This window comes from Strix aluco, chromosome 2, assembly GCF_031877795.1.
Source record: "Strix aluco isolate bStrAlu1 chromosome 2, bStrAlu1.hap1, whole genome shotgun sequence".
Taxonomy (NCBI): domain Eukaryota; kingdom Metazoa; phylum Chordata; class Aves; order Strigiformes; family Strigidae; genus Strix; species Strix aluco.
Genome location: NC_133932.1, coordinates 118,466,244 through 118,591,793, shown reverse-complemented (window position 1 = coordinate 118,591,793; position 125,550 = coordinate 118,466,244). Strand labels below are relative to the sequence as shown.

Below are 125,550 nucleotides of genomic sequence, written 5' to 3'. Positions count from 1 at the left end.
GTGAAACACTGGAACATGTTGTCCGGAGGCATGGTACATGCCCCATCCCTGGAAACATTCAAGGTCAGGCTGGATGGGGTGTTGAGCAACCTGATCTAGTTCAAGATGTCCCTGCTCATTGCAGGGGTATTGGGCTCGATGACCTTTAAAGGTCCCTTCCAAACCAAGCTGTTCTATGATTATAAGCAGTTTCTCTTACTGGGATCATGTTCATTAGCAATCTCTGAGCATGTATAACACACCTGAGTCAAATAACTTTTTTCTCTTAACAGAAAATGTTCTTTTAGCACTAAGCATTTTGCATAATAATTATATTTCACCCCCGCCAGTATCAAACAGTATTTCTTTAACCTTTGTAAGAAGCTCATCTCATAGCAGCTGTATCACCTCCTGCTGGGACATCCTGATCCAGTGGTGGCTGCAGGAAAATAAAGCAGTGATGTGGATTTCCATGAACTTTGACATAGCTCAATGGACATGTCATGGTGGTTATGCTTCTCAGTTACAGTAAGACTTACTTAGATCTTTTTTTCTGTAAATGGGAACATTGACTCAGTTTACTATATATTGCCATAGTCTCTGCCAGATTTGACTTCTGTGTCTTGAGTCAGAAGTTGTTCAACAGTCATCTTCACAGAAGAAACAACATGTGTCAGCAGGCAGGTACCTTATATATAATGCTACTCCATAATTTTACTCATTTTCAACATAATTTTTAGCTGTTCGGTCTTCCAAGTGTTGTAAAAGATATTCTGGCTATACAGGAATCTCCCTGGCAGTGCCAGGCAAAATAGCTGGTGATATATGAGGGAAGACAGACCACAGTACAGCCATTATGCATTTCTCAGTGAGGTAAAAAATCATGATCAAGAACAGATGGGGAAAATTTCAGAATTACACAATTCATGGCAATTGGTGATAAATTTGTTTTAAAGTAAGTATTTAGGTAATCAAAATCAGTTCCTTAAATAGTATGTGATGCTGTCAGCACCTAAATTAATATTGTATTAATTGCATTAAAAGATAAATGATACAACAGAGCTATCTACTAAAACATATGCTCTTGCAACAGAAGACAATTGTTTCAAATCTTTTTATTTCTTTTTTTGACAAATTTGGCGTTGCTGACAAGACAGGAGCCTTTTTATGCTATTGTGTGAGGTGTCTGAGACAGTCACGTGGGTGCACACGCAGCCAGTGCCTAACAAAGCCTGCAGCGCATAATTGACACCACATACAATGAAAGCTTGATGTAACCACATTTTTGTTAAGTCTGTGAAAACTCAGGAACATGAACAATGCAGGTCTCAGAGAGTTTCATATTAAAGTGAAATGAGATACGCTAGTTACATAGTACTATTAACAAGCAAAAGATTTCAAAAAATTCAATTTTATTTAAGAATGAGGGGGAGAACAGTAATCTAATTTCAACTCTCTTCTTTTCCTGAACTTTTGTTTCGGTGGTGCTGGCTTCCAGGCATACAGATGTGCTACAATAAAGCAGGACAAGACAGAGTCAATGTTAACCAGACAAATTCAAACAAAAATATACAATTAAAAAGCATTGGGGGTGTGTGTGGGGATTTTACACTGCACATTTTTCTTTCCTATTTGACCAGTGAGAAATTAAGCAAGGCAGCAGAGCGTCGCAGGAGACCCGCAGCCGCCCCCAGCCATGGAGCATGTGGGTACTTGGCCTGGAGAAGGACCGACCCAGGTGGTGATGATTTAACAGCTGACTCCCTCAGCATGGAGGGAGAGGTGTTGGGAGACAGCACCAAGTCCTGTTGGCCTGGAAGAGGCAGCTGGGTCTGAGACAGGAATGGTTGTGGCCTACAGGGAATGCTCTGCCACCTCGTGTGAAAATTACTGCAGTTTTCCTGACACCTACTTCATGAGCGGCCACACAGGGTCAGAGCTCTTCACATGCAGAGACACAGGAACACAGTGCTGAGGACCATGTGCCATGCATTACAGGAGCACCACAGTGAGGACCACATTGCAGGAGCACCATGATGAGGACAATGGACCGATCACACAAGAGCACCATGCTGAGGACCGTGCACCACATACATTGGTAGCAACATGCACACAGGAGCGTATATGGGAGCACCACACTGTGGACAGGCTTGGATGGTGATCGCAGTTTTTGTTTGTGGCAGTTTTGGGAAATGTTCAGAGGTGAGTTGGGATGACCCATACACAGCATCACCTCACACGCAAAGCGATTGTCCTCTTGCCAAGAGAAATTGCTAACCTAAACTGGCCATGGCCATGGCACTGGAGCCCAGAGCAGGTAAAGTCTGCAGGCCAGAGGAAGCATTAGCCACATTTCCTTCTATGTTTTATGGAGAGCATGTCTTGGCTGGCAATGCTTTTTATCAGGAAAGAGGAGCTTTATCGCAATAAAAAGAAGGTGCATGCTGCTGGGATCACTCTTGGAGCTGTGTGGTGTTTGTGGCCTTCAATTGTCTCTGCTCAAACCCCACAGACACCCAGCACAACTGAAGAATAGGGTCTTTCAGGCAAAAGGGTACAGGAAGAGGTTATGATGGAGTCTCTAACTTCAGATGAGATGCCCTGGGCAACCCATGGCAGTGGCAGTGAGGAATGGTGTGGTCTGGGGCCACCCAAACTGCTGACTGGGGAAAAAAGATGTGGGGGAGGCTGGGGAGGGAGTGAGGTCTCTGGCTGAAGGCAGGACTGGAGGTGTCTACCCACAACTGTATCATCAAAAGCTGAAGAAACAAATCTAGAGAAAATCATTCCAAAGGAATGAAAGGAAGAAATTAAAAGTTGGTGAGCTGCTGCCTGCTAGCAGTTACCCCATGGGTTCAGCCTCACCTGCTCCAGGCTTCCTGCAGGCTCAGATGGGGGATGCTTGGATAACGTATACCTTTTGTGACTTGAAGATACACAGAAAAAACATTGCGGCTTTTCAGACCAGAACACAGCACTGTGGTGGCTCTTGAGTGAGAGAGGTTGAGCATCGCTCAGTGTTTTAAATCACCAGCATGTCAGTAGCTTCTCTGTTAACAGAGCAGCAATTAAGGGCTGTGAGGAGGGAAGTCCCCTCCTGCAATGCTGGGGTCTCCATCACAGCTCACCCCCTTGGCTCCCTCCAAATTCCATAAGAGAACAGGCAGTTTTGGTGCACAGCTCTCTGCTGTGCAAATCTCAGTGTGGATATCTGAAGCAAATCAGACAAATCACACCGCAGAAGTGCCTGTCTCTCACCATGGATTCTAAAGGAACCAGATTTACTCCCATCTAAACTTAGATGGGTTGAATCCAATCCCAAACGTGTTTAAATGACTCAAATAACTCTCAGTCTCTTTATTTCTTTTATCTCATCTACTTGTTTTTTCTAGATGTAATAGATGTAAATAGCCTGTAATAGCCTGACCTGTCAAAATCAAGAAGCTATCATGGAAGGGTGTTAGAGGAATATTTCCATGTTAAGAGCCATATCACATCTGGAGGTTTTCATAGCCCATGTGAACTTGGGTGTCCTGAGCTGGTTGCGCTATGGCTTTTCTGTATGGCTGTGGGCAAACTAAAAAAAAACCCTGGAACACTGAAGTAACAAAATTTCCCTTTCTTGCTTGGGTGCTACAGAGTATGAGGAGGTTGGATGCTACAATAACTACCACCACATAAGTACTTAGATACTGCTTGAAATAATAATTTAACTATTACTTTTGCAGAATAAATGCTGATTCAATGGTAAAATAACACCAGCGGGGGATGGATTCTGGAAGAAATGGAAGATCTCTCTGGTAGCTGGTAAAAGGACCTGGTTTTGGTGGCAGGGTATGAGGAGCTCCCTTCCCATGGGGAGGGAACCTCTGACAGCTGTGGGAATGGTCACACCGATTCCCACACTGGAGCCTATTCACATGTTTGAGCTCTGTGGCATAAGTGCAAGCAAAAAGGAACAGCAGCTGACTGATGCCCATGGGGCTGGACCCAGGTAGGAGGAGAGCCAGGGCATAACAGGACTGTGAAAGCTGTGGAAAGGCAGGATATCGTCAGCCACACTGGAAGAATAAGAGATTCACTGTGAGGCAGCCATGAAACCTGGACTTTGGAAGATATAATGAAAAATATGTTAAGCAATGTGAAAGAAGTCCCAACCAGGATAACCAGCCTCTGCAAAATGAGCAGGGAAGATTTTGTTTAATTTTGAAAGCCTGAGCAAAGTTCCCTGGGGGGATGTAAAATACTTTGGACTGTGGGATGTCTCATGTGGTTCTTCTGTGCATGGGAGTTTGTACACATAATTTTCTGAGGGCTGTGAGAGATTTGGGCAAAGCCTTAGTCTAACCTGATTTGTCTCTTTGTCCCAGAAGAAAATGTGAGCAATTGAGAGAGGAGCAATAAGCACTGTGGAGTAAGGTTTTAAAATGAAGAAACTGAGGTGTTGTGATTCAGATCGATTGTAATTTTTTTCCTCAGGAAGGGGAACTGCTGTTGGGTGGACACAGCCATCATTGAGTGCCTGGATTTCAGCAAAACTTGAGAAGATTTGGTTCAGAAGATGAGTTACATTGGCTCAGCCAGAGGTGTCGATGGGAAATGTGCAGGTGGCCACACTTGGGGCCCAGGAGAAGGGTTATGAGGACAGAGGTACATTTACTGCCTCACCCCAATCACACCATGCACCTGCCCAACAGCTTTCATTTGGACCTGCTATCTCTAAGGCTATTTTAAAACTGCTAAATAAAACCAAGTCCAGACAAAATCCCCAGGCTGAGGCACCAGGAAGACAGTGACCACAGTGTTCCAAGCCAGCCCTGTCTTGAGCAGGTTTGCACGGAGAGATGGGTGGCAGAGCCCGTAACAAGGCAGTGTGGACATCAGGTGCCCAGTGCTCACACTCAGTCTGCCCCTTCAATTTTGTCAGCCGGTGACCCTGTCAGACAAGCCACAAGGGGAAAAAAAGGCAAAAACTATGGCAATGTGAAAAGGGCAATGCAGGCTTCTAGATAAGGTGTTTTAGTGAGTAAAAGAGTACAACAGTAAAGAAAACTGATGGGTGCAAACATTAAGATTGATTAGGAGCTAAACTGATAATGATGAATAATGATAACTAAGCGTAAGTAGCAGGTCCAGGAAAAACCTTAGACTGGACTCTCTTTTGAGCTTGGGCTTTCTCACCATATTTCCACCTGGAAGTTCTTGGGGCAAAACACAAGACACACAGGCCATGGCACCAGCATGTGGAGTGCCAGAGCCCTTGTGGGCTGGAGGCAAAGCCCTCCTTCATCATCCACAGCAGGGCTGTCTGCCTTCCTCCCATCCCCGAAGACCCTGTCACTGGTGGCAGCCTTCCTGCCCCTTCACCGGCCAAGAGCCCAAGGCACAAACTTGCCAGCCGTTCAGCTCTATCAAAACTTCAGACAGCACCTCGCTACCTTTTATTTTCACATTGTTTTGATATGCAGATCTCTTAAAAGAGTTAAAAAAATAATTAAAACAAGAAAGGTCTGGTTTGGTTGTTTGTGTCACTCAATAGAGACATGAAAACTATTTTCATGATGTTATCAGCGTACCATGTGTAAAAAGTTGATCCATGAAGGTGCGCTTTTGCTTTATTATAGCTTGATTTCTTTCCTAAGCAATATGTCAATGCTGCATAACCTAGACAGAAAGATATAATTAGTAGCCTTCAACCTTTTCATATTTATCCTCATCATATATTACCAGCATGCCAAGAAAGAAAATAAACACCACTAAGCAGTGACAGTGCATAAAATATGAAGCTGATACCGTATTAAATCAGGTTGTCTTGAGTGGTGTCCTATATTTCTGTGAAAGAAGGTTCTTGCTCACTGGTTTAGTTGTTCAGTTTATTTTAAACACATCAGGACATTTTTTTTGGAAGATGGAGATTTCTATCGAGCGGTATTGGCCAGACTCCAGATTTCTTCTATTCATCTAGAGCTATAACAGTACTGAACACATAGCTGTGAGTGTGAAAGCAATGTTCACCCCTGCATTTTTGTTTCTGTTCAGTCCTCTTGTCCTTTTAGACAGCATAATAGAAGTGCTGCAGTAAGCAGGGTCAAGTAGGATATGCCAGTGAGAAATGTTAAAATGAGACTATAGGCTGCGATTATGGGCTCTAATGTGTGATGAATCCTTTTTAATCACATGATATGAACTAATGTCACCATTTATTATAAAACAACAAAGTGTTCAACTACAGAAGGAATAGAATGGATGACAACTGCATTTTTAAATGTTTTGTTTAAGCAAGTACAGTGTGATCTTTTTAGATAACTAGGAAAAACTGAAGTTAAAATAAAATTAGTGCAAGTATTTCCAGCTGGTTTCATTTAGAACAAGTCTTTTTTCAGGGCATGAGGATTCATCCCCTGAAAAGGGGATGTGCAGTCAGTATCCACCTCCATCTCTGAGCTCAAGCATAACAAGCATAAACTTGGTTAGCATGCAAAAAACATTTGCAATATTTTAAGTAGTAAATTCAAGATGTGTTATTAAAAATGTAAATATAAAAAGTTCAACTCCAATTCTGTTCTAAAAATATTTCTAGTGGTTATTTATCATTTTCTTAAGCTATAGACTTCGTTTTATGCCAAAATGTAGGAGGAAAGGTCTGAAAATACTACTGTCAATTTTGACACATCTTCAACTTTCCATCCAATCTTCTAGTTTCATATATCACAAAATATTTCTAGTGTCCAAGACAGTCAAAAAGTATTGTAACATTGTAACAGAAGGAAAGGTATATGATGAGACATTCATCACACAGAAAACATGGTTACAACACTGTCACCAATGCGGGGGCCAGTCTGCCCAGCCACCCCTGTTGCTCCAGATCCTAGAGCTACCTTGTTGAATATATTCTGTCTTACATGACTAATTTAGTTTGTTTCTTACCTAGTTTAATTCACAGGACTAGGAAAGGGCAGTAACTCCAGGCAGGGGATAGTGAGAATATCAGTGGGAAGCACTCACTTAACTCAAGTTGCTAGCAGAAAGGTAAACTTGTTTGATAATAAAACTGGGGACACAGTCTCTCTGGCCTTTTAAACCACTTTGAAGTCCTGGTTGGAAGCACAAAGGAATTGCCGTGATTTCCACTGCCTTCTGCCACCCCAAACCAAACTGTCATGTCTCCTCTTCACACTGCACAACAGCCCTGATTCCTCAGCTTTCTGGAGCAGGAAGCCGCAAATCATCATGCTGCTCCCTAATCATCAAATTTTAACTGAACATTACTATAAAGCCATATGTCACTGCTGTCCTGGAGACTGGCTGTAAACCACTCCCCATGGCCCTGTGTATTATTGGAACCTCAGCAAACGGACATTATTGGTCTCACAGGTTTGAAATGCATTGATTTAGACAAAAAATGGCAAAAAAAAATCTTCATTATTTGGGTTGTAAAGTAGCTTTCTAAGAAATGTTTTAGAAAGTATGTGAACTGGGAAATGTAAATTTGAAGTTGTATACCATGGCAGAATGTCTTATGGGGAACAACACTGCAGTGACAGAGTGTAAGTTTCTTCCATTTCCAGAACTACAGGATCATGACTAAGAGCATGTCGTCATTCCTGCACAGGCCCTTTCTTAGCATGTGACCACATCTTTAGTTTTTGACGGAAAGCTCTGCATACAGATGTCTGGCTTTGTTGTTATAGGATCTTTGCTGATAGATGGCATAAACGTTGTCAGTTTGTTCCGTCTCTTAGTCTTTCACGGAGTCACAGAAGGGTTGAAGTTGGAAGGGACATGCAGAGGAGATCTTGTCTGACCCCCCTGCTCAAGCAGGGCCACCTAGAGCCAGTTGTCCAAAATCTTGTCCAGATGACTTTTGAATATCTCCAGTGATGGAGACCTCACAACCTCTCTGGGCAACCTGTGTCAGTGCTCAGTCACCCTCACAGTAAAAAAGTGTTTCCTGATGTTCAGAGGGAACCTCCTGTGTTTCAGTTTGTGCCTGTTGCCTCTTATCCTGTCCCTGGTCACCACTAGGAAGACTGGCTCCATCACCTTTGCACCTTCCCTTCAGGTATTTATGTATGTTGATAAAATTCCCCTGAGCCTTTTTTCTCCAGGATGAACAGTCCCAGCTCTCTCAGCCTTTCCTCATAGAAGAGATGCTCTAGTCCCTTCATCATCTTCGTGGCCCTTTGTTGGACTCTCTCCAGCAACTTCATGTCTCTCTTGTACTGAGGAGGCCAGCACTGAGCACAGCACTCTCCAGGTGTGGCCTCACCAGTGCAGGTAGAGGGGAAGGATCACCTCCCTTGACCTGCTGGCAATACTGTGCCTAATGCAGCCCAGGATGCCATTCACCTTCTTTGCTGCAAGCGCCCACTTCTGGCTCATGTTCAACCCGGTGTCCACCAGGACTCCCCAGGTTCTTTTCTGCCAAGCTACTTTCCAGCTGGCTGGCCCCCAGCATGTCCTGGTGCCTGGGGTTGTTCCTCCCCAGGTGCAGGGCTTTGCGCTGCTCCTTGATGAACTTTGTGAAGTTCCTGCTGGCCCATTTCTCTAGCCTGTTGAAGTCCCTCTGGATGGCAACACAATCATCTGGTGTATCAGCCACTCCTCCTCATTTGGTGTCATCTGCAAACTTGCTGGGGGGTACCCTCAGCCCCATCATCCAGATCATTAAGGAAGATATTAAGCAGGATAGGCCCTGCTATTGACCTCTGGATCACACCACTAGTTACTGGGCTCCAACTAGATTTTGTCCCACTGATCACCACCCTCTGGGCCCAGCCATTCAGCCAGTTTTCAATCCACCTCACTGTCTGCTCATCCAGCCCATACTTACAGGAGACAGTGTCAAAAACCTCACTGAAGTCAAGGTGGGCAGTATCCACGGCTCCACATCCCCTTCTAGCAAGCCACTTATTTCATCGTAGAAGTTTGTCAAGTTGGTCAAGCATGACTTCCCCTTGAAGCTGAGATCTTTTTCATCAATCACACAAGATGGGCCAACATCCTCAGGAAAAGATCTCTTTTTTTCTTACTTACATACTACTGCTGACTCCTGCTATTCCAGGCCTGTTGAACAGCTATAAAAAACCCAAATTAAACTAGTGTATGTGGGTGTTCTGCAGCACTGACTTCCTTGTTAAGGGAAGCATAAGAGTGACAAAGTAATTAGGAGTAATATAGCTGCACCTCAGTGTCCAGCTATATTCAAGCTTTACAAATACACAATAAGAGAATTATGAAGTTGAGGTTTTTCTAATCTGAGAAATCAGGACAAAACAGGAGAGTGAGAAAGAAAAGAAAAGAAAAGAAAAGAAAAGAAAAGAAAAGAAAAGAAAAGAAAAGAAAAGAAAAGAAAAGAAAAGAAAAGAAAAGAAAAGAAAAGAAAAGAAAAGAAAAGAAAAGAAAAGAAAAGAAAAGAAAAGAAAAGAAAAGAAAAGAAAAGAGAAAAGAAAAAGAAAGAAAAGAAAAGAAAAGAAAAGAAAAGAAAAGAAAAGAAAAGAAAAGAAAAGAAAAGAAAAGAAAAGAAAAGAAAAGAAAAGAAAAGAAAAGAAAAGAAAAGAAAAGAAAAGAAAAGAAAAGAAAAGAAAAGAAAAGAAAAGAAGGTGTTAATTCTGCACATTTCCAAACAACAAGCAGTAAAAGAGAGTGAATGACTCAGCCCAGGTTGGACATGAAGTCTGCCCCAAAGCTGGAGCCTAAACCTGTGTCTTAGTCTCTAGTTCCTCAACCATAAAGTCATTCTTATGCTCTTTATATGTGGAAAATCTCCCCTAAACTCTTGATGCAGAATGTCTCTTATGCTGATTACAATCAGATTCTTTTAAGTGTACATTTACAAAGTTTGCATCTCATTAACATTCACATCTGTGCCAGAATTCTCAGAGGAAATCATTGTATCAGGTTAGCACATGAAATCTCTGAAATTCAAGGCAAATACTGTCTTCCCTGGAGACAGGGAAGTGCTGCATCCATAGTGAAACAGGAGTTACTGGAGAAGATGGACATGGACCTGGCTGCACATCAGAAAATAATTTTCTGTAGCCCTGAGAGTCAGGTGACTGCAGCCAGGAAATATGATTCACCTGTCAGCTATGCATCGCTTGCCTTTTTCAGGTAGGCTTTTTCTTGGTTTGAACCCCTTTCTACTATTATTTCAGTCTCTGAGTACCTGGCAAGAGCATGACACTATCTTCTGCACTTGAGGGACAAGTCTGCAAAAAGCATAGGTGAAATGAAGAATGCGGCTCCTTATTGCTGTGCCCACAGTACTTTCTCTGACTTACAGTGACAACAGCAGCTGGAGTTCAAAATATGGCCTTTGGATCAGAAACTTTTTCACACAGCTCTGCCAGAAGGAAAGGGAAATTAAGGTCAACAAGAAAGGAATACTACTGTGTGTTATCAGAAATCATGTCCATGGTTTCCCGTATCCTGGAGCTGCATGATTTACTGCTGAACTAAAGACAATACTGCTAGAACATTGCAATACAATGTCCCATCTAAATGATCAACATGGAAATTTTTTATGTTTAAAAGTGCAAAGTCAAGGAAAAGCATGCTGGAAAGACTTTAGGCTGGGATTGCAGCACAGCATTAGGAGGACCAATTGTCAGCAAGAGAAAAAACTCCCTAAGAAACTCAAAGTTCATGCAGAGTACAACAGTTTGTTCTTCACTGGGTAATCAGCGTATGACACTGTCTTCCTTTAAAGCTCCCAGGAGAGTTAATGTTCAAGGCAAGGTGTTGCCCTCTGAAGCTGGAGGAGGAGAAATGTCAGAGGACACCTGACTATTTATCCTTGTTACCTCCTCAAAAGCAAGAATTACGTTTTTCATGTGAGTAGAAGTTTACAAACCCAGATACTCCCTGGGAAACCAGAAAGACCTGGCTTGGTTATTCACCATTGGCATCTTCTTGCATCAGCATGTTCTTCTCAGAGAAAAACCTCTTACTGCTATGTAGGTTACTTCACAAGTACGTCCACACAGAGACCATGGCATCCACATCCAGCTGGTTTGCTCTTGGCAGCTCTATTCTGCTGACACTGGGTGTGGACATTATGTGATATCAATGTCTTTTAAGCTTCTGACCTTCATAAAATAACAATTAACAAAAGCATTATGAACAGCTTAAATGGCAGGAAGGACTCCTGTAAAGCCTCATAACTAAAGAAAAGCACTAAAACTGCAGTTGCTGTATGACAATAAGCAAACAAGCACGTCAGAAAAGTGAATTATCTATTAGACAAACATGCCCTTAGAAAAGGATTGCTCAGAAAAGTGTTTTATTTCTCCTAATGGATGCTGAGGACCCATACCCTTGTACTGGGAGCTGGGTGGGTTTTCTGCCCATGGCTCACCAGCCCTGGGGCATCCCTGGTTTAGGAAAGCACTTGCCAGAGGAAAACGTGGGAGAAATAAAGAGTTTGTCATGCACTGGGGAGTCAGAGGATTGAGGGGTAAACTGCTGTCTGGAAATACCACTGTCTCCCCATTGCCTACTGGATGAGCCTGCTTGAATGTGATGGACCAGCTGTGTAGCACTTGGGCAACTGGCGCTGGATGAGATGTGTTCTGCCCTTCACATGGGGAAAATGGGGTGTGGGAGTAAGAGATGTGACTTGAAGACTAACCTTTTATATGTTTGTACTCTAAGATAGGTTTCTCATTGTAGCTGGGTCTTTAGAAAGCTAATTGTCATTCCCTGGTCCAGGCATCCTCTGCATTTGATGAACTGTTCTGGGCTTTACCATCAACTATCCTTGGACTTCCGAGTCAGCCCTTCAGAAGACATAGCAGGGGTTATCAGCTCTGTAGGGAGGGAAGAGTAGAGCACACACTTCCAGGAAAGGTGCTATTGTTGCTCCTTACCGTTTTCAGAGAAAATTAGGAGTCTAGGCAGCCTGTGTGGCACTATGGGCATACAGAAACTTACATATCAGGTAGATTCATGACTATATTTCTGAGGTGTGAAAAGATGAACAACACAGACTTCTGTGCCCATAGAAGATCCAGGTAGGAGCAAACCTAGACAGAATTAACTACTTTTCCCAGAAGAGGAAAGCTTGTCTGGGTCTCCAGCTCTTCTGAAATTCAGAATAATTCTTTATTTTATTGGCAATATGAATAAATATAAAGCATCAGAATAGAAATAGTAGAAATAGAAATCAGAGTGTGGAAATATATCACTTGACTGTATTTTAAAAGAAGTTTTATTCTTTTAGGGTATAACTTTTCATTTTGATCCCAAGCTTGTAGAAATGTTAGGAAGCCTTCAAGACTTCTGGACCAAACCCATAAACTGGAAAGTTATTTTCCATTTTAAAGTTAATTCACCAATGTCTGCCAATCCAGTTGTTCAACATGCACTACTGGGACAGTGTTCACCATATGTGTCTTCCTCATGGTTATATCCCATTTTGAAACTTCCCATAAGGGAACACCCTATATGAGGATATCATTTCAGAAAGACCTTGCAGACCCCTGGATTTTCAAACACACGGTTCTTACGCAGACAATTTATGAAAGGAGAATCAAGAGCAGGAACTTTGCATCACACAGATTTTTGTCATGTTCAATCATTTCACACTAAATGAATGCTTCCTGAAATTATCTGGCTCTGTTGGTTCTGTAAAATATTGGGGAGTTTATACAAATTAAAATTCTAGCAAATTTAATACAAACCCAAATACTAGCAAATTACCTTTTTTCTCTAGTTTTTCTATTCCTAACAAAGCAGATTCAGTAGTATCAACAATATAATCTCTGAGAGGATGGATCAGTAAGACTGTAAAAGCAATGGAGATGATTAAATTGAAAAAATGTTGAGCATGGCAGGTCTGGAGGTGTAGTTGCCTCCTTTCTGACCACAGGCGTCATCATTTTCTGAATGGGGGCTGCTGAAGTGACTCTAAGATGCCTCCACCCAGGCTGGTGCGGGATGGAGACACAGTCACCCTACAATAGCTGTGTATGGCCTCACATACTTTTTCAAGCAAAAAGAAATTTAGGAGTTTGTTTCGGGACTGTCATTGTAGAGTGTATTAAAGAAAAAAAAAAAAAAAAGGCAACTGAGAAACTGAAAAATACCAACAGTTAGAAAAAGGAGACCAGGATTATTTTCCAAAAAAACATAAGGGATTGTGGTTTTCTTTTGTTTGTCATCTATTGCATCTAAGACAGCAATGACTTGTTCCATCTTAGAGTATTTTCCTGGATGCAAATATCTTGTGTAAGGTCTATGAACAAAAAGATGATGGTGTTGATGTTTAAGTAAATCAGTTCAAAGTGCCAGGGCAGCCTGAGCTAATTGCCCTAAAGATGTCTGCTTTGCCTCTACCAGTTTTAGACATTTGCTTTACAACCTGCATGAGGCCAATGTCAGTAAACACAATGAAATTCAGGTACCTAAATGATAAAATTCTACAGCATCCTACTTTTTATCTTACTCAAATAATTTTCATTTTCTCCCAAAATAAAGCTGAAAGCAACAACTTCTTTTCTGGGCAGTAGCCACCACATAGCCTCCAAACATCATGTGTTGACATCCAACTTGTCAGTGGTTCTGCCTTTACATCTCTCATCATTGCATCTCTCAGTCTTTGCATCTCTCAGTCTTTGCATCATCCATCCTTGCATCTCTCAGCATCTCTTTGTATTCTAGTATTTTACCTTTAACATTGTCCTGTAGCTGCAGCACACCAATGTCATACCTGTGCAGCATCTACTGCTAGTTTGTTCTGGGAGAAATAATCTCCAATCCCCTCTGTGGGTAACAGCATCAAAGGAAACATGTTTTACCATCTGAATCCAATGTCAAATTAATTTCCTAACCAGACGCTGAAAGCATTTCAGCTTTCTCTTTGTGTTAACCATTTTCCCTCAAGTTTTCTGTCAAAACTGAAAGTTACTGTCTATGAGGAACAGCAATTTGATGATGCTGAAGTCCTCTTCTTCACAGATCAGAAGCACTCTCTTCCACCCACGCTAGTCCAGAGTGCTTCCAGCTGGGATCTCAAGTGCCAGCATAACAGAGGAGAAAGAGTGAAGGACGGAGTGCTGGCGCACTTTCGGTGCTTGACCTCATCACTAGCACTGTCAGCAAGTTGTCTCTTGTGACAGTGGCTTTCAGTATGTCAACATCTGCACAGGAGCAGGGAGATGAACAACTGGGCACCGTTTCTTTGCCACAACCTGGATGGAGTCACGTCCACAGCCCAGAGGCTCCTTGCAGTCCTGCCAGTCCCAGTGCCATCGTGTCCAAGGTCTAGTTCATGTCCAACCCTACTCCAAACACTTGCTCTCCACTTCCTGGGATCCTTCAAAAAACAGTCTGCCATCTATAATTGCCTTCTGAAACCAATCATAGGTAGATATTTTCCACTGAAAGATTCTGGGGCAGAGTTAGTAGGATATAACAGACAACCTCAGAATTCAGAATCGATAAAATGGCATTATAAAAATTGTTGTCTTGATCCCACAATACACTTTCAGCAGTAGTCTCCTGAGACACGACGATAAGTTCCTTTTGCTTCTGTTAGTTGTCCCAGTTTCATGAAGACATTGCACTTGGTTTTAACCACAGACATGGGGCTTCCTAAAATTAAAATCTCACTGCTTGGTGGATCCCACAAGATGTAAGTTTCAAAATGTAGGAAGTTTCTTGTTGTTTTCCAGTGGATGAAAATCCAATTAACACAGATAACCAGTAACACACTGCAGTTGCTTTCTCATGATGGACAAAACGAGCCTGGAGCTGTACAGAGTTTGCCTCTCTCAGCTCATTTCCCCACATGACACTGTTTACATCCCCGTCAATCATGCTTCAGTGCTTTCCATGTTACACTGAACATCCATTGCTCATGGCAGATATTCAAATTCTTCCTGTTTGGGGCTTCCCTCTACAATTACTCTGGCTTGTATCTTAGGGACTTTTTGGCACATAATTCAGATGAAAGACAACTATGTTAATCGTCATGGAACTATATGGGACAGTTTGAAATGTCCTTAGCTAGTTAGTAAAGCTATAGAAACATGGCAGGGATTTTTAGACCTGTAGTAAGGGATGAAGTGATATACAGAATCAGTGGTGTTATGATTAGAAATAATTTTTTCATAGGTTGTTTTACTCAAGACCTGTATTTTGCCCATCGTATACAATTTGCTAAATCACGCTTGCTGGATCTTAAATATTATTGTATATTTGCATATAAGCAAAATCTTACACAAATTACCATAGTATGTTCTTAAAAATTTGCCTCCTTTAAAGTGGCTGAAAGTATCTCTGTACAACATAAAGCTTCTCATCTGCAGATGTGAAAGCACTTCTTAAAGCAGATGAAAGTTATGGTCCCCTTTTGCAGATGGGAAAAGGGAGGTATTGGGCAGTGACAGGGCTTTCTCAAGGTTAATGCAAAGGCATTGCTAAGAGAAGTGAGGTTTCTTAGCTGTTAGATTAGCATAAAGAAAATGCACTAAAATACTGGGGGATCATTTTGGAGAAGAGTCAGTATAAAAGTGAGCTACTACACTTAGTTCATTAGAAAGGCAGTGAGTGCCAGAGCTAGACTGCTGTGTGAATCCAGTCTTGGCAGGAGATCATTTTTAGAAAAGGTTACTCTGGCCAGCTACCCCTTCTCAGAAATGCCAGGCTGACATACGCAGACAGTTCGCAGTTCCTCACCTTTCTGACATGAACTCAGGTACAGAAAAATGTTCGGTAGAGTCAACAGATCAGTTGGATTTTTGATAATCGGAATGTGCTTTTCTGGCTTGATGTCCTGTCCTTTGCAATTATTCTTCTAAACAGACCAGCCAACATTGCAGGAGTAAGGGACATGAAACTGATTACGCTTCCAGGGCCCACTTCACTGTGTCATTCACGCCTATCTCTGAGCAGCACAATGATAACACAGGGTTGTATACAGATGGAAAAATAGTTGCTTGGTGACTACTCTACATTTTAGATTTAACCCTTTAGCTCTCCTCTTCAGGTTATCCATGTTTGGTGCATATGTAAGGACAGCCAACAAATTGCAGGTTTGACAGATAGACAGAATTTTATCTTAGTTTCTTACATGTAAAAATTAGGCATCTTAGCCTCAAAAGCAGAGCTCAAAAAATTCAGTTGACCACTGCTGGCCAAAATACCATCCAGCTAGCCAAGTGCTCGTGATGATGCACAACAAAGGGCTCTGTCTGCAATGTTGAAGAGGAATGTTCCTGGTGAGAGGCCCAGCTGGGACTCCCTGCAGCAAAAAGTTATCATTCTTGGCCAGTAGCTGGAAACAGTTAAACATAAGCAAGTTCACTTTGCATATCACAGATACTAATTTGTTATTTTTCTAGTACAAAATATTTATAAGTCAAGCATAGATGTATTCTGCAAGCCTGCCCTTTTTGGTGGCAGTAAGACACCCACTGACCTGCTCTACAATCGGCTGCTCTGGGGGGAAAATGCAGAAAGACCCACCATACAGTTAGCAGAAAATCTGTCCAGAGACACTGTTACACAGGGTCTCAGTGTGACTGGGCTCCTGCCACAGGCAGATAAGCATCCTGAAACAAACAGATTCCAGTGGGGGGGGTGTGTGTGCCAACATCGTTGACTGCAGCAGAGTGCAGAGATGCCTGAGAGCATTAAATGAAATAAGCTGGGGACCAGAACCACAAGTCAACTGAAGGACTCGGTGCTTGATGGAACATTTCATTGAAGCGACAAAATATTTCTGAGCCACAAAGAAGTCAAAATACACTTTCAGCCTGACATGTCCAGGTGATACTAGCCAACCTATCAGGAAAAAATATGTTATTTTTACAGGCAGACCTCTGTGTTTGTCCTTGGAAGCTGTCCCAGAATCAAGCAGGTTTCTACATCTGGATCTCTTCATGATGTGTGTTTATCTGTGAGATATTTAGTATACATGGGCCTGCTTCATTTTTCATGACTGACCTTATAGAGTGCAACCCAAGCATCTTTCATGTTTGCATCCTCTGTTATCTTTTAAGTTATATTTTAAGTGTGTCTCAAGAAATCACCTATGAAACTCTGCTTAAAATTAGGCTGAGGAAGGTTCACAGTAGCATTAAGCTAAATCAATATGTAGGCACGTTTACTTGAGGGCTAGTTTTAGAAAAAAACTGAGTAACACCTGGTCCTAAGTGAAACTGGTCTCTCAATTTTGTAAGTAACTCATATTTAGGTGTTGATGAGCAGATTTAAAAGCAAGGATTTCAAGAAGCTAGAGATGATTCAGAAGCAGAAGTCAACACTGACTTTTACCAGAACCTGAAAACCTTCATTATCCTGAAAATTCCTTGCTGGACCTTCACAAGGTCTAATTTTTGGCAACTCAGTCAGAAGAAGTTACTTAACCTTTGTTACAGGACTGATGCTGCCAACACACCCTGGTGAGCGAGACCCAGGAACCTGGCACAGTACTCCTGCATGTCAGGTAGCTACAATGATTATAATGTATAGGCACCACCATCTGGCATAGGTGGGTACCTCCAGAGTCCTTTCTGAAGCATAGGTATGTCCCACTGATGGCCCCCAAGGTCTTGAGAAGACCTGCTCTGGGGAGGTACTCCTGTGATTTGGTTCACTCTTCCCCAGGTGGTTAATCTGCTCCCCACGCTGTCTGACAGGGCCTGGGAAGGTGCCCAGGACTGCAGAGGATGTGGACTGGCTCAACAATGTCAGCTGCAGGAAGCCAAGCTCAAGCAGACTCTGAGCATAGGGGTAGCACCAGTAACAATATCCTACAAGCTGGTACGGAAAGCTTAGAGGATCAGCACTAACACAATACCACTCCACACAGGTCATATATTAGAAATAATATCCAGCAAAACCCTTGCCAGTCCTTGTATTACTCACAGTGTAGGCAGGGCCCATGGTGTAGGCAGGGCCCAGATGTAAGAATGTATAGAGAAATTTCCATAGAAAATGACACCCAGATAATGCCCATAAGTGACCAAGTGGATGGTAGCGTATTTTAAAATGTTTGGAAGTAAAGGTCATAGACTGTCTTTTGTCTATGCTAGCTGGAACTGATGACCATCTTCAAAATTATGTATCTGACAGGCTGAGGTTTTAGCTTGGAATTTCCTCTGGGAATGTGTGATAGCCTCAAGGAGGTGATAGTTAAGTTTGTAAGAAGTTCTCACAAAACCCATGGTCTGTAAAAAGAAGAGCGGGGCACTAAGAAAAGGGACCCATGAAACTCCTACAAAGAGTTGCAAGAGAAATTAGACGACTCCTTGAAAGGACACGTGGAAGACTGATTAGCGAGGTAGGCAGGAGGATAAGGAGAAGACAAAAGAACTTCAGAAAGAAAGGAGGACTAAATTTCAAGAGCATGTCTCCTTAGAGGCTCAAGAGTGTAAGTGTGAAGCACCAACTCTGGGCTTTGGCCAGGCAGAAGGCATTAAAGGAAGTTTGGTGTGTGTGGTGAGTTAGCAGTAGGGAAGAAAGACAGAGTAGAGGAAGGCAAGAGTGCAATAGAAAAAAGGAACTATGGGCACAAATCCTGAACTATGGTGATTGAACTTCAAGATACAGGAAAGTGGGTGCCAGACATCCAAGTGGAGACCCAAAGGTTTTCCTTTTTTTATAGGCTGGAATGCACTAAAACCTGTTGTGTGCCGGTAAAGAGCTTGAGACTAGGCAAAAGGAGTAAGAAAGAAGAATGGACTGAGATGGAGTGTGTGTGAGGAAGAATAAGAAACTGGGCAAGAGAGGATAGGGGACCATTTGGGCAAATGGTGCTACTAGAAGGAGAGCAGAAGATAAACTACATCTCTGACAGCTGTTGAGTAGGGGAAGAACAGATGTGAGCTAGAGAATGGGGGAAGTTAGGCTGTATTCTGCAGGGACTGGTAAGACCCTTTGTGAAAAAAAAGAAGTCTGATGAAAGAATAGTTTGAAAAGTGAGCCAAAAGGCTCATGGAAAGTTGAGGTGTTTATCTGGAAGAATGAAGAGTTACAAAGAGCAGCACAAGGGAATGTTGCAGCTGGCAGTAACACTTTTAAAGATGAAATGGGTGTCCTGGAATCAGCAGAAGGGAGGGAAGAGATAGACACATCACAATATGGTGAGGATGAGTGTCAGGCAGAAAGGACAGAAACAGGGGAATGGCTGTGGTGGTTGCCACCATAAATAGAGAAGGATGGGCAGGTAGGACTATCTCTGTGCTGTTAAGGTGAAGGTAGAAAAGCAGGAGGTGAGGGAGGAATTGTGAACGGATGAGACTGCAGAGCATATGTGGACAGGAAAGGGAGGAGAAAGAAGCACAGAGTTACAGCAAGAGTCAAAGAGAATAGCCTAGATAAGGTTTCTAAAGAAATCTGTTAGTGTGACATTTTCAGCTGTTCTCAGGCAGCCAGGAGGCAGTGACCTCTGCCTCTGGAGGGACTGAGTGGGCTGGGAACATCCTCAGATATGATCCTCTAAGGGCTCCCCAGCAGCCTCACCCAGAATCTCAGTCCAGCCCCAGTACTGGTTGCTTCTTTTAAAAGAGCCTTTTTTTTAACCTCTTAACACATGACACAATGTCAAGTTTTAGGAAAAACAAACCAGTAAGAGCCCCTCTGCACTGCTGCAAGCAATACTGCCATCAAAATGTTCTTGTGCAAATATAAAAATGAGGATCAACTGTATGGCACATGGTCTGGTTAAACTTAGAATTGATGAGTTGAGAGGCCAAGAGTGAGAAATAAGCTCCCTTTTTCTGAACATTACATTTAATAATGAATTCTTAAGCACTTATGTAGATCCCACATCTATATCAACATAGCTCCCACTGTTAGTGCTCCAGGCACTGCCTACAGACTCCCTAATTGGGGATGAGGTACTTTGTACCAACATGCTGGACTCCAGTCCTTCTGGAAGTTGGTTCCAGCCAACCTTCGATATCCTCCCTCTCTTCCTTAGGAAGGTTTTCCTCCCTAATACTCAGCATGGTGGTTCAAATATCACCTCTTTGCACTTCACCTCAGGCTTTTGACAAAGGACTATTGAGCAGAAAGTCACTGCAGACACCAGTGTCAACAAAATAACAACCTCCAGTATCTGGTTTCCAGGGCACCTCCAGCAGCACAATATCAATAGAAGCCAACACAGCACAAAGTACAGGATCGGGAGGAGGCCATCACTCTTTGGCCATGCTGTTCAAAACATGTGCCCTGATCACTGCCACCAGAGTACACACTCTCTGCAATAGAGCCTCCCTACTTCTGCTGGCATTTACCTGAGACCTGTCATGGAGATAGTCCCTCCAGGGCACTGACCTGCCCCCAGCATGAGAGGTAATATGTCCCTCAGCCACGGTGCTGACAGTAGCTGGTTGTGATGTGGACAGGGTTCTACATCTCACTCCAGGATGTCAAGGGTTAAAGACACTAAGGGAAAAAGGGTTAGCAATGCAAAGGCAATGTTCTGCCATGCCAGTCACAGTGCATGTCACCCCAGGATCTCTTGCTCTCCCTACACATTGAGGACACTGTTCTTGTCCAGCAGTCTCAATGCCTAGACTGTCAGTGCCAGCACCCAGAGCCAACACCAAGGCTAAAGAGTCCATAAACCCAGTATCCAGAAGGCTCTGACATTTCCTTAGGTGAACAACCAACTAACCCTGACACCCACAGCCATCATACCAGAGCTTTCCAGGAGCTCTGGACAGCAAGAGATCTCCTGGCTGGATTCCTTAATGGATTTCTACCTGACTAGAAACTGCAGTCACGAAGAGAAGTCCCCCAAGCTCTATTGCACGTTGTCTCTGTCCCTGCCAGTGGAGTCCTTTCCATTGAAGAGTGTATTCCCAAAGTACCAACCCTCTTTCGTGAACCCTGGCCACTGCCCAGCCAAGCTCCAAATGTGTGGGACAATGTTGCTAAGAGCTCCCAAAAATCATCAGCACTTTAATTCCTGCCTAAACTGCAGGCTGTCACAGCAGACGTACAGGAGAAAGTCTGCCAAGCCACAGACGTGCCAGAGGCTGGATGCAGCTCAGTTCAAACATGTCAGTTCAGTGACGCCCTTAACCTCGCTGCAAATAGGGTTGAAAATTGCAAGACAATATTGCCTGACATAGCAAAGATGAGACTACCCCTTGGGCAATATTGTCTCAGGGTGCTGAAAAGGACCTGAAAGTTAATTGTATTTAAAAAAAGAAGGGTGTGTGAGCAAGTTGACTGGACAGCTGTGCTGAACCACAGACACTATGGCTGGAGCTCTAATCGTAGGAAAAACATCACAAGCAGCAGCTTTTTAAACTCTGAGAAAGGCTAAACTTCCTTTCTCTCTGCTATTGAAAGCTACACTGAGATCCCTAGTTATTTATAAACCATGTTGCTGAGGAAACCCTATAAATATCCAGAGTGATAAGCATGCCCTTACTCTTCCTAGAGTGGCCAACTAAGAAAAAATGGAAATCACCCTTAGTCTGCTGAAACCTCTTCAGCTACCTCCTCTGTCCCCACCCCATCAAGCCAAAAGCATAAAACTATACAGGATAGTGCTTGTGGGATCACCATCCTTGGAGGTATTCAAGATTTGGCTAGACAGAGATCTGGCTGACTAGATCTAGTTTTTGGGATAGTCCCACTTTGAGTGGGAGATTGAATCAGAGATCTTCAGAGGTCCCCTTCAACCAGCATTTCTATGATTCCATGATACTTTTTATCTCCTCTCTTTACACAAAAACATGAAGAAGCAACAGTATTTCTGCAACTCTGACAGACAGTGGTTGCCTAAGACACGCAGCTCATGTGTTCCTCTGGTGGAGTCTGAACAGACAATGCTCTCCAGAAGAATCACATTCAGTGTAGGCTGAGGGACTCAGCGGATGTAGCAATGGCTGGTATCACTTCTAACATTTATTACTGAAAACTATACGGAAATCAAGCCTGAAACCAGAGAAAGTTGTTATGTTAATTTATCTAAAGCTGAGTTAATTCTTTCTGGGCCTCATTTGGATTAGTCTCTACACTCTTTGATTCCTTCTATCACTTATGAGGTGTCTTCTGTAAGAGCATTTCAAACCCTTTTGAAACCCTTTTTGATTCAAAGAGTCAAGCTCAAACATTTCAGAATTAGTGAAACAAATTGGTGAAACTATTACTCTATATTTGGTTATAATTTTATTTCAAAGTGCACAGAAGAGTTAAGGCATACACATCCTAGAATAAAAATTGTGTCTGCCAGCTATAATGTCACTTTGTATCTAGAGGGAATATTTCTGCTGTCACTAAAATACCGTGGATGTAGCCAATTGAACAAAAATGGTACTGTCTAAACAAACTCAACACACAATGGCTAGTTCCTAGCTTCGGAGGTTTAGCAGACCAACTGTGCTCCAGACAATGCTGAGTTTGTTTAAAGTGTAATACATTTAGTTGTGCATGCTTATATATGAGTTATTGTAAAGTTGCTTCTGGCTAAATTCATTCCTGCTGCAACACCACTGAAATGAGTGTACTTACAGAGGAGATTAATTTGGCCCATTATGTACTAAACTTGCAGATCTTTCTTTGAAAAAGAACTATTCTTTCTGCAATTGATCTTGTTCACTGCAGTCATTTAAACACAAAGAAAGTCTTATCTGCGTTACACTAGTGTGGTGGAGTTATACTGGATTTACGTTGTTGCAACTGAGAGAATTCTTTCAGCTGAAAATAAAGACAGCTGTCCAAATTACATGCAGATCATTGCACTTCTCCTATACACCAAAAAACTTGTAATGCACATTTCAGTGTCATGCATGACTTGCTATAGCAGCTGTAGGGAAAACGAATTCAGAGCAATACACAAAACTTTGTTAGAAAGTTAGGTCACAGCTTTAGCTGTAACAGATTTCAACATCTAAGCAAATATATTTGAGCTTTTCCATTACGCACGGATGGCAAACAGTCCTTACTCTTTCCGTTTTATGGGGCAGTAATGGGATTATTTTCCCATCTGAATCATCTACAGGGATGGCACTTCAGCATTCTGGGTATAAAATATTTAAACTCAAGGTTGAAGGAATAAGATTCAAAATAACACCTAGGTGTCTAAAACACAACTATACATGGAATTTAGGTGCCTAAAGGGAGGAGCTCAGAAACCACCTCATTATCACCACCTCCGCTTTGTTTGGCTTGATGCTGCATGAAGCACAGCTACCCTTCATGTGCTGCAAGATAGTTTTAAAATAATATAAAACAGAAAAAATAACTAAACTCCAGAATGACACATTGCTTCCAAAATGATCATCTGGATGTTTCTCCAATGCAAAATATTTTAGAGGAAATATCTCAGGCTTGGTTTCATGAAGAATATGTGAATATATATTGCATTCTGATTTGAAATCTGAGGATCCCTTGGTAAATAGAATTCTGAATGTCAGCTGACCTTAGTTGCAACTATCATTTTGCAATGATGAGCTCTTATTTCACAGACCAGGCCAACAGAAGCAGGGACAGTCCTCTTCCTGAAAACATTTTTCTAAGGCCTATAAACTTTCTGTAACAGTGAGAAGCTTTTTAAAGGTAATGGGTGGCAGAACAAAGCCAGGTGAAGGAAACTGATTGTCAGCAACAAGCCTACAGGTCATTCCATTCCTCACTAACAATTTGCTCCCTGTTGAGGACAGTGGTGAAAATTCAACTATTAGTGATCTTTTTACAGCCAAGGCTTTTCTTTTAAAGGCAAAAAAGAATAAAGAAAAATTTAAAAAATGGCCATTTACTGGGTTCAGGTCTAGCCTATAGCTCTGTAGCCCTAAAATATGAATGGAGTTTGCCTCCAGTTGCTTTCTCACAACTGGTTTTGTCTTGAGCTTGTCTCCTTTCACTTCATCCAGAAACTTCAGCTCCAATTGAAAGAAAACTCACTGACTTGTGTGCAGTGTGCAAAGGCTTTTCCCAGTTCAAAATGCACTTGTTCAAGCAAACTGCTATTTCTGTACATGATTTTTTTACAGGCTTGGAAAGATTTGTGTGCTCTTTTAGTTGCTTTATAAACACATGAAGGACAAACAGGGACTCTTTTTGATCCTACTTGATAAAAACAGCGTGATGAGTGGGCAGCAATCCTGCTTGTTATTTTTCAACCCTAGAGGATCAAAACTCTATGAAATTTCTAGTGTTGTTGGGACCAATCAGACATTTTTCCTTTGAAGAAATACTGGGTATGCTGTGGCCAGAAGCTACAGCAGCAGCACACTGCAAAGGACTGTGCTGACTGGGACCTTCAGACATTTGGGTTTCCAGAGGGGGGAAGTGACACAAAATGATGGACAATGCAAGAATCACTGAAGCACATTTTATGGTTTTATCTTACACAGGAAGACAAGAATGTCTTCCTATTCTTAAGTAAGTTCTGAACCTTAATTAAGCCACACAGCTTGAATGGATCAGGAGCAGCCTGTGCCACCGAGCTGCTCTGAAGAACTGACTTTGCTTGCTGCAAGGAGAATGGCATGGAGGTGGCCAACGGGGAAGCATTGCAACTCTACCTACAGCCACAGATATGCTGAAAAAAGGGTCCACTCGTGTAAACAAGGAAGACCAGAGCTTTAAAAAATATATCCCAAAAGTTAGACTTGTAATTCTTATGCAGAAGAGGCTGGTGCAGACTGCATCCTTCTCCGTGCTGCAAAATCCCAAACCACTGCAGTCATACAGCTGCCTTCACAGGCAAATGTAAATGCCGGCATTATTTTGTAGACTCTTGGCCAAGAATATCACTCTCAAAGCATTGGGCTTTACTGCTTTAATTGAGTAGAGAGTTTAAAAGACTCTGGGATGCTGAAAAGCCAGATTCAGCCATGTGTGTTTCTGGTACCCCAGCCAGGCTGGCTTTGCTGCAGGTTTTTCTCAGTTCTGTCTGGGTCATGCCAACGGTGACTGTCTTCTCAAGAAAATAGTTGGTGTGGTTTACGAAAAATCAATGTTTTGTTTGAACAAACCATATGTGAGCACTTCTGTTACATGTGACAGAGATGAGTAGAGCTTCATGGTCATAAATAAATTAGGACAAACCTCATTCAGCACTGTGACAGCTATTCATGACAAAACTTCAGCCACACTTAAATGTGGTTAATATAAATAAGTTTAACTGATGCCGTCAGTCCTGACTGCTCATTCTGTTGTCTGATTTTGTTGCTTCTACTGTATTCAAATTTCAGACACAGGACTATTTAGAGACCCGTAGTGGACCCTAAAGGATGTACTGGCAGTCTGAAAGACAGAAACAACTTTATGACTTAAAGAAAAATTTAAATCCCTCTTACACAGCAGAAACAGAAAGGAGGGATGGTGCATGGGGGTATGAAAGCTACCTTTAGTTTAGACACCTGGCACAATTCAGCATTAAACACCTCAACAGAGAAATGGAAAGAAATGTACCTACTCTTAAATCAATGACTCTGCCTTTCCTTGTCTTCCACTGTTCATAATGAAGAAGGTAATTTCCCCTCAGAGTATCCATAATCCAAACATGAATGAATTTGCTTAGGTAAACCATCCTCAGCTGCTTACTTCTGCATTTTGTGCAGAATTTACATAGCAAACTTCACTACATAAGCCATGCAAAGCAAACAGTAGGTTCCTCCGTGGGGCCAGATAGTTCAACAATAATTATCCCTTAGTCTCTGCTCAGAAAACCACAGCATTCCTTAAAGCCAAAATCTTTAGAAAGTTTAATCTTCTCGAACTGGGAAGTGAGATACACAATAGCTGATAACTGTTTGCTCTTCCTTTTTAGTTTTCATTTAATTGAGGAGTATAGAAATACAACCCATATTCTCACGTGGAAGGTAAGGTTTTATTTCACTTTACTCCATCTTTTCACCGATTGGTGATCTTGTGCAAACAGAAAAAATGTATCCCACAGAAAAATGTATTATCTTTTTCAGAGTTTGACCTTGTTAAGCCCTTTGTATTTTCAAAAATATTCTCTAGATAGCACAGGAACTCTTTAAAAAGCCATGTTTCACACTACTTAGAAATGCAAAGGTCTGGACATTTTAATATATTTTACCATGCTTTCATGGGACAAATAAATAATGAGAATGAAGAACTGCAGGTATTCATTTGCTTGGGGTTTTTTTCCTCAGGAGACAATCTCTAAAATGCCAGAGATCTGGCTGACAAAAGGCACCCAGCACACATAGGTTAGAGTTGTCTATGTTAGTGATGCAGATAAACACAGTGAGCCCAGGCAGCTCTTCATGACCTTGGTGTTAGTCTGCTAATCCTCACTCTCTGCAGCACCAGGCACCTTAACCACATCTGTAGCCACTGTCGTAAGTGCTGAGGATCACCCTTAAAACCAAGGTATGGCAAAAGCCCACATATTGAAGATCCTCCTCTAGATATTAAAAATAGTTCTGACAGACCCTGTGTTACTGCTAGTGACACAAAGATACACAGATCACCTGCCATGAGAAAAAGAAAAGGAGGTACCTGCCCATGAAGGGACAATATTTTGTTGTTATGTACCACTAATTTCTTTCTAAAAATGACAAAAACTTAGACAACAAAGAAGAGCCAGTGCAATCCACTGTTCTACTAATGCAGTAACAGTACTTAGTTACCTGTAATTCTGGCATAGTATCAATACTTCTACGTGCTAAAATGTGTATTTCCTCAAACACCCTGTTTTCCTGGACTACAACACTCCAAGAATAATACATTCTTCTTTGGCCATCTTTATGAGAAGGCGCTCTCTCCAGTTTTGTGATTTTGGATAAGCATCTGCTTACTCTATTGTCAGCTGAAAATAGATACAAAAATGGTTAGACCTGATGCACATCCATTTGCCAAAAATGATCAAAACGGCAGCCATACTAAGACCTGACTATCTGACATCTGTTTCCCTGGGAGACAGTATGTATTGCCTTCCATGCCTATTCTCACTACAGAGTGGGAAAGCACCAATGAAGTTAGTTAAATCACATTCTTAGTGCAGTCACAGTGAAAATGCTTGCTAAAGCCCAGCTGATTGTTCCTGTGCCAATACCCTGGGGACAACAGCGGCAGTACAGGCGTGTGTGGGATGCTCCTCATTTGGCTTTCAGCACAGCTGTACAGAGGAGATTTACTGGAGGAGGTTAGAGAGCTCCCCCCAGTACACCGCTTCCCATTACCATCAGGATCTTCACTGTACCCTGACACAGCTGCAGATGAGTGGGGCACACCTTTCACCTTTCCTCCATAAGCTCACAGCAAGCTGCCTTGCTCAATGTGGCAGCAAAAAGTACCCACACCAACACACAGGCCCTCAGAGATCAAGAGTAGCAACATTTGTATTTCATACTCCAGCCAGAAATTCTTTAGGAGGCAGTGGATGCAAGGTGACAGCAGCGTGGCTGTGTCCCAAGCGAGGGAAAGCCCGGCACACAGCTGCATCTGCACCAGCTGATGCTCTTGGCTCTCTTGGGAGTACTCTGTGTCTGTTCTTCAAGTGACAAAATTGTGGAACTTTGCAATGAAACATGCATCTAAATAGAAAGTATGCAACATATTCTGGCCGCATACATTTGTAGTAAAAAATGCTCTTGGCAAGAGGCAAGTGAGTTATCTTTAGCAATACAGCTGATATTACCCCATCGCTTTATTCACTTTCTTCCTTAGCTTATTACTGCTAAGCATCATCTTAGTACTATCCATATTACACTCCTGTCAGCTTGCTTTACCCTTGCCCAGTCTTCAAAGAGAGTGAATAATCTAGTTTACCATACGTTTATATCATGTGAAGCAGAAACAGCATTGCCTGAGCACCAGAGACACCAAAAAAGATACACTCGACTGTACTGAAACAAGAGAGACAAACACTCGGTACTACAGGACGGAAACCATCCTGCCCTGCCAGGTGCATATAAGTGCTGCATATGAAATAAAGTCTTACAAAACCTTCATACTGAACACTCTGCAAGAGTCACTGAGTCTTGCCCACGTTGCTGCTTTTCACAAGTTAAACTTCTTGGAAACCTGGTCCTGGCCTCTGCACTGGACTATACAATCCTTAGACTACCCTGCCTTTAGTACATTGTACATTTTCAGTACAAAATTGGGTTACACTTCTGTGTGCTAAACTGTGAACTTTGCCTATAAGGGGCAAATCAGCAAATTTCAAATGCAGTGGGTACTCTGTATTATCCCCAGTAAGGACACATTTTCCCTGCACTAAAATCCTTCGCACATTTACAGGTAACAGTCTAGACACAACAGCTGGATGGATAAATCAAAGTTAGCAAGTCAGCACTGGGGGAAAACATGAGACTCACTGTTAACACCACACGACACAGCATGAGATGAACAGTGGCTGGTGTGTCAAAATAAAAGCCACAGGTGAAAACTGTGTTCGGCAGAAGGCAGAGGCAGACCTCCCGCTGACTTCAAGAGGGTCAGCATTTCACCCCTTGCACCTGCTAGAGTGGGTCTTGATCACAGGTGTCTTCTGGATTGTGAACTTCCTTTGAAGCCACTGGGAGTTCTGCAGGGAGATGGGTTTCAACATCCAGTTTTCCAACAGATGCAATTCAGTGAGCACCTTCATATATGAAGAAGGGAAGCAGCAGCGTAAGTGAATAAAGGGAGAGAGCTAACTGACTTTGGTTAACTGTTCCGTCGCATTAGTATTTTAAAAGACCATCTACACAATCATGAAAATTTAAAAGAGACAATGCTGTGGTACAAAAAGTTTATTTAGTCACAATTTTGTAAACATATGAGGTAAATTAACATTTACATCAACTTGTTTCTTACAGAATTTAATACACAAGGCACTTCTTTGAAGACAGCACTTTTAACTGTTTGCTGTTTTTATTGTTACTACAAGTTCCCGAGGGCCCAGAAAACTTGTGTTTGTTTTCAGATTCTGTCATGTAAAAGACAAACATCCGGTAAGCAACAAGAAAACTGAGTAAGCTTTCTCATGCTTTACAACCCTTTAACTGTGAGAAACAGTGTCAATGGGAATAGGAATATATTCTTCACCTTAAAATATGTTCACATATCTTGCATAACTCTTCAAGGACTGAAACTTCTGGAATTTGATTGGCATCTTACAACAAACTTAAAATGCAGATCTACAATTTCTTCTTCACATCAGTGTTTTTTGCTTATGCAAATAGTCCCATTACCTTTAATGGTCTTATTTGCAAGAGTAAAAATAACTTGGATGATAGTGTATTTGCAGGCTCAGAACCATATTCTTGGCTAGAAAGCAAAACATTTATTTTTTTGTAAAATCTTCTACAGTGTAACAGTGCAGTGTTTCTCCACAAGTATTTTGTTTGGAATTTTAAACCAGGCTGAAATTTAGCTCTTAAAGGACATATGTCACAGCTAGTTTTTGTCATTGAACCTCTAAACACACAAGAAGGCATATCAATAATAATGATCCTTAGTTTATTTGGTAATAATTGAGTTAATGATGAAAACTATCTTTTTCCACAGTGTGCTCCTTATATATCCAGCTCCTGTATTTTACTTATACAGAGAAAACTGATACTACAGATCAGTGATGAGGTTTAATTGTCTTTAATGGTATTGCCTTATGTCTGAAGAGTTCCCATGTTATAGTAAGACATTTCTCTCTTAGGTTTAACATATTGGCAGAGTCATTCTTTTACTTCTTATACAAATGTAAACTTAGAAAACAGTTTATTTCATCCAAATGTGCAATCTGAAATCAAAAACTGAATGTAAACTTCAGAAAATCAAAATTACAAGAGCACACTTTTCACAAGAAAAATCAAAGTAAATGAAACAAAAACATCTGGAATTAAAAAAAAAAAACCCCAGCCTGTTCAAATCCACAGTGTTAGTGTCTGTATTAAACAAAAAGACCTGGGGGCTCAACGCTCTGCTTCTGCAGACTATTGTCACCCACGTAAATTCAGTGGAATACAACAGTTTGTAGCAGCTGAGGAGGTGGTCCCATGACTAACCAAAAAGGACCTAAGTACTGATCTGATTTTTAAAGCTTGCCTTAATTAATTTAGTGATCCTACAGTTATGTATTCATACCAGAAAATAATCTCAAGAGCTGCAAAATGTCAGACATTTAATTAGTTCTAAGTGCCTTGATGAACGACAAATATACTGCGCCAAATCAATCCCTGGTACTACTTTGCACACAACTGGCTCCCAAATTACACCAGAAAAGAACACAGTTTATCTGCTTTTTCAGTGCATACTACCTATTTTCAAGAAGCTATGATTTTTTATGTCAGCACGGACCAACAAATTCAAGGAGCACTTTTTTATCTATGAAAAAACAAGAAATTGATTTTCATAGATAAAATATTCCACTTTAATAAAGGGAAGGTTCTAGCAGGCTGTCTTCATTTAATCAAAATACAAAGGGAAGAAATGTGGGGTTTTAATTGTCTATACTTCATTTTCTTTTGCATTAACTGACAGCTGCACAAATTAAAAAAGCCCAGTGATAGAAAACAGATCAACTGTGTCCATGGCCAAGAAACTATGTATTTATGTGCAATGCAGATACATTTTTACTATATCTTTATGAAAAATGTACTAATGAAATCGGTGATTTGGAAAATATGTTTCATATAATCATCGCGGTTGGGAGGGACCTCTGGAAGTCATCTAGCCCAACCCCCTATGCTCCAAGCAGGGTCAACTAATACCAGTGAGTTGACTTACTGCAAAAAGAGTAGCACATCATACACCTGGTAACTTGTTCAAAGAGTATCTTTTTTTCAGTTTTCTTCTTTTCTTTTCCATAGCTTACCTTAGCATTTTTTAAACCTCAAGTAAGAGAGAGAAGAATTTTTCCACAATCATTCTACTCAAAGAGCAAAAATGAGTGGGTTTTTTTTCAGTTTGCTTAATATCAGGCACGATTCTGTTCTGACTTCCGTTTTTGCAGTAACTTTCCTACTGGTTTCACGTTAGGTGTGTGTATAAGATCTTACAGGATTGTGGCTTGAACAGCCATATGACCAGGCTAAGTCAAAGTATCATTTGCTAGCAGTTCCCTCTTTGGAATTAATTGATGTGAAAGAGTAAACAACTTGGAAATTAGCAGATTATTTTTGCCAACAGACTCTGTTCTGCAAGTTAGTTGGTGTTTGTACGTATTTTCTCGAACTATGGAAGTCTGCATAGTTATGCTTTACTCACAGCATGTTGAATTCAGTGATCATTCATGAGTAAAGATTAAAGTACTCAAAATCAGCCACACCAATAAGATTTTTTTCCAACAAATCTGATTCCAGATGTGATGCAGCAACTAAAAGCAGTTGTAAGCACTATGGGGCAGTTCTGCCAAAACAGTTACATGGGCTTAAATGTAGAAACAATTACTGGACTCGAAACGAAATTGTAGGTAACCAAGAAGCTTGACGCTGTATAGTTACATGATGGAACTTAAGCTGATCTTAAAAGCACAACCTGCAAGTTGTAGCTTTGCTTTCTCAGACCAGTACTGCTTGGATGTGGAGGCTGTTCCGTCAGATTTCTCTTAGGGGTTGCAATAGAGTTACATTTCTCCCCCCGAGCTTCACCTAACAGGAAAAATGATCTTTTACAGCTTTCCAGTAGTTACTCTGCCTGAAAATACCACATATTCCACAAAAGTACTTGAACACTCAGCAGGTCTAACCACACACGTTAACTTGAAAAGGGCAGACTAGGTATCAGTTGATTCTAAGTTAAACCTATCTCTGTTTTAATTTTTATATATAATATGGATGCAATCCTGCAGGACACACTCTGTGAGGGTTGTACCAAAGACTGCAAGATTCAGAGCTCCATCAAACAAGTCAATTTTGCTCTCAGGCATTGATATAAAAAAAGCACATATTCCAGGTGGTCTGGTTTATATAAATATACTCCAGAGAGACTTTGACTTCATTCTTCAGAAGCATAAAAGAAAGGAAAGTATAGCCCATGAATTTTGATGTATTAAAATACAGAGATGCATATTGCATTATTTCAGCAATATAATTACTTGGCAGTTAGCAAAACTTACAAAATAGATGCTAGTAAATTTAAAATTTTGAGTGTTAAACTCTGCCTTTGTTTACATCTTGGCAACTTTAACAGCTTTAGTCTAAGTTCAGCATAGTTGCATGGATACAACAGAAAGCAGAATTTACCTTTTAGCTTTCTTGCAGAAAGGGTTTTTATGGCTTATAACATAGAATATTCACGAGACCATGCCTGAAGCTGAACACCTAATAGTAAATACCTTTATTGTACTCCTGAACATTGACTTTTAATGCAGTGTCTGTCCTCAAGATCAGTAGCAGCAGAAAGACTTCTCACCTGGTTCACCACAAGCAGGTCAAGGAAGTCATGAAACAACATGCCTAAGGGTTGCAGAACAGTGCTTCTGATCATGAGAAACTCTTTGTGTCTACTCAGAAAGCAGTAGTAAAAATAAATGTTTAATCTTGAGCGGTCGGAATATATTTTAACTGTTGAATAAAATAAACACATTCAGGAAAACATTTAACAGCAGAGATAACTGGCAATTGTAACTACTTGCTACAGGGTGACCCTGCTTTGCCTGAGAAAGGACTGCACTGCCAGGCCAAATACTTTGAAGATGTAAAGGGCTATCCCAGTGTGTTTGACTGCTCTTCTCCAGTTACAGTACTTTCAGTTTATAGCAGCAATAGGACTGACTCCGAGCTTCAGTTGTTTTGGCTTCTGCTTAGAACAGAAGTTGGGCCTAATTCTGCATTCCTTTTGTACCCAAAATCTCCCGAGCATTATCAGGCATTCCAAATTCTGACTAATGTCTGTGAGAGTACTTGTTAGGAAGGAATAAAGGACAGAGCCAGTTGTAAGGAAAGCTGCACCTTAGAAAAAAATACCCAGTAGTTTCCTCCACCCATTTTTAAGGGAAACACAATTTTCAAAAGCAGGATTTTTATGTCTTTATTTAAGGCCCCAAATCTATATTCCTTCTGGCTCCCAAAACTAAACACGCAAATGTTAGTTTTGCTTGAATAAGGCCTGCAAGATCCATCCCCAAATCTTGCTCCTTGTTAAATTGAATGGAAATTCTGCAAGTGACTTCAGTGGGATCAGAATAGACCCTTCATCCACTAGCATGTTGCCCAGATATTTTAGCCACCTTTTCTGCAATACAATATTGTCTAAATCTGTTTTCACTGACCTGTAAGACACTACAGATTGTTGTTAAAGGAAAGGGTAGAACACAACAGGAAATAATGTTGCTTTGGGAATTTTACCATTAGTAAGTTTCTTTCCCCTTACATTTTCTTGTAAGATCAAAGATCAAACTAAAATGATTAATTACACAGTCAAGTAACTTTAAACCTACAGATCAAAATTATTCTCAAAATGTTCAAATACTTAAAAATATGCACTCAAGTTTACTTCTAAAAAGCATTTTTCCAACAAACTTAAGCTGATATCTAATAGTCTAAAATGCAGAGCTGTACTTTATCCTATTGTTTGTCCACGGGCAACGTATGGGGCCACAATGTATTGAAATCATAATCCTTGCTTTCTGAAGATAAATTGTTCTGTGTAATAATTTCTGAGGTGTGGTTTAAATTCCTGTCCTCCTCTAAGCAATTTCAGAAGTCATCTAAAATTATAATCAAACATGCTCAAACATATTTGTGGGCTTAAAAACATGGTGTGATCATGTTCGGCAAACACTGGATAGAAGGTCAAACCGAACACTTCCTAACAGGTCAAGAGTAAAAAAAATCATAGAAATATGAACCTCAAAAATCTATTACAGGGGTTACCTAAACTTTGCCCGGCCGAGGACCACATTGGTGATTTGCCATGAGCACAAAGGCTTCATTAAGGCATGTTATATGGAAGAGACTGAGTCACTTTTAATATAACAAGTTGGTCCGTAGAGGTGACAGCTGCCAACAGGCAATATGCCACCCTGATGTTTGCCATAGGGCTATGTAAGATTTAAGAGGAAGAAAAAAAATCATTGCACCTACTCATGTAGAGCTTATATGAAAAAGGGTGGAAGTGAAGGCAAGGGCAAGAGGGAGATGACAGCCAGGCATATGGGCACTAGGGTTATTAACATTTTTCTCAGATTAAAGTCAGCCTCGGGACACATGGCCAGCTCCCATCCCCACCTGTTATCTGTGCAGGCCTTCCCTATGGCTGCCCTTGGGAGATCTGCCACGGACATGAAGGAAAGTGGGACTGGTCCCCTGGCCCACAGGCTGTGCTTTGGCCACCCCTGACCTATTAGAAAATGTTGATATTTTTCCCCACTACAACTCACAGAGTGCAAAAACAGCAAGCGTCAAAGTTTGAAGCCCAGGCCTTCCCACCCACGCCAGGCCTAGCCTCCCCGGGCAGCTCCCCTGCCCACTCTGCCTTCCATCACCTGCTCCTCTGAGCAGAGGCGACCGCACTACACGGCCAGGTCGTCTGACCTGGCTCTGCAGCTGCTCGACTTACTGGCCCTGCTCAAGCGCCGTGTGTCTACGAGCAGCGGTGGCTCATGCATCTCCACAGTGGTGCAGGCAGCTGAGACGGGCCGTGCCTCTGACAGCTCCTCCTCACCCTCCACATCCCACTTGCTGCCGCTTGCCCCACTCAGGCTGGTGCTGCTGCCGCTGTTGGCTGCAGCGACGGGTGGCCCAGCTGGGGGTGGGAGTAGCTGCTCCAGTGGCTCTTCCTGCTCGGGAAGGTGATGCCGGACACTGCTGGGGGTAGAGGAGCCAGCCGAGCTGGAGGGCACCTTCTCCGGCTGCTCAGCTGCCATGTTGACCCAGTTCTGCTCAGCTGCCAGGGCACGGCTGTTGCTGTTGAAGTAGTTGACGACGGCTGGCGTGGGTGTGGGGATGGGGGTCGGGATGGTGACAGGAGTGGAGATGGGCGTGGGAGTCACAGCACGGTGCCTCTCCTCAGGAACTGGTGAAGCAACAGGGTAGCTGGCCATGGGGGCCATGTTGGAGGGGGGCCGTGGTCTTGGAGTAGCTGCAGCATAGTACGGTGCCATGGTCACCGGGGCCAGCAGCGGCGTGACAGTGCGGGTGTCAGGCAGAACAGGGGGGGGCGCGGCAGTCGTTACCACCACGGGTGGTGCCGGTGGTGGCAGGGTAACAGGTTTGGACTCCCCTGTTACCATGACTGGTGTCATTGTTGCAACAGGCATCTCAAGGCTGTACCGGCTTGTCATGCCCTGCTTAAGCTTCTTCCATCCCAAGTGATATATCTCAAGCATGTTCAGCAGCAGGGAGACAGAGGCCACCACCAACATGAAGATGATGAAGATGGTCTTCTCAGTGGGCCTTGAGATGAAGCAGTCCACAGTGTGTGGGCAAGGTGAGCGGCTGCACTGGTACACTGGCTTTAGCTCGAAGCCATACAGGAAGTACTGGCCCACAATGAAGCCCACCTCAAACAGTGTCTTGAAAATTATGTTGAAGACGTAGGTACGGAGCAGGGCCCCCCCCATGCGGATTCTACCGCGTTCATCACGGATCGGGAGCTTCTCCTTCCCCCTTTTGACAAGAGGATCCTTGATGTTATTGCTGCCTCCTCCACCACCACTGCCAGACACTGCTGCTCCTGGGTAATTGCCATCTTTGATGCTTCCCTTCTTTTTCAGCTCTTCTTTCTCTTTCCTCTTCTCCTCCATGCGTACAATGTGCAGTACATGGCCCAGGTAGATGAGGGTTGGAGTGGAGACAAAAATGATCTGCAGCACCCAGAAGCGGATGTGAGAAATGGGGAAGGCTTTGTCATAGCAAACATTTTCGCAACCAGGTTGCTGAGTGTTGCATGTAAAGTCTGACTGCTCATCTCCCCAGACCTCCTCAGCAGCGGCCCCCAGCACCAGTATCCTGAAGATAAACAGTACCGTCAGCCAAACCTTGCCAATAACCGTGGAGTGCTCCTGTGCATTCTCTAACAGTCTCCCCAGAAAGCTCCAGTCACCCATTGTTTCAGATTTCTAACCTACAATAAGAACATCAGAGCAATTAGAGCAATGTTAAAAATCTTACAATTACACAATGCTGGGACAGAACAGACTGATCCTCAACAAATGACATTTCTTAAGTGTACTTCCTTTTGCAGAATATTGCACACTTATGTTAAGAACTACATAACCTTGTGACGATGCAGTCATGGGTTTTAGTGAGCGCAGAAGCGGGATGTTTAGTGCTTTCACCTAGCCCATACAGGTTTAAGTGTCTATATACAACATGCAAGATTCATAACTAGAATTTAAACATTTAAATATTTAAAAAACATGTTTTCTGTTTTCTCCACCTGAGATGCCTCTAATTGTTCTTGCCTATTTTTAGAAAAGAACAGATGGAAATCAGTTCAACTAAACAGAATATTCCTACTATTGATGTGACTGCACTTGCACCTGAGTGTGATATAAAGTTTGCCTAACTCTAATCATCTTATTGTATCAGGACTTATTTACTCCAGCATTCAGGAGGTTAATAATGTCCCAGGTCTCTGCTATTTTCATACTGTACAAACACAGAAAAATAATTATTAAAAACCTACAGAATTTACAGTTTAATTTTGGAATGTGTTCTCAAAGCCTAGTCACGTTTGAGTTTATTTCTAAAAAGAGAATTATTTAAGTTACTTGAAATATCGGGAAAAATGAGAAATTCTGAGAGGAATGGTGGGAAGTTTTCCATGCCATTTCCCCTCCTGTCCTGACAGTTGGTGTTACTGAACTACACGTACTGCAACGTTATTTAAAACAAACAAACAAACAAACCTTAAGGGCACTTCGGCAACTGTGCACAGAGATTTTCTTGGAAAAATAAAATTATATGCTGTGACCTTACTTCTGTGACAAACAGCTGGTAAATATTCTCAGTAGTTTCCACCAATTCATGTATGCTGGGCTTCCCATGTCCAATTCTAGGCAGTGACACAACTTCTGATTTGGAAAGGCTTAAAGTACAAGATTTTTTTAAAGATCAGATTCCTCACAAGCTGCCTTCAATTGAGAAACAAGCTATTATCTGCTGGTATCACTTTGGTTATCCTTGGCCTGCTCCTAATTGGAATATATGTAAGAATATTGGAATATATGTAAGAAGTACATTTCATTATCTTAATGAACACACGTCTATATTTATATGTCTATCTTCAACTGAAAACAAAATACACCTTTACTTTCAGCTAACTTCAATACCTTCAAAAATACTTATAATTCAGATATAACAATTTGCATGCAAAAAAACACCATCAGAAAAGACCGATTGCTTAAAAATCTCAGAATATTTTATAAATACAACTGAATTACACTTTACTATTTTTGTTTTTATACTTATACTTCTTGTTCAAATACCCATGTGTCTTACAACTCCCAAGAAGAAAAAGCATTCATCATTACAGGTAGGAATTTACCACTAAGAAAATGGACTATTCTCGATATTATGTTACTGTGATTTCCAGCAATGATGTCACTGTTTTTCCAGAGGAAGCATTTCCAAAGTCTGTACTGAACTTCTTTCAGGCTTTTAGTTAAGGTAATTAAAGAAATTAAAGTTATTTAAGTTCTTTTTTTTATAACTCAATTTTACAATGAAGCAATGAAATACTGTAACTGCAGAATAGTACACTTTCACACAAAAAGCAAAAACACATCTGTTAGTATTTTGCATTTTTGTAAATCCTGGAATATTAATTCACTTTTTATCCCCACAAAGTTAATTCAACAAAAACTCCTAAAAAAAATAGATCTTGGATATTCTACAAAACCACACTACCTTTAATATAACTGAATTATTTTTCCAGCATAGCACGGTAAACTGCAAATGATGATATTAACAATGAAATACCGATTTTGTGTAGTAATGTTCCCGGTCCTAAAACAATTTTTAGTAATATTTTTAAGTATATTCAGATTTTTTTTTTGACGAGTGTGTTTTTTTCCCCACTTAAAATAGTAGCCCAAAACAGAATAAATTGTTAGAATACTTTATTTTTATAATCTTAATTTAATGTTTATATAATTTTAAAATTTAATTCTCAATCTTATGAGGTTTACAGTATTTTGGACAGTGAAGTCATTTTAATCTTGAGAAGTATTAATTTTTCAGGGAATAATGAATTAATTTTTTATCCTTTTTACTCAAAACCATTTGAAGATATACTCACTTTAGTTCCATCTTTGGACAGAACTAAACTGTTGTTTGGGAATAGCCTCATTTTGAGTAGGAAAATGTAGGAACAGCAAAATTAATAATGTGATATTTGATGGATTAAAGAAGTTTAGCATAACCCTAAATTCAGTATCTAATTTCTCTGCTATCCTTTGCATTATTCTGTGCTTCTCTGTTCAGTTCTGCCTCACTCTTTATTTTCTATCCAGATCAAGCAAAACAGGCAGCTCAGATAAGTAGACAAAGTTACAGTTTGTTCTTTTGTTACTAATACTTGTAATAGAAAGTTTATTAATCAGCAGAAGTTAGCACATTAAGTCTTCTTTAATTCATTAATTATGGTCCATTTTCAGCACAGCTGCCATTACCCTTAAGTCCAATGGCACAGAGGCCACACACTGTTCTTTAAAAAGATATTACCTTCTATTTTTAAAAAAAATGAATTTGATTTGCCCTCATGAAAAATTATAACCCCTGCACTGTAAGGTGAACAGAGGTAGCAATCTTTTATTTTCCCCTCTAGGCACACTGGAGTGTATCTCTTACTAAGATCAACAGGCAATGTTGAGTACAATGAAAGTAGGATTTTTTGTGCCTTTCTGAAGAATTATCTAGTGATTAGTGGAAGAAGAAAAATAACAATTTGTAAAAAAGGAAAGATTACAAATAATATCTAATTTATTCTCAATCATTCTCCATACACTAATATGCCTGAGGATGTTTTTTCCTTTTACTGCAGGTCAACAATGCCCAGGCAGAGATAATTCAGGATACCAAAGACATGACACATTTCTCAAAGGATACGCTTTAAAAAGCTATTCTAATGCTTACATTAATTAAAAGATTTATTTCTGTGTATCAGAGTGTGCAAATTCATCCTGTACACAAAGTGTTTAAGCAGCGAGCATACACTTCACAGCATCTTAACCATAGAGGTGAAAACCACAGTGTTCACCTGAGTATGAATCACAGCGATCACTGCCTTCACTACACATGTATTACCCATAGTACATAAATACGGGAAGGGCAATGCAAAGATACGTATCTCCATTGGTTGAAGCGTTCTCAGAAATCCAGGTCCCGTATCTTTCTTCGATGTCAATACATTCTCCAGTGAGTAATTCTCAAAGCCAACATAACTCATCCAAAAATCAGATCTACAATCTTAAAGGGGTGCCTTGATATAAATAATGATTAAATGACATCAAACAAAACCGGAGGGCTCACAGAGCTCACAGAATATTTGAGCTGTCACCATGAAGTTCAACAATAAAATACCGAAATCTAAATTTAAACAGCCACAACTCAGTATTTTAGCTTTCCAAGCTTTCTTTTGTAGTATTACATAAACTTCAACTGTACAGTACTACTTTCAGTGCTGCTGAAATACAGAGCTAGGCAACCGCTAAACCCCAATCTTACATATGGATTGTGAAGGGAGACATTGTTTCTTTCTGCGTTTGGAAAAAATGCAGATTAAGAAAGGAAACATCTTTATCAGTATTTCACGACATTCATGAGGAAATACCCGCTAGGGAATAACAGAGAATCTGCCTCAGAAAGCAAGCGAATTCAGTGCTATGAAAAGCAAGGATTTCATGAACCTTGTGATCATTTAATAAGAACTGAGAGTCGTATATTGTTTGTGTCACTTAGAAAATCATTCCTCTGAGACAAGTATTGAAAAACAGGCAGTTCATAAAAACTGGCATGGCATTCTGTTTAAGAATCAATGCTGTGCTATTAATTATTAGGTTTAGTACATGCACAAATACACTTTGTGGACGCTGTATGTGTGTTTGTGTGTGTGTGACAAAGAGAACGAGCAAGAGAGAATAAATTTTAAAAGCGGTGATGTCATATATATCCCTCTACAGGAGAGAAATAATTATCAAGTGTCATCTATAAACTTGCCAGTTATTATTTCTATCTCTAATGACATCACCAAAGAGGTTCATCACCATGTATCAAGTGTGTGAAATAAGATATTTATAATTTTACTCATACATGTATATGTTTATGTATTTATATACAGATACACACACATATACACACATAACTAACTACACAGCTATGTTACATACATTATCAGATTATGACACCTAGTGTATTTATGATTTTATTATACTGGTATATCTAAAAAATGTCCCTTAGCAATTATTTAGAAACCTAACAGATGTCCTTGTCTGAATATGACTTCTTAAATTCAGTCCACATTTTCTTTCATTCCTTGTGACAGTAAAATCTTGGGATTTAGGTTATCTTCAAAATTATCTGGATTTTATAAACAAGTATGAGAAAAAAATGCTGTTAAAAGAGAAAACAACCTGTAATATTTCCTTTGTTTTTACACTAAACAATCAGGCATCTCCATTACTACCGGGTTTTTAACTCTGCTAATTTAAATCCAATAAAAGTAGTCACCCTGCACAAAGTCTGCAGCATGACCATGACATTCCAGACAAACTGGCAGACATGCAAGGAGAGAATGAGCTACTATAATATCCAGTGAAACCTAACGGTATTTGATCATGTACCTATATATGAAACACAACGGTGGGTGTTTCATAATTCACAATGGAAGTTTCATAATTCATTTAATAAACTTGTTTAAATGAGGACTTGAAAAATACCCTTCTTCTTGCTCGTAGTGTCATACTTCCAGACACATCTATTATCACTTTCATTGTATTTTAAACACTTGTTAAAAATTAATTCCTTAGCTGACCTTGTTATTACCTTAAACTTACTTTACTGCTATGGAGCCTTCTCCTTAAATCCCAGGCAAAACTTCTCTTGACTTCTTCTTGACTTCACTTGACCTCTGAGTGAAAGTTTGGCCTGAGTAAAGGAAAAAGTGCAAGGAGTGCAAGGCTGAGCCCAGGAGGAGAACTACACCCCGCCTGTTAAACTTCTCTGTTCCCTGGTATAACAAACCCTTGCTCTGATTCACTACTCACAGGAGAAAAACAGGACAAAAAGTAACCCCTCTCCTCCCCCAGAATACTCAAATGCCATCTTAGAGCTCTACGTTGGAATTAAAAGATGGTGACTTACCAATAAAACTCTGAAAGGTGTGAAGGGTGTGGAGCTACCAGGGGACTATGGAACAGCCGTCGAACATGAGGGCAACAGTCCCTACATCCCGAGTGAGTGAAGCATGAATGAGTCAGATCTGTCAGGTGCCCACATACGATCAGCCACACAGATCTAAAAACTGCACAGTAAGGAGTGTCCCGCCCCCCGCCCCAGATATACAAAGGAAAGACGAGCCCTTCTGGCATTCAGAGACTCAAGACCCTTTTTCACTGCAGAGAAGCAGGTACATCAACAGACAAGTATCAGTCTGAGGGGACTTCAGGCAAGTTACAGTAATTGCAAGGGAGGTGCTATACACCCTGTTTAAACTTCTTAAAGTACATTTTTGTCTTATGGAAACCATCTAAATATTTTGCTAGTTTAATTCTAAAATGTTCCAGTAGGATTTTCCCTTTTCCCTTTAAATTTCCTGTAAAGGGAAACTCCGCTAGCTCTGACCACTCTGTTCAGTTTCTTCTTCATATCTATGCCAGTGTCTTAAAGACCTAACACACACTCAGCATACCGAGTAACATCCTAGGCTTATGTGATTTCTTCAGCGAGTCAGTGCTGAACCCAAATACTTTTCTGGTACTCTTTTTGCCTACAGGAAGAAAAAAAAAAAAAAAAACACAAATGAAACAACTTTTCTTGCTTATAACATTGGCAAACTTTTGCTTAATCAAGCTAGAAGTATCTTCCAAAGAATTCCAAAGAGTGTTTATTAATCTCCAATATTTTGCATCCCTTGTGGGTCCTAAGTGAACAAGTGAGTAACTGGCATGGTTTTGGTAACTCTCAGACCAAAGATGTGACCAGAATGAGGTAAAAGCCTGGTCAATGCAGGGAGGCCACCCAGCCGTTTTCCCCACCGTCAGGAGAAAGTGTTTGCAAGGGGAGACGACTCAGAGCTCACCTCAAGAAACCCCAGAACCATCTTGGGTTACACTCGTGAACTCCATCAGTCTGTGTGGCACCACACACAAGGGTAAAAGCAACTCTGGCTCCGCTTTATATTTAGGATTTAACTTTACTCGGAGTGTAAAACTGGCTTGAAATGCACACCAGTGTTGAAATGCTAGTGGTAACCCTTAAGGAAGGAATTACATGCCCCTACAAACGCACGCTTCGGTGGGCAACAGCCACAACAATCCCGGATACAAATGATATTTGGTGCTTCCCCCTCCGCTGCATTTTCTGAGGTACTTTGTGAGGTTTGGACACCCTTCCCTGCCACATCGGGCTCAGTTATCGGTCCCGTCTGCACGCCCCGCTGCCCGCAGGCGGCTCCCTCGGTGTGGCGGGAAGAGCGGACACACACCGGGGTGCCCCGGGGAGGTATTTAAAGCAGTAAGGCCCTTTCTACCCTTCCTCCTCAGCACGACGAGCAGCCCTCGGCCTCGCCCTGCCCTTCCCTGGCGCCCAGCCCAGGGCCGAGGGGCACGGCAAACGGGCAGAGGCCCCCGGCAGGCTCCCGCCTCCCGCTCCCCAGCGCAGGCTCCGACTCTTGCCGCCGCCACGTCCCCGCCGGCCGAGCCCCCTCCGCGGGCTGCGGGCCCGGGCCCCGGAGCCGCCGGCCGAGCGGCGCAGCCCAGGGTCGCTCTACTTACGCTTCGCGGGAGCAAGGCTATTTTAAGTAGCAAAAGCTTAACTCGTTCAGAAGAGTCCAGACAGTGTTGGCGCATAGCTCATTTAATCGGGGGGGAAAGAACCCCCAAACTTTGCTCGGGCTACGGAAAAAAGCGGCGGAGGGGGGGTGCAGGGGCGGGGCGGGACGCGCCGGGAGGCCGGTGCCCAGCGCCCTACCTGCTGCCTCGGCTGGCAACGTGCCCCTCGGGCGGCTGGCTGCCCACAGCCCGCCTGTGGCGGGGAACCGCGGACGGCCTCCCCTGTAGGCACCGGGCACCCGTCACTCCCTCTCTCCCCTCCCCTTGCCCGCCTCCCACCGCGGGCAGAGCCGCCGGCTTCACATCAGCCCCTTCCGAGGGGCTGCGGGCCGGGAGCCCCGTCTCCTCACCCGGGGAGCTCCGAGCGGAGCAGCGGGGGCGTTTACCCTTCCCTCCCTGGCTTTTAAAACGTTGTCACTGTGCAGATAATCCATCCTCCTTCGCGGGCCAGGGTGGGATTTCCTGAGAAATAAACGGCTTCTTCCTCCGAGAGGACAAAAGCGCTAAGAAACCCCTCCCCGCCGGGGGTTCCGCCCGCCCCACAGGCTCCGCTCGAAGGCAGCGCGGCGGAAGCCGCTACCTGCGCGCCCCGCTCCGCCCCCGCCTCCTGCTGCCCCTCGGAAGCGGCGCTCCCGGCCGCCCGGGGGGCGCGGGGCCTCCGGCGCCGGCGGAAGGGGGGTCATGGCCGGGGGCCCGGCCAGCGCCGGGCTGCCGGGAGGGACACGCGGGACCGAGCCGGGACCGCCCGGTCGCGCGCGCACACACACGCACACGCTCGCGCACATGCTCACATACACTCGCGCACATGCTCACGCACGCTCACACGCACGCGCATGCTCACAGACGCACGCGCACACGTGCTTACACGCTCACAGACTTGCACAGACGCGCGCACACACATGCGCACACGCTCGCGCACACACGTGCAGACACTCGCGCACACACTCACGCACTGGCGCAGACACGCTCACACGCTCACACACATGCTCACAGACTTGCATGCATGCACGCACATGCTCACACACCCACACACGGTCACACACCCACACACGGTCACACACCCACACACGGTCACACACCCACACACGGTCACCCCACACACGGTCACACACCCACATACGGTCACACACCCACACACGGTCACCCCACACACAGTCACACACCCACACACGGTCACACCCACACACGGTCACACACACCCACACATGGTCACACCCACACACACGGTCCCACACACACACCCCCACACACACACCCACCCCCACACCCACCCCACCCCCTCCACACAACCCCCCCACCCCCCCCATCCGGTCACACACACACACACCCCCACACACGGTCACACACAGATACACACCGGGTCTCACACACACACCCCTACCTCGGGGTCATACACACACCCCCACACACACCCCCACACACACGCTCACACACCCCCACACGGTCACACACACACACGCGGTCACACACACCCACACACGGTCACACACACACCGGGTCTCACACACACCTCCACACACGGTCACACACATACACGGTCACACACACATACACAAACACACACCCCGGGTCACACACCCACCCCCCCACACACACACACGGTCAGACACACCCGGTCACACCCACAACCTCCCACCGACCCACCCCCTCCACACACCCACCCCCCCCCCAATCCGGTCACACACACACCCCCCCCCCTCTCACAGGCGCAGCAGCGCCGCCCAGTGGCCCGTCGCGCTGTGCCCGCGCGGCCTCCCCGGGGAGCGGCGAACCGCGCTCCTCACTGCCCGTGCGCCCGGCGGGAGAGCAGCCCCTGTCACCGTGAGGTGTGGGGTACATCTTAGAGCAAAAGTTTAAAAAGAAAAAAACAACCACCCAAACAGCAGAAGGTTCTTCACAGAGAGGAGGGTTTTCCCTGAGAGGCGGTAAACTCCGCTGCTGCCGCCTGTGTGTGCCGTATGGAGATCCCCGCAGGGCTGCCAGCCCCCCAACCGGGTGGCGGCTGCTGCCCTTCGGCCAAGGCAGAGCCTTTGGTTTTCAGAGTGAAGTCAGCATTGCGTCAGCTCCTCGCAGTATTTCAATACACTTGTCAAATTTTATACAAGCCTGGGTCTTCAAAGTTTGAGAGTCTATACCTAGGACTGAGCGTATTTTAGCAAAAGAAGGCATTATGGATAATTTTTTTGGAAAGTTTTTTCCCCCAGATTCATCTCAGTCAAGACTAGCTCTCAAGCTGTTGACCATTTGAAAAAACAGATCAGTTGCAACTACTTTCAAAATGATGATTTAAAGGTGGCTCTTAATATTTTCAGCATCAATCCTAAAAAATATTACTATCACCTTTGTGTGTTCTTCAGTGTTGCCCTGAGAAAAAACATTAGACAGAATGACTTAAACTAGCATGACTACTCAGCGACTCCTCAGCATTAACATATGAGTTTCTGTTGATAGCCACTCTACGGTCACAGCGCTGAAAACTTAACCGCACCAGATCATTTCCAAGGCTCTCTGTTGCTCTATTCAGTAAAAATACCATCCAAGCAAAATTTTGAGATGCTTTGAGGAACTGTGTGTAGCAGAGGACTAGTGACAAACTGAACCAGACCATCCCCATGTTCTTGTATCCTCGCAACACTTGGTTGCTCCCTGTAAGTCTTTCAGCTGAAAACACTAAGGAGGAAGATCTCTCTTGACTTAAGCACTGCTGGTGGCACAAGGACAAATGACTCTATTCAGAGATGGGTGATATATCTGAAACACAGTGCTGCCATGATGGTAAGTGGAGTAGTATCGCAATGTGGATCCTGAAGCAGTGGGGCATGAGGTTCCACGTTAGGGTATGAGAGGAAATCCCAGCAGCCCAGTGACTTGACATTATAACTTCCTTCACGCAGTGAAGTCCCTCGGCTCATCAGGTCAGCTGAAGGGCAGGAGGTTGGATTTTTGGGAGGGATAGAGAGAAGTCTTTCACTTCCAACCATCTGTCCAAAAGGTTTCACAGCATGAAGCACTGGGTGTTTCCATGATGGCTTTTTCAGTCTCTGCAGGGTTTCAAGTGGTATTTCCCACCATCTGTACAAACTGGCTTTGACACCTTTCTGTAAGGAAAATATTCTTACTCAGGAGAGCAGTGAGGTTCTAGAGTAGTTTTTCAGTACTGCCACAGAAGGTTTTTAAGATAGAATTCAATACATTTTGAATGGGGATAATCTGGCAGTGCCTACCTACCATTGGACTACACCCATTGGCTAACAGTTTCCTTTTCAAGAATTCCCTTCTGGGTTCTGACAAGAAAAAGTTTGGACTGTTGACAAAACCCTCTGGGACATTTGTAGAAAATGAGACAGGCAAGGATGCAAAATCCCCAGAGGAAAGTTGAAGGGAGCAGCCTTTAAAATAAAGGACCAATTATATACTGGTGAAAGCCCAAGCATGAAAGCCTGTTGAGGTAGTATGGAGATGTATTTGTAAATTGCACACTAGAACAGGAGGATCTAAAGCCAAATAGGGGGGAGATAGAAAAAGCAGGACTTGTCTTCCTGAGGGATTTATTCAGAAGCAAGATATTCTCAGATTTAAACAGTGGTGTTAAAAAGTGTCTCTTCATGTGGACTTTTTGACAGAGGGATTCCCATGAAAGAGCCATCCTGCTAGCTTCCTCGCTGTCACTTATCTTTAAAGGTGCACAGCACTGCCAGTGGCCAGATGCCGCTTCAGTGTGCTCCAAATCCCTAGGATCTTACTATGTTTAAAGGGTTCCCTCCACTCTCATTAGACACTAGACAGCAACATAAACATAAACAGGAGGAGCTTGAAGCCGTGATGAAACAGGAAAATTATGATGTAGTGGCTATTACAGAAACATGGTGGGATGTCTCCCACAACTGGAGTGCGCCTGTTGATGGAGGGATAGACAAGGAAGGAGAGGTGATGGGGTGGTGCTGTATGTCAGGGACTGTTATGATTGCTTTGAGTACAAGTGTAGTGAAGACAGGGTGGAGTGTCTTTGCGTTAGAATCAGGGGGAAGGCCAACAGGGCAGATGTTGTAGTAGGAGTCTACTATAGGTCACCCACCCAGGACAGAGAGGTGGATGAAATATTCTACAGGCATTTAGGAGAAATCTCACGATCGCTTGCCCTTGTTCTTGTGGGAGACTTTAACTTCCCAGACATCTGCTGGAAATATAACACAGCAGACCGGGACCAGTCCCAGAGATTCCTGGAATGTGTGGCAGATAACTTCCTGACGCAGCTGGTGAGTGAACCGACCAGAGAAGGTGCCCTGCTCGATCTCCTCTTTGTGAACAGAGAAGGACTGGTGGGTGATGTGGCAGTCAGAGGACGACTAGGGCACAGCGATCATGAAATAATAGAGTTCTCTATTCTTAGAGAGGCCAGGAGAGGGGGAAGCAGAACTGATATCCTGGACTTCAAAGGGGCTGACTTTGTCTTGTTTGGGCACCTGCTTGACAGGATCCCTTGGAAGATGGTCCTGAAGGGTATAGAAGTCCAGGAAGGCTGGGCACTCTTTAAGAAGGAAGTCTTAATGGCTCAGGAGCAGGCGGTCCCCAGGTGCTGTAAGAGAAGCTGGCAACAGAGAAGACCACCCTGGCTAAACAGGGAGCTTTGGCTGCAACTCAGGGACAAAAGGAGAGTTTACAGCTTTTGGAAGAAGGGGCTAGCCACTCACAATGATTGCAAAGATGCTGTGAGGCTATGCAGGGTGGAAATCAGGAGGTCTAAAGCCCAGCTGGAAATTAATCTGGCTTCAGCAATCAAGGACAAAAAGAAATGTTTCTGTAAGTATGTGAGCAGCAAAAGAAAGACCAGGGAGAGCCTCCATCCCCTGCTAGACACAGGAGGAAACATGGTAGCAAGTGACGAGGAAAAGGCGGAGGTGCTTAATGCCTTCTTTGCCTCAGTCTTTAATAGCAAGACTAGCTGTATTGAGGGAATCCAGCCTCCTCAGTCAGAAGACAGAGACTGGGAGAATGCCCCCCCCCACAGGAAGAGATAGTCAGTGACCTACTGCATCACATAGACACACACAAGTCTATGGGACCGGATGGGATACACCCGAGGGTACTGAAGGAGCTGGCTGGGGTGCTCGCCAAGCCACTTTCCATCATTTACCAGCAGTCCTGGCTGACTGGGGAGGTCCTGACAGATTGGAAATTGGCCAATGTGACACCCATATATAAGAAGGGTCGGAAGGATGATCTGGGAAATTACAGGCCTGTCAGCTTGACTTCGGTGCCCGGGAAGCTGATGGAGCAGCTTATCCTGAGTACCATCATACAACACGTGCGGGACAACCAGATGATCAGGCCCAGTCAGCATGGGTTTATGAAAGGCAGGTCCTGCTTGACAAACCGGATCTCCTTCTACGACAGGGTGACCTGCTTATTGGATGAGGGAAAGGCTGTGCATGTTGTCTACCTTGACTTTAGTAAGGCCTTGGACACCGTTTCCCACAGCATTCTCCTGGTGAAACTGGCTGCTCGTGGCTTGGATGGGCACACGCTTCGCTGGGTAAAAAACTGGCTGGATGGCCGGGCCCAAAGAGTTGGGGTGAACGGAGTTAAATCCAGTTGGTGGCCGGTCACGAGTGGTGTCCCCCAGGGCTCAGTTTTGGGGCCACTCCTGTTTAACATCTTTATTGATGATCTAGACGAGGGGATCGAGGGCACCCTCAGTAAGTTTGCAGATGACACCGAGTTGGGTGGGAGTGTTGATCTGCTCGAGGGTAGGGAGGCTCTGCAGAGAGACCTGGACAGGCTGGAGCGATGGGCTCAGGCCAACTGTAGGAGTTTCAATAAGGCCAAATGCCGGGTGCTGCACTTGGGTCACAACAACCCCCAGCAGCGCTACAGGCTTGGGGAGGAGTGGCTGGAGAGCTGCCAGTCAGAGAGGGACCTGGGGGTGTTGATTGACAGCCGGCTGAACATGAGCCAGCAGTGTGCCCAGGTGGCCAAGAAGGCCAATGGCATCCTGGCTTGTATCAGAAATAGCGTGGCCAGCAGAGACAGGGAAGTGATCTTACCCCTGTACTTGGCACTGGTGAGGCCGCACCTCGATTACTGTGTTCAGTTTTGGGCCCCTCACTACAAAAAGGACATTGAATTACTCGAGCGTGTCCAGAGAAGGGCAACAAAGCTGGTGAAGGGTCTGGAGCACATGTCGTACGAGGAGCGGCTGAGGGAACTGGGGTTGTTTAGTCTGGAGAAGAGGAGGCTGAGGGGAGACCTCATCGCCCTCTACAACTACCTGAAAGGAGGTTGCAGAGAGCTGGGGATGAGCCTCTTTAAACAAGTAATAAGCAATAGGACAAGAGGTAATGGCCTCAAGTTGCGCCAGGGAAGGTTTAGACTAGATATTAGGAAGCATTTCTTTACAGAACGGGTTGTTAGGCGTTGGAATGGGCTGCCCAGGGAGGTGGTGGAGTCCCCATCCCTGGAGGTGTTTAAGAGTCGGGTCGACTTAGCGCTGAGGGATATGGTGTAGTTGGGAACTGTTAATGTTGGGTTGATGGTTGGACTGGATGATCTTCAAGGTCTTTTCCCACCTAGACAATTCTGTGATTCTGTGATAAAACTTAAGGTGACATTACATTAAAATGCATATTTAAATAATTTTCAGCCTTCCTTTAATTATCTTCTTTAGTACCACTTTTCCTCTTCTGTCCAAACCTCCACACAGGTGGCAACCCCTGTTTCACACATAGGCAGAACTTTAGCAGTATATGATTTGGCTGGTGCAGAAGCAAAGTGAATTCAAGAAGTGTGCAGACAGAACAGTAAGACAGGTATTTTTAAGATCAGAAGAATCAGGTTTGTATGGCAAGGTACAAAGAAAGAAGATCTAAAATAGACACCAAGATTTATAAAATCTCGTAAATTAAGGAGATATATCTTGATCTTAGGCTGAACCTGAGCTGCTGCTCAACAAGAAAAATGGACCTTTTTCAGATCACCATTGATCCAAAACAGTGTTTTACCCCATGTTATTTCTAATTTAAGCATCTATTTTGAAGTACAGAAGAGGATCACTCTTACCATAACTGTGCCTCCAAACACAGCTTAGTGGAAGGACCCCTAAACTGCGATCCACGTCGTTAAACAAGCCACGCCAAAGTGATACATTGCTCGGCAGTAATGATAGCAGTTCTCTCCACACAGTCAGCCTAAAAGAAAAAGCTACAAATGCCTTCAGCTCAGCTTGTTGTGGCACTGCATGGTATGTTAATAAAAAGAATTGCGCTTGACATGCCGCTGTGCTACAGAAGATGGCACTAAAGGTATTTAAATGCTGAGAAAGGGTACTGCTACCTCAGGAGGCACAGTCTGAAGCAAGGAGGATGAAAATCTTTTCTTCTCCAGTTGTTTTCTGCATGGATGAGTCGAAAGACTTTAAAACTATTTAGCTAAAAATGCTAATAAAAAGACCAAAATAGTAATTTAATCTCATATCATAATTATTATTATTGTACCAATTAGTGATTAGTGTTCTGTTCTGTTAGACACTACTGACAAACATGTTAGAGAACACAGCATATTAACAAATAAGAACTTATTTCTAGTTTGTAGGAAGAGTTATTGTGACTTCTAGTTGGTAGGAATGGAGGTATAGGAGGACTTAATGACTCGTAGGTTATACGGTTCTGAGAATGGCACTGAGACTCTAAGGCTGCTGTTTTACTCACACCAGAACAGGTTTCCTCCCAAAAGTCCTTTGGAAACTGTGAGAAGTTTCCTAATACAACATAAAAATCAGGCTGTTCTGGGATATGTAGCAGTGAAATGCTTTCAGGTCATCTTCATGGAAGCAAAAGCTCCATGTAGCAGAGGAAGAACTGTAACTGTACAAGCACAGCATCTGTTAGGAGGAAGAATTAAAAAAAGAGAGACACAGGACATGCAGAATCCTGAGAGGAATGGTGCCTTTTATCATTCTGTCATGATGTGACACTTTTTTTTTCCACACTACTGGCAGAAATATGAATAAATAAAAATATTGATATTTTAAATACATTCATGCCTGACACAAGCCTGGCAGAAAGCTAACTGAGCTTAAAACAAATCAAAATGCAGAGTTCAAATAGTCCTCTGCTGAGTTAGTGAGTTAAATCAACTCATACAAAGGTTGAGGGGAGGTTGTGCTGGAGCAAGGGAGAAGATGGCCAGTAGATGAGAAACAGGGCCAGCAGACAGTAGAGAGCAGGGAAGGGTACAGCAGCTAAAGAGGGAAAAGGCTGTAAGACTTTTGCCTTTCTAGTAGCAGTTACTTATAAAAATACAGCCAGAGGCTGTGGTTTGAAATTGCAGTGTGTGTAGCAGCAAATAAACTTAACATGTTGCCATTCCTTCCGCCCCTTCTGCTCACTCCCTGCAGCTCTTCTTGCCCAACACCATGGCCTACTGCCCCACAGTCACGTCAGCATAGAAGTTAATGTGGCCTCACTGTAAGCCAGATCAAGGAATTGATCCAGCTAAAAAACTATGCAGCAAAGCAAAACATTTATTTCTTCATCAGCTACAACAGTGAGCCAATCCAGTGCTGAGTGCAGCGGTGCAAACAACTGTGCTGGCACAGTAAAGGGTAAAGGTCCTGGAGTGGAGGCACAGTGTTGAATGGGGTGGAAGAGAGACACAGACAGGATAAGTATGAGCAGGAAGGGATGACATCAGTGTTAATGCCCTAAACTGGTACTACCAGTGAACAATTCGTAGTGCCAAACCACAACCAATGCTCCTAAACAAGGATGTTCTTTTTCATTGTATTCAGGATAAAAGCAAATATTGTATTCAGGATAAAAGCAAATACAGCATGTTTTATCAGGAATACACCTCACTGACATGCACAATGAATTTGTAAAGGCCTTAAATACTCAGTGCCTTTCTTGGAAAGGAACAGTAATAGATATCTTGCTCTGAAATAGAAAATTAAGCTCATGTATAAGAAAATTTATCTACAAAATTCAGACTGCTGCATGTGATGGTCTGCCTTTGAAATGAGAGAAACCAGTAACACAAAATGGCTATTTCTGTGAAACTTCTCCTGGACACAGACCAGGCTTCAATGAACTCCATCAATGTTCACACATATAATCAGCTGGGCAGCAAAACTGAAAATTGATCTGGGTTTCAGTCTTCTTCCTGTTGGGAGGAATGCCTATTTTGTGAGACACAGAACGAAGGCAGAAGGGGCTTTTTACCCACTGTGATGAGGAGAAAAAAAGAAATACATTCCATCATCAACTTCATTTATATTAATTACAATTTTATTTACTCATATGTTTTGTCAGGTGGAAGTTATTATAGCACAAGAACATATTATTACAATTGCTACAAGCACAAAGGAATGACGCTGACAAAGATCGTACTGGACAGACCCTGCACTGACAAGTAAACTTGAATTTATATGAAAAAGATTTTGATTCAGCAGCTGAGCCTTGGCTCAGCAAAACGAACCTGTACAAGTGACTTTCAGTTGGGGTCCCCTTCATCACAGATTTTAGAAGTTCCCTCTGTCGTAGAGCAGAGTCCTATACCTAGACTATCCTCAACAGATGTTGAACTGAGTTGCCATTTAACAATCTTCAGTGATGGAATGTCTCTCATCCAAGTCAGTGCTTAGCCCTCTTCACAGAGAGGTTTTGCAGTGACTAGTCTACATCCCATTGCAACGTAAGCCTATGACTTCTTGTCCTGTTGCCAGTGGATGTAAAGAGCAACATCATCTTCTTTGACACAATCTTTTACATATTTGAAGAGTGCTGTTGGGTGTTTCCTCAGACTTTTCCAGGCCAACTAATTTTTTTCAGGCTTTCCTCACAGCTTCTGTGTTTTAGACATTTGGTCATACATTATTCCTGACTCCTGGATTTCTCCAGCTGATAAATGGGCTTTGGGGGCAGATGGTGCCCTGAAGTAGGGTCTAGATAATGTCTTCCAGGTGCTAACAAGGTTGGAAACATTTCAAACATCCTATTTCTGACAAACCTTTAATGCATACCAGTATGATATTTTTCCAAGTCAACAATGTTATTGACACGTTCCACTTATGATCTACTAAAAACTCCAGCTCTTCTCTACAAAACTGTTCTTTGCTTCAGAACAGACCTCCATCTTACAGTTCTGCAAGTGCTCAGTGTTTCACAATAGTAGTATTTAGTCCTTCCTAACTTCTCAAACTGCTTTTGTTAAACCACTTCTCCTGGTGATAAAGATCTTACTAAGTTCTAAGCCTATCTTCCCATGTACCTGCAGCTCCTCCCAGCTGCATACAGTTTATCCCATTTGGTGGATCCTTACACTCTGACAATGAGTCATTAATAACTATTTTACTGCTATACACAAAAGCTTTTATCATGTCATAGGCAGAAATTATTCCTGACAAATCCATGTTGCAACGTCTCAGTCTTCTATCAGATAACAGTGACATAATGATTTAGTCAGTTGTTCCTCTGTGTCTGTGTGCACATGTGTGTGGTTAAGTGTATAGATTGGTTTTGTTTATTTGTGCTGGAGAGATTGTGGAAGCTATTTAAATTGTATATTAAACACTCAGTCCTTGGAAAGGATGCAACAGCTAGAGGAGGGACATGATTAACCATAGCAGACATTACACTAATGATGCAACATACAATAGGTTTGAAATCTTTACCACACAATAATTATAAAATATTTTTTCTGGCACCTGTTGCAATGATCTTAACAAACAAGGCTAGATTAAACTCTTCTTCTCCCTGTGAACATGACACAGTTGTCACCTTTAACTTTCAGTTGGGGAAACTCAGAAACCATGAGATTCAGGGTTGACTCTGTACTAGGACTGCTGTAATACTTTCAAATCAGGTGAAAGAAGTCTTGTGACAAAAGAAATATCAATAGTTGGATACCAAACAGATAGCAAGTTTTCCAGTCACCCCATTAAAAGAAAGTGCAGCATTCCTGCTAATGTGTGGATCACATATAGGTGTGGGAGAAATTTTTATGTGTTGGCTTAAAGATTGAACCTCAGAAGATGATCTGCAAAACACTTTTAAACCAAATTTCATGATCCTGACTCAAACATTTTAAGACTGCTATTGTCTTTCCCAGCTGACAAGTCTATATTACCATAATTGCCAAGACAACAGAAAAGATACACCTTGCCTAAGCAAGTAGACTTTTTTGGTGGCTAGGAAGGCTTATAGAGAAAATACCCAGGTCAGAGATGGGCCAGCTTTACAGAAGAGAAATATATTCTGTAAAAGAAAATTACAATGACAAGTTGGGTTAGTCAGATGGAGAAAAAAGTATATATATCTCCTGAACTATCTTGAAGATCATTACCATTAGTCTTAGCTCATTAAGTCTCAGATAGTTACCATTACTCTTGCCACTGTCTACAAACAGGTTCAAATGATTGTATAGATAATAAGATGGTGAAAAATCCAAAGAAACTTGTCATTAACACCCTGGGTAGTGGCTGTCCTGAAGATCAGAACAGGTGACCACAAAAACCAGTGCAATTCTTTGACTATGATTTTGTTGCCTGGTAAAACACATTAGCATAAGTTGCAGGGGAGGGAATTATGGTTAGGGAAGAGATTCATTTTCACCAAGTTCAGTTTGTAGTAAAGTGCTCTTAGCTGTTGCTTATTTGCTGCAGTACACTTTTTACAAAATAAAGCAACTTTTAACAGTGTTGTTATTTTGAATTCAGCCTCCATGGCACACGAGTGCTCTTCTCTGTTTGGACCATATAATTTGTCTTTTATATTCTTGCTGTCAGATAGGAAATAACACAGTACATTGGCTCATGATAACTGTAAAACATCTGAGGGATTTTTTTTCTTTGTCTAAGAAAACCTTTAATAAAGGTACTTCTATATCTAGAAGTCATATATACAGATTTATACTTCTGATCTCTTTTAAATCACTCTTTCTCCCATGGGAGTTAGAGTTTTTTTCTCTAGCTGGGTCTATGAGTAAATAGTGAAGTTTCCTTCCCCTCCCCCCTCCCCCTTTCTGACTAACATGTTTGTAGTTTTGGTTTCAAGGTTTTTGATGAAAGTTTAGCTTGATGAAGTCAATGGTGATTTCCCCTGGTGATTTCAATCATGGTATAATTCTAGCCAGTCCCACTTCATTTCCCATCCCAGTTCTGATATCACATTATTTGTCACTTTATATCCTGGCTACGCTGGACAGTGAGGAATCAGCCTGTTTCACAGTCATGACTTCAGATTTGCTACTTCTGTTTTCAACACTCTTGGATCTTCATTCTGAGAAGGGCCTAGGAACCAAGTGCCAGAAATGTAGACACTTCTAGTGTATTTCAGGAACAAACACACACAGCTTCAACGCAGCACTGTATTTTAATCTGTATGAAATCCATTTGTAGGAGGTCAACCATGCAATGCAGCACAAGCAGCAATAGGTGTAATTCCTAAATTCCCATGAAGTATCTAACTTTTTTCCCTACAAAGCAGCTATTTAGCCAAATTTAATATACACAGAAAATTAATCTCAGAGACAGTAAATATGTCGCAGTAGAGCTATTACAGCCTGATGCTGCAGTTCTGGATCACAGTCCCCTCTTGGCCACTTCCAGACAGTCTTCCTATTTCTATCTTTGTTCCCTTTGTGATAATCTGGTTGCCAAACTGCTAGTGTTAGTGTCACCAGCTTTGGTGTGTCTCATTCCAAGTTCCAGTTAAACTCAAAGACAGGCTGGGAAAACAATCTCTCCCTGTGGAGGTGGTTAAGTTATTTATCACCAGCCTTTTCCAGCTGCAGTTCTGCTAGTACAAGGCTGACTTAGGCAGCACGTTTTGATTTCTAGCAGGGATCACATATGTGACCTTCCACTATCAGCTCATGAAGTCTGCAGAGTAACACACAATGTAACCAACTGAAAAAACAACCTGCAGCAGAAGGCTAAAATCCTTACAGTAGCCCTTGGCTACTAAATGTAGTATTGGTGCATACATTTTCCATTATGGTAAAGATATTTTCATTAGACACATTAGGCAATACACAGCACATACAAGTAATACAGAAAACAGACACCACAAGAGTGCTTTAATTATAATTTTAGAACAAAAATTAAAATTCTGTTATTACAAAAGAAATGTAATACTAAAGCACTGGGAGCATAGATAGTTTGTTCTCTTCGTACTTGTACACGGAACAATGCAGGAACTTTACCAAGCACAGACCTGGTATGTGCCAAGCTTTGTTCTTTAGAGTTGAATTAAGGATGTTTTCACAGTCAAAGTTTCCAGTTCAGCTCATTATTAATGACTTTACATATTTTTGTTCATGCTTCTGAGGATGGTGGTTTTACAGTTTTCCTGCTCCCCTCTTAGATGATTTCCACCTGCAGTCAAGTTGTAACACTGGATGTAGCTCACCAGCAATGGGAACCTGCTTATGCTCTGCTTCCAGTGCACAGTGAGGGGTCATGGGTCTTAATTCATTCATCTTTGTTTACTCCAACAGTGATAAACTTAAATGTACAGTAAGAGATGGATGCAAATAGAGAAGCTGAGATAGTGCTCATTCATTTTGAGGAAAAGCCAGTTATTAAAGCTAAGGAGGAGAAATAGCCAGCTTTCTAGAAGTGGTTTCAATGGACAGGCACTTGGGAACTAAACTGTGTTGCTGTGTGCTGGTGTAGCTGCCTATGACAGGCATAAAACATGTTTTGAGACTACTTTGGAGAGACAAGACCAGACTGACTCACATAATTATTCTAGTTAGTGATACACAATTCACAGGTCAGCAATGTGAACTTTAAGAAAAATATCAAGTTTCTCCTCATTTCTGATTGGGTCCCTTTGCTATTTTAGCTCTGCAAAGCTGTCTCTAATTCCTGCTAGACCTACTGTAAGAAGAGGAAGCGTGACTCAGCCATACAATGTGGAATGTCTGAGAGACTGGGAGTGGTTTGATGCACTGTTGAGAACTGTCAATGTTAGGTTAATGGTTGGACTAGATGATCTTCAAGGTCTTTTCCAACCTTGATGATTCTGTGACTCACTTGAAAGGCACCTCAGATAGACAGGGAGAAGGTTTTATGAGGAAAAGCTGTGCAGGTTGGATAGGGCAAAGGGACTGATGGAAGGAGCACTGGTAGGTGCAGTCTACTGCATATCATGCTGTAAGTTAAAGCACTTCTTTTAGATAACAAACAGAATGAAACAAGGCAATTTTTCTTGGCTTTTACTGAAAAAAAAAAGATTTTAAAGGTACACAGCTGAAGGAGGCACAGGTGGTAAAAAGTCTCTTAATCAAATAAAATCTACTGTACTGAGATTCTTCACAAAACATTGGGAGAGAACAAGAGAAGGAGGAAGACAGTTGCAGTTCTACCACCTTCACAGAGGTGACAATCGTTTTTTTCACCAGACCAAGAGAATGAAAAAGCAAACTTCATTCCTCCCACTGCTGCAGCCCCTGTGAGTGGAGGGAGGCAGCACTGGCCTAATGACATTCACAAGCAGTTGAGACTGGCCACCCCCAACCCTGTAGCAGATGCTCCTCAGTGAAGGTGAGGAGACAAAAAGATAAAAACCATTGCTAGTGCTCAGCAGAGCTGATAACATGCATTGTCATAGAGTTCCTGTGTTCCTTGGCCCTTTCCTTGCTCTCCAGAATACTTAGGGAGACAATAGGACACCTGCTATAAACACAATCACCTCCCCATTTTCTTTCTTTTCACAAGCTGTAAGTTCCCCCCAAAACACTTCACCCCTCTTTTGACCAAAACCCTCCATTATTGGCTTGCCTCTGAAGCTGACACCATGTGTTTGTGATTTCTGGCTCTCCTTTGGGCACTAGAGACTCCTCTGGGCCTTTCCACTCCCACTTTTTGAAAAGTGACTCTGTCCCAACAAAGGATCCCAGCAGTAGGCATACTTGGAAAAACTGCTGCCAAAAGGCTGCTCTCTCTATTTGTGGCTGCAGGAATACTGAATTAGCTTTTGATCTTTAAAACCTGCCTCAGTGGCAGCTTCCCAGGGAGGCTATCATTTATAAAACATGAATGAACGTTTTTATCCTTTTTCTTGAGTGTAAAAATATTGCTGATTGTTTTCTGACACCTAAGAAAGTTTGAGGGAAACAGAGAGCTAGGAAATCCTGAAACTGGGGAATTATTTTAAAACTGTTGTTTTTCTGGATTCTTTCATGCAAATTTTTATCACTAGATAACACAACTCAGCCAGATTCAACATCATGCAGATCGCAGACACAGCAAGCATGAAAACAGTAAATGTGGTTTTCTCAGTGGGCCGAGACACAAAACAATCCACTATGTTGGGGCAGGGCCATGCACTGCACTTCACCAGGCGAGGCATCTGGTACCCATCGTACATGTAATAGAACACGTACATGAAGACAGCTTCAAAGATGATCCTGAAGAAGATGCTGCTGGTGTATGTCCACCACAGGGGGCCGCGAATATGAATCTTTTCATTTTTCAGCTCTTCAATATCAATTTTCTCACCATTTCTGAATCGCCTTTTCTTCTCATGCCTGGTGTAAGCTACATGCATGGCCACCAGCAGCGCAGGTGTGGAAACAAAGATCAGCTGCAGGGCCCAGAGTCTGATGTGAGAGATGGGGAAAAAGTGATCATAGCAAACATTTCTGCACCCAGGCTGAAGTGTGTTGCAAACAAAATCTTGTTGTTCATCTCCCCAGACTCTCTCTGCAGCCACAACCAGGATCATGATACGGAAGATGAACAGGACTGTGAGCCATATCTTCCCAATGCTGGTGGAGTGTTTATTTACACCTCCTAAAATGGCCTGCAGACTTCCCCAGTCCATCTTCTTTTCTGTGTCCTTTTACCTGCAGGATGACATAATACCCCAAATGATCACTTTTCAAAGGGTGAAAAATCAGCTCTAGACCTTCTACAAATGAGAAGACTTCCTAACACTCATTCAAGAGTCATAGGCAAATGCAAGTTACTTTCATTGATGTCACCCATATGTTTATGGATTTAAACAGCTTACTAACCCTCTCCTTCCATGTATTTATGATAGGACAAGCATACCTTGATATACTTCTCTACAAGGCTTTGGGCAGGAAATAGGTTACATCTTCAAATATATTTCCTCCATGCATCCTCTATGCCCTCCTTCCCTTCCTTGAGGTATTTCCCTTTCTGTGGTTGACTCCTGTCAGTGCTTTTCCTCTCTGTGTATTTCCCAAAGCAACAGAAGTTACTATCACTGCATGAGTTAAGACCACATCTAGACAAAGTAGAGACTTCTCTATTAGTTTTCACAGGATTTGTCTGACAACACCACAGCCCTAGAAGGCTGGGCTGGTGCTTTCTTTGCCTCCGAGGTAAGTACTGCTTGGCCTTCTTCAGCAGAAGTCCTCACCCAGACAGGCCCAGCAGGCCTCCAAGGCTTTCTGCTGTAGCCCAGACATAGCCCTTCATCTCAGAAGTACAGCATTTGATTTTACCAACACTGCTGAGAAGCTTCATGCCAGCTCTGTCAGTTCTGCATGCATATATAGCACAAGCCAACAGGCAAAGGAAGATACCACAGAGCCTGCCCTTCCACATTCATTGTTATCTCATCCAAAAAGGAGACAAGCAGAGCCACAGTTGAGAGGAAAAAGCCCTCAGCTAAAGAGTTTATGTTGATTTTCTAGATGCTATCACACCCCAGCAGAATAAACAGGAGGTCAAACTTCAAAGAAGCTCCTTTTCAGCTTTCCTCCTTTCCTCCTACTCTTGAAAACTAAAATCCACACTCTCTGGCCCTTTCAGAGTTAAATGTAAGTTTTGCTGAGGTCAGAATTCAGTCTCAGGGCTCAGCTTTCGCCAATCACAACCATTTGGAAGCTATCACTGAATAGGACAAAACACTTTGAAACCAGAGCTGGGAACTTGAATAGCTGGTCCATCACCTTCCAAGGCTAGGGCTCAGCTTTGCTGTGGGAGAGCCATGCTGGCTGTGGGCAAGAGCTCCACCTCTGCACAGGCTGCGTGCTGTGGGGAGAGCATGGTACCTTGTAACACCACACTGATCAAAGTCTTCAAAATATCAGATTTAAAAAAAAAAAAATCTTCTCTACCCTGGTATAGTTACAACACAACTAAAGGACTAGCCTGCCACAACACATTCCCTTGGTACAAGGGCCCAGCTTGTACTGACAAGCCTTGAGGCAATAGGGAGAGGTCAGATTTACTGTGATGAGGAAAGGTGAAATTGGGTAAAAGAAAAAATAAAAGCGTTGAGAAGGTAACTGGAATTCCTTAGACTTCTCATGTTTTGTTTCTGCTGAAACTGGCAGCACTTTATGCAACTTTTTGCACTGACCTAAACCCTAGACTGATGAGGTACTTTCTGTTAAGAATTTCCTCATGTCTGCTGCACAGTCATTAAAACAAAGTCAATAAAACCTTCACAAGAGGCTAATCAGGACTGAAGGCAAGTATTTGAAGTATATATGCTAGATGAACAACCTGGCCTCCAAGTGCAGTCCCAAACTGCAGTTCTGAACCAGGGCTGCAAGATTAGGGGGAAAACCCAACAACTCTCCCTGCTCATCTGCCACTACCGAAACACTGGAATTGGCTGGGGGGAGTGAGCGAATCTACAGGGACACTCGCCCTGCCAACCACTCGAAATCCCGCTTCGTGGTTACAAGCTGGACGCCCCGAGGCGGCTCCCGGCGCGTCCCCCGCGCTGAGCCGGGCTTTGCTCCCGCTCCGCTGCGGAGCGGCCGGAGCGCTGGGGGCGGACACGGAGCCCGGAGCCCGCGGGGAGCCTTCTGCGGCGGGAAACCGCCGGCCGATCGCAACCGGCTCCCGTCAGCAGACACGCGTTGACAAACGGCAGTTTTGGCTCTGAGGCCCGAAGGCTGCCCCCGGAGCCAGCTGCGCCGCGGGAGCGCCCCGGCAGGCTGCCGCCCGCCCGCTGCCCCGCCGCCACGGCCCCGTCCCGGGGCTGGGGGCAGCCAGCGCCAACCCGAGCACGGCCGCCTCGCCGACAGGGCCGCACAAGCGGGACGGGCGCGGCGTGGGTGCCCCCGCCTGGCAGCGCTCCGCTCCGCTGCCTGCGGCCGCCCCCGACCCCGCACGCTACAGGGATCCCGGCCCGCCTGATCCCGATCCCACCGCTCCAGCACACGGAGCCGCTCCGGGCCCTCACCTGGCACGGCACGGCACGGCACGGCACGGCACGGCACGGCACGGCACGGCACGGCACTCCCGGGTCCGTCGGTGCCCGCGGAGCGGCCGGTCCCAGCCTCGCCGCCCCGGCACTTTAAGGTCCCTCCCCGTTCACCTGCCGCCGCTTTTAAGCCGCCCCCGCCCGCGCCCTGCTCCTCCGGCCGCCCGCGGAGGCGCTGGGGAGCCCGGGGCGGGGCCGGGCCGGGCTGGGTGTGGGCGCCCATCCTCGCCGCGGGGCTGGGCCGGGGCCGCCGGCGCTGGGCTCTGCCGGGGCGCCCCGCGGGGCGGGAGCGGCTGGGGACAGAGTGGGGCTGCAACAGCCCCCGGTGCCCCCCGCGGGCAGCGCCCTCGGGCTGGTCCGGAGCGTCCTTGCCCAGAGCCCTGCCAAGGGACTGGCAGCGGGCAGAGTGGGCTCGGTGCCCTGCAGGTGCGGCCCTGGACCGGGATTGATTCCCGAGTGTTAGCAGAAAACATGCCCTGGAGGGAAATCCAGTCCTGTGGGACCCTCTGAAACTGCCCCAGTGTCGTGGCAGCCCGAGGAAATCGTCACCGTAAGCCAATTCGGACAACGGCCAGATAAGATGCAGTTCCCAGAGGCTTTCTCTAGGGTGAGGCAGGGCTGAAGAAAAAAACCTCAGAGCCCTTAGCTGGCCTGAGTTTGGAAGGCAGGGAACACATAAACTAACTGCTAATTTGATACTAACAAATCGCATGATCTTGGTAGCCAGATGTAGGGATAACAAGGGCAGCACGTGGCTAAGGACAGAATAGAAGACTTAAGATTGTTTTCCCTTTGAAATCTTGTGGGCTTTCTTACAGCTGTAAGAAACCTTTCTGGTATCCTCACTAGTGGGCACAGCCTTGATTTCACTGCTACTGCGCAAAGCAGAGGGCTAAAGTTTTTGTGAGAGAAAATAATCTAGCAGAAAGTATAAAGAGTGAGTCAAAGAGAAGTTACTTGCCATGTGCAAAGTCAATAGGTGTTATTTTTCTGGAGCTTGAGCTCTGCTGTTGACAATAAAAAAATTAAAAAGGCCTCTCCTAGTTATGTTTAGTTATATTTAAACCCCATTTTTAAGGAAACTTTCTGAGGATGGAGGCCATGGCCAGCCAGGCATGAATTAGTTGGATTACCTTGGGCTTTGATTGTAAAGTCTACCCAGTATTGCTGTCAGGCTCGGGTCTGCCTCACATGATCTGCACTTTACTCGAAATGTCCAACCAAGAATGACTTCTATTAAACGATGTGTGATTACCACACAGTAAAGAGTCTTTGCTTTTTAAAACACTGAGACCAAAAATCCTATCAGAAAAGAATGCTGTGTTAAAGAGGGTGTGTAGGAAAGATAGAAGGTGGTGAAATGCTATGCATATGACTTGTGAGATAATAAAAACTTGTCTAAGTATATAAAGTACTGCTGCAAACGGTGTGTGTCTGTATATTGAAGTAAAGATCTGTCCTGTATGTTGTACTTAGTACTGTGCTTGGGTTTATGAGGCATGTCTGGAAGTAGAAATGCTTTCATCAGTAGGGATTTAAATAAAATTTAAGCTTGATCTAGTAATCTGTATAGATAACAATTACAAGAAACTAGAACTTGCATGTGTATCTGCAAAATGGCAAAGTGAATTTGGTTTTGCTCTTGGAGGTTTAAAAAATTAAGTCAGATATGTAAGATCTTTAAATAATCTAAGAAGAAATGTCTGGAAGAATCAACTATGTTTTATAAAATAATACCCAAGTTTGATAGTGGTAAACGTAAATGCTTGAAAGAAATCCACAGCTCGTGTTGCTCAGTACTGCCACAGTGGTTTTCTTTTACAACCAAATAAAACCTAATGGTAAAGCTGAGTGCTACCTTTACTTTCCTTCATTTTTGTTTGCTTGCTTGTATGTGTAAGGAAGTAATGCTTTATTTGGGAAGGAGAGGGGAATCCTGGCAAGGAGTTCTGACAGAGCACAAATCCAGCGGTGCAGGCTTATTGCCTACACTTTGCTTAACACCTGGCTAGTTGGCAGGAGGTGTGAGAGTCAAGTATTAACAACTCTGGCATCTGTAAAGGTTCAGCTGTAAGAAAGGGTTATTCTGGTAGCATTGAAGGTGATGAATGTTACAAAGTGTGTGTATATGTACAAAACATTGATTCTTATGGATTGTAAAGTAATGTGAAAATAAAAGCTTCATAAAAATAAGGAAATAAATACTGTTATAGCTTTCTCAACACAGAAACAAGTTTCAAGGTAGCAGAAATCTTGGCATCATCTTCCAGTAATGCCTTACGGCTTTCCAAACACTGTGTCTGCATCTCTTCATTCAACAGTCCCCAGGCAGCTCCAGAGGCTGTCTGGATCTATAGTAGCCCTAGCTTCACTCTATGCCATTGCCTTGTCTAACCACATTTTGATGTCACTTGTATCTGGATTATATAAATATTTAATATTTATCCCATATCTATCTCAAAATCCACAAGATCCTAAAGTAATTAACACAAGAGTTTAATTATGTGTGGTGAAAAAAAATGTTTCATTTACTGAAAATCTACTATTATATAATTTCATGGAACATTCCTGAGTCCTCACCATTGAGAGTAATAACTAATTGTCTTTCCCTGTTCACATCCTCCATGAATGCAAAAAAACTTCTGTCATATCCTCTCTCCGTCTTTTTTATTCTATGCTGAAAGGCCGAATTTGTTGAATTGTGCCATGCAGGAGCTGTTATATATCTTTATTATCCTCATCACAACTTTTTGTGCCTTTTTTACAAGAGCAGTCCAAGTACCTGCTCAGTTCATATATGCACAGAGCAATGCTTTCTGTTGCATTCTCCATCACTTTCTAGTAATTCCTATTTACTTGTTTTCATTTTTCATACACCTCAAAGCAATGTGTTGACTTTTTCATAGTCTTTCCAAGATTCTTTCCTAAGTGTTTCTAGAAACTAGAACAGTACCTCCTGGGGTACATATATGCTCATATACTTGAATAGGTGCACTGAGGTTCATTTGCCATTTTATTATCCAGTTACTCACACTAGGTAAGATCTTCTGCTATTTCTCATGGTCAGGTTTAGTTTTGACTGCCATGAAACATCACTTTTATAATGTGCTATTCACAAACATTTTGATTTTTGCTAATTCATATGTATAGTAACCTCCTTATTCATGATTTTTGCTTAAAATGAAGCTCTTTCAACACCTAGCAGCTTACCCACTACTTGTCACGCACACTTACTGTTAATCAACTGAAGATGCAGCTATAGACTCAGATCATACTTTGGAAATAGTTTTCATTTCTTTGAGTTAAAATCGTGTTACACCTGACATTTTTGCACTAACATCAGCAATAAAAGCACCTTCCCAGTTCAATTCAGCATGGGTAATCAGTTTGTATTTACTTTTCAAACACTCATTTTAGTCATTCTAAGACTGAAAATACCGTACCTGTTTAGCTGTTGAGCAAACCATTTCGCCTCCTTCGATATCTTTACGTGCATATTAGTGTCTGAAATAGGTACCCAGCCATTATTTTCATGTTCACTTTAATTACCCTCCCAGCCTTTAAAAAGAATCCTTTGTATTTTATAGAATGGTGCCTGAAGTGTTGTTGGCAAGGTCTGGCTAATACAAATACATGGTCTTAGGAGCTCAAATCCATAAAGCCATAGCTTCCATGTCTACTATACAACACTGAATTCTTAAAGATTACACAGCCACCATGTTCAATATACTCTGCCTCCTCCCTCCCCACACAGAAGAAATGGACTTGTGTGCCATTTTCAAGGAACATTTTATTTACAAAGAACAAACTTGTACTGTTTGACATAAATCCTTTGTTTGCTACTTCATCATCTTTCAGCTTTTTTAACAGTAAAATGTTAATGTGATAAAAATACCACTGTGGTTAAGTGCAGTAGGAGGAAGATCAGGGAATGGGAGGCTGGTCTAAGTGTGAGAAAAGCACTTGGTGTGCTTTTTAAACCTGATTTAATGTAAGGGCTGCAAAGATCCTGGTTTATATCAACGTTGCTGCAAGTCACTCTCACGACTGTGGCCACAGACATTGATCCCATAATCCTTATAGTTTCCAAAAGCTTCTCTGACAGACAAAGCTTAAACCACTGAAAAAAATACGCCAGTGCATAAGATATCAACCCTTTTTTATGTTCACTACCCAGTTCAAACAATTCAGGAGGTTCCTGGAGAGGGCCACAGCACCTAGATTACTTCCAGACATTTCCTCAAAATTATTCTTCAAAGTTACTCCATAAAACAATGTGGACCCTGTTTTTTCTGTTGGTGAAATCTTGGCTGTGCAGGATAGCAAGGAGGTTAAACAGGTTTCATCATTTCATCCAGCTGTAAAAAAAATCCGACAAAACCAACAGTGTGACACTTTAAAGTGTCAGTAGCTGCCTGCTCCCTTGCTTCACCCCCCGTCAGCAACAAGAATTTGCTTTGTTAGTGGCTGCTTGCCTTTCCTCCCTGATTTGAACTGGTTAGTATGACTCCCTCAACTTCCCAGGTCCTTTGTCCAGTCTTGCAGCTCCAGAGACACCTTCCTAGGACTGCTGCCTGTTCCCACATGGGTGGGACCTGGCTGGCCCAGCTTGCTCACCCCAGCCAGCCTTGCAGCTCACAGGGTCTCCACTGCCCCGAGCTCTGCAGCCCTTCGCCCTGCTTGTGCACAAAGGCTCAAATTCCTTCACAGGTAAAACAGAGTTGGTGGGTAAGACCCATATTTCTTATCTGTTGCTCAAAAAAATGTTTTGGGAGAAGGTAGCAGAGTCTCATGTGAGAGAGGTGGCATTATACCTTTTCACAGAGAGGTTCCCATTTCAGCCCCAGCTATATCATGAAGATGCACCACAGGTTCAGACACCGACAAAGGAGGGTTTATAAAGGAGGGTCATGATTTTCTTTGCTTCTGGGAAGATGCTTTCCACTGTCCCTCAGAAATAATCTCTGACCAAAGGAGAGGGGGTGTAGGGTACCAGCCGGAGTTTAGGGGCAGACCTTACTTTTCACTAATTCCCACCCTTTGTCATGCATATCACGTGTCCCTAAATGGACTATTAGAGTTCAGACTAAGTTTTCTCAGGTTTGCCAAGAATGCTTTAATCTTTGATGCTTATCTGAGAAGGTTTTGTTGTTCTGTATCTCTTGGAGCACAGAGAGCATAGAAGAAACCCACGTTCGTTTACTTATTCACAGATGAGAATGGGAAGAAGATAATGAGAGAAACCAGTGGCAGAAGCTGGAGCCCAGAGAGAGCAATTGCTAAAGGCAGTGTTGAAGTAGCAGCCATAAAGACTGCAAAATACAAAGGGTAGTATCAGTGAAGCCAGAGGGGAGGCTGGATGCCAACAGTGGGAGAAGGACTGATCTTTTACACCCCACAGAGAAAGATGTGGGAGGGAAGTGCTGGAATTAAAATTTCTGCTGAGTGGTTGGACTCATTGACAAGAGCTCAAGAGGAATTGAGGGGAGAACAGGCAGCATCTATGATTCCTCCATGGAATGTGGGTTGGATTCACATGTTTTACATTGGTTTAATTCAATCCGAACAAACTCTTGTTCCTTTTGTCAATATTCAAATCACTGTCTATGTGACTAATCCAGCAGAGTTTGCTGAGGTCTCAAGTGCAAGTCATCATAGAATCACAGAATGGTTTGGGTTGGAAGGGACCTTAAAGATCATCTAGTTCCAACCCCCCTGCCATGGGCAGGGACACCTTCCGCTAGACCAGGTTGCTCAAGGCCCCATCCAACCTGGCCTTGAACACTTCCAGGGAGGGGGCAGCCACAACTTCTCTGGGCAACCTGTTCCAGTGTCTCACCACCCTCACAGTAAAGAATTTCTTCCTTGTCCTGAATCAGATTAAAAACAAGAATAGGATGATTCAGTAATGACCAGGTTGCACCTATGTATGCATCATATTAACCAAGTAATTTCTTGAATGCAAATATATAATGGGAAACATTTCCTCTTGCTAAGTTAATCAGAGACAAAGGAGTTGAACTGGGTTTGGGAAGGAAGAGTCATGAGGAACTAAGGGGATGCAGTTAGGAATAAAAAAAAAAAAAAAAGAAAAGCAGTGGCTATTACAAAGAGCTTTCCAGGCAGAAGCTACAGTTAAGCCCACACCAACATGTTCCACCAACAGATCTGTGCTGGATTACAGCTGTGACCTGGAGTTGATGTGTCTGTGTGGCACTCACAGTCAGCTGCAACCCCAGGGCCCTCTGGGTGGCATCCCCATGTCCCTGGAGAAATCCCCCCTGAAAATATGCTTATAAAGCCATATGGGATTCATCTCAGAAGTGTCTCAGGAAATAAGGACAAGTCAAATTCTCAGATGCCCACTGTTTTTTCATTCCTTAGTTTTTCTGCATTCCCCATTTTTAGACTTTTTTTTCCTGGCAATTCAACTACTTGTGAAACAGCACCTGTCACTCATCCCATCAGATGGATCCTTCACATGTTCAAGCCAAGCAGTTCTTTCTTTATTTGTGGGTATTCAAGAACAAGTGCTTCATCGCCACTGAGGGGTGAAGATAATTTAGCACTCTGCAAGGGGGTTATGCACATAATTTGGAGAATGTTCAAAATCTGCTGACTTTTGGAGGCCATCAATACTCAGTGGAACAGATTAAAAAAGAGCACAGCGTGACAGGGTGAGATAGTGATGCTGATTGGGGAAAATCTACGGGGCCTGCAGAGCTCTTGGGCACTGAAGCACACAAAGCTACATGCAAAGCTGACACTAGTGGCCCTGTGCAGACAACATCAGGAGAGCTCCTGTCATGACAGAAAGCCAAGCAGGCAGCTGCATGCTCGAGCTTGACTGCTGTTAGTCAATGAGCAACAATTTGGAGCTGGAAAGTCAACAGAAATTATGCAAGACTGTAAGGCTCTGCATTTTACAGGAAATAATAAAGAAGGTTTAAGTAGGCTTCAGGAAGACCTGTTTGGCCAAGGGCCACTGAGTATCTAATGCAGAGGTGTATTCCCAGATTATACATGTACTGGAAAGGTCAACGGAAGCCTGCCACATAAAGTAACAGAGGTTGCACTGGGAAACTATAAGCCATGCACACTTCAAAGAACACAAAATAGATGAGGTAGTGGTACCTGCCCAGATCCACTCCTCCTCTTTGGGAGCAGTGCTTTTTGAATGACAGCTGTGGTTCATCAATGTCTATGTTGGACACCGAACATCATTAAGGAAGGATGCAGACACCATCTACTCATTGATGTTCCACAAACTTGAAAAGATACCAGTGGTGATCTATACACTACCTCATACCTAAGAGGGAAATGTTACCAGCAGAGTGGGGAGTGAAGTCAGCTTGCTGGAATGATTCTGCTGACCTGAAACAACCAGACAAAAACAAATAGCAAAGTACACAAAAATGCTGTTGAGCTGAGGGCAGCTTCCTTTGTCAGAGCAAGGCAGATCCTGCTTTGCTGGGGTTTGGGGGAGGTGGGGCTGGACTACAATATGGTGTTGCTGCTTGGAAGGACTCTTCTGAGTTCTGTGGCATATGCAAACCCCAGGCTAGTAGCACAAGTATCAGATAGTGTATTTGATATGTAAAACCTGATGAAGAAGCACATGAGTAGAAACAGGGGAAATATTAGATACCTTGCTAACATAAGTAAAAAAAACCATACAAACTTTTTACTAAAATAATTATTCTGCAGTTGACTAAAATGTTCATGGGCCAGTAAATGTGACCCTTTTCATGCCCAAATTTTTCTGGTTTTCCTACGTTCCTTTGCTGCATTTCTACAGGTGATAAACAAACGTTCAGTATAAATAGATGGACTTTTAATATTTAAGGCTAGATAATGATCAATGCTTATGATTTATGACCCCCACTGGTAAATTTGGTCTACAATTGGAGATAACAGCTAGGGACTGAACCAGAAGTTCATGAAAAAACTCTGTATTTTATGACAGTATAAATTGTTATGAACAGCCACAGGAAGGGTGAAGTGGTTATTCTGTATTCACTGAAGTTTCATGGCCCTTGTCTGTAACAGGATGGAAAGGCATAAAGATATTGGCTCTTCTCCGACTTTGTGCATTAAGAGGCAGAGAACACTTTGAACATGGCAGTAACCTTGGAGTACAAAGGCTGCTGGTGAAGATATCTCTGAAACTCTTCCCCTGGTAGCCTGAATTGTCTGTCTGCTATTTTAGGCTCTTCATGACATTCTTATGAACTTTACATTTGTGCTTCCCAGTCCTGACTTTTCTGATAGCCCCTTTTCCTTGCCTGAAGGACACTGTCTTTTCAGCCCTGTCATTCTCCCCAGACTTTTTGTCAGCAGCTTCCACAGGCTGGAAAAACTGAGAACTTGTCTCACTTATGTGTTTGGTTTTGTTGAGGACCAAGAAGTCCCTGGTGTGCAGAATACTTCCAGAGAGAAGAAAGGCTGTTCCCTGGGCCTGACTCAGACAGTGGAAGGTGACTTCCAAGCTCTTTGGGGAGACAATTGTATTGGCTGATTTGACAAGAAAAGATAAGCTGCAAACTGCCAGGATATTCCCTGAAAGATGTCTCCAGGATTTCTGTGCACTTCTGTGCAGGTGCACTTCAGCTGCACAGAACCAGGGAAAGGACCTCAGGAGGTTATCGAGTCTACACTTAGACTGAATCAGCTGGACTTGAACCAAACCAAAGGGACCAGATCATTCAGGAGTGGAGCAATAATTACTGCTAAATTAATATAAGGAATGAGTCCTTGATTTCTGGCTCCGAAGGGTGGTGGAGCTCCAGGGAAGGTACCAACATCTCTCCACCTTGCTTGTCATCATGCTGCTAATCTCAGAAGTCCCAGTAGAGCCCATTGCAGAGACCTGTGGGAAGAAATCTTGTAGACACAGAAGAAACAGAGCCATCATGCCGAGAAATGGCAAAGAGCCACACAGCACCTCCTCAGAAATGCCACTGAGATTGTTCCTGAGCAATGGATGTATGCAGGATTACAAAAACTCCATGCAAAGACAAGAAATATGCCTTTCAACCAGCACCCCAAGAGAAGGAAAAATTAACCCCCTTGGATCAGGAATGTTTCTTCCTCTGCTCTCCACTTTAATCAAGTACACCATAAAGGGATTTGCTTCAGGAAGGGAAAGGTGGACATCCAAGATAACCACCGTCTTTTGCAATGTGTGCATTACCCATGTACTCTCAGTACTTATTGCTAAAAGTTAAGGGCTCCATCTAAGCAGGTACTTGGTGACTTGCTGGTGTATTCTAATGGATCAGTAGATCATTTCTTTTGTCAAGAAAAATTTCTGACAGGTTTCTGCTCCGTCTTATTTGAGATTCTTTCTCAGCACCAAAATGTGACTGCTGCTAAGTGGTTCCTGTATGAACAGACTTTTTTATGAGTAAATGGTGGGTGGCAGAATAAATTGACTATGGAAAAAAAAATTATTCCTTTGTTATCTGACTACATAAAAGGGTAACATTTTGAAAGAGAGGTTGGAGGGATTTGGGGCACCTTCAAGGGGAAATGCCCTAACCCTGTACATTGAGTGCGTGCAGTGTTGTGTTAGCTGGGACTTCCTCACTGGACCTCCCTTTTGACTCAGTCCACAGCCACACCTGCCCATAGCGCTGTCCTGCACCCTCACATGTCCCTGTTCCTCAGCACAGTCACATACACTCTGGTGTGTTACACAGGCTGTCCACAGATGCCAAGAGGGAGATCATAGTTGTGCTAGGATGCCTGCCAGGAGACCCCCAGAGTAACTCCCACATTTTTAGAAGACTGAAAGAGGTTAGATTTAGAAAGAAATTATTTTCTGTGAGCGTGGTGAGACACTGGAACAGGTTGCCCAGAGAGATTGTGGATGTCCCCTCCCTGGCCAGGTTGGACGGGGCTTTGAGCAACTGGATCTAGTGGGAGGTGTTATGACCCATGGCTGGGAGGTTGGAACTCGATGATCTTTAAGGTCCCTTCCAACCCAAACCATTCTATGATTCACTTTTGTCCCATGCTGCTCTGTCTGATCCCAGTAGCAGTTCTGGACTTGCACTCCCTCTGCTTGATTTCTCTGATTTCTCTCTTCTCCTGACCTGTGTGTGCAACCCTTTCCCAGTATGGCACTGGGAAGGACTGGGATGTCTTTCCTGGTCAAGGAAGCACAGGGGATCTGGGTGTTGGGCTGTCTTGGCACATAGCTATGCCTGCTTTTGTGCAAAAGTGGAAAAGAGGAGAAAGATGTTCCCCAAATATGCTGGGCTTTCAGAGAAAATGGAGAGGGAGGAAGAGAGTTGAATTTCAGGTCTTGGTGACCTACAGGCTCTGGGCTTCAAAATTAAAATGAGATCAGGCATTACCAGGAGACATTCACAGCGGGACTCACCTTTTAGGACTGGCGTGGGGAACATAGTGGCCCTGCTGGTGCTTGCACGATACAGGCTGGCTGATGGCCTGAGTTGTACAGGGAGTAACAGTTGGACATCAGAAAAATGGGATTAAAACAACCCTACAGCAACACTGTACATGTCTAGCTTGTGAAAAAAAACATAAAATAAATCAGGTCTAAACCACACAAGATATTTCACTGCTAGGTATTTTATTGTTAGAGGTAGAGCATCAGGCAAGGGTACTCATAAATCAACTGCAGTGGTTTCTATTATTTTAAAAGAGATAGAATCTACTGGAAATTATTCTGATCAACAGCATTTATGTGAAGCTACAAGGAAGTTCCAGGCAATATGCAGAGTTTCCAGTTCCCACCAGGGATTGCAATTGCTGTTGAAACACTTCATTTCCAAACTGCAACCTGCAATCTCAGGTGAGGTCATTCTTTCTTGTGTCAAGACATGTTGTGTTGTCCTGTAGCCTATTGTACATCCTGGGAACAGGTATTTTGCCTGTAAATCAGCAAAATACACATGCATGTCTATAATTTCAGAGACAGAAAATGTTAGCATAAAAGCCAAGATTGTTCATGCCCTTTTAGCTATGCACAGCTCAAGCTGGCCTGCTTAATTGTATTTGCATCTCTTTTTTCTTTTCTATCACACTCGGTACACTTCCAGCACTACCCACTGGTGTAATGGCACTCCTGTTGATGTGAAAACCACATCAAGATCACTAAAACCAGCTAAATTAATTTTTCTTTTTCCTTTTGCTCATTTGATATATGCTACGACAAAGTTGTGGCCACAGTCTGGCTTCGGGAATAAAACAACTTGCGCTCCCTTTGAAATTCCAGAGAGCAAAGGAAGATATGGGGAAAGTTGCCTAAATGCTCTCCAATAAGCCCTAGAAGCTACTGACCAGATTTCTGAAATCCAGCACTTTCTGGTAAGCATTACATTTCTATACCACACCCCAGGACAGCTAGGGAGGGCTTGCGAGCTGTGCCAATGCGCGGAGTGTACTCTCACCTCTCTCTGTTGAGGTTAGACATCTCTCTCCTGAGGTTAGACCATCCCTTTGGATGTGGAGCCCAGAAGCTGCTCCTTTGGATGTGGACCCCAGAAGCTGCTCCTTTGGCATGGAAGACACTCCCACAGCTTTTCCTATCAAAAGATGAGCAGCTTGCTTTCTTCTAAAAGCTGATGATGATGATTTAATGTAAAATGTAGAATCCATCAAGGATCCTCTCTTTTTTTCATACCTGTCTCATTTATAGAATAACTTTTAGCTATGTTACAGTACATTACACCATTTTACAGCCCAGAATACTGCAATATGACATTTACAGACATAGGCTACAGCTACAGACATTAGCAACCACTGCAGCCCAGCAAGAGCAGTCTGTAGAAACAGCTGGTGCTGAGGATCCAGCAGTCACAACGCATACATGTCTAAAGGGTTTGCTTTGGGCCAGTCACCATGGACTGACTGCTGGGACAGCTGAAGCACAGGGGCTGTGCTCCAGAAGAAGGTTTTCCAGATTTGCTCAATCTAAAAGAGACTCAGGCTGATTCCTCAGTGTGAACCAAAACACCGGAGTGGAGGTAATCAGAGGATTCACTTCAGCAACATGTTCCTGTCCCTGGTTAAAATGCTAATATAGTAACATTCTTAGGCTGTCCCAAACTCACCCAAGATTTGGAGATTTTTTCTTTGCTTGACCTGAGAGGACTCCAACCTCTATCTCCTACTCCCCACACAATGCCATAACCACGAGGCTGTAGGTTAGTCCAGGCTGATGTTGGTACCCACCTCTCCCACAGAATTTCTTCATCTGGGGAGAGGTGAACAAAAGTCATCAAGACAAAAGGACACAGGAAGAAAACAAGATAATTTGTGGGAGAATTTTCCCTGAGGACTAGGGGACTCAGTTGGGAAAGGGGAGGAGGCTCTGGAGCCTCTGCTCCCAGGACTGTTTACGCATTTTACATTAAACACTGAATAAAAGGCTGCAAATATGATTCAGAAGCAGCGTTATGCTTTCCTAGCTGCCAGTCTTAACCACCAAATGAATCAGGACATGTCTTGCATGTTCTCTGTCCTTCTGTGCAGTGTCCCACAGGAGTGAAGAGTGTCCCTTCTTCCTTTCCTGCCTCCACACCTGGCTGCCAGCCTCGGGAAGGAGAGAAGTAGAATTGATGGAGAAGTGGAATTGAAGGAGAGATGTGGGATTGAACCCTGCAATCTAAACGAAATACAGGTCTGGGTGTCCTCCTTGTTGGGAGACAGATAGCTGTCTCTCCCTTGTTGGGAGACAGTCTATCCAGCGGGATAGACAACTATGCAGACAGCTCCATTAGGAAAGGAGGCGTTTTGTGAGGTGCCAGATCATGCCCAAACACAAACAGGAATGTGTGCAGCATGCTGACAAAATCCTTCAGGGATGTCGGTGTCTCCTTCTCCCTGACCATGGGTTTGTGGTGCAGAAGGAACAGCGTGTCCTGAGGGCACCCTGCAGCCATGCCGGGGGCCAAGGGGGAAAGCTCTGAGGTGCCTCACTGACGTGTTTCCTGAGGAACCATGTTATGTGTGTCCACACAAGCAGAATAGTGACCTCCTAAGCATCGTTTATTTTCAGGAGTTGAGAATTTAAGAACTTCCCTCCAAAAGTGATAGTTAATCCCCAAAATAACACATATCCAGGCTTTTGCTGACAGTGGTGCTGGGATTGACTAGTGCTGACAGTTTATCCAATGTTCAAATCGGTTTAGCAGCACTTATGTTTACCAAATTAAGATAAAATAATGTATACAAGCTTTAGACTAACTGAAGCATATCAACCACATGAATTTTCCAGGAATTTATCAAGATAAATATAAAATTAATTGAGTTAATCTGAACAGTCTTTCTGATATAGAAAAAGTCCAAGGAAAACCAGATAGGCGTTACCTTTCAAGCATGCCACATCAGACAAATACACCTCAGGTATGACCTGGCTGAATTTGATTCTGCTTCAGATTTGCAGATTGGGCTGCATGACCTCTCATTTCTGATATTTACTTTTTTTGCTTAGTTCATGTGTGTGGAAAAAAGTAACATTTCTTCCTAACAACAGATCCATTAGGAAAAAATGCATTTGCTGCTGTTTTTTAAACATGTTTAATAGGTTGTTATTCTTCAGTGATTAATTTTTCAGTGGTCAATTGGATAATGCCTTCCAGCTCTTTGGTGAAGGAGGCTGTATAATACCGGAACTGTTAAAAAAAAAAAAAAAAAAGAAAAGAAAAGAGTGAGAGTTAGCTTGCTAAGGAGCTAATTAAGCTGGTGAATCATGTGTGAACGAGGTGATGTTGCAAGACCATTCTGGACCGGGACATGTAGCTGTATTGTACTTTGGGTCAGTCTCCAGAAGCAGTGGTGTGTCTGAAGAGCAAACTTGGGTTCATGAGTAGCTGGCACAATGTCTTTGACTGCCAAAACCTTTGACTGCTAATCAGGGTTTTCCTACACAGTGATAAAGGGGTTGGATAGGTTTTTGGGACGAGTTCCAAGAGACTATTTAGGTACTTGGTAGGATTTAAATAAATGTCAGACACCTACGTTCAGAGATGCAATAAAGAAAACCCCCACCCAGCTGCCACCCAGCCCTCCAGTCATTTAAATTCACTGGTTGCCTTCCACTATGACCTGCAAGTTCACCCACAGCTCCTCTTTTCGGTACCGCTGGAGGGGCCAGGGGGTGAAGGGACCTCCTCCCATGCAACTCCACCTGGGTGTGGGGAAGAATTGGGGAAATGCTGGAGGGAGAAAGTGTGGGTGGCAGTTTGGCAGCTCATGCTCTTCCTTCAGAGGAAGCCCCATCATGACTTTATGTTTTGCAATAAGCAGTGGATAAACACAACAATAATCTTGGAATCAAGGTTATTCCCCTTGGCTGTGAGGAGAGAAACCTGAGTTATGCAGTATTCCTCTTTCATCCCTAATTCCTGTGAAATATCACCAGTCAGTGTGGTTCCAGGTTATTGGTTTCATACGTCTGTGACAAGTGAAAAAGTTACTTTTATCGATGTCCTTTTTTTCCCTTACAGTGACCAAGAAATAAGAAGGTGTCTCTGGCCGTCACCCCTCACGTCTACTGAAGCACACCTTCCAGGTCCAGAAGGCACATGTGTCTTCAAGAGCGTCTCTGACCCCCTGTGGATAGCTGAACCTGCCCCCCACCTGCCAGCACGATTGGGTGACATAATTATTAATTTCATTATTAATTTCCTTTTTTAGACATCTAAATATTTTGTAGTTTTTTCTCTATCACCTCTGGGCACAGGGCAGAGCTGACTGAAGTGTCAGCTTTTGCTCCTGAAGCAGTTCAGGCAACTGGAACCCAGGGAGTTGGATGAGGAGTTCAAATTTTCCCTTGAAGTGCGTTTTATTTTCCACCATTGTGTGAGTGCTAAAATGATCTTTCCCCGAAGTGCACTAATTCTCTGATCTCAACTAATTATCTCTCATCATCTGATGATTTTGTTTTCTATCAGCCTCTTCTGGTGAAAATATCCCTTTAAATATAAATAATTACCAGGAATGCCAAAATAAAACTGAATCTTCAACCCATAGTTTAAAGCATTTGCTGGGAATTCTAATTTTGGTGCATTTATTCTGTGTTAATACAAACTATTATTATTATTATTATTATTATTATTATTATTATTATTATTATTCCTCCCTTTGTCTGAGGAACTGTGGAGTCAGAGCTGGGTTCAGCCCCATCCAGGCAGCTGCAGTGTGCAGTACATTAGTGATCCTCGCTGTACGAGCCTTATCTGCACTGGGAAACTTTGCAGGGACTGGCGAATTAGTTAAATTTTGACTAGATAAGAAACCAGAAACTGAGTAACCATGAGTGTGGCAATTTTTTCAGACAGCCTATTGCAGCTCTGTTGGATGCTTTTAAACTGTTTTTTATTATCCCCCACTGAACACATACTGTGTGTGCCTGCCTGGGAGATGTTTTGATTAAACCCAAGCCATCAGCCCTAATAACAGGATTAAATTCTCCCTCCTGTGTCACCCAGGTCCAGCTAAAAGCTGCAAGAGTCGGTCTGGGTTTCACTGTTGTAAACTTCAGCCCCAGGGATTTTACCTGGGCCACAGGGTTCACCAGTTGCTTTTCTTTCCAGGCTTTTCATATATCATAAGCAGTATCAAAGGACACAGTCTGATTCTTTCTTGAGATCATTGTCATGCTTTATATCATGTTGTCATTGTTATTTAATAATTGCCTAAATTTCCCAGATGTCCCCAAGACATGGTGGAGATGGGTCCCTCACCTGAGAAGTGCATCACGTAAAGATAACAAGAGTGTGGTGGTGTAAAATACCAGGAGAAATTAGATTAGCCAGGATTCCACTATGGTTTTGACAATACAGAAAGGCTGTACCATGCCACTCCAGAGAGTTAAGAGCATGAACAGCTCTGACCCTGGGTCTTAAGGAAGTAAAATAGCCTAATTCCCACAGATTGGGAGCCCTGGCAGGTCAGGAGCTGGCAGGGTGCAAAATCTTCCTCCTTACTGATCTTGCCATCCCAAGCTCTTCTGATTCGTGGACTTGTACACTAATCAATGGCTACCCAACATCCAAGCCAGTGGAGAAAAAAAAGCCCTCGGATTGTTAGGAGCCAAACTGTTTTAGGGAGGTCTCCCCCTCCTTCTCTAACTAATAAAACTTTTCTGTGGCCAGCAGCAAATCACTGGAAACAGCTAAAATGTTTGTGAGAGCATGATCGCATATCAGTGTGGGGGCTTTGGTCCGCACGGCACTGGGGCAGCATTGCTGCCTGCAGTGGGTGGGCACGGCCCAAATGGGGAATTATTTTCCTGGTTTGCAGATCTGCTGTGAGGAGGTAATAGCTGCTGTGAGAAATGGAAGCTGATTTTGCAAAAGGGCTGTGCAGAAAGTGGCTGAGTGGTATTGCAGTGTTTTTAAGGAGTTACACCCTTTCTATGGGCCTGGCCCAAGCCTGCTGGAATCAACAGGGATTTGCTGAGTGACAGTGAGGAGCTTTGGACCCAGCCCTGAAACATCTGCAAGCTTGCAGAAAGTGCCAATATGATTTTCACAGCATCAACGGGTGGGGGGGAGGCTGAAGTAGAAATTCTGGCATAGATGGTGACCCAGCAGCAAAGGCAGGTGGTAGCCAGGTGGTGACAAGATGCAGGGAGTGGCACTCCTGTCCATATGCCTCTTGGCAGGGATGAAGCAGAGTGCTGACTGGGGCCCTTGCTAGGACTTGATAGCTGAGTCAGGGCTTTGCAAGAACCTCTCCCTGTCTCCTCCTCCCACGGACCCACCTGCCCATTGCTCTGTGTGTCAGATGAAGCATTGGGTGCTTTTGTGCAGAGAAACCCACCCAAGCCACCCAGCTGTGCGTGCATGCTGAAGAAGCAGTCATAGTCTGCAACTGGCATCAAGGGTGCAGGGCCAAGTAGGTGGGAAATTGCAGAAGTGTTATTTGCACCCCACCCCTATCTCTTTTGGTGAAGCTGGCCAGTTTTTGGATTCTGTGGAAGTTGAAAAGGAGACTGTTCACCTTTACATGTCTAACCTGGGAAATACAAGCCTGACAATACAGGGCTGTGCAGGGAGATGGGTATACGCACTGCCTCTGGCAGGGGAAAGGCTGCTACAATGGTAGTGCTCTTGCTGCAGTCAGTGGTGCAAGGAAGTTTGCTGAGGTGGAGATGGTCTCTGCCCACAGGCCCACCTGGAGGGAGAGCAGTGGCCAGTATGGTATAGAGCCAGTGGCCAACTGTCCCTCGGGCTTCAGAGGCCATGCTCTCCATGAGCACAGCAGAAATATGTCTGTGATGATCGCACACCAAATGATTCAAAATGTGCATGGAGAACTCTTAAATGCCTGCCCCTCTGCCTTCCCACCATGGCAAGAGCAGCTCAGCGAGCATCGGGTAACAAAGACAAGAAGCAGCATGATCATTCTTAATCATCAGTCCCCAGCTACTCCTTTTGCTGCAAATCAGTAAACACAGTCTATGAGCTAGAAGTTGAGCTGCGAGTGATCATTACTCAGATGTGCACAAGAGGGACTGTTCTCCCAGGCTGGCTGCTGGGCACCTCCTCATCTTGCTGTGCCACAGTCACCGCAGTGGCAATGGGAAGTGCCAGCAAGGCAGAGCGTGCTACTTTATGCAGAACAGAAATTGCACCCATTTTTGAAAAGGGTAGAAAGGAGGACCCTGGGAACTACCAACCTGTCAGCCTCCCCTCTGTGCCTGTGAAGATCATGGAACAGATTCTCCTAGAAGCTATGCTAAGGCATGTGGAGGACAGGGAGGTGATTCAAGACAGCCATCATGGCTTCACCAAGGGCAAGTCCTGCCTGACCAATCTAGTGACCTTCTATGATGGAGTGACTACATCAGTGGACAAGGGAAGAGTTACAGATGTCATCTATCTGGACTTCTGTAAGGCCTTTGACATGGTCCCCCACAACATCCTTCTCTCTAAATTGGAGAGAGATGGATGTGATGGGTGGACTGTTCAGTGGATGAGGAATTGGTTGGATGGTCACATCCAGAGGGTAGTGGTCAACGGCTCAATGTCCAGGTGGAGACTGGTGACAAGTGGTGTCCCTCAGGGGCCCATACTGAGACCAGTACTGTTTAATATCTTTATCAATGACACAGACAGGGGGATTGAGTGCACCCTCAGCAGGTTTTCAGACAACACCAAGCTTGAGTGGTGCAGTTGACACGCCTGAGGAGTGGGATGCCATCAGAGGGACCTGGACAAGCTTGAGAAGTGGGTCTGTGCAAATCTCATGAGGTTCAACAAGGCCAACTGCAAGGTCCTGCACATGTGTTGGGTGGGGTATGAAGGGATTGAGAGCATCCCTATGGAGAAGGACTTGGGGGTACTAGCGGATGAAAAGCTGGACATGAGCCAGCAATGTGTGCTCACAGCCCAGAAAGCCAACCGTATCTTGGGCTGCATCAAAAGAAGTGTGGCCAGCAGGTTGAGAGAGGTGATTCTCCTCCTCTACTCCACTCTGGTGAGACCCCACCTAGAGTACTGCTTCCAGCTCTGGAGTCCTCAGCACAGAAAAGACATGGATCTGTTGGAGTGGGTCCAGAGGAGGGTCACAAAAACAATCAGAGGGGTGGAACACCTGTCCTATGAAGAAAGGCTGAGAGAGTTGGTGGTGTTCATCCTGGGGAAGAGAAGGCTCTGGGGAGACCTTATTGTGGCCTTTCAGTACCTAAAGGGGGCTTATAAGAAGGATGGGGACAAACTTTTTAGCAAGGCCTGTTACAATAGGACAAGGGGTAATGGTTTTAAACTAAAAGAGGGTAGATTCAGACTAGATATAAGGAAGAAATTTTTTATGAGGAGGGTGGCGAAACACTGGAACAGGTTGCCCAGAGAGGTGGTACGTGCCCCATCCCTGGAAACATTCAAGGCCAGGCTGGACGGGGCTCTGAGCAACCTGATCTAGTTGAAGATGTCCCTGCTCATTGCAGGGGGGTTGGGCTCGATGACCTTTAAAGGTCCCTTCCAACCCAAACTATTCTATGATTCTATGATTCTGTGAAATAGATTTATGTCAAGAGCACTGTAATAAAGTTCAGTGAGGGAAACAGAGGTAACAGCGGTAACAGAAAAACATACCAAGCAATTGGGAGCAGAGGTCTGCCTCACGTGGGCTGTGGCTGTGCTTTCCAGCACGCCATCACAGGGCGAGGGTGGGTGAGGCGCTGGGCCGGCATGACATGTACCAGCAGAGTCTCTGCTTGGCAGAGGGGCTGGGGGGGCCAAACTCGCTCCAACCCAGCAGCAAAGAGCTCAAGGCTGTGGTACGTGGGGTAGGGTAGGCAGCCCAACTATGCAAAAGCAGAAGAGTGGGTTCAGACCATCCCGCAACTGGTCTCATTTGGTTTTAGTGCTTTGGCATGCAGGGTTGCTGGGAAGGGCTTAGGTCAATGGAAAAACAAAGCCAAAGTTGCAGGAGGGCTGGGCTGAGGAGAGAGGGATGGAGAAGGGCATGCAGTGGGGCTGGTGTCAAGGGCTGTTGTGTGTAATAGGAGCAGAGTCTGGCAGACACTGCTGCTGTGCCTGTATGTGGTCAGGGCTCCTGCCTGTTTGATGGGAAAGCAAGACTGAGGGGAGGAGTAGGAGGGGGTGTGGGGAATTTGCAAGAGAGCTTTTCCAGAGGCTCTGATTAATCGTTTGGCACCACAGCCAATTTAAGCAATCTCTGCCCCAGGCATAACAAAGGGGAAATCACAGGGTGGGGAGACACAGCAGGGATGGGCAGGGACAATTAAGCCAGCTGCCATCAGAGAAACTGGCTGAACTACCACCGGGTGATGGCGGTGCCAATATAGTACAAACTGCTGGTCACCAGTGGGTCAGAGATTTGTGAGGGAGACCCTCTCCCTGGGGGATGGCTACAGGGCAGGAGCAAGGGCAGGCACAGAGAAGGGCTGGGAGCAGGTGTGCTCTGCAGTTCAGAGCAGCCCCAGCCAGCCTCACTTTGCAAAGATGTCATCTTGCAAAGACACAGGAGGAGGTCTGAAACCAAGAAAAGCAGCTCAGCTTTCCCCTGCAGAAAGGCCTGACTACCACCCCACCAAACAGAGCTGCCTCCCCTGCTTAGGCCACCGGATTCAGCAGGTGGTGGGAAGGTGACACCAAAAGCCCTCATTTCCTCAAGATGCCATCTACTACTTCAGCCTAACACAACAGGACGTGAGAAATTAAAGAGGGCACTGAAACCGTCATGGACTTTTCCTTAGCAGTAACCAAAGTCAGGGGATGTTTCAGATAAAGGAGAGTGTCCGTAATTAGGGTTGCACATAGTGTGACGAGAAACATCCCAGCCAAACACATCTGTCACAACTGGTCCTCCTTGCTGAGTCAATGACTTAGCACTAGTGAAGTCTTGGATAAGCTCCAGCTCTTTGATTTACAGCCATCCTTGGTGTAGGTTTAACAGGGACTGGCACAATTGTTCCTGACCCATCTGGCTGCCAGGACAGCCCAGCAGTAGGACAGTGCTGGTTGACTGCACGTTACCAGGTCCTGCTACCACGAAGCAAATGTCCAACCAACCCAAACCCATTTACAGCATGGCCACGCACATAGCTGTGCTGGCCCACAAAGGACCACGTACGCCCAATTTCTTCATTTAAGCTTTGCCCACTTATCCAGGCTTAAAATAACAACAGACATGGAACTGATCTTCTAGAAAAATCCAACTGCTGGAATAAAAACCACTGTTTGAAAACTTGTAAGCAGGAAATGAAAATACCATATAGAGAGCTATTATCCCCGTTTGGGGTTTAGCAGGCCTGCGCTTCATCACAGACCAAGAAAAACTACCCCTCCTCCACTGGAGGAAAACGTATCTGCCTTAAGGTGTTTTCCAGGTTTACTGACATTCAGCATAGGGCTATTTCAATTTGATCACTAAAAGTGGTGAGACATGATCAGGCATAATCATTAACTGATCTCCATTCATATTCCCTATATGGTACACAATTCACAGCACGCTCTGGATGAAAGTCCACAGTTCGAGTGGTTCCGTGAACCACAGCTCTGGAACAGAAGTAGCTGTGTCTCCACACTCTGGGACCAGCACAACACAGGACCTGAGCCCTCGCTGTTTGTGCCTGAGCGGACTGGGGGTCGATCCAGTGAGGTACAGCCTGAGCACACACCTTCCTGACCCTAAGGGAGCAGCTTCATTGAGGAAAGGTTTAAACCATTGCCATAGCAGGACCTGGAGCAGTAGCCACAATGAGGTCACCAGGAACGCCTACGAAGGCAAACTTTTATAGCACTTCTCACTTCTGCTTGTATTTTCAGTCTGCAGAGAGAGCAATACAAGCACACTAATATACAGGTTTGTGTATATTTTTTCCTCAACCTTGCTGGTAGACACGTTCAGAAGACTAGCAGCAATTTCTTTTCACAATGGCAATTAAAAAAGAAAATGTGCTGTGAAGGCAGGAAAGATCAGGAGTTTGCCAGTGGAAGAGAATAGATAAATTAGAGGGCTCAGCTCAAGCCCTCATGCAGGGACAGAGCTGACTAGGTATTTTCTCTCTCCTGTTGCTTGTGCCTGCACCCTGTTAGGGCTCTACTGGTCACACATAAACACACCAACCAACCTAAACCCACCTACAGCACAAACACAAAGGTGTGCTGGCACCTGTGTGATACAGTCTGATACAACAGCAGGAGGAAAACTGCACTGAGTGTAATCTCTGCTCCTAGGAATACCTTTACACCACTTGAAAGAGTAGCTCCATGATACAAAAACAATGAGGCTAATCCATTTGCACTGGTGTAAAAAAAAAAAAAAAAAGGCAACTCTGAGGTCAGTGTGTCCATAAGATTTTTATCATGGTGAGAAGTGATCCAAGACAGGAAACAGACACAAGTCACTATAGCTAGGCTCTTGTACTACATCCACCTCTTTGACCTTCAGGAGCCCATGCTTTCAGCAGCATCCCCTCCTACAAGCATACTCCCCTGCGCTCAAGAGTTAGGTGTGTACCTCCCTTAGAGTAGGGACAACAGAATTAGGGCATCAGTGCTCTGGCTGGGAGCAAGGGGTGTGTATGGACTATGTGCACTTCGGATGTAGAGTCCCTGATTGAAAAGAAGGTTTTCATAAGCACTTATCCTGCTTAAGATCTCACTAGCATTCACATATAGACTCTTACTTCATTGAGAAAGGTTAAAGTGTTTGCCTTTTATTCAGAAGACTTGTTCCGTTTCCAGTGATACTTTTCCATGTCCTTCAAACCAAAGAGCCCCTAGTTTTATAACAGTGTACCACAAAAAAAGCAAACAAATCAAAACCAAAAAAGTTTCATGATGTGATATAGCATAAAGAAACAAATACAGCTAATACATTAGAGAAATAATAAACATTTACATAAAGTTATGTCTGTTGCTATAAAACTGGTAATACGCAATTAAAAGATTGGTAAGATTACCAGGTCTGCTAGACGTTTAAAGCAAGTCTACTTAGGCTGTATCTATACTGTCATGCTGGTTTTAAGCATGACTTTGTACTCAGGACCTAGCTACCTCAATTATCCACACTGCCATGTGGTGGGCTTTCACACAACTTCCCCTACAGCCAGCAGTGTGTATGCAACATCCTCAAGCTACCCGTTCAGACTCAAGCAGCACTTGCAAAGCTGTAAAGAAGTAGCCTATAGCTGCCTCCTCCCTATGAATATGGTATTACAGGGTTTATCTGCATATGCCTGGTTAAGAAACAAGATACAGTCAGTTGTGTGCTATTAATACCTTAATTAACATGGAATGTTAAGATTTTAGAAAAATATTTTAATTGTCAGTTCACAAGTAAAAACTATCACTATTACAAAACATATTGTAATACTAAAGTATCTAGCTTGGAAAGATTTTTGTTCTTATTGCTGTTGCATGTAGTTTTCAGAAGCTGTGTCAGCATGAAGGTATTGGTGGGTTTCCCACTTGTCATAGTTAACTTGTAAGGGTACTCACAGGAAGATACACTTTCCTATTTAATCCTCACGCAATTTTCACATTTAGGCTGCCCTGGCTTTTTTTCAGACATGTGCATAATTGACACCTGACACTACGTATCAAAGTCTCACCCAACTTAAATTGTCTCATATAAAAAATTTCATTTGCAGCCTTTAAACAACAAACATTCACTCCAAAAAGAGTGAACACCAGCATTGACACCATCTTAGCTACTCGAAAAGCCTATAACTGTGTTCTGACAGCTATCAGATATTAACTCATTCATTTCATTTTGTTTGGTTTCTTCCTTATTCTCATGGTTAGGGTGATGTTTTGGATTTCCAGCTTTTTTAGACCTTCTGAGGAAAAATTTTGTCAGTAAGTAACATAATTCGGCCACATTTAAAAGAATGCAAATACTAGACACAGCAATCATGAAAATAGTAAACACTGTCTTTTCAGTAGGTCGAGAAACAAAGCAGTCTACTGTGTTGGGGCAGGGCCAAGCATTACACTTCATTAAACGAGGCATTCGGAACCCATCGTACATGAAATAAAATGCATACATGAAGACTGCTTCAAAGACCAGTCTGAAGAAGATGCTGCTAGTGTATGTCCACCACAAGGAACCCTCAATACGAAACCTCTGTTTTCTGATTTCTTCAATGTCCTTGTATTCACATTTCTGGTCTCCCTTTCTGAACTGCCTTTTCTTCTCATGCCTCCTGTAAGCTACATGCATGGCCACCAGCAGCGCAGGTGTGGAAACAAAGATCAGCTGCAGGGCCCAGAGTCTGATGTGAGAGATGGGGAAAAAGTGATCATAGCAAACATTCTTGCAACCAGGTTGCAGAGTGTTGCAGATGAAGTCATCTTGTTCATCTCCCCAGACTCTCTCTGCAGCCACAACCAGGATCATGATACGGAAGATGAACAGGACTGTGAGCCATATCTTCCCGATGCTGGTGGAGTGTTTATTTACACCTCCTAAAATGGTATGCAGAGCTCCCCAATCCATTGTCTTGTTTTAATCGTCTGACCTAAGACAAGACAAATAAACAAAACTAAGATTAATCAAGATGAGAAACAAATACCATCAAGCATGTGGTATAAGATAAAGGCAATATCATATAATTGCAGCATGTCCATTGGCTGTGGTAACATTTTGTTGATGCAGTGGTCTTACCTATAAGCAGTCATAAATAATAATCTAATCACATATCAGCAGGTAGTATTTCATTACTTGATTACGCACATGGTATCACATTCATTCAACTTCTAGGTGCATTTGCCAACTGAAAACAACTATTAACCACATTAAGTAGTAGGAAAAGCAGACAGGGGAAATTAATGAAAAAAGCCTTGAATTAAAAGCTACAACTTCTAGTGGTTTGGTAACAGTAACAAAAGAATAGAGAATAGATAATGACATCAGTCAAAAGTAAGGTAGGTGTTATGTCAAAAAATAAAGTGTTAGACAGCAAACTCCTATATAAATTAAGCCAAGTTGGCCCATCCTTAGCTTTAGAGCGTAAACAAGGTTTTCATGAGTACATTCCAGCAATAAAGACAGACCTTGAGGAACGGCTGCTGATGCTCTGCACCTTCCATGAGCAGGTCTGGATAACCTGCATTCACAAATTTATAAAATGTGACTGTAGGGCTCTGTCTTGTTAGAGTTCAAGAAAATTCCACAATAGTATGAGGCAATGAAGGTGAAGTCTTAGTCACTATCCATCTAATCTTGAGTTTGATGTTTAAAAATCAGTGCTTAAAGATTCATCCCAAAACTGCATTTCTCTCCAACTACAAAGAGAGCCTAGGGTAACTAGATAAAAACACCTTCATTGCCAATGCCTGTCAGATGATTGATTTCCCCCCCCCCCCCCCCCTCCACCACCACAGACTGCAGTACTCCTAGAATAGGAGAGACATTTCAGAGGCTGGGAGAGTGCTAAAGTCAACATTTGAAGAGTTCAGACAGGCCAGCAGTAGCTCAGACTTTTCAACAGAAGCATATAGTTTCCAGTAGGTGAGTTTCAAAGTACTATGACTGTAATGACTTAAAGGATTTCACCTGTCTCCCACATACCTCCCCCCCGAGGAACACCACAATTGTCTGTGTTTGTTCAGCTTCCACAAACAGCCTTTCACATAGAGCATTCAGAGGCATTTTGGCCCACCTTCCACCCATCCCTCCACTTCAGATGGATTTACAGAAAGTTTGCAAGCTACTCTGAATTCAGCATTTCTTGTGCCTATCAGCCAGGACCCTCTAAAAGTGCTCACAGATCTGTTTGCTCTGAAATTCCTCATGAAGGTTTTTATTTCTCAACTTCATTAATTTCTTTGCATCTCAGAAACCATTTTTCTTTGGCATTTACAGTACAGGGCACCAATAAGCAAAATCACATTTTCAAGTTTTCTAGAGAAGAGCAGTCACTGGTGCAAAGGCCATCATATCCATCACGTGACAGTTTTTAACATTTTCCTAACGCTCAGCTGGGTCACACTGCATAAGGAAGAAAATGAAGACATTTCTTTGCAGTTGTCTTCCGCATCACAATCCCATTCTGAGTAATGTCAAAAACCTTTCTGCTTTACAGCAGAATTACATATAATCAGTAACACACAATAATACAGAGCATCAGTCAAAGTACACAACTGCTCAGGGAAAAGGAGGACATTTAATTGTCATATGAGTGCAAGGTTTGGGTTTTTTTTCTTGAGTTATTGGAATGTAAGTGTAATCTCCCTTCACTGGTCTCAAACTGCATTTCTCTCAGGTTATGCTGGTTGACTGTGTGGGGTTATATTTCAGGAGGTGAAAAACAACAGGGGGACCGAAGATTTTCTTCAGATTGGAAAGAACCTTTCCTGAGCCTCCTTCAGGATGCAGAATCTGTGTGGGCTACTACCCCTGTATCAGTCTGAGAACAGTCCTGGAAGCAGAGTTAGCTTCTTATCCTGCTAGGTTATTTTTCCAAGAAGAAAGCTTATATTTGTTTCCACCCCTTTTTTACCATTTACTTGTTCATCAATCAGAGCAGCCTTTCTTTCAGGATTTGTTTTGGAGATCATTGTATGTTAAACAGAGGAACAGTTACAACTTTATTAGCGTTTTTATTAGTGTTCTCTGTTACTATTATACACACATTGCAATTACAGTACTTATAAAATGATACTACAACTAAGTATTATGACTAGAAATACTTATGCACACCTGAATATAAATCCTGTAGAAGACTGGCACCATGTAAACTGTGGCATTACACACACCATTCACCCATCCTTTAACTCCAGACTTCTTGCATTTCTTCTCTCAGTCACTGTTCCTTCTCCCTGCCTGTCAGCCACCTCCTTACAGTGTGGAAGGCTGAGAAGTGGAACCTGTATATCCCTTCCTCATAAGCCCCATTTCTTACGCTTCACCTCTCACTGTACACCAAAACTGCTGCCTTTCTGTTATCACAGCTTCACAAGGATTTGTTTCCATATGGAATCACTCCTTCCCATCTCCCTGTGCAAAAGGGGATTCAAAATTCAAGTGTTCTCAGGGGTGTAGTTAAAAGGTACCTTGCTTTCAGTGGCAAAGTTAGCTCAAAATGATTCCCCACCACTGTTTGCTCCTGAGGTCACACTGCGGTTCATCTCCTGCAACTTTGAGGGTACATTATAAACCAGGTGGCTTGTTCAAAAGTTATTCTCAGTACTGGTATGTTTTAGGTTTTTTTAAACCCAATCCGTTTCACCAATCTGCTTTACAGCACAGACCCACAGAGCATCTGAAAAGCACAACTTCATTTAAAAAACAGGCTGCAAATTGCATGGGTAAGAACGAGCGGTCAGTGGGGAAGAGGGGCTGGCAAAGCTTTATTGCTGAGCACAATACATCGTGAAACTATACTCTTCATCTGACTTGCTCCATCTCCTTTGAGTATATTGTGTTTGCTAAGCCAAAACATGGTGCTTCAATTCTAGCAAAAGCATATCTGTACCTGGATCAGTGCAGAAAAAGCCACACTTTGCAGAGGCAGCCTTTCACCCCAAGTCTCCTAGAGACATTTTCTCTCCTTCCCAAAAAAGCCTTTGTCTTTCCTATCTGCCCAAACTCTCCCACCCTGCACCATTCCCACCTACCTTTCTAAATCCTCCATCTCTTCAGCTCCTCCTGCCATCATCCTCTATTCTTTCTGCTGCTTGCCAAGCTAGTCACCAACCTTTGCCCCTTCTTGCTGTACCCTCATGGCCTCTCAGGCTTGTTTTTATGCTGGTGGAAAGTCATATGATTTCTGGGACACTCCAGAGTGATACAGGCACTGATCAGATACCAGTAAAGTCCACCTTCTCCCTGAAGGGTGGCACAGTTAAGATTGTAGGGACATACTCAGGCAGCCTGAATTCCATCCAAATACTTTGGCCCCAGCATTTCCTACTAGCTGGTTTTAAACACACAGTGACCCAAGCAGAATTTAAGTTAACAGAGCATGGCCCTTCACGCTATTAAAACATCAGTACAGATCACTCCAGCTAAACATCAAGTTTGGGCTAATACTGATGTGATGGCTCATTTACTCTTAACTTACTAAAAAGCTAAGATGTAGACTCACGATTGTAGGCTACCTTTCCTCCAGATACTTGCTTTTAAGACCTTTTAACTAGCAAGTAAAATATTAACTGTCTTGCTGACCAAAGAAGAAGAAAGCAGGAAAGCTACTTCCTTTTAATGGGTAGTAACTCTTATTTTCAGATCCAGTCCAGATACTACTTTTATGTGGGCAAATCCAGCTAAATACCTACAGAAATAACAGTATGTTGACAGTTAAGGCCTTACCTGCTTTGCTGGTCTCAGAAGCACAGTACAAGTTAGACGTTAAAGCTCTGGTGAATTTTTTTTTTTTTTTTAAATTACAGTAGGAATAAGGATAGGGACTCGCTATAAAGGAAGAAGCTGAGAAGAGCAGAAAATAGCTGAAGTCAATGAGGTTGAATAACTAAGCATTTAGAACCCATTCTAACATGGGAGTGTATTTAAGTGTTACATTTTCCTTAAAAAAAATTGCAACTGGGCATGAAAATAAGCCTTTCCAAGCCTCAGCACAGATCTTTGCTCTGCTACTAGCTGAACCTTCTGTTCCATTTCAACAATTAGAGGATCACAATAGCATATGGCTGTTACAGTAGGAGTTAAAAAACAATCATAAAAGATCACCATGTGCCACTGAAAAGTTAATTATGAGGGAAACTCTTCTATATGATCACACAACACAGAGACACATAAGCAGATGTTCTGGTTTGGGTTTGTTTTTTGTTGGAGTCTTTTGTTGTTTTGTTTGTCACTAGTAGGTTAGACAGCAGCAAGAGAACTACAGCTTAACTATTTCTGTAGTTCTCCAGCTTCTGGGCAGTGTTTTGAGCTCTGTGCTGCCATGGCTAGAATGCCTTCTACTTTAAAGTTAGCTCCTATAAGCCTACATTAAAAGGAAGGCAGACCTGGTGCATACAGCCAGTGAAAATCCCTCCAATTCACAACAGTGAGGACAATTATCATTGAGCTCCTGTGTCGTTAACAGACTTTTTTCACTCTTTTACAAAGACTGGGAAATCATTAGTCAATGGTTAAATCCACAGCTTCAGCAAACCACAACTAGAATACAGTAAAGGTAAAAACAACTTAAAATACATTCCTTTCACATACATAGCACGGTGCTTGCTGCTATAGGATAATCAAGCAAACAAGTAGTCATTAGCAAGTATTACGATATTTGCTTATGCTATAGGAACATCTAGGAGTCCCATTCAGGAAGAGTTTCACAGTATGCTAACTTACACATAAATTCAGAGTAATTATACCCTTCTCCCCACAGCTACAAATTGGATACCAATTTACTTTACTAGAATTACACAGAAATATAGAGGGTATTCATGATGTCTCCACTCCTATGAGAATTTTAGTGTAGGGTGTACCAAGAGTTACCAGTTTGGTGTGACACCCTACCACTTTCAGTAGTACCTCCAGATACCGATACAAGATCGGCAGTCTGCCAAGACAAAAGTCACTTTATCCCATGTGGGAATTCGTTAACCGAGATAATCTTTAAGCAAAAAAAAAAAAAAGCACTGGTCCTGATCATGTCTCCCCACCCCCCAAGCTGGGGACAAAGGTAACTCAGACACCCAAGAGCAGCAGTTCTAATGCAGAATTTTTTGCCACAGAAAAGCTTCAAAACTTCTAAACTGCATCAGGCCCAAGATCATGACCAAAATTATTTTATGACCCAACTTCACACAAGAAGTATTGCTGTATGTTGAGGTCTAGTGTGCATTGAAAGGCCCTGCTGAGATCATGACCTGAAGGGAAAGTTGTAAGCAGTTAGCACTGGGAGCACTAGATCTATAGGGGCTGATATCAGCATCAAGGTGTCTTAGAGCAGTATGTGCTGTTTTATACCCACATTTGAAGAACACACATATCTGTATTTCAGCAGGTTTGTATCAGCATACCTTCACCCTGCCAACCTGGGGTCTAGTTTATTGCTAAGCAAAACAGCAAGCACTTAATTACTAATGTATCGATTTTGTTATTCTTATTGCTGAGTTGGTTCTGGTATTGTACCACAAGAACAGCAGCATTGCCAGATCCGAACCACGGAAGCTTCTAATAGATACAGATTAACATCTTCAAAAACCAGCATCCTTTTATTTCACCAAGAAAGGCTGCCATACATGCTACAGCAATTACTTGCTAACTCTCTCAGACTTCCTACCTAAATGTCAGCCTGCCCCATGCCTCAGTTTCCCAGACATTAAACTGGGGATAACAAAATCTCACCATCTCACAGGGCTATTCTGAAATGCTCCTCTACAATTACAGGCTTCACAGACTCATACTTTGTTATCAGCAGACCAAGACAGATAAGTGCCAGTACAAAGCTGGAAGTAAAGAGCTTGAATTCAATCATCCTGGATGTTCCTGCTACCTGAAAAAGAATACAGCTCCCTACACTGCTGTAGCTTTAATGCAGAGTTCAAACTGTAACAAGATGCAGCTTTGAACTCAGACTTTGGCACCTAAAATCCTTTAATTTCACTATTATAGGCAGCTTCCAGCTATTTTAATTTTACAGCGGTACATTAAAAACTTCAAGGAGCATGCAGCTGGAACTCTATGAAATATGAACAACTCCACTTCTTTCCTAAAAAGTTGAATAAAGATCAAAAGAGCAGTCTAACAATCACAAAAGCCTGTGCAGTTCTCTCTAGTAGCTCTTAAACTTTGTTCTGAACACCTATCTCCAGATCAGAGTGGAAACTGGAGAACAGAAGAGCCATGACAGAGAGATTACAGTGTATCTGATTTGACACAAGAACAGGCAAAGACTAATCAGGAACAGGAAACCTGACAGTTGCAGGTCTGAACACTGCAAGCATTGTATTTTTCTTCTACTCAAGTTTATGAAAACAGGAGGCATTCTTTGCTCTAATTAAACCTAGTGTGAAACCCAGATATGGCCCTTAACACAACAGATTAGGACTCAATATGTAGGCAGTCAAGTGTTAAAAAAAAGTATACTAGTTAAGTATCAACAGCATTAAGGGTTCAGTTCTATCCACGATGATCTCCTTATGACTGTCCCATATTCATGCCCCTACATGAGTTTTAAGTCATTTTCCAAACATGTTTGGAAATACCCATAGCTATTTTACTAGCCTACAACTGTAAATGGAGGATAACCATCCTTCAGAACACCTCTGCACAAAATTCACTCCACTTGTGGAAAAACAGGAAATCAGGAGTGCCAGTAACACGTGAAGGCATAACAAGACAGTGCAAGTCCTATTAGAATTTGGTCCATCAGCCATTTTCCTCCCCGTAAACCTCTCCTTCGAAATGGGCTTTAAATTTCTCTCTTTGAAAGGAAGTAAAATTCCTGAGGACTATGTCTTCACTGATGCAAGTGTCCTATTTACCATATTTTTAAAGAAAGTTTTATACACACTGTGCCCTGCTCCCAGTTATGAAACTAGCAACTTTTTAGTTATGAAACTTTAATGTTTGTTTATTTTAGCCTGTCATTTAATTCCCATTTCCTTCTCCCCAGACTTAGGCAAATGTCTACATCCCCTCTGCAAATCTGCCCACTCGCATTTCAATGTAATATTTCCTACAAAATTGGCAAGTGACTGTCCTCCACACACAGACAGAACTTACACATTTTTGGAAATGCTAATTAAATTTATAAACATTAAGATTTTATACTGCAGTGCAGCTTCTCCTTGAGTACGTATTTTGTTATAATTTCTTTCATCAAAAGTAGAGACAAAAGCAACTTTTTCCCCTTTTAAAAAGATCTATTACAGGAAGAAACATTTTTATGAGATAAGAAATGGAATTAGTTTTCAACTTTCTTTTATCAACTAATAGGAGATGTGTTTCTCTTTTTCCACATTCCTTCTGTTTTGACAGCATGTTATCTCTCCTCATACATCATCACTTCAAGTTTTTCCTTACACAAACTGGTGTTCAGCCAGGCAAGAGTCACAGTTCTCCTCCTTTCAGATAACTCATCAATCATCATAAAATAACAATTAAAAGCAGTGAGGAACAGAACAAGGGAAAACGTCAAAAGAAAAAACAAAGATTCCACCCATGCTCCTGTCTGGCGCAGTTTCTGGAATCACTGATTTCACTGGAACTGTTCACACGAATAACAGAAAGAAGCAACTTGTAAAGCATCCTCTTTACTCACAGGTACCAACTGAGCTTATCCAATGTCTTATTAAAAACTTGTATGTATATCTGAGTGCTGCTATTTTTCCAGTTAGAGATAGTTGCTATACCCTTTTCACTGCAGAATTACTTTCTGCACAAATTAAATGAGGTTACCCAACTAATCTACTTGGGTTATGCTTCAAGGGATGCAAAACAGCACCACAGTCAGAGGCCCAAGCTTCAGAAAGCTGAGAGGACTAGCCTCTGTCAGAACAGAATTAATTAATCCAGATAAATATTTTAATTCATGGCTTTTTATTGTTCCATTTTTAGCTCTGTGATATGTAGCCCTACCAGTTAGGAGACTGACAGTTCTGGGGACTGAAGTCTCCCAGAAACCCTGATACATGTGGTAGAGGTACAGCCTCATGGCTCTGCAAACCTGTTGGAAATCCCACCTGGAAAATTACACTGCAATGCCTAGTTGACACATGGAGGTGCCTCCTTCTTCCAGGCTGAGGCTTAGCCCACCATTGCCTTGTCCTCTGAGCTGAGCCTAACACAGTCACAAGCACATCCTTCTGCCTGCTGCCTTTCCTCTGGGGCTCTTCAAGGCAAGTTCCGGGCAAGCAGGGTTTCCAGGCTTAACGGTGGAGAGCAAGAGATACCAGAAACCACATACAACTTCTTTAACAAAATCAAGGATTAAAATACATTTTATTCTGCTCTCAACTCAGTGCACACACATACATTGTGGTAATCCTAAACAGAATCTGGGCCCACATCCTCATATCATTTCACACAGGCCACAGCCAATAAAAACTCCTTAATGATCAGAGTCACAAAACCTGTGTTTAAAAGAACATTCTTAAGACAAAAGGCCACTTCCTTCTTTCAACCCCTTGCCTGTTCTCTTAAAGTATTTCCAGGCTACATAGTGATAACTAACGGAGCACAAGACAAAAAAATTAATTCTTCTATTGGGGACAGAAAGAAGAAGAGAGATTCTGAAGATTGGAAACGTAACACTCAATCTAGGAAAGCCCAAAGACAGGAAAAACAGCCATTTCCAGCACACCACAGGAACACGGTCAGCTACCAGCTACTGCCATCAGCTAAGCAAGCACTCCTGCCCTCACTCCAACATGTCCCTCGCATTTTGTTTAAGGGCTTGAGTACTCATTCCTTGTGCAATCTTATCCAGCCCTGATACTCAGAAATACATTTATTTCTGAGTCATACCTCTAATTTCCTATTCCCCCTGTAATTCTGAGGAATGTTTCCAGTGTGTGATCAGACACTCACAGGACCTGTCAGTTTTACTGATGCAAGCTGTTTACCTTCACGAGGCTCTCTTAACATCTGTAGGCGTGTCGCAAATTACCTGTAATTGCGGAAGCCTTTATTTTGCTTGGTGTTTAGCTGGTCGGGTACTTCACATAGCGTGCTTAGAGCTGTTGGGAGAATATGAATTAAAACAGAGAGATTGTTAGGAGTTAAATGGATAATCAACAGCGGCAAGAGTATTCCCAATTAACGCCGGGCGCGGGGTTCAAGCACCCCCCCCCCCATGCTTAAGTTCGGCAAGCGAAACCGAGAGCTCCCTAGCCGAGCAGGGGTGAAGCCTGTCGGGCACGGGGGTGCAGCGGGCACGGCGCCCCGCGGCCGGCCCCGGCCCGTCTCGGCGGGCGGCCCCGCTCCCGCCCCGTGGCGGGCAGCGCCACCAGAGCTCCCGGCTCCGCTGCGGAGGGCCCCGGTCCCGCGCTGGGGCGCAACAAGTGTGGCGGCAGCAGCGCGGGGGGACGGCGGAGCCGGCCAGGCCAGGCCAGCCCCGCCGCACCGGCCAGCCCCGCCGCACCCCCCGACCCTGCTGCCGCCGGGCCCCCGGCAACGGCCTCCCCGCCGCCGGCCCAGCCCGGTCCGGTCCCGCCGCGCCCCTCACCTGCCTCAGCAATGCCTACGGCCGTAGGGGGAGGTCAGCCCCGCCGGGAGCTCCCGGGGCCAGGCACCGCGGGTGGGCAGCGGGACTCAGTGTGGGGCTGGCGGTGCCAGAGGAGCGGCCGGTCCCAGCCTCGCCGCCCCGGAGCTTTAAGGTCCCTCCCCGTTCACCTGCCGCCGCTTTGAACCCGCCCCTCGCCCGCCTCCGCCCGCGCCCGGCTCCTCAGGCTGCCGCGGAGGCGGTGGGGAGCCCGGGGCGGGGCCGGGCGCCCATCCCCGGTGTTGTACGGAGATCAGGGCTTTGAATGTGAGGGAAAAACAGCCAAAATAAAGGGCGGGACGGCAGAAATAAGCCTGGAAGAGCGGGCAGGAGGGCAGGGGGTGGGGGGCGGCGAGGGGCGTCCATCCCCGGCCGCTTCCCACCGCCCGGGGGCTGGTCTGAGGTTGCACGGGGGGAGCGTGATGGGAAGGCAGGACGAGATAACAGTATGTGTGTTTTGTCAGAGGAAATGCATATCAGTTTAAGATAACAGGGTCGTATTTCCATCTTGTCAAATCCAGGTATTCAAAAGGACCTTGGGACAGAAAAAAACCCAGGCCTTTTCTCCTGCAAATCATTAAGGAATTAGTGGCCAAACACAGAATGAAGAGCGAGTAGTTTCTGGCTTTTTGAGGTTTGTTTTCAAGTGTGATTGAAATGCTACAGCAGTGCCCTGCAAACTCGCAGGCTTTCACGGGGCTGCAGATATTTGTCAGTGCAAAGACCTATTTTGGAAAGTTTTCTGTTTCCAAGGAATACAGTTGCTGAGGAAACAATTTACTTTGGGTTGAAAAATCCCTGCTCAAAACTGCATTCTCCATCTTGCACACATGCACATCAAACTAAATAAATGGTTTCTAATCCTCATAACTAAATTTCCAAAGAAAATGTCCAGCACAACTGCAACAACAGTACATTTGCTCAGGCTTTGTATGAAAAATGCATGTGTTTGCGCTTGTTTAGAGTACCAGTGTAAGGGCTCGAATGATTTCCAGCTAAATTCTTCTGCCCTTTAACTCCACTTCCCGGAATAAAAATAATCCCAGGGAAAATCTTTTGCAAAAGTCAATGACTTAATTGATGTCATGCTCAGGAAAAAGAGGTAGAAATTTCTAGCACAAGCAACTCAATCTTATACTTGAAAGATAAGAAATTGCCATCCACTTGGTTTAAACATTAGCCTCTGTCTCTGTGGAGCTCGTCTTTCCTTCACCACCCCTTCCTATCCTTGCACTTAGATCCATGGAACCTGCAGGTTAGGAACATAGGGGAATTCATGTTGGAAGGGATCTCAGGAGGCCTCTAGTCCAACCTCCTGGTCAAAGCAGAGTCAGCTCTTATCTCAGATCATTCAGTAGTTACACCCCTCCATGGGGGACCCAGCACTTGTTGCAGCTGGAGCCAGTTCATCGCAGCAATTGTAGGACCAGGCCCAAGGTATATGATGCTACGCTGAGCTAGACAAGCAATAAATACCTGAGGCCTGAGTCTTCCTGAGTTCACTGACTTCCGTGGGAGTTGTGTGTTCAGATGACGTTCAAGGTTTGTGTGTATAGCGTGTATGAGGAAGATAGGTGGCTCTGGACCTGGCCATGTGTCTGCACTTTGCAAAAGGGGAAGCCCATCCCCTAACGTAAGAAAAGCTTTAGAAGAGACATCTGAAACTCAAGTGCTGTTCCCTTTCCAGTCACCTTCCAGTCACCTTGATTCAATGAGCTTGAAAAAGTAAAATATGTCCTATCTCTGTTATTACAAGGTCAAAATACTTTAAACATTGGGTGTGTTTAACTGCAGTGGAGGATTTTGGGTTTTGTGCTGGTTTTCAAGGCTGTGTTTGCTGCCAGAAAGAGGGGTTTTTTTGCAGTAAGCAAAGTATTATGAAAAGTTAGTGGAGACAAAACCCTATGGGTCTCACTGTAAAATTACCTAAAGGAGATGAGCCACAGGCAGGGGTACAGCATGGACCTCTCCTTACACCAGGTCTTCACTGCACTGCCTTCAGGAGGGTATTACAGTTGGAGGCAAACACCTCCTATTTATCCCAAGGCAGAAAGACCCAGTTCTAGCAGCAAAGAAGTCTTTAGTGATGTTCTGTGTTTCAAAAATGAGGCAGTGTCAAACCAGCTGTTCTTTAGCTGGAATCATGGTGGGGACCACCGGGTGAATGGGTGGTGGGGAGCCAGAGGCCAGGTTCTCCTCTGCTGGGTACTTTTTTCACCTCTCATCTATTGAATGCTACTTCTCTGACCTGGTAACATCAACATGCTCTTTGATTATAAGTGAGGATGCAAAGGACACTAGATAGAAAGAATGAGAAAGTCAGTGCTGGAAATTTAAGGAATAGAAGAAGAGTGTCCTAGTTTTGATCCCAGGGTTTTCTCTTTAATTATGGGGGGAAAATGAAATATATTTAGTAATTGACTATTTAGTGATCAGAGCTAAATTGTACTTATTCCCTTACAGATGAGGAATGTTTTGTGTATTATTTAGCCAGCATATAAGAAGTACTGTTTGATAAACCTGTGAAATAAATAACGTGTGAATTGATTACATTTGAATGATGACAGCCCCTCCTGTAATAGTTGCAGCTGTGCACTATAATGTGCATGAGTATTTTTTGTTTGTTGTCATGATTTTTAAGTAAAAAGGGAGAAGAAAAGGATGGTTAAACATAGAAACTATCTACTATTGACATATAAACAAGGAGAAAAATTAAAGTTACAGGATTCAGAAATTCTGTGTCACTGGATGCCTTGCATGATAAGGCAGATACAAAAGAAACATATTTATAAATACATTTTTTGGAAAATAAGTAGAGATAGTTGTCACAATATAATATTGAGGACCAAGCAGCTCTAGGTATAAAGCCAAACTTTAGGATAAGGCCAGTCTCTTTGGTAGTGCATATCATCAACTGTAAGGTCATAATCACAGGCAAGGCTGACTATCCTGTAAGAGCATTTAAATCACAAGCACCCTTTTAAAAATACTGACATAGGTGAAGTTTTCCTCCTGACCACTCTAATCAAACCAGAGTCTGAGATGACTAGAACTTTTGACTGAAATTTTAACTTCATTTTCATGTATTTCATTGGACTGAAGATTTTTACAAGTCCAACTTCTCAGTCTTATTATTATTTAGAAATTATAAAAAAGGAGAAAACAACCCATGAGACAGTTTCTTTTCCATTTTCCCATGGAAGACCACTGCTCAAACACTATAGTGAAGACTGGAAGTGGGAGGTTTTTCTCCCTGAAAATTTCTGATTCCTTTCCAAACCTTCGTATCTCTGATTAGACTTTTTTTGCCTTCTGACTATTGAGCAGTTCAGAGGGGGAAAAACAAAATAAAGTCCAGTCCCTCATTATGAAACTTGTGCAAGTGTGTCTCAAAGTGCCTGCTCTCCTGTGTCACATTTATTAGAGGACAGCAAGCATACATGTGGTACTGCTAGTATATACTAAATCTTGGATCAAGCCCTGTCGGTGTTTTATGCTGCTCAGGAAGCTGCTCTTCTTCAGCTTTTATTTTCAGTTTAATTTACTGGCCAGCATTCCTACAGGGATTGTGTTGGCCCTGATTTACACACTCTCGGCAAATCTCAAGACCTCATCTAGCCAGAAATGACACCCAAAGAGTCACTTCCTTTTCAATATAATTAATTTAATGACAATGTGTAGTATCATGAAGGTTGCCCATGTAATATCACTGTTTATTAACCATTACAACTCCTCAAGCATTTGTACTGCTCTGACAAGCAGTGCTTTTTCCCACCTGCAAGGGCCTTACAAGTGCTCTTGCAGGACAATTAGGATTGCACTTGCCTTGAATAATAGGGCAGTTGACTGTCTCCATTATCTTTTTGACCTCAGATTGTCCTCATCAATGAGACCTTCCTTTTTTTATTTTCAGTTAACTGACATTCATGAAATATCCCAAGAGAAACATACTAGGTGCTTTCCTGCTCAGGTAACCTGGCAATCTCAGCGATGTTCCCTGCTTGTGGAGGCAGAAGAAGGAAAAGGAGAGAGCAAAAAAATCACCCCAACCCCAAATGATATGGGGGAACCAACAAAAGGGGGTGAAAACGGTTCCGAGCACTGCTAGTACATGACCAGCCTGACTCATGCCCATCCATAATAATATCCATAATAATTTACACTTTTTACCTCAAAATGGACATAGGCAGCTATTTTAGTACATAGCCATGCTCTTCCAGGACACCACTGGAAAGTGTATCTCTCCTGCATGCTAGGTAGGGTAGACTAAATCATCGTCAGGCACCCATCAAAGCCTCTCAGTTAGTTTCTTAAGACAGCTCTGGATATCCAGCATCACCTTGATTTGAAGGGCAGAGCTTTCTCCATCCTCAGGCAGCCTAGTAGTTTCTGCAACACTATTGCTAATTTGGAAGCTGACAGTTTCCTTCTCCCCACCCCTTCGGTTTATTACAAATATTTCATCAGACCAGCTGTAGTCTGCCATGTCCTTCTTTGCTCTGGGCAAAGTGGGACAAGAAAGGCCGTCAGCAGTGATGCACAGTTGCTGTTGTGGTGTTTCTCCTGGAGTGGGCAGCTGCAGCACTCCAGTGGCACCTAGCCCAGACTCTAGAAGGACCCATGGAGGCTTCCAGCTCATTTAATTGGTTCGTTGTTCCCTGGTTTGATGTAGTAAGTTCGTTGTTCCCCAGTTCAACTTAATTGAGTCATTGTTACCTGATTTCACTGGCTGATTGCTGCCTGACTTGATTTAATTAATTACTGCATGACTTACTGAATCAGCAAGGTTCTGCTGCTAACTGCCAGCATACCTTATGGCTCCTAACCCATGCTGTCTACACCTCTGCCCCTTCATCTATACCAACCTGCTCTTCTCGGGACCTGCTCTCCTCTAGCCACATCCTCTGTTCCCTTTCTGCTTCTTCATTCTGTTCTGTAGCATTTCCCCAACCCAAGGAGTTTCTCTCACTCATCCTCTAATCCCCCTCATCCTTCTCCTCTGCTTTTCCCTGGGTTTAGCCCTGGGCCTCCCTCCAGCTTTCCTCTCAGAGCCCTCACCATGGCATCCCACAGTACCCCTCCCTGCTGCGATTCCTCTAAAACTGCTCCTGAGCTCCCCCAAAGGCTTCACATTTCACTTGCTTCGTGTCCCCCAGATTGCACTTCTTATAGTGGGATTTTTTTATCCTATTCTGCCTAGTAATCCTACACAAGCAGCAGCATTTGTCGGGTCCTCTCCTTTTTTCCTTCATTTCCACTACTTGCCTGTACCCAGTTTTCTCTTCCTTTAAGGTATCATCCAGAAGCCTCTCCCCTTGTTGCATGTTGCCTAGCATCATCCAGGCTCTTGGCTCTTCTTTCTTCCTTCTCTTCCCTAGATCCATTCAATTCCTTTGAGATTTCTGTGTCCACTCTAAGGATATCTTTTCTGATTGCTCCTATGTCATACTCTAGCCTTTTGTTTTCACTTAATATGTTCTGATGATGGTCCAGGTTTCTCACTGACCCTCCACTCTGTCTCTCACTTCATTCCCAAATCTCCCCAGATCTCTCTCACGTATCCCTCTGCATTTCCCTGTCTCTATTCAGCAAAAACATGAGAGATAGGTATATCTTGTCCTCTTTTCTCTGCTGTTCTGCTCCACTATCCATCTGATGTCAATGGTAGGAGTAGGCACGTGCTTCTGCAAGCAGAGAATTACAGTTTTTCAGAGTAGGTGTGTCAAGTTGTAAGCGTGCATTTAAATTAACAATCAGCATGAGCCCAGGCTTCCCCTTGGCCACTGCAGTGCATACAGGTGAAGTCAGCTCTACCTGTGCTGTCTTTCCAGTCTGCACAACATCTTGTGTGAGCATGTATCCCTCCTGGCTTTGCATTGACCGGGCCTTGTTGGCCTTGTCATACTTTCTGGCCTGTCCTAACTCTCTGTATTTACCTATTTTCTCTTTTTCTTATGTTGTCAAGTGCCTCGGAAGAAAGTCCAGAAAGGATTGCTTGTCTCTCCAGTGTAATCCCCATCACTCAGTGGCCAACTGACAGACAGCTGGCTTCTGTATTCCTGGGAACAGATTCAGGGTGTGTTGCCCCTCCTTCCTCTGGCTCTCTCTTTTCACTAATGTGTCAGTGTTTTCTTGAAGAGAGGATTTCATTGTCTATAAAGAAATCTCTTTCTTCCCCTCCAGTCTTTAAGGGACTTTACTCATCCTACACTGCATGGCTGATGGTCTTCAATTTCACATGCAGTGAATTAACCTGCCTCTGTGTTGCTTTACATGCATGTAAAAGACATTGGATTCCTAGGACATTTTTGTTCAGACCCTTTTGGTTTTCAGATGACAGACTCCATTGATTTCAAATACCTAAGAACCTTGGAAGATGCTTTGGGAGAGCTGGGACTTTGGATTTTTAAACATCAGCCACACAAGTTTTCTTTTCACCAAAACCTGTTTGTTTCCTTCAGCTACAAATTAATTTCTGTTTGTTTCTTTTTCTTGCAGGCTCCTGAACCTGAGTACAGTTCTCTAAGGGAGACCTGTCAGGGTCTAGGGCAGGGCAAGATACACAGCTTCTGTATACCCTGGTCAATGCAACGCAGTTGTATTCCCGCTGCTCTAACATCCATTCTCTCCCCTATTTAAGCAACTCACTTTGAATTAATCTTTACAGGTCTTCCTATTGTTGGCTTCAGCTCATTTTCTTCAATTTACAAAGGCCATCTGACTTTACAGATGATACAGATACTGGCAGTCCCCCTCGCATTACTAGTATATGAACCCAGCCCTGTTCTCATGAAAGCTGGTGCCAGACCTCTCATAAAATGTTATAAGAACAGGACTGGGCCACAGGCTCTTCGTTCCATTCTTCATGACAGTAATTAAAATAACATTAAAATTAGCTCTAGAATTAGCAGGTGTCAGACTCTTCTTGACATCTTCCTTCCATTTGGTAAGGTGTCTTTCTGATAGTGGTTCCATTCACTGAGCTGATATGCAAAATACGGTTGTTCTAGGCTTTTCATAGTGTGGAGCACACATTAAGAAAGAGAGAAATGGGGACAACTGCCCTTGGATGTACAACCAGCCTTTCTATTAGTATTTGCAAAGCACCCCTGTGTCAAGAGCAATAGCTGCATAGATGGTTAACATAAAAAAGCATTCATGGCACTTTACTTTTATTTGGTGTGAAGTATTTTGTCCTTTTCTAAAATGTTAATGACAGCCTAAAGTTGTTCCCTGTTTCAGCCCCACCCTGCACTTCAGAGACTTCTGCAGTTTGGGAATACACTGATACCAAGCACTCTGTACTTCCTTCAGAAATTGCAAGTGAAGGTAAATCTGTGCAAGTCACTTCACTGCAGGGTTATCAGAGGTTTTAATTGGTATCATTGATGTAAGTATCCTGGTGTCAATATGCTCTAATAAAGAGGTTAGAGATTAAAAAACCTACAAAATTATTTATGCAAATGAGGTGGTGGGACACTGGAGCATGTTGCCCAGAGAAGCTGTGGCTGCCCCCTCCCTGGAAGTGTTCAAGGCCAGGTTGGACGGGGCTTTGAGCAACCTGGTCTAGTGGAAGATGTCCCTGCCCATGGCAGGGGGGTTGGAACTAGATGATCTTCAAAGTCCCTTCCAACCCAAACCATTCTATGATGATTCTAAGATTTTATCTCAAACTGAGAAACAAACAAAAAATCAGATGTAACCATTTTGATGCATTTGCGTGCAGTGAAGGAACTGTTGCCTGCTGCATGGTGTAGCCTGGTGGACCACTTCTGTAGTCCTGTCCCCCACTACCAAAAGCCCCCACCACTCACACAAACACAGCACACATGGTGACATGGTTCTTCCCTTTCACCTGGGTGGTGTGTAGCTCAGAGAGGTCACCCCATCACCTGGAATGGTTGTGCCACCTTCCACAGTGTACAGATGCAGTACCTGGAGCATGGGCAGGGGAATGGGTTGCTGGTTTTCTCCACAGTGTGTTATGAGGTATCCTCCAAGACGCAGTCATGAAAGGCAGTACTGGTTACGTACTGGGAGGTAGCTGATGTCTTTTTTCCCCCACATATGGAAATCTGAAGACTTTTCTCTCTTCCTCTCTCTTCATCCTGTAGTTTTCCTTCCTCTCCATTTCAGTTTACAGGACTCTGGTGAAGGACAAGATGTTTCTCTGTATTGCTCTGATGGGAATCAGGATCACTGGGTGGGTGCATGGCTTCACCCCATGTCTCCAGAGCAATGGGAATTTCCCTCATGCTAAGCAGCAGCAGCAACTTTTTTCACCAACAACTTCCCCTTCCACCATAGCATCCTCCTGTCTTTCCTTAGTAATGTCCATGCCAGATGATTTTTATAAACACAGGACACCTACTAATGTGCCAACCTTTAGCTAACATTAGTACGGCGATCTGAAAAGGCAAATGCTATACACGCTACCTTAGATATACATATTAAGAAAAAGACCCATCCCTCCTGTGCATACTAACAATACCATCTGCAAATGTCATCACAGTATGTTCTAGAGTTGCAAATTTTCCAGTTAAATCATGCTGATAATGATCTTCTCTGACTCTGGGCAGGGGTGGTTGAATACCCCTAATTTGGAAAGTATTATTAGGCTCTTCTGAAAGAAGGCCAACTTCCAAGGAGCAAGATGAGCTTTGTTGGGGGCATCTCATAGAAGCAACATTTCAGGGGTTAGGTCAGGGGGTTCTGTGTAGGTCATAGAAAATTAAATTAGCTTGATCTCACATTCCTTACACACACACAACACCTCAATGGCAAAATTCAAGAAGCCACGTGCAGTCTACATCTTGAAGAGCTGAGTGAATATGGCTGGATATAGTTAACAGCAGAGTTTGGGCAATGGAGTTTAACCATTTGTATCTGCTCCTATTTGACAGCCAGTCAGAGACATGAATTTGGGAAAGAATATATAAATACAGAGTTTATAAATGCACAAACTGCCTACTTTCTTTACTGACTCAGTCAGAGCAAATTTGTATAACCCTCTAATTCAGCTACTTCAGTTTCACAGCATCCAGGCATACCACAAAAAAATGGTCTTCCTCTGAAGATTTGCCTTTCTTTTTTCTACCCCCAAATTTTTGCTATTAAATGTTTACAATGTTTTATGCAGCTGTCCAAAGAACAATGAACAATATTCTGCAGGACAGACGCTCTATAAATTAAACCTTAAATGTGAGCTGGTAAGGGTCTGCAGAATTTAGCCTTAGAGATACAATGTGGGCAGGAGCTTATGAAATGCAAAGAAAGAGCCGCAGTGAATTAGCAGCAAAGTTCCTGAATGATTTAGCTCCTTCAAGTGCTTTGCTCTCTTCTTCCATGACTTTGTATAGAAACTTCATAATTACACAGTGTCACTGCTTTCATATATATTTTATACTGTTATATGCGTTTCAGCTGTGAAAGACCGTGCTTTCTGTTGACAAAAAGGATGATTATGATTAGAGTATATTTATGGTCCTTTGACTTTGCCCCACCAGTTGGTAACTGCAGCTACATATTCACTTTCAGATGTATAATTAGTCAGAAGAAAATAGCTTCAAATATAAACTATTACATTGGCATTTTCACTTCGTGAATGATCGTGTCTAAGAAATGTCCTTATTTGGCTTCCTATTGGAAATATCACAACTGATGTCAATCTTCAGAGCTCCAGGTAGGCATTTTCCCTGACACCCCTGGGGCTATGAGGGTCTGACATGGATGTTTGCATACATCCACAAAATCATTCAAAGAGGTGATTTGGATAAGCAGGTATTCACTTACTTACATGTGTGCAGAATCAAACCCTACATCAGTAAATGGCATCAGTCTCAAGCCCATGTGATAGAAATGCACAAAGTCACCACTGTCCTCATTTGCCAAATATTCCTTAACGTCTTTGGCCAGAGTAGAAAAATGGCTCCCTACTGGTGCAGAACGGAAACCTCAGCAGTAATTCACATTTTTCATGATGACTTAAAGGAAACATTCCCCATTAATTTGTTGCCCATTCCCAGACTTCCAGGATGAAAAAGGAGCAGGCTCTCCTGGATCTTCCCAGCTCTCCCCAGAGAGCTGGGTCAGGCCTCCTGTGTTGTCTCTGCCTTAAGGAGTGCTGGGTTTCCAAAACATGGCAAGGCCTTACTAGCTATTGAAAAAAAAAAAAAAATATCACATTACATTCTTCCCTTACCTCCCTCACACCTTACCAATGAAATGAGAGAGCAGGTAAGAAAGGGTTGGGTTTAACTGTGACGAGGTCCATGTGACTGAGGCTCCAGGGGATCTCATGGCTCTTATCTTCCCAAGTCCTCTTTCTGTCCTCCCACACATCTTGCTGCTTCTCACTTGGAACATGTCACTGCTCTTTACACCTTTTAGGCCAAGAAAAAGAGGTTTTGCCTGTTCTCACAAGCATTTTGATTATCTAAGCAGCTCAACAAGCAGTGGCAAAATAATAATGGGTTTCCATGAGTTACTCCAAATGGATCATGATTTTGAATTAATGATTTGCAACAATCGAGTGCAAGATTTTGCTATGTCAGCTACTGGATTTGAATAGGAGCCGTTCCCAGCATATGCTTACAGAAGCATCTCAAAAGCAAAATGCCTTAAGAAAACACTCCTTATTCAAGCTGAGTAAACTGGACTCTGTGGCATAGGTATGCACTAAGCAGAAAGCTAGCAGCATTTTCCAGCTCAAGCACTGTTGTGCCCAGCCCCAACACTTGCCTAACTTTAGAAAGACTTAAGGTATGCACATGGAGTGACTACTGAAGGTCTTGACAGACCTCCCCTCTTCCTCTCAGGAGACAATGACTAAGTTGGGCTGCCAGGCCTTGCAGGAAGAGAAAGGGAGGAGGGATCTTCCTGACTCTCATCCCTCTGTGATGATCCTCAGCCCCTATCTATCAAAGTCACTGAGAGTCAATCTCTCCTCCGGTGCCGGGATGCCCAGGTGGATGGGCCAGGATAGTAGAGCCAGTCTTGTCAGAATAGTCCCAGTTAAAATCATAGACTCTCTTTAACTTGGTCAGGTACAACTCATACTTCATGGGCTGTATGAGATCCTACCTGAAGAGGTAATAAATATATCACTCGCCCTGTAGGAGGTCATTACAGAAATCCCATGGGGTGTCCTCCATCCCCTGAAGCATGTGGGCTACTCTCAGAGAGAGGGTGCTGAGATCAGCCAGTGACTATTAGCATATTTCTGGCCTGTCCACTGAGCCCGTTAGTATTATCTAAGAGTTTTCATTGGGTCAACACTATTGATTTTCAGTGGCCAGTAAGTGCCTCTCATCTATTGCCTGCTCAGTAGAATGGGATGGACTCTGGTTAGGCATTGTCTCCCATCAGACACCACAGTCAGGATTACACCTGGGGACAGCCCACCCCATCAAAAACCACCCCATGCCACAGCTGCTCCTAACTAACCACATGCTTATATGCTCCCCTGGCCCAGTGCCCAGATCTCTCCTCTCCTCTCCTCTCCTCTCCTCTCCTCTCCTCTCCTCTCCTCTCCTCTCCTCTCCTCTCCTCTCCTCTCCTCTCCTCTCCTCTCCTCTCCTCTCCTCTCCTCTCCTCTCCTCTCCTCTCCTCTCCTCTCCTCTCCTCTCCTCTCCTCTCCTCTCCTCTCCTCTCCTCTCCTCTCCTCTCCTCTCCTCTCCTCTCCTCTCCTCTCCTCTCCTCTCCTCTCCTCTCCTCTCCTCTCCTCTCCTCTCCTCTCCTCTCCTCTCCTCTCCCTCTCCCTCTCCTCTCCCTCTCCCTCTCCCTCTCCCTCTCCCTCTCCCTCTCCCTCTCCCTCTCCCTCTCCCTCTCCCTCTCCCTCTCCCTCTCCCTCTCCCTCTCCCTCTCCCTCTCCCTCTCCCTCTCCCTCTCCCTCTCCCTCTCCCTCTCCCTCTCCCTCTCCCTCTCCCCTCCTCTCCTCTCCGCAGTGTGGGGATTACTGAGCTGACTCAGGTTGTGGGAAGCCTTGTTGTCTCATGACATTAAAGGTCCCCATTGAGTCTGTGCTAGACACGTTTAGGTTGCAGGAGAACCTCTTTCTTTGTCATCCAGCAAACCGGCTTGTCTTCCAAGGAAGGATTCTTCCCATTTATCCTAACATTCAGCCCAGCGGTGAATGGGCTCCTTCTTACTTTGTGCTGCCAGTCATGCCCTTTGTAGTATGCACTGGCTAACATCTCTGCGATTTTGAGACCCAGCAGTTTGCATGGTTGGAGATAACAGGGCTTGGCCACAATCTCCTATGACTGCAAACCTCCAGCCTCCTGGGTGTCCTCCCAACATGGGGTCTTCCTGCCTTGATGCATAGAGCAAAGAAGTGAGGTTGCCCTTTGGAAATTGCATTGTGCTTTTCCTTCCCTCACCCCATATAGCAAAACTGTTTTCCTTCCGCCATGTTCAGGATCTCCCATGCCTACAGGGAAGAAAAGATTTGCCTCTGAGCCATGGAACCAGATTGCTTTGGCTGTAGATTTTTTTTCTCCAGCCAGTGAAAGCAGAGCTGGGAAATTTGTTTTGGACTATTGAGTTAAGATCCTCCATACAAGATTTTTGGCCACTCATCTCAGCTGGGACAGAAGAGATGGGTGAGAAGGGAGACCATCAACTGAATGGGGTCACCAGAACATCCCTGACATAAGACATGAGACAAAATGCATATGAAAGCCAAGCGAGAGGCAGACACAAAGAGATGTTAACCTATGCTCTGGTCATCTATGAGGTTGTCTGCCAGGAGGAGAGAAAGACGAAAAAAAAGGGAAGGGTGGGTATGAAATGGGATTGGCAACCATCTCCAGCTTAACCAAAATGGACACTTAATAATGTGTAGAACAAGTGACTCAGATTTGATGCTGTCTTTTAATTTAAGATCGATGTGTGTGTAGATTATATGGCATGTTTGCAGGAGGAGTGCTCATAGAATACAGATGTTATTAGAGCAGGATGATTATTCATATTTGGTGTCAAGCCAAAAGCCACATTACAGAAAGTGTAATGCAAGTGTAACAAAATAATTCAAATGCAGAAATGAGAACAGGAGGGTTGATTAGTGTGCAAAGGATGACTTTTTGTGTGACTTGCCTTAAATTTAACAAAGCAAATCTTGTAACAGTAGTTGTTTTCAACTAGGACAGGTGAAGGCTTCAGCTCTTGAGAAAGCAGTAGTCTCCTGCACAGAAGAGACATGTAAATAATCTTCACTGGGAATTTTGGAGGACAGGATCTGTCCACGCTTACCCACCTCCCTGTCTGGTGTTTCCTGGGTCTCCCTGCAGAAGTGGAACTGCAGAAAGCAAGTTCTTTGATGAGCTGTTTTCCTGTGCCACAGGGCTGATGCATTAGCCCGAGGTGCTCAGGATATGAGATGGAAGCCAGGGTGCCAAAGAAGCCTTTTACCTCTTCACAGTCATAAACATTCTGTTTAACTTCCAGAATCCCCCTTCCCTCAGAGGAAACTGCTGCTTCTTTCTCTTTTACCACTGGATGTGAGTGCAGGCCTGTTATTACTGGCACTCCCTTCCCATGGATGCATTTTTCTTGGTTCAAGGCACTCTAGTAAATTCTGAATTTTTAAAAGGGAAACCTGAGACTTTTTTGTTAAAGTTTCCTGTATTTTATGTGAGCAGAGGAGTTCTCTCTATTCTAGTATGTTTTCCATCATCAAGCCCTGGAGCATCAGGGACTCCTTTACCTGGTACAACTCTGCCCATTCTTCAACAATAAAATAACTCACCAGTAAGAAAACAGAAGTCACTGCCTACCTTTAAAACAAAATTATATACCAAAACCAAGAGAACAAGGCAGAGGTAAATAATTGCTTTTTCCCTGTCTTTATGAGATGAGTCCCATGCATAAAATCCGCACCCCAAATGTAAGCGGGAAGGTGAGCTGTGAGGCACGGATGTCCAGAGGGTTTCAGTTTGTCCAGGTGCTTCTGTGAGGTTTCCCAGCATGGCCCACACCCTCCCAGGACCAGCCTTATCCAGCTGCCTGAGACCCGGGCTGCTGTGACCGCTCGAGGGTCTCACCTCCAGGAGAGACCCCGCCTTCTCCTGGGACACACAGCCATGGCTTACATAGACAATTGCTGGGTCAGTAACAGGACTGAAATTGGTGTCTCCAAAGCCTGTGTGACTTCTGGGACATGCCACAAGCTGAGCAGGGGTAGAAAGTATTTTCTCATCTTGCTGGTTTGCTACTTGGAGTCTTGCTCTGTCAAATGGTGTCCAAGACCTACCTTTCCACTTCTGCTATTCCCTTAAGGATCTTATTCTATTTTCTTTTTCTTCTAATTTTTACAAATATTTGTCCTGAAAACAGCCTTTCTGAAGTGGATACAATCCAAATAAAGCACAGACTCTGAACTGTCAGAATTTCCCCCATCCCTGAGGAGTCTCAGGCCCTCTCTGTGCCAAGCACTGTGCCTCCAAATCCATCTCATCAGCATATAGTAAAGCTCATGGAGGAGAGGAAATCAGACCATCTTGCGTCGTGCATGACTTCATGGCTTTGTCATGACACATATCACCTCCTACCCATCAACCCTGTTGTGAATGTGTAGAAGGTCATCCAAATGGTTTTGGGAAATCACACATCTGCTTGGCTTCTCTGCTCAGTTTCCCAGCCTAATCCCAGAGAACAAGTGTTCCCTGGGCTTTTTCTTTGGGGACTTTCTGGCATGAGGCAGGAATCTTAAGAAGGAGAACTTTACACGAGCTACTTAAGTCTCACCTTGATTTGACCTCTTCCTCCTTTGCAAAGTCGGGGTAACGCTTTCACCTTGACACTGGCTGGCTGGGGGCTGGTGGTGCAGCTGCACGTGTACCTACTTGCTTTCAGACTGCTCTGGAGAGCTCACAGTTCTCATCAACAGCTCTTGTCCTGCAGATCACAATCTCCCAGGGTAAAAAACTAATACAGAGGACCCTGATCCCTGCAGGCCTTGTAGAAAATGTGCAGTAATTGAAAGGATAATAATACATGTCAGGTGTACACAGGCTGTGGAGGTAGCAAAGGAACTTAATGAAAAAACAAATCCTAACAAGCATGGGATACTAATTTTAAGAAGTAATTCACATATTACTTATTGCTTAAGGGCAAAATTCATGCTGCCTAACATACTTTCCCAAGTTTGCAATGTATGGCTTTTGCAACACAATAAATAGGTACTTTTTTAACACTTTCCATGTCCACAAAGATGTCTCCATAACTCATGCCACATCAGGTATTCACAAGGCAACAGCATGATTTCAGGAATGTATTTTAGTGTTTTAAAGGAGATCCGTGATGAGATCCATTCATGCTCTCCCTCTCTGAAGGGTCCAGGCTGCCATTACCACTGCACTGAGCAGGGAGGAGGAGAAGATGTCCATTAACCCCTTCATTAAGTACTGAGATGGCAGTCACAAGTCAGGGTGCATCCAGAAGAGCCAGATGAGCAACTTTTGCAGAGAGAAGAAATGCCATTTGAATCCCACAGGGCTGTGGACAGTACCAGCAGCAACAACACTGAGTTTTGCCAAAACTGTCCATTTCCAGAGTTTGAAGAAGCCCATGGTGATTAACCAGCCAAATCTGCCCTCAGGGAAGCAGAAATTTCCATTTTAGAGGTGAGGAACACCAGAGCATGGAGAAGGCAACCTAAGTGCCCTAATGTCAAGCATCTGTCAGCACAGGACCAGGAGACAGGCCTGTGACCCACAAACCTGTCTCCTAAGGTCATCTTCTCCACAAGACTATTCAGGATTTGTCACTCTTTTTTCTTTGTTTGCTAGCTACAAGAAAAATGAGACTATGAATTTCGTCACTCTTTGTTCTACCCTGAGCTGTGTGGTTGCAGGACACAACAGCGGGGTTTATCCCACCCAACTGCCAGGTACAACACAACACCCCCTGAAGACCAGGTGTGAGGAAGCGATGTAGCAGGGTGTGGAGGGGACCATCCAGGGGGAAAGGCAAGCAGAAAGCATCTGCCAGCCCCCAGGAGCAGCCTTCCTCACAGCAGCATGCTCACACAGAGATGGCAATAGATGGTGATGGTCTACTAAGCTGTTTTTTATAACAGCTTCTCCATTGTCTCCCCTAGTTCCTACCAGGACACCAGGTGGATAGATGATGTCATCAGCCATCCCCAAAGAGTTTGGTAGAAGAACACAAGTTCTTTGAGCTGCTCTGCCCAAAGTCATGGCCACAGGAGTAGACAGGGTCTTGTTTTCTCATACAAGGACTAAAGGCTCCTGAGGAAGGGGCGTTCCTTGGCCTAACGGGCTGCTTCTGAAGGTGAATGGTATTTGGGGTTGGTCACCTGCACACAGGGGTATCTCAGTGTGTGGTAACACCTCTGCTCAGCAATCTGTACCCAGATCTCAGCCACCCCCTGTGCATCATAGCCCAGACAATATCCCATAAGAGGAAATTCTGGGAAAGAATTATTAGATGTTTACTGAAGAACAGTAAAAATGTAGAAATATTATCTGGAACTGGACTTCCAACGTCCCCAGCTTATCACAGTCCAAGTTCTCTTGAGGTCCTCACCAACAACCCCTCTCAGCATTAGCAGGAGCTAAATGTGTGGGAGAGGAAAGAAACAAATATCTTAAAAATCAAATTACCATGCAAACCAGAAGGCAAAGAATATTTGCATGAGATAAATCTTCACCTATAGAACTGGCAATGTGCAAAAGAGAAACCAATTAATTTTCTAACAAACATCAGTGCATATTTCAAATAATGTTGGGTTTCCATTTTCAGTTCTTTTCTCCTCCCTTCTTTCTTTCTTACCCATTTTCCCCTCTAAATTTAATTTTGGTAAATATTTCTCCCTGTTGCTCAGATAACCATATCTGATTGCAGAGGCTTGAAATTTAACTGATGATGAAAGACTACCTGAGGGATACTGGAGCACGTACACCACAGGGGTGTGGACATAAACCCCTGAAATATGCTGGCAGTATGACCAGAGTCGTTCTACCTGTAGGTTAAGTCAAGATAAGAACTTGCTTGCTGGCTCCACAGGGGACCGAATCCCTCATGGTTGTTAAAAAACCACCAGGATTGTTGGCTTGAGATGGGGCAGAGCCTGTGAGCTGGGAGACCAGGAGGGGCCTGAGCCACTTACCAACCTTTTCTGACACAAGAACTGCTGGTCACCTTCTATCCCAATGATGTGGCCCCAGCTGGGGAGACAGGAGGAGAGGGCCAGCCCTGCCAGTCAGGACCTGGGCTTTTGCTCCAGATGGGCTTTCTGGCACTGTTGCAACAGGCTCTCCTGCACCTAACTCATGGGCACCTCTGCCTTTTCTTGGCAGGCTTCAAAGTCACTCAAAGCGCATGGTCCCCGATGGGCACCAGCGTGCCATGTGGTGGTGGGCAGTGGGTGCAGTGGCCACCCCCCTGGCACCAGCCAGCCCTTCGGAGGGGTTTACGTAAAGGCAGTCGAACATGTCTGTTCAGGGCACAGGCAATGAGGCACGGGAAGAGTGGATGACTAATGGCCCCAGACTGGCCTAGTTAGCACCAGGGTGGCTTCGCTATGTGCCTCCCCAGCAGGTCCCCACAGCACCAGTGCACAGAAGAGAAGGGCCACTTTTTGCTGGAGTGGAGAGCAGGGTGAGAAAAGCCTTTCCTCTCTCAGAGATGCTGAGTGAGGGTCTCCCTTTCCTATTCAAAACGTAAGCCCTCTGATGTGTGAAGGGGAAGAACTGGAAAACACTGCTGCAGCATGAGAGCTGGCACTTCTTGCACTGCACCCTCATACAGAACCATCTCAAAATTTTTTGCAAAGGCCAAGGCACAGAATGCAATGCTGTTCATGGATTTGCAGGATTTTACAAGTGTTGGCTGATGATAGATGCCCTCTTTGAAAAGCCAGGGCTACTTGGGTCACTCGGAGTATGTGAAAATCTCTGCAAACAACACAGGCAATTGGAAGATGTCAAATCAAAACCAGCTCTCACAGCACATTTATAATCCTGGGGATTGCAGACAGAAGAAACAAAAAGTCATCTTAAAGTAGCCAGCTGCTCTAATGAAAAGAACTAATAAAAAACCCCCTAATAACAACTAATTAAAATTGTTCTTTACAATTAAAAACCCAAATGATTTCTATGCCAGGCTCTTGATGGATTGATGCCCCTGAGCTGGCAGTACCGGAGTGGTGCCAGGGTGTGTGCACCCACTTTCTGATCACATGGCTCCTCCAGCACAGCCTGGGCAGGGCCCGTCCTGCCCCATGCACAGCTGGAGCATGGACAGGCACCAGGGGAGAGCATCAGGCATTAAAGGGAGCTCTGAGTGGGATGCTATGGCCATAGACATGGGGTTTTTAACACTTAAAAGCTATCTAATGCTTAATTCCTCAGTTCACCTCTACCTTCGGCTCTGTGCCTCTGGCATTAACACAGCTGTCAGTAAAATGACATAGTGCGTTTAAGCTTTCCTTGCTATTAATCAGGACAGTAATGGTAGCTTTCTCTGGGTTTGTAACTGCCTACACCACAGACCTGTACTATGTCAGCTCTCCATCAGGTATTACAATGTCATGAGACAATTGCTGTTTTTCTTCAGACTTTTGGACCTATTTTTAATGCTGAAATTCTTCATGGCAAGGCTGTTGCTTGAGCCATGCAGCAGGGCGGCAGCAGGTGTCTGCTGACAGTGGTGACATGGAGGAGTGCACGGCTCATCCGCCAGAAAAATTGGAAGGGATCGTTGCTCCAAATGGGGCCGTGTTTGTGCAACAGGAGTGGATATGCACAGCAAGGGAAGATGTTTTTCCCCACAAGCATGGGGCCAAGGCTTTGGCATTAGCTTGCAGCCGGTGGGGAGCATGCAGCTCCTGACTCGGCGTGGGGGAGAGCAGGAGCGGAGGGTGACTCAGCCCAGCCCAGGCTTCCCTCCATGCCAGCCAGAAGTGCTGGGCAGCAGACTTCAGGGAGGAGGAGAACAAAGTCACTTATCACCCACTCTCTGCCCTCCACCCATTTGCCCTCTGCTCATCTAGACAGGACTGAAAATAACAGTGTGCAAAAGCAAGGGCAATAGGTGCAGGCAGCCCAGGTGGGAGGTCTGCGCACGCTGGAGTTTGGCTGGGATCACCATCAAGCCCGGTGTGGGTCACCCTGGCACGGCAGCAAATCGGTCTGAGAAGGATTAGGAGAAGACATGTTATCTTCACACCTCTAACACAGAAATGAGCATTGATTTGGTGTGATTTAATATATGCTAAGCTCTTTGAATGAATTAATGGGAGTGCTGGGTCTTGGTCTGGACATGGCACTTGCAGACCTGGACAAAGTGAGGAGCATTCAAGGAGCACAAGAGTCAGGAGAAGTATAGACCAAGGGATTCAAAGGGAAAAGCTGGGTAACTTGGTGCATTTAATCAAAAAAAAAAAGAATATTAGGAACAAATATGGAAACAATCATCTAATGTTTAAAGCCTTCTTAAGGAAATGATCATTTTATATTATCTGCAGAGACAAAGACATGAAAAAAACAGTTTTCCTTCTTCAACAAAGAGTGTTTTGACTGGCTACTAGGGAACATTTCCAAGATGTACAAGGCGTGGAGCATGGGGAGAGGCTGGAGAATCTCTGTCCAGAGAGATTTTTCAGGAGTCCTTAGACAAAAGTCCCCGTGATGTTTCCATTCATCAAGAGTGTTTGCAGGAAGGGGTCTGGCAGGGCTCCCTGGCAGGCAAGGGGTGCCTCAGTGCAGAGGGGGGACCCAGCAATCCCTCCAGGTCCCTTCCTGGTTTACAGTTCGTTGCCTGAAATGCAGCATTAAGTATTCTTGGCAAGAGTCATAACTTGGCTTGAACAAGCATTTGATAAGATCCATAAAGCTAAACATGGATTACTGCTCTATAAGAAAGTGTTGAACACCAAGTATGCCCCACTTTCTACGATCTAAACCACGTTAATTCTCTAAGCGCAATTCATAACACATCTGGAGCCAACTATTTCCATCTACTTATAGACAACGTTAAATGAGATACTGTTTCAATTTTGCTGAGCCAAACAGAGATAATACCCTCAGGAAACAGTTTAAGTCTGTAAAAAATTGAAAGGACAGTGTAGGTTGCTAAGTGATAATGATTCGCAAAACATAAATACTTACACAAAGGAAGTGATTAATTCAGGACATTCTTTACATATCACCTCTATAATCTTTCCAGCTGTAGCCCATTATGTACTTTTATCTCACAGCGTACTCTCTTTATTTGTCTTAAAATCAATTCTTTTAATCTGTGGGGCTTTTTCAAATTTATATCTCTAATTTATCCAGTCTTCTGCCTGCTGCAGCCATCCTCACTCTGTGGAATAACACCCATGGACCCATCACACACAGGATCAGACACATTTGCACTTTGACACCAAAGAAAGGTTCAAAGAATGGTTCTATGTACCCGTGTCTGTTCAACACAGGTGGCTGAGCCACATCTCCATTTGCCATCTTCCGTGGAGGAGTTAGTGGTGCAGATCCCAGCTCCTGCGAACATGGCATCTGCCCGTTCTTTATTGACTCCTGCTGCTGCATGGCAACATTTTGCTCTGTGCCTTAGATGAAGACCTTGAAGATGAGAGGCGGTATATCCAAGCTGGCAAAAATGATGTTTGCAGGGCAATGGAGAGTGTTGTCCCTAATTTAAATATGACTGCTATTTATACTGTGTTACCTGCAGTGACCAAGGAACAGCATTCAGATCTTCCACGGAAATACCTCTTCCAGCCCCAAAATGCCAAATTTTTGCTCACAAAAATGACAAGCACAGGAACTCCACAACTCCTTGGCTGCCATTAGCGCTTGACCTCAAACAGTGGCCTAAAGTTTTGCCAATTCTTGGAAAACCGCAATCACATAATTTTTTTTATGGCATTGTTGTCATTTGAGTGTCTGCATGATTTATTGCTTTCCCTGTAAGATGCTGCATCCTGAAGCAGATGCCTCCTGCAAGGAATGAGCACGGCCATCCCCAGTTCCCTGCCTGGTTGTTGGGGGTAACCGGCTCTTTCTTGCTCACTGCTGCCTTTAAACTGATGTGAATACACTGACAGCTACTTTCACAAAGGCTTCTTTCAATACCAACTCCTGTTGTAGCCCTAAGGAAGCACTGAGGTGAGCTTCCACAAAATCAGGAAAATGCAGTAAAACCTGCCAATCAGTACCCCTTTGCACTCTGCCTGTTTTCGGAGATCTTTTCTGATGTTTCGGTGGCCTTTTCCTACTAGTTGTACAGCCATGTCCTGCTCTGGAGCTGTTTCCCTCTTCTGTTCCCTCATCTGTCACAGCCTCAGTGTTGACACCATTCCCTCCTGACAAGCTCCCTGGTTATTTCAACACACCAGTGCTTATGTTGGGATGGACTGTACAGTTTGGTCCGTATCCGAGTGCTCCTTCCACACTCCCTGCACCTTCACAGTATTTGCTCCCTTATGACTAGTGTTATTGGCCTACATTCCTGTGTCTTGACTTTATTTCCCATTTCCTTCATGACTTCCCCTTTCTAAAAGGTATGAATATCCTCTCTTGGTGATTTCTTCATTAGTTTGTGCAATGGTGATGTCTCAGCAGCCCTGCCTTATTCGTACCTTTCTGGGAATGATTTTATTGTATTGCTTGCATAACTTTACCATGTTTGCTTACACCTTTCTGCAAAGCCCACCACCATGCTATCTTGGATTGCTTCCTTGAATATTTATCCTGTGGTTTACAGTGAGTATTTTTTTTCTACAATCACCTGAAATGTTCCCAAAATATCTCTTTGGAAATCACCTTCTCAGATCTAGCCTTTACCTATTGTGATCAAGTGTCACCCCACCTTTTTCTTGGTCTTCCTCTTGGTCTCTTTGTTAAATAAACTAATTGTTTGCTCCATGAGCACTGGGTGTATGCTTATAATAAGCATTATGCAATGTTGTAGATTTTAATTGGTTTTAATTTGCATGCTTACAGGGATTGAAGGATTTCTGATTTGTACTAACTATATCTGCATCATCTCCAAGAGATGTGTATCTAACCTTCCTTAAAAGAACTCAAAGACCTTTGCAACTGCTCTAAATAGTTTTTTCAGTTGCTTAACTTACACTTCGGAAGACTTTTTTAAAACTCTAAGCTGTGGATCAAACTCTCTTGATTCTTGTATTTTCACCTAGAATGAACTTTGTACAATCTTGTAAAAGCTTGAAAAATATTTTTTAATCTATTTCATAGGCAACAAGCCCAAGAGTGTAGATAAATATGTGAAGACAGTTTCCATGCCCACAAAAAGTAACAAAGCACACGACCAAGAGGACAGTTAAAACAACTGTCAGCCAAAATCATGGGCATTAGAAGAAGGAGATGTGGAAGTTGAGCAGCAGGTGATAAATCTGTTTGGTTTATCGCTCTTAGGGTGACGGGGTTCGGTCCCCAGTCAGGCTCTTATAACTTGCCACGCTCAGGGCTGAGACTATGGCTTGAGTAAACAACCTCTGCTGAGGTGTCACCCTCAGATGAGGCTCCTGTGCAGCCCTCGCAGCATTTCCCTCTGCTGTCTCCAACCCGCTTCCCCTGGGAGGGTGGATGACCCAGACAGCTGCTGGCCTCCACTGAGAGCTGCTGCACCGAGGGGGAAAACAGCAATGCAAAGATGCTGTTGAGCAGTGAGTGGGCAGCTGAAAAATTAGGGAGACTGTAAGGGACCCCCAAATAGGCATGGATTAAAAAAAAATTAAAAGGTGGGGTAGTAGGGCAAGAACCGTTTAAGGCCACAAAATGCAAAAAAAGGGCTGTTAGGAGAAATGAACAAATTGTGTATGAACAAATGGTGTAAAGAAACAATGAGAGTGGGCCAGGACCATTGCCCATCTTCCTGAGCAGTGAAGGGAGATGTTGACATGGACCTGAGGCTGACCCTGTGCAGCCTCCCTTCATCCTGGGCTGCGCTCAGGGTGTTATGCAGGCCCATGCTATCTGCTGTGCTGCCTATTAAATTATTGCCAAAGGTGAAAACGTACTGTCATAAAATTCTCTCTAATAAATCTGCCTTAATTAAGTCAGCTTGCAATTTAGTTGTGGAGATTATACTTTCTCCACCCAGCTACTGTGGTTTTCCCAGGTATGCAAGCTGAGGATTTTAACCAAGGATGGATTTTGTGTGACTGTAGGTGGTTCCATATCCAGACTGAGAAAAAGACTCACAGAAGTAGAAGCATGTATTAAGAATTAAATAATTTCCCTACAAAAGGAATAAAAAAGAGGAACAGGTGTCATAGATTTACTAAAATGGTTTTCTGCAGGGGAAATTGTAGCATATACCACAAAATACATGTGAAAATAATAGTTCAAGTAATGAAAAGAGTAAGGACTCCCTGAGAAAACCATGTTTGGAAGGCCAGTATTTGCTGAACAGGCCTGGAAACCAGCAAAAATGTTTCTCATGGCTGAAGAATATAAAGAAAGAATATGAAGTGAGAGCTGGAGGGAAGAGGGGCTCAGAGAAGCTGCACTGGTAAGAGTGATTAAAGCGAGAGCAGCACGCAGCATCCTAGTACATCCACCTCATGTGCCACCTGCGGTGGGGTCTCTGATGCTCAGGCATGACATAAGGAGTTGAAAAGGCAACTAACAGGAGCCCGGAGGCGTGGAAGAGCTGCCCTGGGAGCCTAAAAAGGGGACATAATGTCCCCCATTACAGGGATCATGCTTGCGACCAGGGTCCTGCTTCTACCACCCTGTGCATTCTAGGTCCAAATACAAAAACCCTGTGGTATAAAAAGGCCTTCTGCCAATAACTTTGTTTAAGGCTCACAGAGCAGTTGATCACCAATGATCTCAGCAGGTACCAAGTCTACAGATAAATACTGAGTCAGCCATAAAATGGGGAGCAGCTTCATCTTGGAACATATAATGAGATTAAATCAGAAAAGCCAAACATCAGTGTCAACGGAGAGGATTAGGAAAAGGCTGCATTTGGCTCTCCACTGCCAGCAGCACATGGTGCTTTCCTCGGAGGAACGTGAGTCTGAGGAGTTGCTGCCAATGGGCAGCTCAGCTGTGCCTGGGGAACTGCAATGTGCTGCAGGGGAATGGCCAAAACAGGCCCTTGAGACATCAACTATGATCAAGGAGGGTCCAGATGGCCAGAGGTTGGCATTTGGATCCCATCTACTGAGCAAAAAAAAAATCAGTAGTTGTCACAAATTCCGTTTGCCTGTAGAGGCTGGAGTGGGAGCTTAGTACAACATCTGAGTAGCAATTAATCCCCATGTGTAGCTTTGAAATTAAATATGATCCTCTGAGCAGCTGAGAAACATCAATAATAAAGAAAAGGGTCATCAGAAGAGACTAATGTGGTAACGGAGGTGGATGGTAAGTGGCGAATGGACAATTCAAGGGAAGGTTTAAAAAAAAGGAAAAAAAATATAACAAAGTGCAATACGTAACCATATGGCTACATGAGCTTAGAAATCATGCAAATGATCATATATTAAAAAAGGTCTGGAAAATACAAGGTCTGCTTCCCTCAGAGAAATTTCTTGAGGAAACATACCCAAAAAGGAGGAGTTATGAAAAGCAACCATAGTAATGTAGTTCAAGTGCCACCATTGAAAATAAGTTCCCTGAGTGTTACCAAATGTAAGAGACAGCTACAGACTTAATGCTAAATAAACCAGTCTTCCCATGGTAGCTGAGCTTTATTCAGTTCTGGTCTTTGCGTTTTCCTGCTATAAACAAGGTGATCGTGTATTGGTATAGAAGTCTCTCAACACTGCCTTAATTAGGCAGCTTTCAAAGTATCTCTGTTTTTTATGTCATCTTACTCATAAATCATGACCATGGTCATATTCAAGCCGTTCTTGCAGGCTCTAACACCCAGTGGTGATCGTCTCTGCCTTTTAATATAGGTTTCTGAGCCTTTGATATGACCACCTGAAGAAGGTCCTACAACTACACACGTCTTGGCAAAAGAGCCACAGGCTGCTGCTAAGTCAAATATTTGTCTCACAGCAAGTTCTTGGGCTTTTTTCACCCTGAAGTAATGCCATCAGAAGGGTGGCAGCTGGCAGTGACCTGCATTAGGGAAAATCGGAAAAGCTGCAGCAGGGATCATGGAACAGAGAGCACAGTGCTAGGGCAGATGGATCTCCCTTAGCTTTTGCAGGTAAACTATAGTGGAAGGAAAAAAATTGTTTTACAGGTGAATAGTCCAAGCTTGTTAGCTTGGAAGACAGGTGAATGAAGATGAGCTGTTAACATCCATTTCTAGCTATGCAACAGGCTGTGGCTGGGCTTCCTATGAGCTGGGCAGACTGGCCTATTTAAATGTTACAACCCAAACTCCTTTGCTACAGAAACAGGGCAGCAAGCCAGGCAAGATACTGACACAGACTGATCTGGCCTAAGAAATGGAACAAAACCTGGGACTGTGGGCAAGGTGACCCCACATCACCTGTTTACTGACCTGGCTGTTTACAGCACAGCCAGGAGCTGCGTGTCAGAGGAAATTCCTTTTGTTGACATTCAAGAAACTTATCTGCAGGTTACAGGAGAGGTGGCAGCTGGAAATTACACCTTCTTTTGTTCTGCATATGCATGGGGACAGGAGTGCTAACAGGGTGGACATGGCAGTAATTACCTGAGGCTACAGTCAGTAATCACTGCCTGGACAGTTGTCATGGCAGGTTTTATGGCAGTAAATGCGATGAGTTGGTAGCTCTCCCAAGGTAGCACTCTGCAGAGGAGTCTGGACTGTAATTTTTATAAGAGACTTGAAAACTATATGCAGACACAGTAAGCACTGTTCACACAGTGTACTGGGTCAATCCGAACAAACACATACCTCACTTTTACTGATGATTAAATATGATTGCATTAATCCCTATCTAATGGTTTTCCTTATAATAAACTATTCAGATACTAAAATCAGATTAAAACATAAGACCAGGTTATTACTTACTCAAATATGTTTTTATTTGTAGCAATATAAATAATACCTGCATCTTGTTAGAAAATTTGTATATTTTTCTCTGCAGTTGTATCCTTATTTTTAATAGCTTTTGTTTTGTAAACAACAGACTAGAGAAGTATGATGTCTCTTTCAGCAATTGAAGTTATATTCAGACTTTAAAAATTGATCAGACTTCTGTAATCACCATTTACTATGCACTGATACAGACTTTGATGGGGGAGATGATGTTTGTAAGTAACATTTCTTCCTTAAAAATGAAAACCAAAAACAAATGCAAGAAACATTTCTGGTTTACAGAATTACACAGCGTGACTTCATGCCACTCCATAAGCTTCTGTATGATACAGATCAGACACAGGCACTGCCCACTCGGTTAAATTGCCTGGTTACACAATTCGCTATTCCCACTACCCCATATGTTTGAAATGGCACAATTACATCTTTCCATTACTGCATGGGTTTGAAATGACACTGCTGAGTAATATCAGAAAATCTGTTTTTGTGGTTGTAAGGTGCTCTGGAATGTGGAAAGCTCCGCACTTCTTGGTCTGCTGCCTTTGTGTTATAGCAGTAATTCCAATAATTTGTTTTTAACTGCACAGAAATACTTTCTGTATTACTACTAAGAACTCAGTAGACAGATTGCACCCCATTAAGTTTTTAAGTAAAGCTTAAAAAGAAAAAACAAGCCCCACAGCAACACAGCTGGGAGTAAAGCTGACCGGTAGCTTTGCTATAGAAGTGCTGCTGCTGCTGCGTGCAGGAGCAATGCACACATTACGAACTCTTCTGTGCTACATGGAAACTGCCAAGGTGTTCACTGAGGCAGCTGCTGGAGTGAAGCACAAGGCAATGAAACACAAGGCAATGGTAAACCATTTCCACTGGTAGTGCCAGTTTTAATTTATGTATAAATGATTATTGGGCAAGACAAAGAAAAGAAAACACCAAAAAAAAATTTATATTTCATAAGAACGAGTTATGTCAAGGCAGTTCCTGGGAACTCCTGGCTAAATGACAACTTCATTTCTTCAGTAATATCAGTGACAGCAAGGATTTTCCAGCTTCATCACTTTCTCACTGGGCTGCAGAAAAATGCCTCCATTGTATTCCTGAGGAGTATTATCTGTTAGAGCCAACCAAAAGCAAGCAACCATCACTTCATATGGAAAGTATGTACTGTTACAATATTGGAAAAATTAGTGCAAGACCTGATGTTAAAATTTAAACACATCACAAATGCAAAGGAAGATTTCCACAATGTTTTAAATTACAGAGGTTTTTTTTAATGTTTTCTGTTGGAAAACATCTCCAGTTGTTGCACCAACACAGAGGTGTTGGACCCTTATGGAGGCCTTGGGCAGTACATTAATACTGTAACAGTAGTCATCCTCTAGGCTTAAGCTAAACAGCTCATACATCCAATTTAGGGCAAATTTACACCTCTATTTTATAGAATCTTTTAAAAAAGTAAGTTCAGCTTCTGCACAAAGCTTTCCTATATCCACATGCAAGTATGGGTTCTTGATGGGTTCCATGTTAGACTAAATTTTACTCATAATGGAAAACAAGTTTCTGGATGATTCTGCATCTTACACATCTCCACTTCTTGCAAATACAGGTCTGAAATACAAATAGCTGGAAGAAGTCTACAAAGCCACGTGTTAAAATCTCCATTACACACTCAGGTTCAAGAAGAAATCTCATGCACGCTGAAGTGCCATTTTATCCCAAGCATCCCTCCATTTCAGTGTTTAGGGAAGGGCAATCCGTCCTCACTGAAAGAACAGGAATCATCAGAGAGAGAAGGGAAAATGCTGAGGGATGTGCAACCCCATGGTGCATTTCTCTGAATATCTGTTAAGAAAATAAGTCACGCTGTTTTCTAGCTAACTAGAAAACAAAGCGGTTTGGCATTGCAAAAGTTCACTGCATTTTGTGGAAACAGTGCTCTTACCAACAGCTCTCCTTGAAATTCACTCTGCTCCCATAGCAGAGGTGCAGGCTTTTCCACACAGCCAGGAGGACATGGGACCAATTTTTGATGAGCTGTATACAACAAACTGCTAGTCCAGTTGCATTTGTTCATGACTTCCCTTGCAGCTGGCTTGCAGTCGGAGCCAGCTGAAACCATCCTCGGAGCATTTCACAACCACATATCAGCCTGTGCAAACCGGAGCTTCATAGCAAATTCTGGGGGTCAAACATTCAAGGTTGCCCTGTTTTGCCTCAAAAGTGCACTCTAGCATCTTTTTTCCCCAATTCTTATGAAACTATCAATATGACAGCATTTGCTATTTAAATTGCAAGTTTCTTTTCTGACCTCTCATTTATAAAAGAAGCGAGAGGTCTGTGTAGCCACGGCTCTGGGCCTTATGGCATCACACGCAGCAGTGGAGGATGCAGGTACTCACTCTTCCCAACAGATGACTTTGTACAGACATAGCAGTGAGGAATCAACCTTTGCTACTGGTCTGCTCCCAGCACATGCTATAAGTAATATTTAAGCCTTCATGAGTATTAAGATATGCAGTTAAATATTGCCATTTGAATATTGCTTTTGTATGATTAAATGCACACATTTAAATGAATACACTAGATTTCAGCTCCTGTCTCTCTGCTATTCCTTATTATAAAAGTCAGTATTTATCATTACTCATATATGTGTATTAGCTTGTATTCAATGGCCAAATGACCCTTCCAAATTAAAGTTGTACCACAAAAGAAAAAACTCAGAGGGGAGAAGAAAGTTCTACCTGAAAAATGAACTCTAAGAAATACTAGTCGATGGGTAACTCTCTAAGCGGTGTGCTCTAAGCTGCATTGCCACTTAACTCTGAATAACACACTGAAGGGAGGAATTCCTTTCTCTTTCTGAATTCACAGAAAAGAACAGAAAGAAATCCTTGGCTGTTGCCTTGATACAAAGCCTTAACAAATCAAATGTGAGTTTTCTCCTGGGGTCAGTTTTTGTCTTCCACTCACTTTGACTTATTTGCACACGTGCACACTCACACAAAATGGAAGGTGCAGGGCAAGCAGAGAGCTGCCCTGCCAGCATGACTGGAGCTTGGGGGAATGAGAGCAGATGAGCAAGCAGCTAGAGCAAACGTATTCATTTACTCTTGTTTACTCTAGCTAGATCTGAATTAATTTGTGAAACGTTCCCTTTGGGCCTGGTAGGCTGTTGAAAGCCAAAGACCATTTGTTTTACCTATTGACACACTAATTGCTAGGTTCAGATCTGCTGGGCTCCTCTTCTCATGGAGGGCTCCTGTCCTCTGTATCTCTGTCTCTGCAAGGGTACCACAGTTACATGTGCTCAAAGACCTTTTTGTAACTATGGCAATGCAATCCCGACATGTAACTACCTAGGCACTGGCAGCATATCTCACCTTTCTTTTGAGAAACTGAAACTGACAATGACATTGTTTTGTCTCAAAATTACTTTTTCTGTTTTTATTACAAGCACCACAAGCACTATCCTGCTTCCCTAATGAAGCACAGTTCATTTTTTGCCTAAAAGATGATATAGATAGGATAATGCAATTTCTTAACACCATTCCAACTAGATAATATGGCAATCAGAAAACACATTTCAACCTTCAAACTATTATCATGACTGGACAGAAGGCTAACTACAGAATAGGGAAAGTAAATTCACATGCTGCTTTGCAAGTTGCAAACTACTTTCATTACACTCAAGAGATTTAGGACTGGACTTCCCTCAGTGAAGCAGGTGAGTGTTTCCTTGCGTCTGCCCTTTCCTCCTTATCTTACACGTAATAGAGGCTCTGATTTCCAATAGCATTAAGTCTAAAGGCTTTGGTATGAACACATTGGACTCTGCTTCCAATAAGCAGCAGTAACTAATAGTAAAGTGGTAAAACACTTTACTGTTAGGTAAAATACTTGGTAAAAAGTGCTGGTAAAAGAGAAAAACACAGTGCAACAAAGACAGGGATTTAGAAATTTCTATAGGTGTAACTTGATTAAAAATAATACAGGATTTTAAAATATACAATTGTGTAAAAAAGAAACCACAAGATAAATCCTTCCAAAATATCTCATAGTTTACCATAAAATAGTTGCTGGAACATTCAAGCAACTGTTGCTTCTTCTGCTGACAATTAAACAAAATAAATCTTTGACCATGTCTGCGGCAGTTCTGCAACTTTGTGGAACTCCTGATGTTAATTCTGAAAGACTCCTCATACCAGGTGCAATCTATCACAAGAAGTCTATTGCATTTGAGGAAAAAAGTAATGGGATAAAAGGAGTAAGACAAATTTGAAGAAAATAATTAAACCCATTAATTCAACAGAATTAGGATTTCTATCTTACAAGCAGTTCAGCTCTAACAAGTTGCTCCCCAGAAGGGATTCTTCACTGTCCAATTAGCAAACCTATTAGCAGTTCTGTCCAAACTGTCAGCTAAACACCCTGGGAGAAGTTAGTCAGGGACTACTATGAGAAGCTGAGAACCAAGAGGCAGAAGTAAAGGAAAAACGTGAAAAGCGAGAGAGAGATAGGGGACCCTCCCCTCCCAGCAAACTCCACTCCTGCCAGCAGCCCCGATGCAGCATTTATCCATCACCAGGAGAGTTTGCCCCTGGGGACCAACAACATGGGGGTTTTGGTGGCTCAGACTTTTCTGTAAGGAATTCTTTATATGTGAAAAGTTGTGACAATTTAATGGTATTAAACGTTAATCCGCCCAGGAAAATGCATAGAAAAACCTGAATGCAGATTTATTTACATCCATTCACAGCATCCTAAATTTCCCTTATGATTTAGGTTAAGTCCTCTCAATGTATGCGATGATTTGAACTAATCTATATACTTTCTTTGGAGTTAATTAACTTAAGCCAGAGCAACATTTCTGATACAAAATAGGCCAAAATCAAACAAAACTTGGAATCAGG

The 125,550-nt window shown here is 43.5% G+C and overlaps 3 protein-coding genes across 12 annotated transcripts; all 3 read right to left on the bottom strand.

Moving 5' to 3' along the window:
• Positions 1 to 28,649: 28,649 nt before the first annotated feature.
• GJA3 (gap junction protein alpha 3) lies at positions 28,650 to 43,054 on the bottom strand. Of its 8 annotated transcripts, none has more exons than XM_074816057.1 (5): positions 42,984 to 43,054; positions 41,704 to 41,781; positions 41,157 to 41,237; positions 40,839 to 40,940; positions 28,650 to 35,916 (listed from the first exon to the last, which is right to left on the bottom strand). In XM_074816057.1, exon 5 carries the CDS (start codon positions 35,897 to 35,899, stop codon positions 34,364 to 34,366), a length of 1,536 nt encoding a protein of 511 aa, XP_074672158.1. In that variant the 5' UTR covers positions 35,900 to 35,916; positions 40,839 to 40,940; positions 41,157 to 41,237; positions 41,704 to 41,781; positions 42,984 to 43,054; the 3' UTR covers positions 28,650 to 34,363. The 8 variants fall into 8 exon arrangements, 6 of the variants coding, with proteins under 6 accessions (XP_074672158.1, XP_074672160.1, XP_074672162.1 ...); XM_074816059.1 differs by having other exon boundaries at positions 40,850 to 40,940; XM_074816061.1 differs by lacking the exon at positions 42,984 to 43,054 and adding an exon at positions 42,788 to 42,859.
• Positions 43,055 to 55,887: 12,833 nt separating this feature from the next.
• LOC141920287 (gap junction beta-6 protein-like) lies at positions 55,888 to 61,122 on the bottom strand. The gene is made up of 2 exons (XM_074816989.1): positions 61,015 to 61,122; positions 55,888 to 58,690 (listed from the first exon to the last, which is right to left on the bottom strand). The coding sequence occupies exon 2, from the start codon at positions 58,666 to 58,668 to the stop codon at positions 57,991 to 57,993; it is 678 nt and encodes a 225-aa protein (XP_074673090.1). The 5' UTR covers positions 58,669 to 58,690; positions 61,015 to 61,122; the 3' UTR covers positions 55,888 to 57,990.
• Positions 61,123 to 83,181: 22,059 nt separating this feature from the next.
• LOC141920286 (gap junction beta-6 protein) lies at positions 83,182 to 94,136 on the bottom strand. Of its 3 annotated transcripts, none has more exons than XM_074816986.1 (2): positions 94,067 to 94,136; positions 83,182 to 85,009 (listed from the first exon to the last, which is right to left on the bottom strand). In XM_074816986.1, exon 2 carries the CDS (start codon positions 84,985 to 84,987, stop codon positions 84,196 to 84,198), a length of 792 nt encoding a protein of 263 aa, XP_074673087.1. In that variant the 5' UTR covers positions 84,988 to 85,009; positions 94,067 to 94,136; the 3' UTR covers positions 83,182 to 84,195. The 3 variants fall into 3 exon arrangements, with proteins under 3 accessions (XP_074673087.1, XP_074673088.1, XP_074673089.1); XM_074816987.1 differs by lacking the exon at positions 94,067 to 94,136 and adding an exon at positions 88,110 to 88,144; XM_074816988.1 differs by lacking the exon at positions 94,067 to 94,136 and adding an exon at positions 85,545 to 85,599.
• Positions 94,137 to 125,550: the final 31,414 nt, after the last annotated feature.

Coding starts and splice junctions, on each gene's coding strand:
- GJA3 (XM_074816057.1), bottom strand. CDS start 35,899: ATGGGTGACTGGAGCTTTCTGGGGAGACTGTTAGAGAATGCACAGGAG.
- LOC141920287 (XM_074816989.1), bottom strand. CDS start 58,668: ATGGACTGGGGAAGTCTGCAGGCCATTTTAGGAGGTGTAAATAAACAC.
- LOC141920286 (XM_074816986.1), bottom strand. CDS start 84,987: ATGGATTGGGGAGCTCTGCATACCATTTTAGGAGGTGTAAATAAACAC.